We start from the raw sequence: 141,536 nt of genomic DNA, 5'->3' as shown, positions 1-141,536 counted from the left end.
GCCTTGAGAAGGGATTGTCTCACTGTGGTTCTGGCTGGCCTGGAAATCACTGTGTAAAACCAGACTAGCCTGGAACAGATCCACTTCTTCTGTCCCCAGAGTACTGAGATTAAAATCATGAAAAAAGCACCCCCAAGTAACCAAGTGATAGTGTAAAAACATTTCTCCAAAGCCTCCGAGTTTTTCTTCTTCAATATAAGTCTGTTGGCACAATTGACCATCACACCTTCCCTAGGAAGATAATTCACCAAGGCAAAGCTGCAACTTAGAGAGTCTCGCGGGCATCCCAAGGACAGTGCCTTCCCTGCAAACACATCCTGCTCATTCTGATCTAACTTCTCTGTTTTGCTCTTAGGGGCTCAACTCATAGCAGCAGGAGGTCAAATGGGAGTCATGTTAGCAAGCTCATGATTGGATAGTTAGTAACCCGAACTACTGGCCCCCAGGGCAAAAAGAGAACTCTTCCTGGTTGAGAAGCACGGGCTTTCGTAATCGCCAGGAGCTCTGACTCAGATTCTGCTGAGGCAAGCTGCAAGTGAGCATTCAGGACATGGAGCGCCGAAAGACCAACTACCTGCTTCATGAAGGACTCGATGAGGATGAAGAAAAACTGGCCGAGCGGTGGTGGCGCACACCTTTAATCCCAGCACTTGGGAGGCAGAGCCAGGAGGATCTCTGTGAGTTCAAGGGCAGCATGGTCTCCAAAGCGAGTTCCAGGAAAGGCGCAAAGCTACACAGAGAAACCCTGTCTCGGAAGGAAAAAAAAGAAAAGAAAAGAAAAGAAACACTGAATGGTGCATGTTGGGAATGGTGGGTTGGAGATGTCCATGAGGGGACGAGTGTCCCACAGAGACGACTAGACAGGTGCTGTGCACTGCTGGCGGTGCCACAACTTCACGGCACCGTCAGACCACCCTGGGCTCTAGCTCTTATCTTTCTCTGTTTCCCACTTTCAGATGCGAGGGCACCCATGGTCTTGCCGGACGGAGAGGGGAGAAATGAGGAAGCGAGTGGACAAGGCCAGCCTGGACGGGAAGCCGCAGCGGCGGCAGAAGGGGAAGGAGCCGGAGAATTAAGTGGAGAAGGCCCCTCTGCTGCTGATGCTGCAGGCCTCGCGGATGACGGGAACCAAGAGGGCGCCAGTGGCGGTGCCCGGGAGAATGAGCAGCAGCCAAAGAAGCCAGTTCGAGAGGACCTGCGGGTTGTAGAAAGTGTGCAGCCAGTGTCGGTGCTGGTGCGCCAGCGTTGCTTCCACTACAAGTTCAGCCAGTGGCAGTTGCAGGAGCTGGAGCGGTTTTTCCAGCATAATCACTACATCAGTGCAGAAGTAAGGTAAGCAAATAGCCTGGCCTTTACTCCCTGTTTCCTGGGATGGCTTTTGGCTTTCTCCCTGGCCCCCCTCCTGCCACCCCTTCAAAATTGTTGTGTTTGTGGGTGTGGGAATGTTTCTGTTGGTGTAGGTTTCTCTTGACACACGCAGTGTTCAGAATACAACTTGAGTGAGTCACTTCTCTCCTTCCACCGTGTGAGTCCCAGGATCAACCTCAGGCCATCAGGCTTGCTGGCTGTCACCTTTACCTTCTGAACTACCTCCTTAGCCTCTCTCTTACCCTGTCTAAATAAAAACCACTTCCAAAATCAAGGCCGCCAGACATCCTGCACTAGTTAGTGTGCTAGGGTAGGGGTGAGAGTCATGAAAAATGGGTGTACTGGCTAGTTTTATGTCAACATGACACAAGCTAGAGTCATCAGAGGAGGGAGCCTCAGTTGAGGAAATGCCTCCATAAGATAAGGCTGTAGACAAGCCTGTAGGGTATTTTTGTAATTATTGATTGATATGAGAGGACCCAGACCACTGTGGATGGTACCACCCCTTGGCTGGTCGGTCATTCTGGGTTCTAAAAGAAAGCAGCTGAAGGAGCCATGAGGAGCAAGCCAGTAAGCAGGCCTCTGCATCAGCTCCTGCCTCCAGGTTTCGGTCCTATTTGACTTTCTGTGCTGACTTCCTCCAATGATGATCTGGAAGTATAAGCCAAATAAACACCTTCCTCCCCAACTTGCTTTTGGTCATGGTATTTTCATCACAGCAATAGTAACCCTAAGACAATGGGAATGAAGGTATTTTCATAGAGTATTTCAATGAATCAGAGTGGAAAACTTTGGGCAATGACTTCTATATGAGTAAGGTCCTGTAAAAAGAAGTGTGAAAGGTTGAATGGTTAAAATAATAGAGGGTGACATTTGTCCTTTGACCTTCACAGGTGCTCCATAGCCTAAGTATGCACACCCCTACACCTATAGAATGCATGCACTAACACACGCTAAATAAATTAAAAAATAAATGTAACATGTCATTTCCCTGGTGATCTGCGGGCTGGACATCCTCATGATTAATTAAACATTAGAAATCTTCAGATGTTCCCCATTAATCCATCTTCTTTTATTTGAGCTTGCCCTTCAATCCTGACAAAAGCCTCACACAGGTTTTTCCTCTTTATGTTTGTTTTATGGCTTTTGTTTTATTATTTGAGAAAGTCTCCTGATGTTCGGAGAATTTCTTTTGAGGTTTTTACTGTCCATATTAGTGTTTTTTTATTCTTATTAGGGATGTGGTGTGTTTTTATGTCCACTAATGGTGGATGATAATAAAACAAAATTACCAGTAGAATTTTTTTAAACCTCAAAGTCTTCGTGGTGAATGTCACAGAAGGTAATAGATGGGACAAACATTTAAAAACACATATAAAGTATCTTTCACATACTTTATTTCACCCAAGATTCCCAGTACTGAACCTCTGCCATTTTTGCCCTCAGAAAACAGCTGGCAAGATGGATAGGTGTGACTGAAGCTAGAGTTCAGGTAAGGAGAAGACCATTTGGCAAGACACCTGTTCTAGAACAGCTTCGTATCTTAGATACTTTCGTCCTGTGGGTAAAGTTGTTGTATTGTGTTTTTTTAACCTCTTCATGTTTCAAAATGACACATTTTTTAATGATTTTTTAAACAGTTCATGTGTATAGATATGTCTGCATCTGTATACAACATGTATTCAGGTACCCTCAGAGGCCAGAAGAGGATGTCAAGTCCCCTGAAGTTTGAATTACAGGTAGTCATGAGCTAACTTATATAGGTGATGGGAACCAAACTTGGGTCCTCTACAGGAGCAGCAAGTGCTTTTAATTCTTAGAGATCTCTACAGCCCCTTTAAAAATGACTTTTAAGCTTTATGCTCTTTGTGTGTATAAAATGGAATAAGAAAACCCAACCCACTTAAAATGGCTCATTTCAAGATGAAACACAACTTCCTAAAGGAACACACTCCTTAGGCACATATGTATCACACATACCTGTATCCTGTAGATAATTATGAATATGTGTGTTTTAACATATAAGATATGTATACATTTTATGAATTAATAATTGTATTAATAACATATTGATATAGAAATGTGTGTGTAACTTCTTGTAACATTCTTAAGATAGAATGTCTCTGCGGAGATATCCCACTAGAGTTATGAAATATAAAGTATTCAAATTAATTCAAACTAATTTATTTGAATTAATTTGAAAAAAATCGGAGAGTTCTGTGACCCTAAATTTTATTTTATTTTGGTTTTTGGGGGTTTGTTTGTTTGTTTGTTTGTTTGTTTGTTTGTTTGAGACAGGGTTTCTCTGTGTAGCTTTGCACCTTTCCTGGAGCTCACTTGGTAGCCCAGACTGGCCTCGAACTCCTGAGTGCTGGAATTAAAGGTGTGCACCACTACCGCCTGGCTATTTTGTTTTGGTTTGGTTTGGTTTGGTTTGGTTTGGTTTTGGTTTTTTGAGACAGGGTTTCTCTGTGTAGTTTTGGTGCCTGTTCTGGAGTTCACTCTGTAGACCAGGCTGGGCTGGAACTCACAGAGATCTGCCTACCTCTGCCTCCTGAGTGCTGGGATCCTAAACTGTTTGAAACATTGAAAACTAAGCATATATTCTATCCTCACAGGAGTAATTTGGGTGTGTGGATAGTTGACAGGCAGAACCCACCACTGATAATGCTGATGTAAACTTGGTTAAACAGAGACTGATGGAATGGGAAAGCAGAGTCCAAATGCCTGGTCCCCCTGTTGTTTTGAAGCATCTGGTGAAGCCACACAGATAAGGATACCCAACCTCATAATTATCTGAAGCACGCTGATGCATCTGCCTGAAAATCCTGCTGACTTCCTCCAGGGTTAATTACTGTAGGGAGGGGGGAAGGGCATGCAACGTTTGGAATTCTGCAGTACTGGGGTGGAAACCAGGGCCTCCCACATTCTAGGCAAGCACCAGACCCTGTACCAGCCCCTCAGCCCCACACAGCATTAGAGTAGTGAGACAGCAGGTTCTTCTGTGCAATCTAAATTATAGAGGGCAGCTGATGTTACCCAGTATGTTTTCTGATTATTATCGTGATTACTCTACTGAACCTATTTTTTTTTCTGGCTTGTAGAATTGGTTTAAGGGGAGACGAGAACAATACAGGAGAGATCAGAAGCTATAAATGCTCAGAGGTGCTTCTTTCCCCGAAGACTGTGGAGGAGTCCTAGAGAACTACCCTTGCTCAAGAGCCAGATGCTCATAAGCTTTTGCTGCTACTAATGCTCTTATACCCCAAGCATCTGTATTTTCAATAAAGATGTGACTTCTCTGTACATTTGCTTCATTTGTTTTCAATAATTAGCAAGATTGCTGTGTAAACTATCAAGGAACTGTCATTTAAACCCAATGACAAGGTCTCTTTCCCTAAAATGACACCACTGAGTCAGCATCAGTATAGCCTGAATATTGCAGGCGTTTCCCAAGTACCATAGTAGGTTTGCACTGACTCACTCATTCTTTTCCATCCCACTCTTAACTTGACAGACCACAAATGTTAAAGAAGGGGAAGAAACAGTCTTTCCCAAAAACAGAGCTAATTCTGCCCATCGTGGGAATCTGGTTCTAACCTTGGACTCTGACAGAAACCTAACAATATTCAACGACTTCTTGGGAAGCAGGTAGCAAAAGTCTATCTTTCTGCTCCAATTCTCTCCACTGCTCTCCCACTGTATGAAGCACTCAGGGAACTTAGGAGTGACTCTGCCAGAGATCTGTGCTTCAAAAAGAACACTGGAATCCATCCCATCCACTCTGCAGCGGGGTTTCCATCTCTTTTGTGTCCTACCTCCAGTCCAGGAGGTATATTATCCATTGTCTCCAGAGCAGAAGTTGACTGACACTCCTTAAGGTGCATTTTTCAAACTGTGTAATTCTCATGATTTCAGAAACAGAGTAATACTTAAAAACCTGTTACATGGAAGCTTCCTAAAATATATACACACACATACATGAAAAGATGTTAAATGGGAGCCTGGCGGTTATTGCACATGCCTTTAATCCCAGCATTCAGGAGGCAGAGGCAAGCGGATCTCTGTGAGTTCGAGGCCAGCCTGGTCTACAGAGTGAGTTCTAGGATAGGCTCCAAAGCTACACAGAGAAACCTTATCTAGGGAAAAAAGATGTTAAATGGAGTATAGCCCCTGGAAATACCCTTTGATATGCTGATAGGTGCCATGGGTCTCTTCTGCTGGAGATAAGGGAAATGGTTCCTTTTGGTAGATGGGAATCGGTTAATAAGTTCCTAAGGAATACAGGCTTTTTATCTAATCACCAGAAACCCTCCCTTAGTCTAGGTTGAGCTCATTTCTGGATATTTGGAAGGTCTTTTGAAGTAAGGGAAATTGGAATTTCCTTTAGCACTGACAGTAAGTAACCTCTTTTGAAACATAATTATGGACTTGGCTGAACTGCCTCAGGTCTAAGGCTGCAACCTGCTAACCTTTGAGCAATCTTTCTCAGGCTAGGTGGAGGCTTTCCATACCTGCATTCAAAAAAGGATATTTGGAGGCTCAACTGCTCTTTTTTCCTTTTTATTTATTCTTCCTCATATATTACATCCTTACCTCAGGTTCCCCGTCCTCCTCTCCTCTCAGTTCCTCCCTCCCACCTGCCCTCTTCCCCAGATCCACTCCTCCTTTCCCTTCAGAAAAGGACATACCTCTCAGGGATATCAACCCAAACGTGGCATATCAAGTTATAATATTAAGCGGGGTTGGGGATTTAGCTCAGTGGTAGAGCGCTTGCCTAGCAAGTGCAAGGCCCTGGGTTCGGTCCTCAGCTCAAAAAAAAAAAAAAAAAAAAAAAAAAAAAAAAAAAAAAAGATTAAGCATGTCCCTTCGTGTTAAGGCTGGAGAAGGCAATTCAGTAGGAGGAAAGGGGTCCCAAAAAACAGGCCAAAGAATCAGAGACAGTCCCTGCTCCCACAAGAACACCAAGCTACACCACTGTAATGTATATGCAGAGGACCTATGTCAGACAGGCTCCCTGATTGTCAATTCAGTCTCTGTGAGCCCCTGTGAGCCCTGGTTAGTGGGTGTGGGAGGGTTGGGGTAGAGAGAACTAGGAGAGATGACTAGAATTGGGGTGGGGGCATTTCAATGGTGAGGTAGAAGCCTCGTGCAATAGAAATTCCCAGGAATCTATGAGGGTAATCCTAGCTAAGACTTCTAGTAATGAGGGACACAGACCCTGAACCAGACATCTCCTATAACCAGGCAATACTTCCAATGGAGGGATTCAGACCCACAAAACTTTCAACCTATAATTTGTCCTGTCTGCAGTATGTCCTAGGGTCTGTCCTTATTATGCATTATGTGGCAACATGAACATGGGAGAGCTGTCCCTGAGGTCATAAGGGCAGAAGAACTGCCCCTGCTCTCCCCTCCATAGCTGCAACACTAGGGAGAGCAGGCCATGCACCCTGCATGGGCAACACAATAGAGCCAACTCCATTGGTGAAGGTGTAGATGAGCCAGCCCCAAAGTTGTGAGCATGGGAGAGCTGCCCATATTACTCATCTGTCACGTGGCGGCATGGGTTGGGGAGAGATGCCCCCCTACCAGGCAGGTGGAAGAGCTGGCCTTGAGATCATAAGAGTGAGAGAGCTGGTCCTGTCCCTCATCAGCTACAGCACTTGGGAGAGTGGCCCCTGTGTGTCATGCCTGGGAAACACAGTAGAGCTGGCCCTGAAGGTGCAGGTGTGGAAGATCTGACCCTGATCACATGAAAGCAGGAGAAATGGCTCTGCCCCTTGTTCATCACTGCAAGGGGTGAACTCACCACAGCAATGCGTGAGAGCTCACCCTGGTGGTGAGGACAAGGGAGAGCTGGCGGGCTGACCAACCCTGAAGCTGCCCAGGCCCAGAATCAGAGTTATGAGTTGGCCCACCCCAACATCCACCCCGTCTGTGATCTGCTGGAGCACGTGAGGGAGCAACAGCAGGATATCCAAAGGGAGTCCCAGTGAAGGCCCAGCATTAAAAGTGCAGCAGGAACCAGAGGCCTCAAACCAGACCAATGACTCTTTGCTATGAACATTTGCAAGTAAATGGATAAAAGGGTTTACTGCAAAACTCACTGTCATACTACAGCTTCCATTGTGAGTTTTCCTTCTCTAATTTTTTTCTTTTTTCTCTTAAATTTTGTTTTATTTTATTGTGGGGGGAGGTTGCAAGGGCAGAGGGTGGATACAAAGGACAGAGAAATGAATGGGATGAAGATGCATGTTGTGAAATACACAAAGAATAAATAAAAAGAAAGAAAAAAGATACTGGGGTAAAGGTGGCACAAAAATTGTAGGAGTGGCCAACCAATGACTGGTCCAGCTTGAGATCCATGTCACTAGAGGAACCACTGACACTGCTTGGAGGGCCAGGACCCAGAGGCTGGATAGCCCAGAGACCTTAGGATAGAACCAAACATGACTAGCAAAAAAAAAAAAAAATCAATGAAATTATTCCTAACGGTGTTCTGCTATACTCACAAATCAGTATCTAGCCCAAATGTCATCAGAGAGGCTCCATCCAGCAACTGATGGAAACAGATGCAGAGACCCACAGCCAAACATTAGGTGGAACTGGGGGAATCCTGTGGAAAAGCACAAGTAAGGATTGTAGAAGCCAGAGGGATCAAGGACACCACCACTAAATGCCCAACTTCTCTTAAAATAGCTCTTCCCTCAGTTAGGAATTACTATCACCAAAGGATTAGACAATGGACCAGCAATTATGGCTGAAGCAGTACATGTAGTAGCTAAGGGGCTAGAGAAGTTTTACATGTACAAACCATCCTGCTCCAGGAAGATGGAGCATATGAGTCAGACACTTAAACCACAACTAAGAAAACTGTTTCAAAGACTCACTTCCACTGGAATGAACTGTTACCAATCACTTCACTAAGACTTAGATCTCCCCCTGCCAAACAGACAGGGTCCTCCCCTTATGAAATTCTTTATGGGTGCCCTTCTCAAATTGTTAAGTGCATATAGAAAACCTTAAAATATCACTTTAAAAGAACAAACACAAGCTCCTAAACCAAAGTAATATTCTTTTACCCTGAGGAGGGCTTGAGCACCAATGTAGAAGAAGGGGCCCTAAAGAGCAAGAAGAATGGAAAACAGGAAATAACCATGAAGTCTGGTCAATGTCCATATGTACATGCAGCTGACCAGTACTCTCATGTGTACTTGTGAACTGGCTGTACAACTGAGGACATGGACTCTCCAAGGTATGGCTAAGGGAAAGTTGGGTTTGGGGGGAGTTTTCTGGGTTTTTGTTGTTGTTGTTTTGTTTGTTTGTTTTTGGGTTTTTGTTTGTTTGTTTGGGGTTTTTTTTCTGTAGTTATGAGGGATAGTAGACCAGAGGCATCTGGAAGAGTACAGAGCACAGAGAGAAAGTAGTAGATTAAACATGGCCAGCAGCCTGGACCAGGCCAGAGTGGGGGTTGGGGGCAGTAAGGAAGAGAAAGAGTGCAGGTAAGGGAGACCAAGAAATAGAGACAAGAGAAAAGGGACCAAGAAAGGAAAACAAGAGAGAACCAAGAAAGTGCAGGGCTGAAATGACAGGGTTATATAGGAATGAGAAGCTGCTGGGGGAGGGAAGCCCGGGAGCTGCAGGTGCTTAGGGCAGGGACCAGGTAAGAATATCTGAGAAGAGTCACCAAACAGAGGAAGCCTGGAGGCTATCATGACTCCAGTATGCTAACAGGCACCACAATTGCTACCTTTCCCTTTCCCATAGTGATAAGGAAATGGCTCCTTTGAGGGAGGGTAACAGGCACCAGAATTTGGAGGAGTGGAGTTTCCTTTAGATCTGACACTGACCATATAGCCTCCGCAGCTTCTTTCCTTGTCCCTCCCTTCTCAGTTTATACCAAAACTGCCTATAGTAGTTTAAAGCACTCAACCAGAATGTATGTAACCATATATAAAAGAAAAAGACTGCCAGCAGTGGTGGCACACACCTTTAATCCCAGCACTCGGGAGGCAGAGCCAGGCGGATCTCTGTGAGTTTGAGGCCAGCCTGGGCTACCAAGTGAGTTCCAGGAAAAAAAAAAAAAAGTTGGAGATTTAGCTCAGTGATAGAGCACTTGCCTAGCAAGTGCAAGGCCCTGGGTTCAATCCTCAGCTCAAAAAGAAAAAAAAAAGACAAAGACACCAATGATGTATTAATGCCTCAACCTTGTGCCATTTTGGACTTTCTAGATTTCAGATATCAAGCCTCTAAATATACTGTTTCCTGGTTAAAAAAAAAAAAAAAAAAAAAACCCGAAGCCCTTGAATCCTGTTTCTTGAGCTGGAAAGCCTGCTACAAAGTTAATGTACTGTATAACACTACCAAGTTCAGAGGTCAGCTTGGGGTGGACGCTCTCCCCTTGAATCACACTTACAGCAGCTTTTGTTTGCTTTCAAAAAGCAGAAAACTACTTAGGGTCTCTTTCACAAGTTGGAAACTTAGTTCCAAGAGGTCTTACCCTGAGAGTCTTTCCTATTGCACGAGAGTAGAGCAGGAGACCTCACCTTGACTCTGCTAATCTTCACAACTACAGCCTCAACAACAAGCCTTGCTTGCAACATCAAGCTCCCTAGAGCTCTTCTTTTCTCCAAACTGTACACTTTGTTTTTCTTCCTGCCCCACTTGTTTTTCATTGCAGAGCTACAAATGCATTATTACTACTAACCATGCCACAGATTCACTATAACGCTATCTGGAACTTTCCTTTAATTAGTCCATTGCTTTCCAATTTAGCCTCAGGCAAATTATTAGGACAAGCAGATTGCAGCCATGTTCTTTGCCAAAATATCACAAGAATGTCCTCTACCCTAGTTGCTCAGATTCTTCCCCCTCTGAAGCCTCTTGATCCAAGCCTCCATGGTTTGCAATGCTCCAAGCACTACTGTCTTCCAGGCTCCCACTAGGATAGTCTAGGCTCTGTTTACAGTGTTCAACCATGTTTCAAGGCCAAAATACCAATGTCTTCCACATTCCTCAAAACAAAAACAAAAACAAAACATTGTCAAGTTCCTCACAGCAGTAGCCCACAGTCAGGTACCAATTCCTGTATTAGTTACTTGTCTGTTACTGTGATAAAATGCATGACCAAAAGCATCTTAGAGAAGGAAGAATTTATTTTGGCTTAGGTATCCAGAAAGATGAGAGTTCATCATGTTGGGAAGATATGGCAGCAAGTGGCAGGCATGGCATTAGAATCCAGAAGCTGAGAGATAACACCCTCAACTGGAAACACACATCAGAAATAAACTGGAAGTGAAGTGAAGCTATATTTTTTTTTTTTGAGCTGAGGATCAAAACCGGGCCCTGTGCTTGCTAGGCAAGCACTCTACCACTGAGCTAAATCCCCAACCCCAGCTATAAATCTTGAAGCCTAACTCCTGCAATGTACTTCCTACAGCAAGGTTACACTTTGCCATGACCTCCCTAAACAGCTCCAACTGGGGACCAAGATGTTCAAATACTTGAGCATTAAAAAGAAACAGGACATGGTGTTGGATAGGTAATGAAAGGGACGGATATGGGAGGAGGTGGGGAGGTGTGGTCAAAATGTGTTGTAAGAAATTCTCAAAGGATTTCTAAAATATGAAAAAAAATTGATAAATAAATAAAATCTTTAAAAATAGTCCTGTTGGGAACTGAACATTTAAAGAGTGGAACCAAAAAAGTAAGGACATGACAGCTCTAAGGTATGGTTGAGGGGAAAGTTTTTATTGTAGATATGAAGGAGAATACAACCAGAGACATCTGATAGAATCCAGAGCAGGGAGAGAAAGTAGTAGACTAAACATGGCCAGCAGAGAAAACTTGGCCATGAGAGGGTCAGGAGAATAAGAGAGGAAAACCAAGAGAAGAAGACAAAAGACAGAAAGCAAAAAGCCAAGAGAACACATGGCAAAAATGACAGGGCTACATGGGAATGAGAAGCTGGGAGAGGGAAGCCCACAAGCTGGAGAAGTTTAGGGTTAGAGTGGGGGGACATGAGCTGAGAAGAAACATAGGTAGTTGTGAAACTGAGGCAGCCTGGAGTCCAGCATGAGCCTTGGTGTGCTAATAAGTACCACAGATAACCATTTATTGTGAGACCTGATATTCAAGCCCTTTTGTTGATAATAAGGGGCAATATAATCTCTTCTATAACTGCTTCTTAGCTGAAACTAGAGTGTGGTTGTCAGAGCCCAGGAAATCTGGAATGCCAGTCAAAGGCTGGAAGTGGGGAGAGGATTCAGGCACATCTCTTTTGCTATATGATTCTGAAGGACCCACCTGGGCCGGGAATGTTGCAGGCAGTTTTGAGACAGTTTCCAATTTGCAAATGACTGTAAATCTGTTGGACAGATATAGACTAGGGACAAAAGATAAAGTTAAGGAGCTTAGGGGAAAATATTTATCTTGGATGTACACTTGAAACTTCCAGGCCTACTTCTTAGTAGTTAGGGGAAGGGGAGGAGTCCCAAGACCCAGGGAAGGGCAAGCCCACCCTCAAGTCGACTCCCTGGAGCTCACAAGAAATCGTGATGAGGTCACCAGCCAAGATGAAGGAGAGCCACCTGGTTGCTGTTAATAGTTACATACACATACACACAGAATTAAACAGGAGTTTAGTAAATTGAAAGGGAGAACCGTGAGTGCTGAGCAAGATAAAGCTGGCTTCTCCATCTCTGATTCCCACGTTGCAAAAACCAGAACATTTCAAGAGAAAGATCAAACTGACACAAGCAGGTCTTAGAGCAGGAAGGAAGGAAGGAAGGAAGGAAGGAAGGAAGGAAGGAAGGAAGGAAGGAAGGAAGGAAGGAAGGAAGGAAGGAGAGACAGAGAGACAGAGAGACAGAGAGACAGAGAGAGAAAGGGAAAGGAAGAGGACAATTCTTTTGTAATTCCCTGACTGCCTGGTCCAAGGAATACTGAGGCAAGTCCCACATTCAGGGGAATGGTCAGAGGTGGGTAGCCCCACCAGAGACCCAATTGTTGGCAGTGAATGGCAAAGCTGTGTGTGAATCAGAAACTAGATTTGTTACAGGCAGTAGAGAGAAATCTACTTTTGTGAGCTCCAGGGAGTCGACTTGGATCCCTCTGAATAGTATCTTGCCAGGTTTAAGTGGTGCAGATGGTTCCACAGAGCCTGGACAGTGAAGTGAAACAGCCAGCTAACCCAGGACTTGTGAGGTGTTTCTTGGATGCAGCAGAAAGATGGATACTGTTTCCTAATCCTGAGTGTTAGTCTGTGTCTCTTTGTTAGGGGGAATTGAGACCATTAACACTGAGAGTTATAAATGATCAGTGTTTATGGTGGAGCAGGTGTGTAGGGTCCCAGCATGAAGTGGGTTTCCTTGGCAGGCCCTATCAAGGTATGCCATTAAACAAACACGCCACAGGCAACAAAGTTAGTGCAAGAGGTTTGGGGGGGGGAGCAAAGAGTGAAAGGCTGTGTCGGAGTGTGGTACCCACTTCCATCTGTCAGATTGTTGGCAGAAGTTGCAAAGGTCCTATGAAATACCAGGATATGGGGTGCCTGTAAGTGGCCACTTGAATTGATATCTAAGGGGTATTGGGAGAAAGGCAGATAAACTAAGCCCTTAAGTCAGGTGTAGATGTGGAAGCAGGTGCATTTTCCATGAGTGAGGTAGAAGATCCAACGGCTGGAATCTCTAGTGTCCCAGAAATTCAGTGAGGACCAACAAAGAGGCACAGGCTGCTCAGTGGACCGTCATCCAAAAAAGCAGGGGCGGATAGACTAAGAACCCCAGTGAGATACAGTTGGCTGATACCAGGACTTCTAGAAAAGCCAGAAGGAGAGGACTGTGCATGAGAAATGGAGCCTCATTCATGGGAAATGGCCAGAAGTGAAGGGAAGGGTGGAGTTACCAATCATTGGAGTTGAATGGAGAGTCCCAGCAATCTGTTAGGTAAGAAAGTAGGGCTGTTGCCCGAAGACCAGGCTCCAGGGGCCTGGCACATCTCAGACTGCCAGGACAGCCTACCAGAGTCACAGCAACAAATGTATTTGAAAAGCAGTGGGAGAGAGGAGTCACATCATACAACAGGGCCCATGTGGGTGGTTTATTGAGGGGAGGGTAGTGAAGGGGCAGAGAACGGACAGAGACCAGTCCCTGGAAATGAGAGCAAAGGAAGAGAAAGAGAAAGAGCCTTCTTTCTATAAGGGAACGTAGCAAATGCACACAGGAGGTGCTCTTAGTGACTGCAGCTTAAAGCTGTATCCTGTCAGGACCCCAAGGGCAGACCAATACAGATGCCTGAACGCTAACAGGTATCCCATGCCCCTGGCATCTCTGCTTACTACAGCTGGAACACAGCACCTCATTCAATCACATCTGTCTTTCACTGCCTAAGACTGGCTGCCCTGAAACTTGCTCTGTAAACCAGGCTGGCCTCAAACTCAGAGATCCACCAGCCTCTTCCTTTCCAGTGCTGGGATTAAAGGTGTGCCCCCACCATACACAACTCTAAACTTTAGTTTCTTTCAACAAGTTGGAAGCTTAGCTGTATGGGATCTAGCCCTTTATTCCATTCCCTTTATTCCAGTTCTTAGTCCGTTTATCTCCTTGAACACAGGATTTAGCTCCATCCCACTTTCTGGTGCTCTTTTTCTCCTCAAAATTTACTTTTTGTAATTTACTTTTTATAAATTACCCTAGCAATTTACTACTTTTTTATTACACACTACAAGAGGAAAAAAGTTAACTATCTACATTACCCAGCTACAAACTATAACCTACAACAACTTCCTACCTATTAGATATACTGGTGTCAGCCCTCCTGAATGCCTAAGGGAAGCTCCTTGTCTGTGTATCCAGCATATTGGGTGTTAACAGCTTAGATGCAAGATTGTAAAACATCAGGAGCGGGGGTGGGGATTTAGCTCAATGGTAGAGTGCTGGCCTAGCAAGCACAAGGCCCGGGGTTCAATCCTCAGCTCCAAAAAAAAAAACATCAGGAGGGAACTTCTGCCCTCTGGGGTTCTCCCATTGTGCTGTAAGCCTGTATTTAAGACCTCCACCCTCCTTCAATAAACGGCATTTGGCATTCAAAGAAGAAAGAAGAAGAAGAAGAAGAAGAAGAAGAAGAAGAAGAAGAAGAAGAAGAAGAAGAAGAAGAAGAAGGGATCAAGATCATGATGGGGAAACCCACAGAGACAGCTGACCCGTGCTAGTTGAAGCTCACTGACTCTGGACTGACAGCTCAGGAACCTGCATGGGACTGAACTAGGCCCACTGAATGTGGGTGACAGTTGTGTGGCTTGATCTGTTTGTGGGGTCCCTGGCAGCAGGACCAGGACTTATCCCAGGTGCATGAACTGACTTTTTGGAGCCCATTCCCTGCGGTGGGATACCTTGCTCAGCCTTGATACAATGGGGAGGGCTAGGCTCTCCTTCAACTTGGTATGCCAGATTTTGTTGACTACCATGGGAGGCCTTACCCACTCTGAGGAGTGGATGGGGGTAGAGGGGGAGGGAGGTGAGGAGGCGAGAGAAGGGGAGGAAGGGGAACTGGGATTGATATGTAAAATAAAAAATTAATAAATAAATATATTTAAATACAAAAAAAGAAAAAAAAAGATATACTGGTGTCAGATAAGAGAGTTGGCCCTGAGGTCATAAGAATGGGAAAGTTACCCTTGGCCCGCACCAGCTGCAGCACTCAGGAGAGCAGGCCCTGCACTTCGACTGGGTAGCACAATAGAGCCAACCCTGTTTTCATAGGTGCAGGTGAGGCTGCCCAGAAGTTGTGAGTGTGGGAAAGCTATCCCCACTACTTACCTACCATGCAGTGGCATGGGGGGGGGGGTGAGATAGGCCCACCTTACCCCTTGTCCCTCACTACCTGCATCAGACAAGGGAGCTGGCCTTCCCCTTACCAGCTACAGCACTCAGGAAAGCAGTCCCTGCTCCTCACCTGGGCAGCACAGTAGAGCTGACCCTGCTGAATGTGAGCATAGGAGATTTGGCTCAACCCCAGCCTCACACTACCTGTGACAAGTAGGAAAGCTGGTCCTGAGGTCATACAAATCGGAGAGCTGTCCCTCCCCCTCACTAGCTGGTGCACTCAGGAGAGTGGCTCCTACACCTTGCCTGGGCAACACAGTGGAGCTGGCCCTGGTCGCGAAGGTGTGGGAGATCCAAACCTGTGAATGTGAAAGCAGGAGAACTGGCTCTGCCTCTTGCTCATCAGGGATGAACTAGCCAGAGAGCTCACCCTGGTGGTGAAAATGGGGAGAGCAACTATCCAGGCCCAGAGCCAGGGTTATGAGTTGGTTCACCCCAACATCCACCCCATCTGTGATTTTCCAGACGTGAAGGATCTGGTCCTGCAGACCCAAAGCTGTAGGGTCTCCATGACACAGGGAAACAGGATATCCAAGAGAAGTCCCAGTGAGGGCCCAGCATTGATAGTGTAACCAAAACCTGAGGCCCTAAACCAGATCAATGACTCTTTACAATGAATATTTGCAAGTAAAAATATATGGACAAAAAGGTTCACTGCATGACTCACTGTGTCACACTACAGCTCCCATGGTGAGAATTTTCTCTCTTAAATTTCATTTCATTTGGGAGGGGGGAGGTTGCAAGGGCAGAAGGCAGATACACAGGGAGATGAATGGGATCAAGATGCCTGAAGGGAAAGACACAAAGAATAAATTTAAAAGTTTAAAAAATATGTACTGGTGCAATGGTAGCAGAAATGTTATGGGAATAACCAACCACATTGTTCTTTTACATATACAGTGTTCTGTCTGAATGTACACCTGCAGACCAGAAGAGGGTGCCAGATCTCATTACAGATGGTTGTGGGCCACCATGTGGTTGCTGGGAATTGAACTCAGGACCTCTGGAAGAGCAGCTAGCGCTCTTAACTACTGATCCATCTCTCTAGGCCCCCAACCACATTTTTTAATGAATTTAAGGGCCATCACATGAGATGGAATATCACCTGACACTGCTAAAGTGGCCAAGAATCTTGGTCTAGAAAGGCTATGAGACATCCTAAGACATTCTGCTAAAATAACATAGCAATAAATGACACCTAATGACTTACTGTTATAGCCTTCCATCAGTATATCAGTCAACCTACATCACAGAAGCTTCTTCTTACAGTAGATATAAATTAACACAGAGACCCACAAATGGTCAAGGTGCAGAGGGTAAGAGACATTCAAGCACTCCATCCTAAATGGGATGTCTTTATCAAGCCTTCTCTTCAGGGCTCAGAGAGATATGTGGAAGAAGAGACAGCCTGTAAGTGCCAGAGGTGACAACAGGTCTGAAGCAATTATAAAACTACGGAGACTGTGAGAGCATGCGCAAGACTTGCTCAAGCCAGATGGGGTCCTAGCACTGAGAAGGGAAAGTAGACATGGAGTCTCACCCCTACCTACACAAGAAGGTATTTGTAACTGATATTCACTGGCAAAGGGAAAATCAGTTTTCTCTAATGAAATGTCACTGATTTTATCAACCACACTCCAGGGCAGGCACCATGCCCAGAAATAGCTGGCCAACACAAAAGGAACTCAATGGTTTGTTTTTATTTGCTTAGTTGGTTTGGTTGGGGGGGGGTGTCTCTTTGTGTATGTGTGTGTGTGTGTGTGTGTGTGTGTGTGTGTGTAGTGTGTCTGTCTGTCTGTCTGTCTGTACTTTTTGTTTTGTTTTGTTGTTTTTTTTGTCTTATTGGTCCTTTGCTTATTTGTTTTGATTTTCATTTTTTTGTTTTAATGACAACCAATTTATTGATGGATTGAGGAATACAATTTTAATGGGACAATAAGGCACAACTGTGGATTAAAACAGTTTGCTATACAGCCAAAGGGGGGTAATAATCTTAGAAACTTTAAATATGTAAATCAAGAAGCCTCTGAAGTACTTCTCAAACAGATCAATATCAGACAATTCTTCCCTTTTATACAATTTGTATATTATATCATTTGATCACAAAGTCAGACAGATATTCCATAAAGAACTCCCCAATTCATGTAGACTCCAGCCAGCCACTCCCCTGCCACTCATTTTTACCCATCCTTATGGAGTGTTTTTGTTTGGATTTATTTATTTATTTTTTCCCCAGGAGCTGAGGACCAAACCCAGGGCCTTGTGTTTGCTAGGCAAAGGTTCTACCACTTAGCTAAATCCCCAAACCCAGTTTGTTTGGATTTTAAATAGTAATTTCTTTCCTAAAGAATTGTTTACACATCTTGGATAGCCTTCCAAAGCAAAGAAGCAAGCAAGCAAGCAAGCAAGCAACATCAGAGAAAGCCAGCCCAGAGCAGATTTACAGACACAGGGTAGAAGCAGCCTGATTCAATGAGGTCTAAACCAGCTGATATTAGCCCACAAATTGAGCCAAAGACCTCAAAGACCAAAGTTGGTGTCATCAGGGCCGGGCCCTATGCTCCTAAGGGATCCGCAGTGGTCTACACAAGTAGCTAGGAAGGTCATATGATTAGGAAGCTCATGGGACAATACATTCAATGCTTGGACCAGGATTATGAACTGACTACATGGCTTCCAGCATTAAAATTTGCCAAGTATAAAATTCATTCGGGATTTTGTGCAAAACTTTAAGACACTGAGGACAATCTAGTTCTTTAGGACTGAGATAAGTTAGGCACTTCCATAATACTAGTCTTTCTGTTTGGAAATGTGAAGAATCTTCCAGTGTACAGAACACTGAGGCATAACCCATGCTTCAGAGTGAATGTGGGCAGCTCTCCAGCTCTTTAGTCTCTTCAGAAGACTACAAGAAGGCCCTCTACCATACTGTCAAAACAGCCACTGTATTGGTGACAATGTCCCAAAGAGAAGCAAACTGGCAAGCATAAGACTATTTTCTGAAGGTCAACACTGTACTCAGAAAAGAAGCTGCATAAATACATTGAAAACAAAAAGCCAGAAGTAGAGAGATCTGGGGAAACCACCTAGGAGACACGGCTCTACAAGTCTCACCATGACCACCTTTCAAGGACAACTTGTTCATAAGCCTTGTGATGAGAGCAGTGTGGGGGACCAAGAGAGCCACATGCTTCCAAGAGTTGTACTGGCTGCTGAAAGGCTCCTGGATAGGCAATGTCCCAGAGACACAGCCAGGAGAAGGTAGATACAAACCACCAGACAACTCACCAGCCTGTCACATCAGAGACAGGCTTGACAGCAGAGCCCAGAGTCAAGTAGACATAGGGAATCTCAATGAACAAGGGAGGCTGAAAGACCAAATGGACAGAAGGCTGGGTGACAGGAAGGTAGGAAGTAAAGGACACAAGGACACAGGAACATGACAGAGGCTCGATGAAGGGAAGGCAGTATGGATGTAGTCTCCATCCAGTGGGAGCTTTGCTGGCTGGTTCTTGTCATGAGTCCCTATCTCATTTACGCAGACAGGATGGATGCATGGCATTCAGCAGCAAACAGGGGAAGATGTCACTTACAAACAGAGACCTGGTGGGTGCATACTGAACAGAAAAAGACTGAGGGTACCATTCTGTAATGCCCTGTTTATACACCAAAGGCAAGTCTGTGTGGAAAAGAAAGACTTCAGGTTGTCATGCAAGAGCAGGAGTATTCTGGGAAAGGGGGATGATGGGCTAGGGGCTGGAGGACAGAAGGAAGTTCCAGTTCTTAGATACTAAAAAGCAAGAATAATTTGGTCCCTGTCCTTTAGTGAAGAAATCGGATGCTTATTTTCTGTTCTACATGCACCTTCTCCAAATTCTATAAAGGATATGGCACTATCCCCATCCTGATCAGCCTCCTGGATGGTCCTGTTACAATGCTGCCCAGCTGCTCATCTGAGATTTTTACTCCAACCATAATTCATAGTACCTGTAACAACTCATCACAGGAGATCTTGTCATCTTTATCCAACTCATAGAGTCTGAAAGCAAAGTGCAGTTTGTTGCTTTGGCTGTTGAGTGGTTCGGGTCCATTCACATCTTTGCTCTTTTTGTTATCCTCAATGGGTCGGAAATGAGCCAAAGTTCTCATGAATCCTCAGAAGTTTACCTGGTCCTCTCCCTCTGAAAAGAAGGCATTGATGATCTGGTCCCCCAGGAGGTTGATGGCAAGTTCTGGAATCCTCTGGAAATCTTCCTGGCTGAGAGTCCCATTCTCCCCTTTGTCCAGGCTGGTGAACCGGCTGTACAGGCGCGTGATCTGACTGTGGGAAAAGCCAGTCTCCTTCTTCATCTCCTCAAGCTCTTTATCCAGCAGTAATGTGGAGGCCTGTGACCCCATCACCGTGGCAGGAGCTCCTTCAGGAGCTGCAGGGCCAGAGGCTATGGCGGCAAGAGGGGAAGAGGGAGGAGGGAGGAAAGGGCCAGGGGTCAAGAAGGGAGAGGGCACTGTTTCTCTTTCTGCCTGGGGAGGGAAACTAGGGGGGATTTTCATTTTTTTCTTTTCTTTTTTTTTTTTTTTTTTTTTTTTTTTTAGCTGAGGATCAAACCCAGGGCCTTGAGCTTGCTCGGCAAGCACTCTACCACTGAGCTAAATCCCCAACCCCGGATTTTCATTTTTGTGGGGACTTTTCTTTAACTTTTTATTGATTCCTTGTGGATTTTACATCATGCATCCCAATCCCGTCCATCTTGCCATCTCCTCACCTCTGTCCTCTGCCCTGGTGATCTCCCCCCAAAACAAAACAAAATTTAAAAGTATAGCCTAAAAACAAGGTAAAAACAAAACAAAACAAAAACAGAGAAAGAAAATTTTGGTGTGGAAACTGTAGTGTTGCCAAGTGAGTCACACAGTTTACCCCTGAATCCATACATCTTTAATTGTAAGTGTTATTTACAGTGGGTTGTTGGTCTGGTTTGAGGCCTCTGCCTCCTGCTACCCTATTGATACTGGGCCCTAACTAGGACTCCCCCGGATATCCTGTTGTCGTCCTGTGTCATGGAGATCCTATAGCTTTGGATCAGGAGGTTCGTCCCCTTCACATGCTCCAGCAGTCCATAAATGAGATGGCTGTTGGAGTGAGCTAACTCATAGCCCTGGTTCCGGTCTGGGTGGTAGCTGAGTTGGTCAGCCTGCCAGCTTTCCCTCATCATCACCACTTGGGTGAGCTCTCCTGCACTGCATCGCTTAGCTCACCCAATGCTGCAGGCAGCAAGGAGCAGGGCTCTCACACCATCAGGTCTGGCTCTCACCCACTCAGACCACCAGGGCCAGCTCTACCATTTTGCCCAGGCAAGGTATATGGGCCACTCTCCCAGTTGCTGCAGTTGGTGAGGAACAAGGCTAGCTCTTCTGTTCTCATGTCCCAATGACAGCTCTCCTGCCTGCTGCAGTTGGCAAGCCATTGAGGATGGAGGGCATATTTTCCCCACCCGTGTCACTACATGGCATATACTCTCACATCCACAGGACCAGCTCACCTGCACCCCTGCCAACAGGGTCAGCTTTAGTGTACTCTGCAGAAGTGCAGGGCCTGCTCTCCTGATCTCATTCCCCCTGGAGCCATAGGTGGCATAGGGCAATGGGGGAAGAGCATCTTTCCCTCACCCATGCCACCACATGGCTGATAGGGGTGGGAGGCAGGTCAGCTCTCTCCTGCTTTCATGCTCGCTGGGCTGGCTCACCTGCACCACCACCAAAAGGGTCAGCTCTACTGTGCTGCCCAGGTGAGGTGCAGTGCTGATAGGACTTTTTAATGATAGAGAGAAGGAACACAGAGTTGGATGGGGAGGGAGATGGGCAGGTTCTGGTAGGAGTTGAGGGAGGGAGAAAACATGATTAAAATACATTGTATGAAAATGTTTTAAGTAAAAAGATAGCCATCAGCTGGGCAGTGGTGGCGCATGCCTTTAATCCCAGCACTCAGGAGGCAGAGGCAGGCATATCTCTGTGAGTTTGAGGCCAGCCTGGGCTACTGAGTGAGTTCCAGGAAAGGTGCAAAGCTACACAGAGAAACCCTGTCTCGAAAAACCAGAAAAAAAAAGATAGCCATCACATCAAGAAAAAAATAAATAAAAATTCTACAGGTACAAAATAACACATGGGATGGTGAGATGGCTCAGCAGATAAAAGACCTTCCTACCAGTCCTGACAACTTACTTTCCATACACCTTAGGCCCACTTGGAGGGAAGAGAGAACTAACACAGGATGTCCACATATGCAACATGGCATGCACAGCCACCCATGATCAAATAGATTAATAAAAATATATATTATAACAAAATTATTTATGAGACAAATATGAATAACATAATTGAATAAAAATCACTGAAGGGAGGGCCTAGCATGTGTGAGTAGGCAAAGAAGGTAATCTTGAAGATGGGTCAATTGAGATTATTAAGTCTTGTCACAGACAAGAAAACTGCTGAAAAATATCAGCACAATGACACCATGAATCATGAGGACACCTGAGTAACTGCCGGAGATTTTTGAAGGGATGGAGAAAGGAGAAGAAAGAACATTTTAAAAAATAACAGCAAAATGACTAAATCTAGCAAAAACCTTCTCCAGCAGCCATGCCTAAACACCTTAAAGCACAGAGCCAAAAACCCCAATCCCAGACTTGAGAAACTCCCTTTGGAGCTGTTGGTTGGGGTTGTCCAAAAGACTCCCAAAACATACAGCCTATGGCTGTTGCCCTTGGTTACACCCCAAATGTGGAAAGTAAGTCCCTATTGCTGAAGACATCATGCACTTCAGAAACAGGCCCAGAGACCCCTGAGCTGGAACTAACCTGAATACCCCCTCCCTAAGAACTTACTTTCATTGTACCAGAAGGTGCCATGCAAGCTTCAGCAGACAGAGGCAACCCACTGTCCTCCCCAACTACAATGCCTAGGAACCTCATCAATGGCCAGTATGACACCTTAACCCTAAGGATGAAGTGGTGGCATGCATAACTTGCCAGTAACAAATTGTACTTAAGACCCACTCAACAAGAGGATGTACTGGAAACCTAGACTAGGCTTGTGAAGTCGTTATTGGAAGAGAATAATTGCAACCACTAATTTATTAAACCAGCATAATTCCTAACAAAAATCTATAAGCATTTGTCCTTATACCCACAGATAAGTATAGTCTTCACTCCTCATCAAGGAAACTTCTCTTTATTACACATGGACACCACTACAGAAAACACAACCAGTCAAATGAAGAGTTGTGGAGCCCAGTCCCAGTGGACACGACTCCAGGAACATTGCTGAAGAGAGGGGGCAGAGCTATTCTAAGAGTCAGAGGATCAGAGAGTTTGTTGTGGGATTATGTCCTAGTAACACCAGAAACTGTACCCATGAAGTTTAACCAATATGCCCATCCAAAGGTGAGCTGAACAAGGATGACACAAAGGAGCATGGCAAACTTCACAGAAAAAAGCCCAGGAGGTCTTAACCCTACACACAGAACTACAGGCAACTGAGTAAAGCTAGGGGCAGAAGAGGCAATCCTCCCTCAGGGGAAAAGCACACCAACTGGTTGTCCAGTGCCAAATGGCCAGTCCTAAAAACATACATACAAGTAACATATGTGAACTCAACAGATTATATTTGGGAACATATATGTATATGCAAATACATATACGCATGCAATAACAATTGAGGAAAAAGGCCATAAATTTGAAAGAGAGCAAAGAGAAGTCTATGGGGCCACTTAGACGGAGGTATGAGAGGAGAGAAATGAAATGAAAATAATATCTAAAAAACAAACAAAAGAGCCGGGCGATGATGCCTCATGCCTTTAATCCTAGCACTTGGAAGGCAAAGGCGGGTGGATCTCTGAGTTTGAGGCAAATCTGATCTACAGAGTGAGTTCCAGGACAGTCAGAACTACATAGACCTCGTATCAAAAAAAAACCAAAACAGCAATAACAAAAACAAGTATGCCATGCCACTGATGCATGTATAACTTTATTTATATTTCTACGGAAATATAATATGTAAAGTTTATATATTTGAATCAGCCATTAATTTAAAAAAGAAAAAGAAAAATATTAAAATTAAATCAGTCCATTGTTCACTGCTTTACAGAAAAAAATTTAGAGATTGCAGAAAAGAAATAGATGTCTTTCCCCCCCAAAGAGTCTCAAATGCTGCAAATTGATCTCAAGCACATCTGTAGCCTAGGTTACTCTGAAGTTCTGATCTTAATGTCTCTCCTCTCCAAGTTCACAGATAACAGGCATTACAGGACTGGAAAACACCAGACCAACCACATGTAGTTTGGGGGTAGTAACCTATGACATTATTCAGGTGACACAAGGACACTGCCAATAGGCTACATCCCCTGCCCAAATATTGGTGTCTCTATGACTGGCCAGACTAGACAGAAGAATTCTCCTGTTCTCAGCACCTTGCCAACCACAGTTTCAGGATTTAGAGTAAAGATGAGCAAAGGGCAGGAAATATGTATGTGCAGCTGTAGTATATAAACAGTTTTCAGAACTGTGAGGTAAGTCTTTTTCTGGGAGAAGAATTCTTTGTCGGGGGTTAGGGTTTGTTTTTGTTTTTCTTTTGTTTTTTGTTTTTTGGGTTTTTTTTTTTTTGAAACAGTTTCTTTCTGTAACAGCCCTGGCTGTCCTGGCCTTCCCTCTTATAGACCACGCCTACCTCTGCCTTCCAAGTTCTGGGATTAAATGCTTGTGCCACACTGCCCAGCAGGATTCTTACTTCAGTACCAGGACTCTTGAATATTGCCAGCTCAGACATGGAACTGATGGAGATACACTAGGGCCCTTTCTAGTCTCAAAGTGACCAGAACATGTTGGGAATAGTTGGCTGCCTTGGAACCAGTCTGACCACATACCAGCGAAGGGGCTGCTTTACTGACAGTTCTGGAATGGAGAACAGGTGTGAAGGCCTGCTCTTGGCACTTTGACTATTCAGAGAAGACACCAGAAGTGTGTGAGGTGGGGGAGGGGGAGTGTGCAAGAGAAAGGTGAGGAACCTCAGCCCAGGTATGACAAGTCTCACAACTTTTGTCGGCACTCATGAAGGCTGAACAGTACTACTAAACTCCTCCCCAGTATCCCTGGTGAAGATGAGCCCTCTGATCTGCCTGCTGAACAGCGAGCAGACGCTGCAACCCTGCCCAGCTGCTGGAAAGGCAGAGCATGGAAGCATGACAGGATCTAACTTCATTTTCTGTGAAATTCCAAAGAAGAACCTCCCAGATAAACGTATTAGCATAATAACCATTCTCTGCCAAGTACCAGGGACCCAGTGTGGATTACTAGACCAAGAGATATGTTCCACACATTTCCACATGGCCTCAAGAATTATTGCTTTTTTTTTTCTTACTTGCTGCAAATCGGTTCCTGTAGTTGACCCCTATCCGTTCCCTAGGAAGATAATTCACCAGGGCCCGGGGACTCAATTGAGACGCAACTTGGAAGGCTCCTTCTACAGCCTGCTTGTCCAGGAGCCATGCCTTCCCCCAAATGGCCTGCTCGCTCATTGCAGCTCCAAACCGCCACCAGTTCGCACCTCAGGGGCTCAGCCCATAGCAACAGGAGTCAACCGGAAGCAAGGATAGCGCGCCCATGACTGGATAAGATAACCTGGAGTACAGGGGTCCCAGACCGGAAGACACCCCCTGCTGGTTGAAGTGGTCTGCTTTAAGAACGGTAGAGGGCTCCACCTCAGAATCTTCTTCAGCGGCCTTAAGGACAGCGAGCCGCAAGCGGCTCCGACGGTGTTCAGAACATGAAGCGTCAAAACGTCGACTACCTGCTTCATGTGGGACCTGACGAGGACGAGGAAAACTGGAGTGGTCAGTGTGTGCTAGGAACAGTGGGTTGGTGATGTCCGTGAGGGGAGAAATGGCCTTCAGAGGTGACCGGATGGGCCCTGCGCACTGCCGGCTTCGCCTTCCCTGGCGCCATAGCGACTTCGACCACGCTGGGCCCTGTCACCCAATCTTTCTGTTTCCCCTCTTCTAGGTGCGAAGGCACCCATGGTCTTGCCGGACGGAGAGGGGAGAAATGAGGAAGCGAGTGGACAAGGCCAGCCTGGACGGGAAGCCGCAGCGGCGGCAGAAGGGGAAGGAGCCGGAGAATTAAGTGGAGAAGGCCCCTCTGCTGCTGATGCTGCAGGCCTCGCGGATGACGGGAACCAAGAGGGCGCCAGTGGCGGTGCCCGGGAGAATGAGCAGCTACCTCAGGAGCTGGTTCACGAGGGCATGGGAGACAACGAGGGTGTGCCGCCGCCTGTGCCAGCGCCAGCGCCAAGGTGCAAACACACCTCAAGCAACAGGTTCACCCACTGGCAGCGGCACCAGCTGGAGAGTGTTTTCCAGCATACTCACTACATCACTCCAGATGTAAGGTGAGCAGACAGCCTGGATTGGTGTCCTATTTGCTGGGAGCATGTGGTCCAGGGTTGTTGCTGCTTTTTTCCCCTGGTACCCCTCTTACCCTCTATTTAAAAAAAAATTGGGGGGCGGGTTCGAGACAGGGTTTCTCTGTAGCTTTGAAGGCTGTCCAGGAACTCACTCTGTAGCCCAGGCTGTCCTCTAACGCAGAGATTCACCTGCCTTTGCCTCCCGAGTGATGGGATTACAGGCGTGTGCCACCACCGCCCGGCTAAAATTATTTTATTTTTATTCATTTTGTGTGTGTGTGTGTGTGTGTGTGTGTGTGTGTGTGTGTGTATGTGTGTGTGTGTGTGTGTTTACCATGTCATATGTACTGAGGTACTAGGACAATGAGGGGAATCAGTCTTCTCTTTACCATGTGGCTCCCAGAGTCAAACTTGGGCCACAAGATTAGCCAGCAAGTACCTTTTCCTGCTAAGCTATCTTTTCAGCCTCTCTCTTGCCCTCTTAAACAAAAACCACCCACAACATCCAGGCTGCCAGACCCCATTCTCTGGCACTAGGGTTCCGGGATGAGGGATGAGAGCTAATCAAACTGGGAATGAAGGTATTTTCATGTATTTAATTGTATAAAATCGGACAGTGTCTGTTGATGTAAGGTCTTTGTTAAAATTTCATACCTCTGGGGATAGCAAGATGGCTCCGTGCTTAAGAGCACTTTCTGCTCTTAAAGAGGACCCAGTTTTGTTTCCCTGTACCCACATGGCAGCTCACAACCATCTGTAACTCCAGTTCCATCTTCTGACCATCTCCTTGGGCACCAGCCAAGAATATGATACACATACATACATGCAGGCAAAATGTTCACACACATGAAATAAATGATTTTATTTTCTTAATATATTGGTGCATCATATATTTCTTAAGTTGCATAAATATAGCTATTGGTACAGTTCTCTGAATTACTGTCTTTTGGCCTCCCATTAAAATTTGTACTCCCTCCAAAATATATATTCTCCATAAAACCAAGATTCAATATTGAACACGGTGGCTTCTGTCTATAATTGTAGCACTGGATGGGCCAATGAGACTACAGGAGTGAGTTCCAGGTAGCCTGGACTACAGAGTGGTAGTGTCTCGAAACAGAAAAAAAAAAAATCTTCTGTAAACTCAGTAATTGAGATGCAGAGACAGATAAGAAGTGCAAAGAAGTCCAAAATTGTCATCAGTTACATAATGAGTTCCAAACCAGCCCAGTCTCTGTGAGTCTGTTTATGCAAGAATCTTGGACATATTCTACCTTGCCAGTGTTGTTTTTCTCCCAAATTTCCTGGTACAGGAACTCACTTTGTAGCTCAAGCTGAACTGGATCATACAAGGAGTTTCATTCCCCAGCTTCCTTCACTGGGAAAATTCAGGACTGGGCAGTCAGTCTTATGAAAAAAAAAAAAGAGCATTCACTTTGTGTCTGTTATGCTTTTAATATTTCATTTTCTGGGGTGGGTGAGAGAGCTCCTTGGGCAAAGGTACTTGCCACCAAGTCTGAGAACTTCAATTCATCAATACACACACAATAGGAGAGAACTAACTTCAGTTGTTCTCTGACCGACCTGCACAGGTGCACCCTGGCACAGGCACATCACATAAATACCTTCATTGAAGGTTTGACACCCTCCTATGTTAACTGGACATTAGAAGTCATTGGGAGCTTTCCATTAATCTATCTTCTTTTGTTTGAGTTTATCCTTCTGTCCCGACAAAGAGCCCCACATGAGTTTTTCCTGTGTGAATTTGTTTTAGTAGCTTCTGCTTCTTTTAATAGATAGTTTCCTTCACTACCACAGCCAGTTTGGGGAGTACCCCTCTTTTTTTTTTTTTTAGGTTTTTGCTGTCTATATTAGTGTTTTTTAAGTTGCTTATTAGGGATGTGCTTGGCTTTTCCTGCCTGTCAATGATGGGTTGGTAAAATAAAATTACTGGTAGAACTCGTTAAACTCAAAATCTCCAAGGCAAATGTCACAAAAAGGGGGAGGATGGGACAAACATTTAAAAAGAAAGATAAAATGTTCTATCCATATTTTACTCTAGCCATGACGTCAAATACTGAACATCTGTCATTTTCCCCTCAGGAAACAACTGGCAGCATCCATGGGTGTGAGTGAAGCCAAAGTGCAGGTGAGTGAAGGGAAGTTTGACGGAAAGCCGTGCTAGGACTGACTTCCGGTCTAGGACAGCTTTGTTCTGTCCATGGAGTTGCTGCCTTGTTGTTGACTTCACACTCTTAGAAAAAAAATTACCTTTTAGTAAATGTTGTTGTGATATTTTATATTCGTGGTTGTTTTGCATGCATTCATGTCTGTGAATCATGTGTGTTGTCTGGTGCCTGAAGAAGCCAGAAAAGGGTGTCAGATCTCCTGGAACTGGAGTTAAAGATGGTTGTGAACCACCATATGGGTGCCATGAATCAAACCCAGGTCCTCTAGAAGATCAACCAGCACTTTTAACTGCTAAACCATCTCTCCAACCATCTAAACTACCTTTATATTTATTTTTTAACCTATTTATTTATTTATTTGGTTTTTCCTGAGACAAGGTTTCTCTGTGTAGCCCTGGCTGTCCTGCTCTGGACCTCAACCTCAGAGATGCACCTGACTCTGCCTTGGGAGTGCTGGGATTAAAGGCATGTGCTGAAACTTCCCAGCCCAAACCTAGCTTTTTAAAGACTGATTTTATTTTTATTTTATTTACATGTATGTATGTGTCTGTGTATGCAACATATGTGTGGACATATCATCTGGAGCTGGAATTACCAACAGTTGTGAGCCTCACCATCTGGATGCTTGGAACCAAGCACAGGACACTTGCAAGAGCAGCAAGTGTTCTTACCTACTGAAACATCTCCCTAGCCTTGTCAATTTGACTTTAGAATTTTGTGATCTGTGTAGAAAAGGTAGAAATGGGAATAAGATAGCAACACCATACAGAAATGGCTCATTTCAAGATGGAACACAACTTCCTGAAGGACCAAAAAAGGAGTGAAGTCAGGCAGTGGTGGTGCACTCCTTTAATCCCAGCACTCGGGAGGCAGAGGCAGGTGGATCTCTGTGAGTTCAAGGCCAGCCTGGGCTACAGAGTGAGTTCCAGGACAGGCTCCAAAGCTACACAGAGAAACCCTGTCTCGAAAAATCAGAAAGAAAAAAAAAGAGTGAGTACTAAACTACCTTCACTCCCTAAATATATATATTTATACACACTTATCCTCTGGATAAATTATAAATATGTGTTTGAGTTATAAAAATGCATGCACAGTATATGCACACAGAGTTGTACTATATATAGATAAATAAGATACATAAACATGTATATATCTTGTACAACTCCTTTTAACATTAGAATCCTTTAAACAGAATGTCTTTATGGAAACATCTCACTGCAGTTATGACACACAAAGGATTCAAATTAGTGTAGCTAGGGGTTCCATGATCCTAAACTGTTTGAAATACTGAAAACTAAGCGTAGATTCTTTCCTAAAAGGGCAAGTTTGGGTGTGTGGATAGTTGACAGGCAGAACCCACCACTGATAATGCTGATATAAACTTGGTTAAAGAGAGACTGATGGAATGGGAAAGCAGAGTCCAAATGCCTGGTCCCCCTGTTGTTTTGAAGCATCTGGTGAAGCCACACAGATAAGGATACCCAACCTCATAATTATCTGAAGCACGCTGATGCATCTGCCTGAAAATCAAGCTGACTTCCTCCAGGGTAGGGAGGAGGAAGGGCATGCAACATTTGGACATTTATCCAGGGACTATTTTTGCAGTGCTGAGGATACTGTTCCATGTTCCACACCCTCAGCCCCTCATAAATTAGAGCAGTAAGGAAGAAAGGTCTTCTGGCAGATAAAGTACATGATGTGTTTTAGGTTATTATCTTAATTACTTATATGGTAAACCAATTTCTATTTCCCCATTATAGAATTGGTTTAAGAAGAAGAGAGAACAATACCGGAAATATCAAAAGCCATAAATGAAGTCCCAGAGATGCTCCTCCTGCTAGGCAGACCACATTTCCCTGATGACTGTGGAAGGGCCCTCAAGTTTCATCCTTTCCCAGAATCCAGACACAGATGCTTTTCTTCTGCCAGCAACAACTTATTATTCTCCTCAGCACTTGTATTTTCAATAAAGAAGTGAATTCTCAATATATTTGTTCATGTGTCTTTTAGAATAATAAGACACTGGTGTAAGTTATCAGGGAAAGGCCTTTAAACAGGATGAGAGGGACTCCTTCCATGAGGACGTCATCATCAGTAGCTCCTGTATATTGCAGGACCTTCCCTAGTGTGAGACTAGAATTGTACTGACTCACACATTCTTTTTGTCCCCCTACCATACTGTCCTCACTCCACCCTTGATCATGTGCAAGAGAGGGCAAGTCCCTAGGGAAAGACAGTGGTTTTCCAGACAGAGCTGGTTCTGCCTAAGCTTGGAATTTCATTTCAAACCTGGAATGTAAGAGAAACTTCCTATGAGATTATTCACAAGGTCAGAAGAAGCAGAAAGCCCAAGTATATCTAGGCTGTTCCTGCTTCTCTTCCCTGCCCTCTCTTTATGTGGCACACAGGGCACTGGCAGATATTCTGGCGGGGGTCCTGTTGCTTCAAAGGGAAACTAGACTCCATCCCATCCAGTCACAGGCAGGATATTCTCTCTTGTTTTGAACCTCCTGCCCAGAAGCCATATTGTCCTTCCTCCCTAGAACAGAATCTAACACTCCTTAAGGTCTTTCTAAATTGTATAGTTCTTGTATCTCAGAAACAGACTAATACTTGAATATTTTTTCTCATTCTTGCAGCATTTTAAATGATTCCTAGAAAAAAAAACAGACATGTACTGTGTTCATGCTTGTGTTTCTTAGGATCAGCCATGAGTCTGTCTGTGATCTTCCAGTCATACACGGTACAGAGGGACAGTGAACAGATGCTAGGTGTCCCTACTTCCAAAGCTCAAAACCTCCAAATGGTATCATTCCAGGCTTCCCTTAAACCAACAGTGCTCTACCCCCTCACTTCCTATTCTGCTAACACAGGCCACCCCCAAGTGGTATCAAGGTTCTGGTACCTAAGCTCTAAAGGGAAAAAAGCACCAGAAATTTTATCCACTGACCCAGAGGAGGAACTACCTCCACTCTATGTCCCTGAATGAAGGTGGTCCCATCCTAAGCCTCAGCCCCAGGTACACTTTCCTTTCCTTTCCCTACAGTGTCTCCCCTACATACCTGCAGTGATTCCAATTGTACCCCCTGTTCCCTGAACTCACCCAACTCAACCCAGACCTGGGCAGTTTCTGACATTCTTCTCTTCTGGAAAACCCATAGACTAGTGGTTTTTCAACCTGTGGGTCACAACCCCTTTGGAGGTCCAATGATCCTTTCACTGAGGTTGATATCCTGTATATAAGTTATTTACATCATGATTCATAGCAGTAGCAAAATACAGTTATGAAATAGGCAACAAAATGATTGTATGGTTGGGGGTCACACAACATAAGGAACTGTAAGTACTTCATTGAGTTCTTTTGCATGTGTGTTCATCTGGGAAACTGGTCTGTAGTTTACCTTTTGTTATGTCCTTATCTAGTTTTGCTATCAGGGTAATACTGGATTTATAGAATGAGTTATTACTGAACCTTCACTTTCTATTTTGTGGAACAGTTTTAAGAGTGTCAACGTTAATTCTTCCTTAAAAGTTTGGTATAAACTGGGCAGTGGTGGTGCACTCCTTTAATCCCAGCACTTGGGAAGCAGAGGCAGGTGGATCTCTGTGAGTTTGAGACCAGCCTGGTCTACAACGCGAGTTCTAGGAAAGGCGCAAAGCTACACAGAGAAACCCTGTCTCGAAAAACCAAAAAAAAAAAAAAAAAAAAAAAAGTTCTTCCCTCCAGAGATCCAGAGATCTGTGATTGATATGTAAAATGAATTAAAAAGGGGGGGGGAAGAAAATATTTTCAACTTTAAAAAAAAAAGTTCTTCCAAAATAGTGTGCCCTAGGAACAGGATGGGGGTTTCGCAGCCCCCAGCTGCTGCCATGAATGGTAGTAGTATCCACATCAACAACAGCCTGAGCAGCAACCTCGGCAGGCTCCGAGCATGCTAAGGCACACAGTAGGCAGGTAGTGACTCCAAGCATCCGGACTGAGCCAAACCTACCAGCCAAGGCCACCAACACCATGGTGCAGGCAGGCGTTGTCTCCTCATATGGAGTCATGGCCTGCTCTGCGCATGCCCTGTGGGGAACTCTGAGCTCAGCCGTGCCTTGCACACCCTCCTCTATTATCTCCATCCGGGTTTCCCAAGCCTGCCTTGTGCATGGATCCTGATTCTATCTACTGGAGCACCTTCCTTCAGAGCTGCGCATCTCCCCACTGCAGCCCCAGAGCCGCTGGACCACAGACAGCACTCCGACTCTTCAAGCTCAGGATCTTCTTTCTCCCAGGGACACCGGGTGCATGGAGATTGTACTCTGGAAACCCCTCCTGCCACACAAAGTTCACAGGAAGCAAGATGCTGCCACAGCAAGTTGACTTCATGTGCTCCATGCTGGTTCTGGTGTGCTGTGCATGAGGCCTCTTCAGAAGCTTGGTCCACAAAACAGCTTCTGCTAGCAAACATGTTCATGGCAAAATAGAAAGTTGTTGGCACTGATAAATGAAACTCCACCGGCTAAGAACTGCACAGATCCTGCAGTTCACGAGTTCCCCACAGACCTGTTCTCCAACAAAGAGCAACAGCATGGCACTGTCCTACTACACATCCTCAGTGCTCTCTACATGTTCTATGCCCTGGACATCATGTGCAACTTCTTTGTCCCATCCCTAGAGGAGATCTGTGAGAAATTTCACCTTAGTGAAGATGTGGCTGGTACTGCCTTAATGGCTGCAGGAAGCCAGAGCTGTTTGCTTCTGTCGTTGTTGTGTTCATCACCCACAGAAATGTTGGTGTCGGGGGCTATTATGGGCTCTGCTGTGTTCAACATTCTATGTATCATTGGAGTGTGTGGATTCTGTGCTGGACAGGTGGTGCAGTTGACATGTGGGCTGTGTGCCATAACTCAGTGTATCCGTTGTCCTGCTCATTGCATTCATATATGAGGAAATAGTGTGTGGAAAAGGTGATTGATGCTAGCTATGTTCTTGGTGTTGGCAAGAGTTTGTTGACAAGCAGCAGAAAGACAGTGCTGTATCAGATTAGATACACTTGGGCCGTTTAGTAGAAACCAACCGAGGAAGCAACAGGAACCAGAACACTTTGTTGGAGCTTCTGATCCACAGAGGGTTTCAAGTAAAATGCATTTGGGAGTGTGACTTTTGAAGAGAAACTGTGTTTAACTGATTTACTGTTTTAGTGGGGGGTTGTTTGTTTGTTTTGAAGTGGATTTTGGAGAACAGGGTTTAATTTTGGGCATGTGAACCCAGTTAATAACTTTCTGGAATTTGACAGATTGCTTCTTTTAATTGACTAAAAGCTATTGTCTGAAGGACAGAATAGATCATTATTAGTTTGTGCATATGCATTGTTAGTAGGGAATGTAAATATTTCTAATGTGGTCACATCAGGAGATTACTGATTTTAAACAGGCAAAGTTGGATTTTGATGCAGCTAAAACTGCTGAAGACATCCTGGACCAATCTAAAAAGGCTATTCCATTTTGGTCATTCTTTACTCTGTTATTAGGAGGTATTGCAGCCATAGGAGCATGTGTATTGCTAGACATTGTTTGCTTGCCTATAATTATCAAATTACTTGTGAACTCTCAGTAGAAAGTTGGTTCAGAGCTGCATGGAGTTAAGCTCCACACCCTCCCTTGAGATTTCCACAGGCTGGTAGTCAAAGGTGGGTAAGTCCTTTTTACCACCTTTCAAACTAAAACAGGGCATGAATGACAGAATTCATGTGCCAAAGATGGGTATGGCTGGATGGCTGAAAAAGGCAACCTAAGAAAGGCATAGTCATCTGAGTGGCCCAGGGGACCTTTAAAAAACGGGAGGGAATTGTGGAAGCCCACAATGACTCCAGCTTGTGGCTTGATTCCATCTTGACTTAAGATCAGAGAGTTCAAGCTTGTTTTTGCTCCTCAGGGCTGAATAACAGGATGTTTTGTCAAAGGCCATGGTTACCAGATGACCTGAGAATTATGTTTATATCTGTTCCTTGAACCATGGTGTCCTTAAGATAAGGAAGTCTTTTAGCCTCCTTACTTTCTGTATATAAAGGCCATGAGAAATAAATTTAGGGCTGCAGTAATCACTGACAGTCTTCCTGAATCTATCCCATGTCTCTGTCTTTTCTTTCATGTCTTTGGTTTTTCCATCTGTCTTTTCTTAATTCTCACTCCCCTATTCAGTTGCTATTCCACAGGTCAGTTAGTCCTGGCAGGGAGTCAAGGAATACTGAGTGTTACAGCTCCAATGGAAAAGTAGTCTGGTAACCAGGATCCAAGGAATACCACAATATCACAGTAAGCATAGCAGCTTACAGCCCGGCTCCAGGGAAAGGTCTCTCCAGTGCAACAGCTCTACTCTGGCAGGAGAGGGTTTCCTCAGTAAAGCTGTTACAGTTCTGTTCTGGTTTCCCAGAGTGTAATAACTCAGCTCCACTGGTGAAGGTTTCCCATGCTCAGGGATTGGTTGGTTTTCTGCTCAGGGGGTTGATTTTCCTACTCAGGAATTGGTTGGTTTTCTGCTTAGTTGGTCAAGGGCAGATTTGGCTCTGGTTTCAGGGCCAAAGTGTGTTTCTTTCACAGGCTCTTTTTTACTTTTTGGCTTTAAATTCAGGGCCAGAGCATATTTCACTGGCTCTGATTTTAGGGCCAAAGTGATTTTTTTGTTGTTTTGGTTTTGTTTGGTTTGGTTTTTCGAGACAGGGTTTCTCTGTGTAGCTTTGTGCCTTTCCTGGAACTCGCTCTGTAGCCCAGGCTGGCCTTGAACTCACAGAGATCTGCCTGCCTCTGCCTCCCGAGTGCTGGGGTTAAAGGTGTGCACCACCACCGCCCGGCCCAAGTGTGTTTCTTTGGCACTGGTTTCAGAGTTAGAGCATATTTCTTTGGCTCTGGGTTCAGGATTAAAATATTTCTTTCACTGGTTCAGTTCTTACAGCCAAGTGGGTTTCTTTTACTAACTCTGGTTTCAGGGACAGGATGGGTTTCTTTGGCTGGCCCTTTTGCCCTACAGGTACTACATGCTCTGCAGTCCTATCTAGAGACAAAGGAAGATCCATTATGGTCTAAGCATTCTTGGATAGTCAACACTGGGAAATGTTCAACACAATCAGCACAGAGCACTGGGGCATTTTGCAAAGAGTGTCTGGATAAAGAAGATGGCTCAACAGCTAAGGTACTTGCCGCCTAGCCTGCAGACCTAAGTACAATCCCTAAGATCCACATAATGGAAGGAGTGACCAGACTTGTAAAAGTTGTTGTTAGAATCCCTAGCCACTCCCCCAGCTACAAGACTGCACATGCGCTGTCCAGTAGCCAGGCAAGACGCTTAGTCACACTAAGGCTTTACATCCTACATAATCCGTACACTGTGTGGTCACATAATCTATGCACATGTATATTGGTTAAATTATTAAGGCCACTCCACGTAGTTAAAAGGGAGGTTTATTTTGTGGGGTAACTTACAAATGAAGGGGTAGGTTACAGGGTCTGGCAAGGGTATAGCGCAGTCCGGCGGTGTTCTCTGGAGAACTCTGCTCGGTCTACCTCCAGCGTCCAGAGTCCGGGAACCGAGAGACAGAGCTCTTCCCGATCCTTCGTCTTCCGCTTCCTCCTCCGCCCCGCCTTGTGGGCGTGACCATTACCGAAGCCTCAGTGGGGGTTGGAACTTCCAGGCCAATGCTGGGATGGCTACCCACTACACATGTATGGTGTAGCTATGTAAGCCCATATGCGCATGTTTGTGGGGGGTGGGGGGGACCTATAAAAGCAGGTTCCACCTATTTCTTCTCTCTCTTCCTGCATGGTCATTCCATAGACCTATGCACCCCCTTCTGTTCCCTTCCCTTTCTTGTGCCTTGTGGCTTCTCTCACATGGTAAACAGTGCTGCTTAATAAATAACAATTGTCCTCTGGCCTCTACACACTACCATACAAACACACACATAAACAAACATAGTAGAAGATGAAAATATTTTGAAATAAAGCAGGAAGTGCTCGCTTCAACAGCACATATACAAAAATTGGAATGATACAGAGAAGATAAGCATGGCCCCTGTGCAAAGATGACATGCTAATTTGTGAAGTGTCATATATATATATATATATATATATATATATATATATATATATATATATATATATGTATATGTATATAGTTTCAGAATAAACTATTTCTTACTTCCTCTGAAAAAAATAATAAAGCAGGAAGCTTTCACGTGTGATAAGTTTTAAGCCTGCTGAAGGCCTTTCCACCATTGCAACAAACCAAATCAGACCAAATCAGGAAAAGCCTAGGTTTAACAGGTAAAGTGTTCCCAGGCAATTCCCCAGCCCCCAGAGAGGAGGCAAGACAGGAAGAACCTCAAGTCTGTTTTCTGGGAACCACTTATATATGCTCTGTGGGAGTCATCCTGAGCCTCTCTGGGGGAGGAGCTGGGTTTGGCAGGCTTTGAAGGGGCGGGTTTAGGGAAAGATGTGGGGAAGGGAGCCTAGGTGGATCTTCCACCAGACTCCTTCCAAACATTCCAGACTCTTTGGGTATAGGGACACCGGTTCAAGTCTGACTACTTCCTGCGGGCATGGGGCAATGTGGGAAAGAGGAGTCAGGAATTGGTGAGCTCACATTCAACAGGAGGTGTGAGTGGAGGAGCATCTGGTTAATTGTCATTCTGGAAACCTCAGGCATCTGTTCCTTGAGGAATCAAAGAGGGCAAGTTTCTAGGAAAAAATGGATTAACATCTGCCCTACTTGTACTGTAAAGATAAATGTACAGAGCAGAAGAGCAGATAGGCCCTTTATTAGGACATCTTGGAAAACCGGAGGGTGGAGGGGCCCAGCTGCTGGACAGACCACGTATCCTGTATAGGTGCCCACTTGAGCCTGGAGAGATGGTACCAGCATGGATGTCCCAGGAGCTTGGCAGCTGAGGGGGTGGTAAGGATCACAGTATGAACAGAGAAGGGACCTCAGAAGAGAGAGTTAGAGGAGGTACCCGGCCAGTGGGGAAGTTTGGGCTGGGAGGTGGTGATTGAGGAGGAAGGGCCTTCCGTAAAGGAGCTCAAAATGGCTCAAACCTGTAGGAGAGTGTATGGTGGCCCAGAGGCAGGTAAGAGCAACTAGTAGAAGGGAGGGGCAAGATAACCTGAGTTCAATGGAGAGCTTGATGAGGTGTCGTTTGATGAGTCCACTGGCCCTCTCAACCTTTCCTGGTTGGTGTCCTCAAAGCTGGTGCAGAGGCTGACATATCTGGAAGGCCCCTGTGAATGGACCTGTGAAATACTCAAGAGAGTGTGGGGCCAAGGTGAGTGTGACCCCAAAAAGGCTGAGAACATTGCAACCAAGCAGAGGTGCAGGACAAGCACAAATGACCAGCAAAGAGTGTGAGAAGAATCGCCCTTCAAGAATACAGGAAAGTGTCAGGGTTTTAAGTGGGAAGGAAGGGATCCCGTCCACCCCTGTGACAGAAATTGGTGAGGGAACTGTAGGGCCTGAGTGAGATGTCCAAACAGAATAGGTAAGCTCCTGTGTCCAAAAGAAAGTCAGTGGACTTACCTGTTACCTGCAGCGTCACTCTAGGTTTGGAGGGGGCAGTGGATTAAGCTGTGTCAGTCTCTTCCAGGCTTAGCAGTTCTCAGTTGCCAGTGTTAGTGAGGCTGGTCCTCCACGGAATGGCATAGAGGATGAGCCTGCACATGGGTATTCCGATTTCCAGTGCCCAGGCTGTTGGCAGACAGGGCATGGACTCCTGGGTGGCTGGGGATCAGGGCAATACTGTGACCAGTGACCCCGCTTTGCACATTTGAAGCCAGTTTTTTGTGGAGTTGACTTGGGCTGAGCTCCAGCAGGATGGAGCCTCATGGCCAACTTCCCTTGGACCCCTTGTGGGGCCCTGGTAGCCTCAGAGCAGCTGCTAAGGCTTGGCCTTGGAGCTTATTCTGTTGCAGTCTGTTGAATTGACTCAGCTGTCATTCTCCAGCATTAAAAACTTCAGGAGCTATTTTCACCAATTCCTGTAGAGGAGTTTGGGGACCCTCCTCAGCCTTTTTTATTTTTTTCTAATATCTGGTACTGAGAAATGAAATGGGTGGGGAGGCAGGAGTCTGGCAAGACTGAATATAAGAAGAAACTGGGGAAGATTTGGGGGCATTAGGCCAGTGTATAGACTGAGGTATTGGGAGATGGGGGGAGCAGTAGAGGGAGCAGAAGACAGGAAGGAGGGTAAGGAGGAGGAATTTGGTCTTAGATTATTGGTCATGGAGGAGGGGGTTGGGTAGGTAGAGTTTGGGAGACGCAGGGGAGAGATCAGTGTCTCCAGCAGTGAATGGATCAGAATTGGCCCCTGTAGGGAGAGTGGGAATGCAGAACCCAAAACCCGTGGATGTAGGGTATCTCTGTCCAATTATCTGAGATAGCCCCAATTTGAATAGATTTTTTTTTTTGAGCTGAGGATTGAACCCAGGGCCTTGAGCTTGCTAGGCAAGCACTCTACCACTGAGCTAAATCCCCAACCTGAATAGATTTTGTAAAAGAACCCACAGGGTCATTTAGGGATCATGCTTTGAATGGCAAGTGCTGTTTCTCAAGTCTATGCCAAGAACCGAAGCCTAGCACTGTGGTAAGTCTTGGGTCAAAAACGGGGGTAGGGTGGGGGTTGGGAAATTCCCTCAACAGAATGTCTTCTGGAATGGGTCAGATGGAGCAGAGGCAGCCCTCTACGCCAGAAAGGATTGGGTGGAGCAAAGACAACCCTGTGCTCCAGAATGGGTCAAGGACCTGGCTCTGCCGCGACTCCAGCAAGACAACCGGAAAAACAAAGAGGCCCTGGGCCTCCTAGGCAAGAACTTGGAAAGGGCAACTTGGCCAGCCGAGAGCTGATCTTAGTCTAGCAGAGAGCAGATGTGGGGAAAGGGGGTGTTTTCCCACCAAATGGCCCTGCGCCAGTGGGGAAAACTCAATCCCCCTTCAGTGGAACCTCCAGATGATAAGTTTTAGGCCTCCTAAAGGCCTCTCCACCAAGGCAGCAAACCAAATCAGATAGAATTGGAATGCCCAGGTTTAATGGGTAAAGCGATTCCAGGCAATTCCCCGGCCCCCAGAGAGGAGATAGGGACATGAGACTGGAAGAATTACGAGTCTGTTTTCTGGGAGCCACTTATACATCCCCTGTGGGAGTTGTCTTGAGCCTCCCTTTCAGGGAGGAGCTGAGTTTGGAGGGCTTTGAAGCGGCGGGTTTAGGGAAAGAGATGGGGAAGAGAACCAAGGTGGATGTTCCACCAGACTCCTTCCAAACATTCCAGACTCTGTGTGTGTGTGTGTGTGTGTGTGTGTGTGTGTGTGTGTGTGTGTGTGTGTTTCCAGACAGGGTTTCTCTGTAACTTTGGAGCCTGTCCTGGACTAGCTCTGTAGCCCAGGCTGGCCTCGAACTCACAGAGATCCGCCGAGGCAGAGGCAGGCGGATCTCTGCCTCCTAAGTGCTGGGATTACAGGCATGCGCCACCACCGCCCGGCTCCATTTCCAGACTCTTTAGGTATAGGGATGGCACGGTGCCAGGGGCTGAGGCGGAGCTCCCACCCAAACAATGTGAGCATCCAGAATCCCAAACTGCAGCAACAAGGACACCTTGTCTCACATAGCGCACTGAGCTTTTTGTATGTTTGTGGTTGGGCAAACTCATATTGTGTAAACTACTGCTTGACTGATTTTACTTACAGCTTAGAGACTGTAAGGAATGGGTCAGAACCCTAGGGCAAGAAGTGTTGCCTTTCTTCTGAGTTGGCTGAACTTTGAGAGATTACTATAGTCTCCATCACTCTAGCACTTGATGCACGAAGACATCACACCACAAATGCGCATGAGCACCTTAAGGGCGGGGGAGGCTTTCACCACAGGCTCATAAGTTCATGCGAGATTTCACTCTCTCCTCTGCTCCTCCCCCAACAAGCTTGCCCTCCCAACAGCCACCCAATCCCCACAATCTCATGTACTTTGTAGTCTGCCCAATCTCCAGCATAATATGTGTGCACATTCCAGTCCTCCAATCCCTAGCGTTGTGTGCATATGCATCCCAGCCCATCCAATGCCCAGGGACGGATGCCTCTAGACTGTCCAATCTGCAGCGTCAAATGTATCACAGTTCATCCAATCACAAACCTCTTGCGCGACCTAGCCTGTCCAATCACCGGTGTAGTGGTACCTGCAATTTGTCCAATCCCCTACATCGAGCATTTCACAGCCGTCCAATCCCCAGCTCTGCGAACGTCACAGTCAGTACAATTCCCTTAGGTTCGTTCGCTTCTCAAAGCTTGGAGCAGAACCGTTGGCGGTGGCACAGCGAGCAGTCGTCTAGCTGCCATCTTGCCAAGCAGACCCACTGAGAGCTCGAAGACACCTTCGAAATGGATCGTTCCTGCAACTTTGAGCATGAGGACTCCAGCTACCAGAGCCTGGGAGTTGGTGCTTACTTGGAAGAAGCCAAAGGTCGGTGCTTGGGCTACAATTGGGAAATTGACGGACCTCTCGCCACAGAGAAACCTCTGGGGGAATTCGGCGGCTAAAGCCCCCAAAAAAACAAGCTCTGTGGGGGACATAGGTGGATAAGGTGGTACTGGATGCCACCAACGCTACTCCTTGGTGGTGGCACTTAGATGTGGGGTGTGGGGCTGAATGCCTTTGTGTTTTTCTGTCAGTAGTCTGTCTCTCGACCTCCTGGCATGTCTCTCTTTATCCTCCTTTTCAGAAGCCAAGCCTCCTGAGATCAATGTAGGGGCAGGAGGCGATGGTGGTGATCAAATCTGGCCCAAAACCGATTTGGGAGTAGCTGCAGGAGAGGACAGCGCTTTTGGTTTCGTGGATATTGGTGCAGGAGCACCTGGCACCAAGACTGATGAGGAAAAGGAGGGCTATGGTGTGCAGGACCAGGACCAGCCAGCCCTCGAGGCTGCTGCGGGGATGCCGCAACTGGAAGATGATGCTAATCTCCACATGATCTGCAGCGCCTTCAGCAGGCTGCAGCTTAACGAGCTGGAACGCATCTTCCAGCGCTCTCAGTTCCCAGATGTGTTTGTGCGGTAAACCTCTTGCTCTAGGGCACAGGAAGTTTCTTCCAGGGATGCCTTGGGGTTCTCCCAGTTTCCTTCTGTCCCCTCCAAAGTCAGAAGCTGTAGGGCCTACTGGGTGGGAGCAATCATCTTTGCCAAGCTTAGTGTCCCCAACTCTTGGGATCCTAGCACTTGAGAAGCAGAGGCAGGAGGGTTACCCCAGTTTAATGCATTTCATTTTACCTATAACAAAATCTTGAATGTTTGTTGTTTTCTTCCCCTTAGGAAGGAGCTCGGAATACCGGTGAATGTTGAAGCCAAAGCTGAGCCCTGTGAACCTGAAGATGAAGTGTCCAAGTAGTCTCTCTAAAACCCACAAAAATATTTTCACCCTTTTCTCCTAGTTATCTTTATATTAATTGACTACCTGCCCCATGTTTGTGAAATTAGTAAAAATGTGGGAGGAGTAGGAAATAGAATAAGCAAATTTCATCATATTTCATTATCTATCCAATATTTGTCAATTAAAATTTTAAATTGGCATTTGGGGTAATAAAAATGGGATAAACATCAAATGGGAATCTCACAAAAAGAATTGTAACTTGCTAATGGAAAAAAGAAAAGGAACCAACCTGCCACTCCTGTTTACTGTCTAAGACTAAATAAAATGTAACTGTTTTAACACTGTTGCTGCTATTGTTTAGGGAATACTGGGTGGAGTTGCTATCTGTACCATTCTAACCTGGGAAATTTGCAAAGTAGTTCACTGGGACTTAACTTTGTAATTCCCATATTCTTTTTTTCCTTTCTTTTTTTCTTTTTTTGGTTTTTTGAGACAGGGTTTCTCTGTGTAGTTTTGCACCTTTCCTGAATCTCACTCTGTAGACCAGGCTGGCCTCAAACTCACAGAGATCCACCTGCCTCTGCCTCCCAAGTGCTGGGATTAAAGGCATGTGCCACCACCACCCGGCGCCCCATATTCATTTTTAAAACAGGTTTGGAAAGACCACTCAGCAGTTAAGAGCACTAGCTGCTCTTCCAGAGGAACCAAGTTCAATTCCCAGCACCCACACAGGGATTCACAACTGTCCATGACTCTAGTACCAGAAAATCTGACACTGTTCTGGCTTCCCTGTGCACATGGCACACATGTGGTGTACAGATAGACATACAACCAAAACATCCACACAAATAATTTTTAATTAAAATACATAGACTTAGTTAATTGAATGAATTTATGTTTTAGCATTAGGGTAAAAAAAACAGTTTACCCAGAACACACCATCTAAACAATTAAATATATATTTAGCTCTGATGAGGGAGGTAGCTCAAAAGACAAAGTGTCTATTTGCCCTGATTTTAGCCTATAGTAATGTAGTATGGAAAGTCCTAACACTGGGTTTTCATCTTTCTAGAATAGTTGTGTCATCTGAAGACACTGCCACAATATATCAGGGTGGAGAATGGGTCAAACATTTACAAATTGGATATTTCTCTAAAATTAGAACAATGAACAGTCCAGGGGCTGGGACAGGTGGCTCAGAGGATAAAAGTGTTTGCCCAGAAGCTTGAAAACCCAGATTCAATTCCAGGATGGAAGGAGCGAGTAGACTCCAAAAATTGTCCTCCATAGCATGCACTCAGAACACACACAATCATTTAAAAAAAAAATCAAGACTAGAGAAAATGGCTCTGTAGTTATGAGCTGTATTGCTCTTGCAGAGAACTCTTTGGTTCCCAGTACTAAAGCTCATAAGGCCTTGAACTCTCCAGGAAATGTTATTGTTTTGACCTCTAAGGGCTTCTGCACTTAGATGACAACTAAATATCTTGAAGTTCGGGCACAAATTAAACTTGGAATATTCTCCAGAAATTTCCAGTGTGTAAGACTTTTTCAGGTTATCTTTTTAGGATTTTTCCCTTTGTTTTATTTAAGACGGGCTTGTTATAGCCCTGGCTTCCCTGGTAGTAACTATGTATCCCAGACTTGACTAGGAATGCACAGCAACCAGTACTCCTGTCTGAGGTACCCAGGTGCTTGGATTTATCACAATACCTATGTTGTAGTTCTCTCTCTCTCTCTCTCTCTCTCTCTCTCTCTCTCTCTCTCTCTCTCTCTCTCTCGTGTGTGTGGGAGGGGGTAATGCATGCATGTGCATGTGTGTACATGGAAATGGAGACCCAGAGTCAACATTGGGTCTTCCTCAGGTCACTCTCCACTTTATTTATTGAGGTAGGATCTCTCATTGAACCTGGAACTTGCCAACTCCTGCTAGTTAAATGAACCAGCCTGCTCCAGAGTGATGGAATTACAGACAACTCCCATGCTTCCCTGACTTTTAAAAATGGGAGATCTAGGGTTCCAAACTCCTATTTTCACACTTCACATAGCAAGTATTTCATTCTAAGGAGAGCTTATCAGGTTTTCTCTACAGTGTGTATAGTGTATAGTTCTGGGAAGAGGCTGAAGATCTGGGGTTGATTTTTAGTGAATTTGGGTCCAGTTTGGGAGAAGGCTCAGAAGTTACAAGTGCTTGCTGCTTTTGCAGAGGCTCAGAGTTCATTTCCCAGAATCAGGCAGCTAGCAACCACCTGTAATTCTAGCTCCAGTGGATCCCATGCCCTCTTCTGGCCTCCTCAGGCACCAGCAAGCACATGCATGTGCCCCCCACACAACACACACAAATAATTTTTTAATCTAACACACACATATACACACATATAAATATATATTCCTAAACTCCATAGGTTGAAAATCAGTGTTAAGGAACTCAGTAATTATCCTATTGCAGGGCAGAAGCTCTGGGCCCCACATGTCCAAGGTTTTGTCAGATTTTTAATTTTTAATTCAACAAGTTTGGAAGATGAATGACTCTTGGACATCTTCAAGAAAAACTTGTTTAATATCCAGCTTGGGATCAGCAAAATGGCTCACTGAGTAAAGGGCTTGCCACGAATCCTGACTACTTGAATTAATGTGTACATGCACACAAACATACACAAATAAGTGTAAAAAAATTAAACCCAGGCACAGTGGCATACACCTGTAATCCCAGCACTCAGGAGACAGGGACAGGCAGATGCCCGTCAGTTTGAGGCCAGCCTGGTCTACATAGTGCATTGCAGGACAGCCAGGGCTACACAGTGATACCTTGTCTCAAAATATTAATATCTGTCCTACTTCTATAGTCTACTTACCTCAGACTGAAGATGGGATTTTCATTTAGTATCATTTGAAGCAGGGACCACATTATACAATATTCAACAACCGCCAAATGAGGGGGGGGAGAGAGAGAGAGAGAGAGATCCTCTCTTAAAAAGGATGGAATCAGTCATGCAGCTCAGTCATTAGAGTGACCAGTGTGCATAAAACCCTAGGTTCAATCTTCAGCATAAACTGAGTATGGTTGTACACACAAGCAATACCCAGAACTGAGGAGGTGGAAACAGAAGGGCCAGAAGTTCAATGTCATCTCATGGTACAAAAGCCAGTTCTAGGCAAGCCTGGGATACATGAGACTGTAGCACAAATCTTAAAGAGTCTTATTAATAAAATCAAACCTGAGGCCAAGTATTGGGGTGAATGCTGGAAGATCAGAGAAGCAGAACAAGCCACAGCTACCTCACCTCACCAGTTCCTTAGCTGATCCTGTTTCCTCAGACTGGAAGCTTCTGAGTCCTCATCCAAATGGGTCTCAGCTGAACTGTGCTGCTCAAAAGCCTGAATGCTTAACCAGACAAAATGCTGCTAATTTCTGGTCCTCACACCTTATATATCTTTCTGCCTTCTACCATCACTCCCTGGGATTAAAGGCATGAGTCACCATGCTTGGCTGTATCCATGAACAGATGGTTTCTGCCTCTGGAATGCTAGGATTAAAGGTGTGAGTGTCACCATTTTCTAGCCTCTGTATCTAGTGGCTGTTCTGTTCTCTGACCCCAGATAAGTTTATTAGGGTGCACAATATTTCGAGGAACACAATACCACCACATGAGACCCTACCCTAAAAAAAATTATGTCTGACATGGTTACATGGAAGTGGAAATGGAAGCAGTAGGAATGGGAGTTCAAGGTCCTCTTCAAGATAAGTTAGAGGGAAATGTCTCAAAGGAGTGGGCAAAAGCAAACATGGTAGGAGAGAGACCAGGCTGTGAAATACTCCACAACTTAACTGAATGGAGGGAACCCATAACTTCACAAAAATAGTTACCAATTGTTGCTGGATCCTAACGGCTCCCTCCAGGGAGGGGGTGAGAAGTCTTGGTGTCAACAACACAGACACCAGGAGTCAGGTGAAGGCAAACAGCAGACTTGTTTATTCAGTAATGGGGAAGGCATTATATACCCTCCTCCCAGCACTCACGCTGTGTCCAAATCTGGTGATGTTGCGTGGTTGTCCCTCATTGGCTGGGCACAATCAGGAACTCTAGCAGTGCCTGTTGCTAGGCCCTCTGGCAGACTCTAAGTTGGTTCATAAGGAAGTGTGTTATGTACATGCCTTGGAAACTGGTTTGAGCCAATTTCCTCGACCCTATGAGCCTGTCCTACCACAACCAATAAGAAGCAGCTTCTCAAAGATATAATGAATTACATAGTGTACAGTTTCCCTTACTGGCATTGATTGTCCCTATTATCATCAGATTTCAGGTTTGGTTTAAGAATCAGAAGGTCACAGTAGAGCCTGTGTCAGAGGACATTAATTAACACCCAGAAAGATGCCCCGATTTCCCAGGGCTCTGTAATACCATCCTTGCTCTGGAGTCCAATTGGAGATGGGGAGCTGCTGAAGTCATGGTCAGCTGGACCACCTATGCCATTTAGGCCTTCTCTTCCCCAGCCCCCTTTGCTCTTGTTTTCCTTTTCCTGGCCTCAATTTGTCTGGAATAGGCAGCTGGCATCAGTAGTCACTTTGTAACACTCTTCATTTTTGTTCTGTTTTACTTTATTTTATTTTTTGTGATACAGAATCTCAGCACATGGGGTCATGGAAATCAGTATGTAACCCAGACTGGCCTTAAACTTGTGATCTTCCTGCCTATACCCTCCAGAGAGCTACAATTAGAAGGGAGTGCAACCATATCCCAGGTATTTTGTTTGTTAGTGAGTTGTATAATTATTATTATCATTATCAATTTCATTATTATTATTACTACATTTCAATTCATGTACAATTTTTAATACACACACCAAATATCTAAAGAGCCATGTACTGTGTTTCTTTTGAAAGAATTATTCCAGCTTCAATCTTGGTAGCAAATTTTCCTGTAGAGGAGCTCACATGTGGATATGCACTAAAACCAATAACTCTTTACTTAATTCTAACTGATTCACAATGTTATATCATACACACCACTGCTATGGACTCCAAGATGATCAGGGAAAGAAACCAAACAAAATTAAATTTAAAAGATAAAAAACACAGTTATTTTATTTTATTCATAGCAATGTTGCAATAACCACCTTCTCTGCAAATCTGAGAGCTGCTGCAAAGGGGAAAACCAGGAGCTGGAGTTTTTAAAGGCACAAATCACCATTGTCTCAACTCTGGAGATTTTCTGTTACTTGAGAAAGTGTCATGTTTGTCTTTTTGTTTTCTGAGCAAGCAAGTGGTTAAGGAAGGTTACAGAATCAGAATGAGCATCTGGTTAATACTTTAGGATAACAATTACACAGTAAGAAGTGAGCCAGGTGGCTCTAAGATCTGTCTCCTCTTCAGATTGCTGTTAAGACTCAACTGTTGACATGACTGACTTTAGGGTCATGGTCTAGACATCTCATGGTTAACAACCCTTATGCTAAGAATAAGGTCCTGCTGACTCCTAGGTTTTTCATTTTTAACACAGTTACTTAGTTTGAAACTAATGCACACTCAAAATTTCCGTCTTTTGTAGAACATTATGGAAATTATTAGAAAACTGGATTACCAGGACCAGAGATGCTACAGAGGGCAACAGTTCTGACAGATAATGACCAAGAAGTTGTTTTCTCTAGAAAATAGTTTTACTAAAAGCACAGGACTAAACTTGGCTATGGAAACATTCTAGAAGACTCTGGGACAGATAACGGGGTTACTGTCTTTAGAGGGTCCATTATGCCAGTGAGAGTCATCTATGTTGTAAGGTAGTCATTATTTTCTAGGTGTTGCTTTTTTTTTTTTAACATGGATCTCATATAGCACAGGCTGTGTAACCACGGCTGACCTGATCTGATGCTCTCGCTTCCACCTCTACAGTGCTAGAATTACAGGCGTGCACCATCACCTGTCAGCTTACTTGCTTACTTTTTAAATTGCTGTATAGTTTCCCTCTCCCCCCCTCCCATCCGCCCTCCCTCTAGTTTCTTATGTAGCCCAGGCTGCCTTCAGACTCATTATGTAGCCAAAGCTGTTTTGAACTCCTGATGTTTCCGACTCCACCTCACAAGTACTGGTGTTAGCTGTATGCCACCACCTAGGAAGTAAATTCTCGTTCTGTCTCCCTGCCCTCAAGGGATCTACATAACCCCCACTGGCCTGGAACTCACTATGTAGACCAGGCTAGCTACAAACTCACCAAGATCTGCCTGCCTCTGCCTCCTGAGTGCCGGAATTTAAAAACGTGTGCCATAACACCTGGCTTGTCGGCTTCCTTTTGTGACAGTCTCACTGTTTAGTGTACACTGGCTTGGAACTTAGTCTGTAGCCCAATCTGGGTTAGATCCCATGATTCCCTGACTCTGCCTCTAATACTGTTGGTGCAGGCAGACACTACCACTCCTAGAAAATTATTGTGTGATATTTCATTGAGTGTGTATAGTCCAATTTATGTATCTGCACTTCTATTTGTTACCTGTAGTCTTGGCCATGTCGGAGAGCTGCTGTGATTGTCTTTTTGTTTGTTTGTTTGTTTGTTTGTTTGTTTTTGTTTATCGAGACAGGGTTTCTCTGTGTAGTTTTGGTACCTATCCTGGATCTCACTCTGTAGACCAGGCTGGCCTCGAACTCAGAGATCAGCCTGGCTTTGCCTCCCAAGTGCTGGGATTAAAGGCATGTATCACTGCTGCCTGGCACTCCTGTAAATGTCTTTATCCAAGTCTCTTGGTGAATGAAAGCCACCTTCTATCATCAGTGTTGCTTTGAAGAATTTAAACACACACACACACACACACACACACACACACACACACATGCAATTAACTCTCTCTCCCCCTTTTTCTGTCTGTCAGGTATTGTAGCTATAAGTACTTGAATAGGTAAATCTGTCAGTATTTTTAAAACTTTTATTCAATTATTTTATGTGTGTGTTTGTGTGTATGCATGCAAGTATGTGTGCACATGTGCCTTCGTGCATGTGTGGCATTCAGGGGACAGCTGGTGAGAGTTGGTTCTCTCCTTCCAACACTTGGATTCCAGGGACTGAACACAGGCAATCAGACTTAGCCACAATCACCTTTACCCACTGAGCCATTTTGCCTGCCTCACTGCCTCTCTGCCTCTCTGCCTCTCTGCCTCTCTGCCTCTCTGCCTCTCTGCCTCTCTGAAGCTAATGCATCTTGAATATTTTAAAATACTTCTAGACCTATATGGCTTTGAGATTGGCCTGGAATGGGACAACAGAAAATGAAGAAATGAAGAAACAGAAAAGGTTGAGATGGTATGGGCTGTGTGCTCTGATAAAGATGCACCAGCAGTAGCCAGGAAACTAAAGCTTGTTTATTATGTACAACACCAAGAGGAGGCAGGTTAGCTAATCTTGGTAGGGGATGTCTGTAGGAGAGCAGCCTCAGGCTGTAGTCAATCAGGACCCAGTGGTTTTAGATAAAGGTCAATGTTTGTAAATACTGTAGTTAGACTGGGGTAAGGCCTAGCCATTCCCATGGGTCTGAAGCACTGGAATCCTTGACATGGTGGTGCTTATGTCAATGATACACATGCATACAGAGGTACACTTGCTCAGCACACTTTGCATTCTTGGTTATAAAACTAACTGCTCTTTATGGAATTTTAAGCCAACACCTAAGATAATCATAGCATTCTGTGATTAAATATCCTAGAATTTTTCTGGTTGCACTAAGTAGCCAACCAAGGAAGGCATGGTGGTATATGCCTTTAATCCTAGTACTGGGGAAGCAGGAGTAGGCAGATCTCTGTGAGTTTCAGGCCACCCTGGTCTACAGAGTGAGTTCCAGGACATCCAGGTGTACATGGTGAGAACTTGTCTCCAAAGAAAAAAAAAACAAGTGATGATATTGCATCTTTAAAAAATCATTTACGAGCTAATCGTGGTGGCACATACCTTTAATCCCAGTACTCAGGGGGCAGAGACAGACATATCTCTCTATGAATTTGAGGCCAGCCTGGTATACACAGCAAATTCCAGCCCAGCCAAGGCTACATATTGAGATTTAGTTTATACACATACAACTCTGTGTGTGTGTGTGTGTGTGTGTGTGTGTGTGTGTGTGTGTGTGTGAGAGAGAGAGAGAGAGAGAGAGAGAGAGAGAGAGAGAGAGTGTTGGAGCAATGGCTCAGTGATTAAGAGTACACAGTGCTCTTGTAGAGGATGTGAGTTTGGTTCTCAAAACCCAAGTCTAGCCACTCACAACCATCTGTAACTCCAGCTCCAGAGGATCCCGTGCCCTCTTCTGGCCCCCAAGGGCAACCAGATGTGTGTAGTATTCATTCACATGGACACATGTATATACACATTAATTTTTTAGTTAAAAAATTTAAAAAGCATTTACACTTAAAAATGAGATGAGCTAGGATTCCCCCTTTTAAAAAAACTGTTTCTCAAACTATTAAAATGTTCACATTTACCGTTGCAGAGAGCCCACCAGAGATGACCACTCAAACACCGTTTATAGCTGATTAAAAGTCTTTATTCTATCTGTCTGGTGTTGGGCAATATTATTTTAAGATGTATGACTTTTGTTTATGTTGCATTTGTTTGACTCTACAAAGCTGTTACTGTGCCTGTCTAAAACACCTGATGGTCTAATAAAGAACTGAACGGCCAATAGCAAGGCAGGAGAAAGGATAGGTGGGGCTGGCAGGCAGAGAGAATATATAGAAGGAGAAATTTGGGGACCAGTGGGTGGCAGTGGCTTCTGGATAGGAAACCTATCCCCAGGGTCTCTTCCTGTGGCATAGAGTCTGATTCCCCAGGTTCTCCCTGTTTCCCATAGGCCAGAATTTTTCTTAAGGAATTTCTAGACCTTTAATTTTATGGTCATTGAGTTACATTTTCCTATTATGCATTATTTGGGAGGGGGCTTTCTGTGTGTGTGTGTGTGTGTGTGTGTGTGTGTGTGTGTGTGTGTGTCTGCATGCAAGTTTTTCAATGGAAACTCTCTTGTTCTTTGCAACTAGGGGGTGTCTTGGGGTTTTTATTGCTGTGAAGAGACACCATGACCACAGCAACTCTTATAAAGAAAAGATATAAGTGCAGTGGCTCATTTACAGTTTCAGAGGTTCAGTCCATTATCATCATGACATGAAGCATGGCAGCATGCAGGCAGACTCAGTGCTGGAGTGGTACCTAAGAGTCTACATCTTGCAGGCAACAGGAAGTTGACTGAGACACTGAGCGGTATCCTGAGGATAGCGGACCTCAAAGCCTCCCACAGTAACACACTTCCAACAATACCATACCTACTCCAACAAAGCCACCCCTCCCAATAGTGCCATTCCCTATGAGATTATGGGTGCCAGTTACATTCATATTATTACAGGGGGTAGACCTGCAGAGCATGCATACAATTGTAAACTCCGTATTTTTTGTATTTATTTTATTTTATTTATTTATTTATTTATTTATTTATTTATTTATTTATTTATTGGTTTTTTTGAGACAGGATTTCTCTGTAGCTTTGGAGCCTGTCCTGGACTAGCTCTGTAGCCCAGGCTGGCCTCGAACTCACAGAGATTCACCTGCCTCTGCCTCCGGAGTGTTGGGATTACAAGTGTGAGCCACCACTGCCCAGCCATTAAACTCTGTATTTTTTATATGCATTGGTGTTTTGCTTGCATGTGTGTTTGTGTGAGAGTTGTGGACTCCCTGAAACTGGAGTTAGAGACATTTGTGAGCTATATGGGTCCTGGGAAATGAACTTGGGTTCTCCCACATCTTTGCTTTCTCCAATACAACCAAACACTTAAAGTGGGCATCAGTGAGCAAGGGTCAAGATGAATATAGGTTACTGGTCCGCAGACACACTGGCTATCACCTCCCCTGTATTTATCTTCTTTAATTCCCTGCTCTAGGCCTGAGGGCAGTGGGATTTGAAGCATGTCCCTGTATTCATAACCATAGGACAAAACACAAGACTCAGGAGGAGGTAGAGGGGGCAGGAAGTGGAAGGATCCAGGGCCAATGAAACCTTCATTTTAATGGCTCCATAATCTGGGAGACTGTTGTGGAATACTCATTTACACTATGTGAAGATGTGTCACTGTGATTGGTTTAATAAAAAGCTAAATGGCCAATAGCTAGGCAGGAGGTATAGGTGGAACTTCTAGACAGAGAGGACTTGGAGAAAAAAAAAAAAGCATAGTCACCAGCCACATGCAAAGGGAGCAGGTTGGGCAAAATTGAGATGAGGTAACGTGTGGAAGAATGTAAATGTAAAAAGTATGGGTTAATTTAAGTTATAGGAACTAGTTAGGTACAAGCCTAAGCTAAGCCAAGCTTTTATAATTAATAAGAAGTCTCTGTGTCATTTTGTGTGTGTGTGTGTGTGTGTGTGTGTGAGAGAGAGAGAGAGAGAGAGCTGGCAGCCCAAAGAAAAATCAGTCTACAGGAGACAGTCAATTTGACAGCAGTGCTTCTGCTTTCTGTACCCGTGGTGGGAACCCAGCATCCATGTAACAGTTCACAGCCATCTATACGACTCCAGTTCCAGGAGATCTGACGCCCTATTGTGGCCTCTGCAGGTACTATACATACATGTGATGCACATGCATACATACACACCAAACACCTAAGCACAGAAAATAAAAATAATGATATTTTAAACTTAAATCTTTTTACTTATTTTGTATTTGTACATACGTGTATGTCCAGGTAAAGGAATTCCAGGAGATTAGAGGACATTTCACCCACATCTGCTCAATCCTCCCACTACATGGGTCCCAGAATCAAATACAAGCACTTACCTATACTGATACATCTCACTGACCCTTAAAAAATTTACTGGGCTGGCAAGATGGCTCAATGATTAAAAGTCCTTACCACCAAAACTGATGACCTAAGTCTGACCCCTGGGACCATGTGGCAGAAGGCCAGAATAGACTCCCATGATATATACTCTAACCTCCGTATGAATGATGTGGCCTCCACGCACACCCACTAAATGAATAAATTTAATAATTTAAAAACATTTCTTTGTTTTGTATGTGCACACGTGTGTATTTGCCAGGGCAAGGAAGTCAAAAGGCAAGACTAGAGAATAAACACTTTACTTCTGCCATGTGGTTGGAGGATGGAACTCAGGTCCTCGGGATTTATCTGCTGAGCCATATCAACATCCCTTAAAAAGTTTTTGTTTTTTTGTTTTGTTTTGTTTTGTTTTGGTGTGTGTGTGTGTGTGTGTGTGTGTGTGTGTGTGTGTGTGTGTGTGTGTTTTGAGATGAGGTCTCAAGTAGGTTCCAGTAATTGAACTGAGATCTTCAGGCTGGACAGGAAGCCCTTTACATACTAAAACATCTCAGCTATTTATAGGGCTATTTTAAAAACTTAAAAAACAGTATTTGGGCCTGGTGAGATTGCACTGTGGTTAAAAGCACTGATGGCTCTCTTCCAGAAGACCCAGGTTCAATTCCCAGGCCCCACATTATCATCAGTAACTACAATCCAAGGGAATCTGATGGCCTCTCTGGCACTCCATGCACGTGGTGCACATACATACGTTCATACAGGCAAAATACCTTTACACATAATAGATAAAATTTTAAAGCATTATTTATTTACATATTGTGTGCATGTGTGAGCATGCACACATGTGAGTATGTAGAGGTTTCATCAGTTTGATTTCAGGTGGTTTCCTCTACTGCTTTCCTCCATTAAAAAAAATAAACTACATTTAATTATTGCTTGTGTGCTGAAGGTAGGGGTAGCTTGTCATGGTGCTCATGTGAAGGTCAGATGACAACCTGTGGGAGCTAGTTCTCTCCCTTCACCATGAGAACTGAGGCATCCAACTCAGGTCACTGGACTTTATTGCAAGCCTCTGAGCCATCTTGCTGGCCCTCTTCACTCTTTCAAAAATTACATTATTTATTGTGTGTGTGTGTGTGTATGTATGATGGAAGCATTAGTCTCTATCTTTTAAAAATATTTATTTCTGTGTATGTACATGTTTCTGTGTGGTGACACATAGGTGGCACACTGCTTCTGTGGAGGTCTGTTCACAGGCATGCCAGAAGGCGGCACTGATCCCTTGGAGATGCCAGGCAGAGGTGAACTGCCCAATGTGGGTCCTCTGGAAGAGTAGTAAGCACTCTTAAATGCTAAACAGTCCCTTCAGCCCTCCCCTCTTGTTTTTTGAGGCAGAGTATCAGTGTTTGTTGCTCTGTGTACTCGAGTTTAGCTGGCCCTTGAGCTTTGGGACATGCTCCTGCCTCTACCTCCCATCTCACTATAAAACTATTGGGATTCAAACACCAATATAAAGTTTTTACATGGGTTCCAGTGGTCTGAACTCAGGTCATCAGGCTTGAATTGAGGACATTCTTATCCACCGAGCTTTATTCTTCACCTTATTTTTTTCAGACAGGGTCTCTCACTGTACTGGAAGCTCACTATTTTAACTAGGCTGACTGGCCAATGAGCTCCCAGGCTTCCCGTTTCTGTTCCCACAGAGTCCAGCTTTTATACCTGGGTGCTTGGGATTTGAACTCAAGTGCTCAAGCTTTCACAGCAAGCACTCTTCCCCACTGAATCATCTCTTCAACCCCTGTTGTATTTATTTCTATGACATTTCTTCCTTTTTCTCTACAATATCCTCTTTTCTCTCCTATTTAACTGTTTCTTCTGCTCATCTCTTAAACATTTTCTTTGTGTTCTCAAGCCCCCTTTCTAGTAAACTGCTCATATACCTCAGTTATATTACATGTACTCTTTACTACAGAATCTACCCTATTCTATCAAGTGAGTTCATGTGGCTCTTGAGATGGTTCAACAGTTAAGACTCCTTGCTATTCATGCAGAGAACCATGTATGAACTCATTGTTGCCCTAATTCCAGTTTCAGTGGACCCAGTGCTCTTTTTTGGCTTTCAAAGGCACTATACACAAAATGCCCATATATACTCAGGCACACACACACACACACACACACACACACACCAAATAAATACTAGGAAACAGTGATTTCATATCTGTGAACTCCTAGGCTGTGTTTCAATTCTATCCTCCCCCCCTTTGGGCATTCCAGGCAGTTGCTCTTCCACTGAACCATATTCCCCCAGCCCCAGGATTGGGTTAATTCTTATTTTCCCTTTTACATTTTTTTTTAATTTTATTCTCTTCAAGTACTCGAAGATGGAAGTCAACTCTGTCCCTCCACTATGTGGGTCCAATTCAGTGTGTCAGGTTTGGCAGTAGGTGCCTCCACCCACTGAGACATGTCACCAGCCCGAGAGATTAGGTTAATTCTGAGATCAATCCAGTATACTCTTTTTCCCACACTTACCACATTTGTTACTACTGTTCAGTATACAGCTTTATGAAGTTGGGGCCTGTGTCTGATTTATTTATAGCTGTTAGCTCCCTATCCTAAACATAGTGCTTAAGAAAATCTGTTCAGCCAGATGGTGGTGGTGCACACCTTTAATCCCAGCATTCAGGAGGCAGGGGCAGGGTGAGTCCTCAAACTCTGCGAGTTCGAGGCCAGCCTGGTCTACAAAGCAAGTTCTAGGACAGGCTCCAAAACTACACAGAGAAACCCTGTCTTAAAAAAACAAAAGAGAGAGAGACAAAAAAAGAAAGTGTGTTCAAAGAATATCTTTAAATGGATTAATAAATATGATTAAAGTCACTTTAACTCAATTTATACATTCATCTGTTTCCTTATAGCAACACAATTCTAATTATCACTAAAATATTGACTAATCATTTTACCTGTCCTCTCTGCATCTGAGTAGCGTTAAACAAATGTATTTGCCATTCTCATCTCCCTACAGAATACAACTTAAAATTCCTCAGTGTGTACTCAAAGCTCTGATCTAAATCCCCTCTCTTAAAACTCTCTTCTCAAGAGGCAGTGGGGATGATGCACACCTTTAATCCCAGCACTCAGGAGGCAGAGCCAGGCAGATCTCTGTGAGCTCAAGGCCAGCCTGGTCTATTGTGTGAGATCCAGGACAGGCACGAAAACTACACAGAGAAACCTTATTTGGGGGAAAAAAAAAAACACTCTCAGCCGGGTGGAACCTTATTTTGGGGGAAAAAAAAAACCACTCTCAGCCAGGTGGTGGTAGCGCACGCCTGTAATCCCAGCACTCGGGAGGCAGAGCCAGGTGGATCTCTGTGAGTTTGAGGCCAGCCTGGTCTACAAAGCGAGTTCTAGGACAGCCTCCAAAGCTACAGAGAAATCTTGTCTCGAAAAACAAATCAAACAAACAAACAAACAAAAACAAAAAGAACAAAAAAACCTCTCTCCTCTTATCAATTTCTTACTGTATACCAAGCACTAAGCTAGTTCCCAAACAATTTTGAATACGGGCACACTAATTTTAACAAGGAGTGTGTGGTGGTATTGTGTTCCCCCAAATATTGTACACTCTAATAAATTTATCTGGGGTCAAAAAAAAAAAAGGGAGAGAGAGAGAAAAGAAAAAGACGGTTACATCTACAGGAGTGATTAGTTCTGTTGTAGTCTATGAGAACACCAATAGTTTCAGATCATATGTTATAGAACATTAGGCTTTTTACCATCTCCAAGTTCATAAATTCAGTTAAGTGCGACATCCAATTCAGTGGCCATCTGCACATTTCAAGCACTTGACAGCTACATGAGGCTAGTATCATATTGGACAGTATCTATCATATACCATCATTTGTGAAAATGGGAGTTACCTATAGGTGCTTCAAAGAAAGCATGAACCATTTTCCAAAGATTGCAAGGAACACTCTCAAACAGATCAAGGACCAACTCCAAATGTGCATTTTAAAACAGCACTTGCTCTGAAAACATAATGCATCAAAGTAATTTCTAAACTATTAAGTAATATAGAAATGTGATATGATAAATAAGGCCAGTTCTTGATTTCATCACAACTTTGGTTCCCTCAAGTAAATCTTAACTTTTTTCATGAACTTCTCCCATCCACACAACTTGTGACACAGGCCTCTGAAAATACTCACCCGTGAAGTATTTATTTGAAGGCTAGAAAAATCCAGATAATACCTATCTTGAAGCTTTTCATCTGGGCCCCTACTCTATCACCTGTCTTCTCTGCCATTTCCCCCTTTTTTTCATTTTTCTTTATTAAGAAATTTTCTACTCACTCCACATACTATCCACAGACCCTCCCTCCCTCCTCCTAACCCCCAGCCCTCTTTCCCAAGCCACCCCGAATCCCCACATCCCCCAAATTGAGGTCTCCCATGGGGAGTCAGCAGAACCCAGCACACTGAGCCTAGGCAGGTCCAAGCCCCTTCCCAAAGCACCAAGGCTGTGCAAGGCATCACACTACAGGCACTGGATTCCCAGAAGCCTGCTCATAGACCAGGGACAGATCCTGATACCCCTGCCTGGGTGCCCCCCAATCAGTTGGAGCCAAACAACTGTCTTGTGTATCCAGAGGGCCTAGTCCAGTCCCATGGGGGCTCCACAGCCACCAGTCCACAGTTCACGGGCTTCCACTAGTGTCTGCCACTTCCCTTTAAAAAAAAAAAAAAAGAAAGAAAAAGAAAGAAAGATTCCAAAAGATTTTAAGAAACAACAAAATATTTATTTTGAGACTGAGAATTATGGAAAATCTAAATAATGGGAACTGGAGTCTCCTCCTCGGGGTCTTCTAAGAAATCAGAAGCACCTCCCTCTGCTTCAGCTCGATGCTTTCCCAGTTTAGCAATCAATTCTTTCGCTGGATTGAAGACGCCATTGGTCTGCTGGTCACAGACATAGCAACGAGAGGTGGTGCGGAAATGCTGCAGTGCACATCTCTCACAGAAATAATGCCTACACTTGGTGACAACTGGGTTTTGGAAGGTCTGGCGACAGATGAAACACTTGAATGGTATTTCCTCATCATCGCTTCCCACTTCATAGTTTTCGTCCTCATAGACACCATAGCGACCCTCATCAAGCTCACGTTCGATCTGCCACCCGTGCTTGTAATCTGAACGATCATGGAGGAATTTGCAGCTGTCCCCGAAGCCGCAGAAGCCAGTCTCCTTGTAGTCCTTGCAGATGTCAGGCTGGTAATCCCAGCGCACAGTGGCACGTAGATGCTCGGGAGCTCGGATGGGGCCTTTCCTCACCATCCCGGAGGAGGCATTGCCCATGGACGTATCTTTGGGCTTCACGTATTTCTGATAATTATTGATTCCCCGATAGATCTTGTCATCTTCCTTGCCCCTCAGCTCCTCCTGGATCTTCTGGCTCCGTTCAAAGATTGATTGTGCATCGCGCTCCTTCTCAGTGTCCAGTTCGTAGACAGCCGTTGCCCCCATATCCTCGGGCCCCACAGGTTTTGCCGAACGGGTCGACTTATAGACCACGCCGAGACCCTCCTGTTCATTCTCGTCCTCGCTACTCAAGGCGCCGTAGTTCGCCTTCTGTTTACCGCTGCCACGTGTCTTCTGGATCATCGGATTGTGGGTCGCCTGCTTCTTCTCGGGTCGGACCACAGCGCTGCCTTCGTCGCTGCTGCTGCTGCTGTCCCCGGACCCGGCATCACAGAGCCGGCGCTTTCGGCGGCCCGCCGTCCCTTTCCGCCCAGGCTTTTTGAAAAGGAAGGTGCATACCTGGCCAGCCGAATTCCCTGGAGAAAGTTGCTCTGCCATTTGAGATCACCAAAGCTCTGAAACTACCGCGGTGTACCGGACCTCTTCGCGTCGTCACACTTCCTATTCTCTGCGATGGTGAGTCGGACCCGAGAAAAAGACGGCCGGGATACTGCCTGGTTACGATTGCCAGACGGAGAACGCCAATCTCTTTTGAGCCCCTGCGGCCGCCGTCGCTTCCTCTTGACCCATCCAGAGCACCGCCCCTTCTGCGTGCTACCGGAAGGGAAGTGAAACCGGGTCACCTCTGAGGAGCCGGTTGCGGTTTGGATTGTGAGTAGCGGTGAGAAGATGTGGTTCGAGATTCTCCCTGGCCTCGCCGTCATGGGCGTGTGCTTGGTCATTCCTGGGGTGTCCACTGCGTACATCCACAAGTTTACCAATGGGGGCAAGGTAAGGCGGCCTACTCGGCCACGGTTGGGTTCTGCGGACCAGTGTCCTTCTAGGGACGGTGGGGGTACGGTGGCCGTTTGGATGCGCAGCCGCTCTGTGAGGGTAAGGACTTGTAAGTGGGTCCTCCTCTTAGTGTTGCCAGAAAGCGGAGACTTAACGGATTCCACATTTTACTTTAACAAAACATAGCTAGTTTTTGGTTGAGGAAAAGTAGCCCCAACGGCAAAATATTAATTCGGCAGTTAGCAAGGTAGATTACAAGAGCCGGACCCTAATTCCTAGGCTGAGGAGAGAGATGTTTAGTCATGTCCCTTCTTCCCATCATCATTCATCTCCTCGTGGAAATCGTTTAATTCATTTGGTGTGTGTGTTTGTGCACGTGAGTGTAGGCGCCTGCAGAGATCAGAAGGCGGCACCGGGTCCCTTAGATCTGTAGTTACAGGAGGTTAGGAGGAACCAGAAGTGGGTGCCAGGAATCGGATTTAAGCCCTTTGCAGGAGCAACAGGCACTTAAGCAGTCTGTCCGCCCCTTGACATTTTTATTTGTACGTGTTTGTGTGTATGTATGTGGGTGCAAGCGTGTCAAGGCGCACCCGTGGAGATCAGAACTTCAACGTGCCAGAATTGCGTTTCTCTTTCCACCATATGGGTCCAGGGAATACAACTCAGGTCCTCAGGCTTAGAGTAAGGACCTTGACCCGATATACCATCTGGAGCCTTCCCTCTGTTGGTTTAATTTCTCACATCCACATTTCTGTAGCTATGTGTTCTGTATCCTTAATTAATCCTGCCTCCCTTTTAAATCTCCCACTGAATTTGCAAGCCTTAAGGAACTCATATCATGACTTTCATTTTCCCTCTTCTGGGCCTCCCCAGCGGCTTTAGAGTATTGTCAGATTATAATTTGATTTTTGTTTTGGTGTTGTAACTTTCTTTCCGGAGTAATCTACCTTTATTGTTTCTTAGGGTCCCAAAGCATATTTCTCATTCTGTATGGCATGGCTTGCCTAGCCTTGAATTTGTGGATCCTCCTGCTATTACCTCCAGAGTGTTAGCATTACAGACATGAGCCACCACACCCAGCTGCCATTTTTTACATATAAAAGTTAATTTTTTTTTGGGGGGGGCAGGTTTCGAGACAGGGTTTCTCTGTAGCTTTGGAGCCTGTCCTGGACTAGCTCTGTAGAGCATGCTGGCCTCAAACTCACAGATATCCACCTGCCTCTGCCTCCCGAGTGCTGGGATTACAGGCATGCACCAACACCACCCAGCAAAAGTTAAATTCTTATTTATTGTGTGCAAGCTTTTAGAAATCTGAGGACAACTTGCAGGCATCAGTTGTCTCCTTCTACCTTGTGGTACCAAGGATCAAATTCAAGTCTACAGGCTTGGCAGCAGGCACCTTTACCTGCTGAACCATCTCAGTGGCTCACCAGCAAAACAAAACAGAGCTGGGCTTGGTGGCTCTAGCCTGTAATCATAGCACTCAAGAAGCTGAGGCAGGGAGATTGATGGTGACTGGAATTCAACCTGGGGCTATATAGTGAGTTCCAGGAAAGCCTGGTGGACTACAGTGAGGTCCTGTCTCAAAAAAAAAAGTTAAATTAAAAAAATTAAAGAAACTAGAAGGAAAAAAGAAAAAAATCAGTGGTGTTGCCCCAAAAAAAGGAAGTGTAAGAAGTCAGTTACCAATTTAATCATAAATATTAATGGTCTGATTTTATTCAGGAGATTTGGCTTTGTGTTGTCCACTTAGCTTTTGTTTCAACAATGATTCTGTTTTTCTAGTGAGTCATTACTTTTTGTAGAAATTTATTATTATTTACATGTATGTGTGTCTACTTTTGTCTGTGTGTACCAGTCTCTCCTGGAATGGAGTTAAAGGCAGTTCAGAGTCTCCCCCTGACCCCCAAACAAAATAAAAACTGTTGATGCTGAGAAGCCAATTGAGTACCCAGGAATAGCAAGTGCTCTTAACCACTGAGCCATCTCTTCAGCCCTAATTTGTCATTTTAAAAAACCTGTACAACTATCTTTTTATTGAGTCACTCATATTTATAAACTGCATTGTCCTTTATTTGAAGGAAAAAAGAGTTGCTCGACTTCGTTACCAGTGGTATTTGATGGAAAGAGATAGACGTGTCTCTGGAGTCAATCGCTACTATGAGTCCAGGGTAAGATGACTGAAAGATGGTGGTGGGTTCTGGTAATGCCTTGCCTAAGTTCTTACAGTATTATTTAATTTGCATGTTTTTTTTTTTTTTTTTACTAGTGAAGTATGCAGTCTTTTATACATATAACGGTCTTTGTTGGTGTGTTTTATGTGTGGGTACACTTGCTCATGAATGTGCATGTGGATTACATGCTCCCATTTATTTACTTGCTTGTTTGCTGTTTTTATTTATTTTTTTTTAGGCAGGGTCTCAGTATTTAGCCTTGCCTTGCCTGGAACCTGTTATATAGACCAAGCTGGCCTTGAACTCACAGATTGGCCTACCTCTGTTTGGTGCTGTTTTGTGAGACAGTTTAGTGTTTTGTCCTCTAATTCATGGAGGGGCCTATGTATGAGGATCCAGGAGGTAAATAGTTGCTTCACTGTAATTCCAGTTTGGGTGAAGAAAATGTGTTTGTGCGTGCGTGCGTGTTTGCTGCTGTCAGAAATTGAAGTGAACCAGGTATAGTTCGCACCCTACCATCCTAGTATTTGGGAGATGGGTGCAGGAGGATCAGGAGTTTACCTTTGGGTACATAAGGAGTTTAAGATGAACTTGGATTACATGAGACCTTGTCCAGAAAAAAGAAAAAAGAAAAAGCCAGACTTTGAGGTCACCCAGGACTATGAAGTGAGACCTTGTCTCAAAGTGGGGGGAGGGGGGCTTAAAGGTCTTTATTTAGTGATTATGAAAACCAATTCAGTTTATGTTGTTGCAGTTAGAGAAATGTGGGATGTGAAATCACTTGCTTTAATAACAGAATGCCATTCTGTGACACTGGAAATAAGCAGTATGGTACAATTTTTTATGGGAACAGAATTCTCACATTCTCCTTTTCAAACTGTTTTACAGGGCTTGGAGAATATTGACTAAGGAAGCATTTTCCTGGCTGATGAAAAACAATTACTCAGCTATGGTCACCTATTCTTGCTAGAAGGCAAATGCAGCATATTATATACTATGTGCATGATATGTAATGCTTAATAAAATTTAATAAATCTAAAGTAATTTTTCCTTTTTATGAAGTAAAGTAATAAAGATATTTTGATATATGGTTGAGAGAGAAATAGAAGCACTCTGAAGAAACTAAGATATATCTAAACACATAGTTTAGAGTGTGGGTGTAGGCTTCTTGCAGGGCATGTACAACAGTCCTTGAGATCCAATGGGACACAGACTTAGCTTAGCTTGCCCTGCCAGAAACAATGGCAGCTTCCCTTAGAATAGGGAGGAAGAATCCCATGGAATTTCAAGGCACCATGCCTTGTGTACAAACAGATTCCACCTTCTCGCAGATAAATGCCAGAGCATAGAGGTCAAATAGAAATATATTTAAATATATAGGTGGTCTTCAAACATTTCAGATACCTACAGAATATGACATTTAAGATGTCTTAATAACATAAGGCTTTTCATAACAATGAGATATGTCCCTGGCAGCATCAATCTACTTCAGAGAAGATGATGGGCATTGAAGAACCTCCATATGGAGTTTGCTTTTTTTTTAAGATTTATTTATTTATTATGTATACAGAAGAGGGTGCCAGATCTCATTACAGACAGTTGTGAGCCACCATGTGGTTGCTGGGAATTGAACTCAGGACCTCTGGAAGAGCAGTCAGTGCTCTTAACCTCTGAGCCATCTCTCCAGCCTGGAGTTTGTTTTTTTTGTGTGTGGCAAAAGTTAGCCACTGGGCAAGAAACTGCTATTGCCATTTCTCATGTTTTTTGGAAGTTGCTTGTTTGCACTTCCTGTTAAACTAGATAATATTTCCTTCTCGGATCTCTGATGGAGTTGAAGACTAAATAGTTACAGTTTTCCTTGTTACCAGATTCAGAAAAGAAACTCACAAAAGAAGTGTAAAGTGAATAAGGTTGAGAGACATAAAAGTGTAAATTGTTGGGTTGGGGATTTAGCTCATTGGTAGAGCGCTTGCCTAGCAAGCACAAGGCCCTGGGTTTGGTCCTCAGCTCAAAAAAAAAAAAAAATTGTAAATTGTTTATCTAAGAAAATGTTTTGAGGTCTAAAAAAATAGTTTTGGGTTGGTAATACAAGTTAGGATACAAAGTGAATTTGGCATAAAACTTTGGACTCACCAAGATAGAATAGGTAACAAAGTATTTTCTCTGAATTTGCCAAATGCAAATGGACTGGACATTGTGAGTGTAATTCTTACCTGGTAATTGTTCTCATTGTTTATAGTTTTACTGTGTTAGAGTTAAAACCTTCTCTTTTTATTTAGACAAAAAGGGGAAATAACAATATTACGATGCAGGGAATTAGGTCTCTGTATAGTTCCATAATGGATGGTTTGAAAATGGAAAAATTAAGTGAAGGGATAATCACCTTAGCTGGGATTGACATAATGTCAATTATAATCATTATCAGTTTGGTAATTCATTATTTTCCTTAAAAAAGCTGTTTGATATCAGTGCCAAATACAAAAAAAAATGACTAGTAAGATAACAATCCTTAGAAAGATCTACTAATGAAACTAAGAAAAATATTCACATGCAGACAGAGGAGTTTATGGAGTAGAATTTACTGCACCATTCGCATTATGAGACTGAAGAGGAGCTGCCCAATTCTGTCACTTCTCTTATCATTCAGGTTCTTGCCCCAATATCAGACTCCTGGGTTTTTATTGATAAAGAATAATTAAATGCTTCACATGGTGATGTCCAGGCCCAGGCTGCTGCCAAGAGCCATGTCTGGTTCCACGGTCCTACCACAGCCAGGGTATGTGTGGCCATCCATGGGCCATGTTGCCACCAAAGGCCACAAGGATTCCCAGTATCTGGGGCTGCCACTTGTGTCCATGAAGATGTCTAAGAACTGTGCTGCCACCAGAGCCGTGCTGATCTTGGTGGCCTATGCTGCCACCCAGGGCCATGGTGTCATCCAGGCTCGAGCTGCTGCCAAGAGCAATGTCTGGATCCATGGCCCTACTATAGCCAGGGTCTGTGTTGATATTCATGGCTCCTGTTGCCATGGGGGCCATGCAGATTCCCAGGGTCTGGACCACCACCAGGAACCATGATGGTGTCCAAAGATGGAGCTACCCCTGAGGCCATGCTGATCTGGGTGGCCTGCACTGCCACCTGGGGCCATGATGACATTCAGACCTGAGCTGCTGCAGAAGACCATGTCTAGGCCATGGTCCAATGGCAGCCAGGGTCTGTGCTGAAGTCTGTGTCCTTTGTGGCAAGCAGAGGCCATGAGGAGGCCCTGGATCTGGGACACAACCTGTGGCCTTGTAGTCTAGGGACCATGCTGCAGCCAGAGACATATAGATCTGAGTGGCCTATGCTACTACTACCTGGGGCCTTGGTGACCTCTGGGCCAGGGCTCCAGCTGGGGGCCATGTCTGGGTCTGTGGCCCTGCTGAAGCCAGGGTCTATGTTGATGTCCGTGGCTCCTGTTGCCATTGAGGACCCTGCAGATTTCTGGGGTCCGGTCTGCCACCTGGAACTGTGCTGGTTTCTGAGGGCCAAGCTGCCATAGGGGCCATGCCAGTCTGTGGCCCATGCTATCACCTGGGGCCATGATGACATCCAGACCCAGGCTGTTGCTGAGGACCATGTCTGGGTCCACGGTCCTACTGCACCCAGGGTCTATGTTGATATCCAAGGTTCTTGTTAACATTGAAGGCCATGAGGATGTCTGAGATCATGGGCCACAATGCCACTGGGACTGCCAATCTGAGCAGCCTGCACTGCCAGCTGGGGCAATGGTGTCACCCAGACTCAGCTAATGCTGAGGACCATGTCTAGGTCTGTGGTCCCACTACAGCCAGATCTGTGTTGCCACTGAGAGTTATACAGAAGTGCTTCAACCCGGAGCCAAGATGTCATCTAGCCCCAAGCTGCTGCCAAGGGCCATGTCTGTTCCGTGGTCCTACTGCAGCTGGGGTCTGTGTTGATGTCTGTAGCCCATGTTGCCTCAAGGGGCCATGGAAACCATGTGTGATGGAATCAGAGGACCGTGCTGAGTAGGCCCTGCCCTTCGCAGGCTCTGGGAAAGCTGACCCTGCCCCTCATTAGACACTTCAGCAAGTGCTGACCCCAACCCTCATGATAGGTCGGGGAGAGCTGACCCTGATGGCTTGAGCGTAGGGGAGCTGGCTCTGCCCCTCACCTGATGGGGCAGCCCTGGTAGCCTGGAATGACCACCTCAACTACCATCCAAGCCCACAGCCAGGCCTGGGCTTGGCCCACCATAACATCTACCCCATCTAGGACCTGCTGGAGCTGGTGAAGGCACTGGTCCTGTGGAATAATAACCACAGGATCTCTGTGACACAGAGCAGCCGCAGGATATCCAAGAAAAGTTTTGCTGAGGATCCAGTGATGACGGTGTACCAGAAACTAGAGGCCTTGAACCAGACCAATGACTTATTGCAATAAGCATTTGCAAGTAAAGCAATGTTCCCAATGCCACTGGGATGAAGGAAGAGGTGTTGGAGAGGCAGGAAAGATGGAGGAGGTTTTTTTTGGTTGGTTGGTTGGTTTTTGTTGTTGTTTTGTTTATTTTTGTTTTGTTTTTGTTTGCTTGTTTTGATTTGATATTTTGGTTTGACTTTTTTTTTTAATTTTGTTTCGGGGGTCCACTTCAGGGGTGAGGAGAGGATATGGAGGGACTGGGAGGTGACTGGAATTGGGATGCATTTATAAAATATTTTTTTTAATATCACTACAATAGGGTTGGAGAGATGGCTCAGCAGTTGACAGTGTTTATTGCTTTTGCAGAAGCCCCAGTTTTCTGTTCCTAGCACCCACACAGCAACTCACAATAGTCTGTAACTCCAAATCCAGAGGCTCCAGCACATTCTCCTGGAATCAATGGACAGGAAGCACACATGTGGTACACATACATACATTCAGGCAAAACACCTCTACACATAAAACAATAAAATAAATAAACCTTAGAAACATACCACTATTATTAATAATCTTAATTTTTGTATGAATAATTGGGCTTAATTTTTTTTTGTTTGTTTTTCAAGACAGGGTTTCTCTGTAGCTTTGGAGCCTGTGCTGGACTACCTCTGTAGAACCAGGCTGGTCTCGAACTCACAGAGATCCATCTGCCTCTTCCTCCCGAGTGCTGGGATTACAGGTGTGTGCCACCACTGCCTGGCCTTTTTTTTTTTTTTTTAATTATCATTTTTAAAAAAGCAACTTTTGGGAGGCAGAGGCAGACAGATATCTGTGAGTTTGAGGCCAACCTGGTCTATCTATATAGTTCCAGGCCAGGCAGGGCTAACATAGTGAAAACTCATCTCAAAAAAGAAAGAGAGAGAGAGAGAAGGAAGAAAGAAAGAAAGAAAGAAAGAAAGAAAGAAAGAAAGGAAGGAAGGAAGGAAGGAAGGAAGGAAGGAAGGAAGGAAGGGAGAGAGGGAGGAAGGGAGGGAGGGAGGGAGGGAGGAAAGAAAGAAGGAAGGAAGGAAAGAAGGACGGAAGGAAGGAAGAAGAAAGAGAAAAAGAAAAAGAAAGAAAGAGAGAGAGAAAGAAAGAAATCCAACAACCTATTCAGGGCTAAGGATGCAACTCAGTTGGTAGCATTCTTGCCTACCATGCTTGAAGCCCTGCTGTGGGATGTTCTGTATGTCATATGTGTTGCTCTGATTGGTTAAAATAAATAAAGTGCTGATTGGCCAGTAGCCAGGCAGGAAGGATAGGGTAGGCGGGACAAGGAAGAGGAGAAGGCTGGGAACAGGAAGGCTGGGAGGAGACATTGCCAGCCACCACCATGACAAGGAAGATGTAAGGTACTGGTAAGCCACAAGCCACGTGGCAACGTATAGACTAATAGAAATGGGTTAATTTAAGATAGAAGAAATAGATAACAAGAAGCCTGCCATGGCCATACAGTTTGTAAACAATATAAGTTTCTGTGTGTTTACTTGGTTGGGACTGAGCATCTATGGGCCTGGCAGGTGAGAGAGATTTGTCCTGACTCTGGGCCAGGCAGGAAAACTCTAACTACAAAGCCCCAGTGTGATGATGCACATTGGTAATTCCATAACTCAGCAGCTGACAGAAGGAGGCCATCCTCTGCTCCATAGCAAGTTCAGATCCAGCCTGGAGTACATGAGACTCTGCTTGGTGGGGGCGGGGGACAGAAGGAGAGGGGGAGAGTGGTTGAGAGAGAGGATAGAAGGAGGGACAAAAGAAAACCTATTCAAAGTTGAGCACAATGATGCACTCAGGAGGCTGAGGCATGAGGATCTCGAGTTTGAGGCCAGTATGGGCTCTATAGAAAGACAATGTCTTAAAAAAAAAAAAAAAAAAAAAAAACAACTTTCTATTCTAAGCCATGATCATCTCTATTTTGTAGAGAAGAAATGGAGAAAAGCTGGAAGGTGGTGGCACACACCTTTAATCCCAGCACTTGGGAGACAGAGGCAGGTGGATCTCTGAGTTCGAGGCCAGCCTGGTCTACAAAGTGAGTTCCAGGACAGCCAGAGCTGTTACACAGAAAAACCCTGTCTTGAAAAAGAAAAAAGAGAAAAAGAAAGAAAGGAAGGAAGGAAGGAAGGAAGGAAGGAAGGAAGGAAGGAAGGAAGGAAGGAAGGAAGGAAGGAAGGAAGGAAGGAAGGAAGAAAGGAAGAAAGGAAGGAAGAGAGAAAAGCACAAAGCCAACTATCTCTGAGTCTATGCAGATGATCATTGTTCTACTCTCTTGTCCTCAATGCACAAAAGACCTTTCATAATAGCCAAGCATGTAAAGAGGTCCTAACCTCAGAATGTGCACATGAAAAGGTGAGATTGTAGTCAATGATGTCAGACAGTTCTGTGTAGTGATATACTGTGTACCCTCATAAAATTTGCCTGAAGATCAGAGAGACAAAGGAACAAACCACTGTCATGTCTTACCTCTAGGACTCCTCAGCCCAAAAAAGCCTCTAGTTCCTGTCTCCTCACCCTTATATACCTTTCTCTGCCCGGCCATCACTTCCTGGGATTAAAGGCTTGTGTGCTTCCCAAGCAAAGAGATCTCAAGTGCTGGGATTAAAGGTGTGTGCCACCACTGCCTGGTTCTGTTTCTCTCCTAGACTGAGTCAATCTCACGTAGTCCAGGGTGGCTTTGAATTTGAGAGAATCCAGACAGATCTCTGCCTCCCCAGTGCTAGGATTAAAGATGTGTGTCACCACTGCCTGGCATCTATGTTTAATCTAGTGGTTTGTTCTGTTCTCTGATCTTCACGCAAATTTTATTAGGGTACACAATATATTACCACAGTTCTGAATTTGAGCTCCAGGCAATTTGCATGACATCCTCTGTGCTTCACTTCATTCAAATGTAATATGAAACACTGATACCTACCTGATACTATTGCAAGAAGTAGACAGCTTGATGTGATGCAGTGACCTGCACAGCATGCCAATGCCCAGTGCTTCTTGGCTGAGGAATGTCACATCACCAGTCCTCCAGGCACAGCCCTACAAGCTCATCTCCCAGGAAGAAGCTAGGCTTACCTCACACCGCTTAGTTCTGTTACTCAGGTCAAATGGCAGGTGGAACGGGTGTTCTCTTTCCCTTCTCTTGCTTTCTTCTCTTTTATTGACAGGGGCACATGGGCTTGGTTTCCCATTGTTGTGCCATCGTTGCTATGGCAGCATTTGTAGCATTCTCTTTAGGAACCTTGGGGCAAAGCACTGAGAGACTGCTAAGGCTTCCCTAGCTACCTCTGCTACTGCTTCAAACAAGAACCTGCTTGTTTAGGTACTGGGCTTTCTTTGCAATGGGGGAGGCCTCAAATGGGACCTGCCATGGTTCTATTAATCACCCAGACCTCAAAGAAGCCATTGGGAGGAACACCGAAGGATGATGTGTGTCCATAGATGGGTGAAGTTAAAAAGCTTCCTTCCTTCTTTCCTTCCTCGATCCTTCCCTTTCTGGTTTGTTGATGTTGTTTTGGAGAGAGGGGTCTATGGAAGCCAGGCTGCTTTCAAAGTTGCTATGCGGCCAAAAATGGCTTTGGGAAGACTCTCTTTCTTCCAGCAGATGGTCCTGTTCTCTGCCAGCTGTAGTAAGAGGAAAACTGAGGTGGAGGTGAACTGAGCAGAAAATATCAACGCCTAAATGAGCATTAGTCTGTAATTATTACAGGAATGCTTAAAGAGTAGGCAGGTTTTTTTGATTGATGGTCATGGGAACTTGTGTAGTGTCCACCATACCCTTGGACCAATAATGTTGAAAAAGAAATGGGGCTTGCAGTGAGAGTAAGATGACTCAGTACATAAAGGTGTTCCCCAGGAATCACATGGTGGAAGGAGAAAACTGTTGATGGTTATTTTACTCTTTTGAGGGGCCCGTCATCCAGCTCCCAAATATATCACACACAGAGACTTATACTTAATTATAAATGCCTGGCCTTAGTTTGGCTTGTTTCTTGCCAGTTTTCCTTAAGTTATCCCATCTACCTTTTGCCTCTGGGCTTTTCTTTTTCTATTTCTGTATACCTTTCTTTGTTTCTTACTCCATAGTTTGCTGTGCAGCTGGATGTCCCTAGAGTCCTCCTCTTTCTCTGGCTACTTCTTCCTTACATATTTCTCCTTCTATATAGTCTCTCTGCCTGCCAGCCCCTCCTATCCTTTCTCTTGCCTTGCCATTGCCTATTCAGCTCTTTATTAGACAATCAGGTGTTTTACACAGGCACAGTAACACAACTTCACAGAGTTAAACAAATGCAACATAAACAAAGTAATACACCTTAAAATAATATTCTACAACAGATAACCAACTTCTGCAAGTTGTCCTCTGACCTCCACGTGTATGCTGGGGTACCCATACCTCTCCCAATTAAGGAAATAAATGCAAAAATATACATTAAAAAGGAGGCTTTCAGAAAGAAGGAACATGTTCTGGACTAGATGAATGTGAGAGTAGATCCCCGGAAACCTCTTTTTCAAGTTATATTTTTTTGCATTTCTTTTTCCTATCCCCTATATCAGCTGGTTCACAACTGCCTGTAACTCTAGTTCCAGGGAATCCAACCCTCTTCTAGTTTCCACAGGCTCCTGAACAGACACAGTACACTTACATACACTCAGTCAAGGCATACACACATAAAGTGAAATAAATAAACATTTTTTAAAGTTAGCGTACTATTAGCTGGGCAGCAGTGGCACACACCTTTAATCCCAGCACTCAGGAGGCAGAGGCAGGTGGATGTCTGTGAGTTCCAGGACATCCAAGGATACCAAAGAAACCCTGTCTCAAAAAAAAAAAAAATGTTAGCATACTAAAATTAGGATAGTTGGTCAAGGAAATACAAAGATGTGGCCACAGTAGAGAGAGACAGAGTTCAGCTTGCTGAGGCTTGTAGGAGTTGGAGAGAACCAGACTGAGAAGTTGTATAAGACAGCAGCCCTAAGAAGCTAGATGCTTTTCCAGGCAGCCAGTCACAGGTGCCCCACACACATCTGTCAACAAGCTCTTCCTAGTGTGTGCCCTCCCTAGGATACTAGAGGGCACTAGAGGGCCATTTAATGTGGTCTATTCCAGTTGGCCTTTCAGTGAAGCACGAGATAGAGGAGAATGGATGTGGAAAATAGCAGTGTCCATCTCATCCATAGGGTTGTGGTAGTTAAATGAAACATGGCACATGGGAGCTTTATTTGTAGAAAAGTAAAGAGCTCAGTTTGGGAAGACATCTACTACCATCCTGTCCTTCCATGTAAAGGTTTGCTGGCAAGGAGGCTGGGTGTTGTACACCTAATCAGGCAAGTGGATGGATCTTTGTGAGTCCAAGGCCATTCTGGTCTGCTTCGGGAACTCCAGGCCAGCCAAGGCTACAGAATAAGACCCCCTACCTCAAATAAATAAATAAATAAAGGGTTTGCCTGAAAGAAATTATTTACAAGCTAGAAATGATTTCTCAGAACTGAAGAGTTTTAATCAGTAGCAAGGAAAGTGAGCCCAAGACTCAAGGGGATTGATGTTAAAAGGAAAAAAACTCCCGATGGACACATCCCTAATATGTGATAGACACCTGTCCACAAGCCCGAGAAAGCCAAGGTTCAATTATTGCTGAAGGTATCAATAGATGCTGAAGGCTGGCAAGACTACCTATGATGGGACACCTCATGCAGCCTTGAGGCAGGGGGAAGGGCTGGATGTGCCTCCACATGGGAGGCCTTGCCTTCTTGTGGGGGATAGTAGGGGGTGGGATGGGAGGGAGAGACTGGGGGGTGAAAGGAGGGAAGAAGGGGATCTTTGATTGGTATGTAAAATGAAATTTTTTTATTAAAAAATATAAAAATTTTAAAAAATGCTGGAGGTATTTGAAAAACTTGAGCTGCCTTTATGAATTTTTTAAAGTCTTCAAACAGGAACAAAACTTTTCCTTTTTTTAATTTTATGTGTATGGGTGTTTTGCCTCCTGCATGTGTCTGTGTACCACATGTGCATGTAGTGCCTGCAGAGACCACAAGAGAGCAATAGATCCCTTGGAACTGGAGTTACAGACAGTTGTGAGCCACCATGAGGGTGCTGGGAATCAAACCCTGGTCCTCTGGAAGAGCAGCCAGTGCTCTTAACCATTCAGCCATCTCTCCAGCTCTGCTCACTTTTTTTTAAAGGCAGAGTGTCAGTATGTATCGCAAGATGGCCTCCAACTCACAATTCTCCTGCCTCAGCCTTTCACATACTAGGACAGGCATTTGCCATATCACCATGCCCAGCTCAAATCAATCTCTCTCTCTCTCTCTCTCTCTCTCTCTCTCTCTCTCTCTCTCTCTCTCTCTCTCTTTCTCTGACAGTCTCTTGTAGCTCAGGATGGCCTTAAGTCTCCTATGAAGCTTCTGATCCCCTTGCCTCTCATTCCCAGATGGGATTACAGGTGTGCATGTAGTTCCACACCTGGCTTATCCATATTCATTGTTTGGTGGGTGTGGGGGGCCATCCTACCCCCACTTTCCCCCAGGTACGAAATATTAGATAGAAATTTAGAGGGGAGAGAAACAGAAAACACAAGATAGCCTCAGGAGGGCCTGGATCCTAATCCATCCAGGCCCCAACTGTCTCTGTCAAAGGGCTTTTAAAGGAATGCCAAGGGGTGGAGCAAAAGACCTCCCCTAGTACAGCCAAGTGCAGACCGTGGCACTCAGGCCCGTGGTCCAATCATCCTTTTATGCAAACCTGCTGGGTAAAGCCACTACAAAACCTAAATGGGCTCCAAAAGGTGGGGGGGGGGGTCTTGCTATGCAGCCCTTGGCTAACCTAACATACACTATGTAGGCCAGGCTATCCTTGACCTTGTCTCCCAAATGTTAAGATTACAGACGTTTGCCACTATTCCCAGTTTCAAATCTCAGACCATAAGCCAGCAGAAAGCAGTGCCCACTGAATCCAGATACAAAAGAGGATACTCATTACCTTGACTTCCATTTACCATTTTTGAAAGGGTTAACAACACATATGTTCAGGAAAAGAGATGGTAAAAATAATAGTTTCTTTGAGATAATAGAATTATATACCTGGAAAACTCAAGATGGAAACACCGATATGCTGCCATGGTTCTTGATTCAATACATGTGCGCGCGTGCGTGTGTGTGTGTGTGTGTGTGTGTGTGTGTGTGTGTGTGTGTGTGTGTTGCTAGAGATGAACTCCAAGCCTTCTCAAGGCTAGATGAGTAGTTTACTATTACTGGAATACATTTCTATTATCTCAATTCACAACTTTAAAAAAAAGTTCGTGCTGGGGCTGGAGAGATGGCTCAGTGGTTAAGAGTACTTACTGCTCTTCCAGAGGACCCAAGTTTGGTTCCCAGCACCCACATCAAGTGACTTACAACTACTCATAACCTCAGGTCTAGGGCAATCTAAAGCCTTCCTTTGGCATTTCCAGGCACCCATGTCCACATACACAAACCCACACATATATATTTAAAAATAAAAAATAGAATCTTAAAAATAATCACATATCCTTTGTTGCTCAAAGCATGGACTGGGTCATGTTGAGCCAGTATTTGAAGTTAGTATTCAAGGGAGCTAGGAATTTCTCTACTACATTTTGATTTAAGTCTTCTCAGTTTGAACAATGGAAAATCCTTGGTTTTGAGGAAAGGTCCATCTCAGAAAGCAGATATAAAGTTTGGTCAGCAGTAAGTAAGGTCTGACTCCCTTTACCCCTAGTGTCTTCTCAAGAGGCAGCCAGTGTTGCCTGAGTGTTTTGATCCTCCAGCAAACAGGATGTAAGGGTTCGGCAGATGACTTGGTGTTTTAGGGCACTTGTTGCTCTTATGGAAGACCCGGGCTGGATACTCAGCATCCACATGGTGGCATGCAACTGTCAGTAACTCCAGTTCCAGGGGATCTGATGCCCTCTTCTAATCTCTACAGGCACCAGGCATGCACTTGGTGCACAGACATGCATGCAAGCAAAACATTCACACACATAAATAAATAACTCTAAAAACATTTATCTAAAAAGAGAGAATGTACATATGTGACTGTGTTTGTGCCCTATAACCCTGCACACATAGGATCAATTCATAGGTGTTTTTTTTTTATTTTGTTTTGTTTTGTTTTGTTTTTAATCCAGGCAAAAAATGAATAACAAAAAAAAGCTCCCAGCCCCAAAGGGGAAGATTGTGGAGAAAACTAGCACAGCCAAGACAAAGAAACCGGAAGTTCCAGAGCCCAAGAATGTTACAGGGTCAAAAGACACTAAGACCGTGGTGGACCCAAAGACTGGGACAGAGCAGAAAGAGAAAAAGACTGTGACTATCATTACAGATCCGCAGGACAAAAGGAGTGTGACCGAGCCAAAAGAAAAGAAGACTGTGACGATCTCAGATCCCAAAGACAAGACGAAAGACAAGAGGATGGTGACATTTGTGACGGACCTAAAAGACAAGAGGATTGTGACAGACACAAAAGAAAACAAGATTATGTCAATAGAGACGAAAGAAAAGGTGATTGTGCCCGTTGTGCCAGAAGTAAAAGAAAAGAAAATTGTGCCACCGGTAGAACCAAAAGAGAGCCCAAAGGTGGTTGTGCCAGTTGTGCCCGTTGTGCCAGTTGTTGCCCCAGTTGTGCCCGTTGCTGCACCAGTTGTGCCCATTGTGCCAGCTGCGCCAGTTGCGCCCATTGTGCCCGTTGTGCCCACTGTGCCAGAAGTAAAAGAGAAGATCCCGGTGCCAAGGGTGAAAGAGAAGAAGGAAGTGCCACCTGTGCCCGAGCTAAAGAGGCTCAAAGCTTTGCACGTCGCACCAGAGACAAAAAAAAAGAAGGCTGTGCCCGAGATCAAAGAGAAGGCACCTGCAGTAGAAGTGAAAGAGAAGAAAGTTGTGCCAGAGGTCAAAGAGAGAAAGCCTCTGGTAAAAGAAAAAATAGAGGACCAGATAAATGAGGTAGACGAACAGACAAAAGAGGTAGCTCGGACTATCGCTGAGAGCGTTGTGGCTGCTGCTGTTGAATTCGTGGAAGGTAAGCTTTTGGTTTATTGGCCTAAAGGATTGTCTCATTACTGTAACAGCACTCCACCAGGCAACTAACACGCCCATGCCTTGTTTTCAGAAGCTAGAAACCCCATCAAGAACATCAAGTGGATCTCTCACGGGGAATTCACAGTAGAAAAGGGTCGGAAGCAAATTGAGGAGTTTATTTCAGTAAGTGACTTTGATTTCTCCAGTCTGGTACCCCAGGGTGTAAGCAACAACATCAACAATAAAAACAAACAAACAAAAGCCCTCCATTGATCAAAAGTTTGACGTCATGAAAACCAAAGGGGTAAATGAGTAAACATAATTTTCTAGTGAGTTCCAAAATCAAGATTGAAAAGTTTTTCTTGCTTGTTTTATGTTTTTAATGGAAGCGTTGTACACCCTTCAGGTAATATTCTTTTCTTTTAAAAATGATCTTTTTATTTTATGTGTACTAGTGTTTGTTCTTGCATGTATGTATGTGCACCATGTGTGTGCTTGGTGCCTGTGGAGGCTGGAAGAGAGTATCAAATGCCCCGGAACTGGAGTTAGAGATGACTGTGAGTTGCCATATAGATGCTGAGAATTAGACCCAGGTTCTCTGAAAGAGTAGCCAGCATTCTTAGTAATCCAACTCTCCATCCCTACTTTAATTTTTTGAGACAAGCTCTCACTATGTAGCCCAAGCTAGCTTGGAGTTTGCTTTGTAGATTAGGCTGGCCTCAAACACACAGACATCAATCTGCCCCTGCCTCTTGAATGCTAGGATTAAAAGGGTGCTCCACTTCCCCAGCCAGTAAGTAAGCATTTTTAACCACTAAACTATCTCTCCAGCCCCAAGGTAGGACAATCTTTGAAGGAGAAAAGTACAGTCATATTGCTATGCTTCTGTATCAACTAACTGTACATTTCCCAAGAAAATTCCACTTAACTACTTTGTCCATGCTGCCCTATTCAATGGGGGCGAGCTGGCCTAAGGAGAGAGAAGCATCTCTACAATAGCTTCCTCCAAAAATATTAGTATGTTCATGTTAACAGAGGGGATGTGGGTGGGTCAACTATCTCTATGTTCATATATAGTACTGGAGACTCAACTGACCCATTACCTGCACTACGAATGCTCCTATTGCTGAGATACTTTCTCCACGCAGGATCGATAGTCTTTTTGCTGTAACTTTGGAATATAGTTCCTAGATGGCAATGCTAACGATGTGCATGCCCATCCTCTTCCCACCTGCAATTTGTGTCTGGCTCTGACTCTTTCAGGTGGCTTCTGGGCAGTAGAAGCACAGCTGCTTTGCATTATGAGTAGGGTCGATAAAGGAGAATGGCTTAAAATCCCTTCTCATATACTTTTTCTGAAGGGAGATTTGTTGAAATTGGAGGTGAGCTCACCTAGCGCAGTCCAAGCCTATAGTTCCGAGGGCAGTTTCCAAGGCCCTGGCCACTATAGCCTGGTGGTCCTGGGAGAACGTAGGAAAGGCTGATTTCTCGCCCACCCTCTGTACAGCACTAGGCACCATGCACAGTTTCCAGTATGAAGGGCATCTAGAGCACTCTGGGAATGAGCGCTGCAACTGACTAATGAACATCCTGAAGAAAAAAAAAGTCATATCTGGTTTTTAATACAGACTGTGGGAATTTGTTTTTTGTTTGTTTGGTTCGTTGGTTTTGTTTTTCAAGACAGGCTTTTCCTGTGTAATTCTGGCTGTCCTGGAACTCACTCTATGGACCCAGCTGTCCTTGAACTCACGGAGATCTGCTGCCTCTGCCTCTGCCTCCCAAGCACTGGGATTAAAGGCATGCGCCACCACGGCCCAGTTTAGACCATGGGAAATCTTACCTGACACAATGAGACATTCTCACTTTCTTCAGCCTTCAGAGCTAAGCTTGTAGGTTTGAAGCCAGGCTTGAGGAAAGTAGCCCTGGCTTCACAGAACAGGGTGGTCAGGAGAAGTGAAGTTGGGGAAAATGCAGGATAGATAGGAGGCTGCTGCCCAGGATCTGGTGAGCACCAACAAAAACTAAACTAAAGTGGAGTAGTGGTACCAGGATCCGAGAGGAGTAGAGATGAGAGCCACAGTAGGAGAGGGCACACAGGAATGAAAGTTCATGCAATATTACGAAGGACCAAAAGGACTGAGTGAACAATATGCTCATTTATATGCCTATGTGGAAGTAATTGCTAATCTTTTTGTTATTTCTTAGGATCTGTCCAACTTGTTCCTTTTTTTTTTTTCTGAGAAAGGGATTCTCACTGGTTGGTATGGAGCTCACCAACTATGCTGAACTTACTGAGCAAGGATTTGTCTGTCTCTGCCTCCCCAGCACTGGGATTACAAGTGCATAGCACCACAAATGGCATTTTTTGTTCATTTGTTTTTTTCAAGACAGGGTTTCTCTATGTAGTCCTGGCTGTCCTAGAACTCACTCTGTAGACCAGGCTGGCCTTGAACTCACAGAGATCCCCATACATGGCTTTTTAAGTGGGTGCTGGGACTTGAACCCAGGTCTTCATGCTTATGTAGCAGGCACATTCCTGACTGAAATATTTCCCAGGCCTTCCTCCCCTTTTTGAGACAGAGAGTCATATAGCTCAGACTGGCCTGGAATGGTAGTTGAGGAACTCCCAATCTACTCCCTTTCACCCCCTAGGGGCTGGGTTTACAGTCCTATACCACTATACCTGGCTCTGAATGGATACTGATGCTGTCAGTAGTATGGTTCATTTTAGATGGCCATTCCCATCGTGACTGCAAAAATAGGTTCAGACAGAGGAGATACCCCAAGGTCTTCAGTTTAATATCTGCACACTGGCACTTTGAGCCAGGTGTGGTGACACATACAAGTAATCCCAGCACTTGGGAGGAGAAGTAGAAGAACTCTTGAGTTTGAGGCCAGCCTGGACTATATAGTGAGACCCTGTCTCAAAGAGTCAAAAAGACTCAAGCTGGGAATCAAACCCTAGGCCTTACACACAGGAGACAAACACTCTGCTACTGAGCTGCACCTCCTCACCCCCAGCCTCCCTTCTGAGGGCATGTAAACAACGAAATTGCCTGACTTATTCCTCTTCTGGGTTTATTTTACGTTTATACTTTATTATTGTGTGAGTGGGAGGTGGGGTCATGCACATACCACAGTGCACATGCAGAGAGGTCAGAGGACAACCTTGTGGAGTTAGTTCATATTTCCTAACTCTGCATGGATCCTGGGGATTGAACTCAAGTCTTCAGGCTTGCATAGCAAGTGCCTTTACTGAGAAATCTCCCCCAGAACTTGGCCTTCTTTTCTAAACTACATATCACAACAAATGAATTAAGTCCAAATTTACAGATACTTGAAATTGGGTTCATTACCTTCTAGTCGTCCATGTAGGTCTCCTGGGGTAAGCTAAGCAGAACAGCTATTCCAGTCACTAATTGTTCTCCAAATTAGCCCCACACTTGCCTCCCAAGTGAGCATGTGAAGTGTGGTGTGTCCATACACACCTAAAACTTTGCCTCATTCTGCTTCCACCACAGTCCAAAGCCCATCTCAAATGTTTTGTATTCCCAAATTATTCCATCTCTCCTCTACTGTGGGAATAATTGAGAGTTGCTTCTAGTTTGAATCAAAATAAAAAATGTCAAGAATTCAGAATCTGGAACCCTGACTGTTATGTTCCACCTTTACTGAACTGAACTGATTCTGCTTTTCTTTCTCGGTAAGGTTTCTCTAAATCCTATGAAAAAGACGTTGGGGATTCAAAATCGCTGGGTGTACTATGCAGACTTTATTGAGAAGAAAGACTTAGTTCACTCCTTCCACTATATCTACCGTGTGTGCTGGAGTGCCCCCACTGCTGTAAGACCCTTAGCAAGAGTCAGTGCTTTCGCCTACTTTACCATCAAGTTCAACAAGAGCAAACCTCCGGTAAGCTTTTTTTTTTTTTTTTTTTGCATCCTGGTCCCTTCAGTGAGGATTCAACAATGATGACATCTTTAGTCATGGGCATCATCAACTCCCTGCCCCCACATTGCAAAACATTGGGTTTTTGTGGGGACAGGTTCTGATCTTTAACAACTTAGATAGCCAAAGATGGCCCTGAAATCCTGATCCTCTTGCCTCAGCCTCCCAAGTGCTGAGATCACAGGCTGTGTACCACCATGCTCGCTCTAGCAAATTCAAGCCATTTGTTTATTTACTTATTTATTTACGTGGTGCTGAGGATCAAACTCAGACCCTTGCATATGCTAGGGAGTTACTCTGCATTGAGCTATATCTCCAGCACATCCTTTTATTTCCTAGATTTTTGTGTCTTTTGTTTGTTTGTTTGGTTGGTTGGTTGGTTGGTTTTTTGGGGTTTTTTTTAATTAATATATTTATTTATTAAATTTTTTTCATTTTACATACCAACCCCAGTTCCCCCTCCCTCCCCTTCTCTCGCCTCTTCACCTCCCTCCCACTCTACCCCCATCCACTCCTCAGAGTGGGTAAGGCCTCCCATGGTAGTCAACAAAGTCTGGCATACCAAGTTGAAGGAGAGCCTAGCCCTCCCCATTGTATCAAGGCTGAGCAAGGTATCCCACCACAGGGAATGGGTTCCAAAAAGTCAGTTTATGTGCCTGGGATAAGTCCTGGTTCTATTGCCAGGGACCCCACAAACAGATCAAGCCACACAACTGTCACCCACATTCAGCAGGCCTAGTTCAGTCCCATGCAGGTTCCTGGGCTGTCAGTCCAGAGTCAGTGAGCTCCAACTAGCCCCGTTCAGCTGTCTCTGTAGGTTTCCCCATCATGATCTTGATCCCTTCTTCTTCTTCTTCTTCTTCTTCTTCTTCTTCTTCTTCTTCTTCTTCTTCTTCTTCTTCTTCCTCTTCTTCCTCTTCCTCCTCCTCCTCCTCCTCCTCCTCCTCCTCCTCCTTCTTCTTCTTCCTCTTCTTCTTTTTTGAATGCCAAATGCCATTTATGGAAGGAGGGAGGAGGTCTTAAATACAGACTTACAGCATAATGGGAGAACCCCGGAGGGCAGAAGTTCGCTTCTGTTTTTCTTGTTTGTTTGTTTTTGTTGTTGTTTTTTAGTCTCCAGCACATCTTACTTGGTCCAGCTGCAGCACTTAATGTCCTCCACAACACTTTGCATCTCCTGGGGTGCCTTGTGCCTCACTCAACATTCTTTTGAAGCATGTAATGGTGTGCCTGCCTCACATTAACAACTTCAGGTGAAATGTCCCAATACCCAGTCCCATTCTCTGTACTCATTTTATCCAGTCATATGACTTTAACTATGTCCCAGAGCTGAGTATGTAGATGCATGCCTATAGTCCCACCTGCTCAGGAGGCTGAAATGGGAGGATCATTTGAATTCACACACCATCCTGAGCAACAGCAAGATCTACATTTCAAACACAATCAAAACCTCAAGTTGGACATAGTGGCACACAGTTTTTTCTTAGCACTCCACTCGGGAGGTTGAGAATCACTTAAACCAAGAGTTTAGGGCAGGGTTGGAGAGGTAGTTCGGCAGATAAGAGTGCTTGCTGTTCTTGCTGAGTTTGGTTCCCAGGACCCAAGTCACAGGGCTCATAACTACTCCAACTCCACAGGATCCAAGACCTCTTAATGATATAGAAATGTATTATATAGAAATGATAGGATAAAAAGGTAGATTGTTGAATCTACTCTGAAAAGAAAAAAGGAAGGATATGGATATGATAAGATAAAAAGTTAGATTATTGAATATACTTTTAAAAAGCAAGGTCTTGCTATGTAGCCCTACCTGACACTTGGTAGACCAGGTTGGCCTCAAACTTGTGACAATCTTTCTACCTCTACCTCCAGAGTACTGAGATTACAGACAGGTGCCATCATGCCTGGCTTCTTTTCTTTTTTAGTCAGGGTCTTACTATTGTAACTATTGATCCTCCTGCCTCAGCAGCTATGTACCACCAGTACAGGTAACATAGCAAAACCCCTGCTTCAATGACAATTGCCCAACCTTGTTCATCTAGGTTATTTCCTTCTGGTTCCATTCCTAAGAGATGAGAGTATGGAAAGACAGCAAAACTAAACCTCGATATAAAAACACTCAACAAGCACAACCCCTCCCCCTGCCAACAAAAGTAATAGAGGGCAAAAGACCGAATCATACTCTCATTGAGGAACACAACTCAAAAAGGTCAACAAGATTCGGTGGGCTAGAGGAGTTGGCCACAGGCCAGATTGCAAGCCTCTTCCCACTGTACACTCAGAGAATTATGTGGCATATACAGCAACCAAGTTAGATTAGCTGAAGTTACCATGTCAGAATTTGAATAATAAGTGCAACAGCTTTGGCCTGAGGATTTTTCTTGGGCACTCTGACCTTTAAGAGATAATAATACATGGCAATATGTGTGGGCTGGCTTGAAGATTTTGTTTTGGTCTAGCATCCTTGAAACAAGCCTGAGAATAGGCTGTCATATGCCTCTAGATTCTTAAAAATTGGTTATTGGGTTAATGAGTAAAAATAACTCTGTTCACCAGTGATGTCAAAACTTGAGGGAAAAGTATTGGAAATGATAACTCTGTTCTGTCATAATTTACCAATGATGACTAAAAAATGAACAAGAAAAAGTGAAATACATGTCCAAAACCAAAAATGATGTGATCTATGTTTTGGAACAACATGAATGTATCCCTACTGACTAAGTTCTGTATTAATAAAAAAGCACTCTGGATGCTAGTCCATCAGGCTGGAAGACTCTCCCCCACACACACCCCAAAAAATTCTGATCCTCCTGCTTCTACATTCCAAGTGCTGGGACGACAGGCGCTCAATTTATGTGACACTGGTTTAATACATGCTAGAGAAGTATTCTACCAACCGAGCTACATCCCAAACCCTCCCCACTTTCTGAGACAAGGTCTTGCTATGTAGCCCTACCTGACACTTGGTAGACCAGGTTGGCCTCAAACTTGTGACAATCTTTCTACCTCTACCTCCAGAGTACTGAGATTACAGACAGGTGCCATCATGCCTGGCTTCTTTTCTTTTTTAGTCAGGGTCTTACTATTGTAACTATTGATCCTCCTGCCTCAGCAGCTATGTACCACCAGTACAGGTAACATAGCAAAACCCCTGCTTCAATGACAATTGCCCAACCTTGTTCATCTAGGTTATTTCCTTCTGGTTCCATTCCTAAGAGATGAGAGTATGGAAAGACAGCAAAACTAAACCTCGATATAAAAACACTCAACAAGCACAACCCCTCCCCCTGCCAACAAAAGTAATAGAGGGCAAAAGACCGAATCATACTCTCATTGAGGAACACACGCCTCAAGCAATTATCTCCAATCCCGTGGTGTAGCTTAAGCTGTGACCAAAAACGTCTTTGGCAGAATCAGATTGAAGTGGCAAAGACCCAATCACTGAACTTGCAGTTAATAAAAAAGATGGGTCCTGAAAATGCAAATATATACTCATGGGGGTTGGGGATTTAGCTCAGTGGTATATTTGGATAAGGGAAGAGTGGGGGGATTAAGCCTTGGTATGCTTGCTCCAGGCCTAACATTTGTCAATCTCTCTTAGGATATGCCTGTTGAAGTCTCTTATGTCTTTGAGAATTCAGGACTACTTCAAAGGTAATTAAAATGTGGAGGTAAAGGTTGTCACATTCTAGGAATCCAGCAGGCCCACGGCCACAGACAATTCATGTAGGGCTCACCTCATCTTTGACCACTTACCCTTCAGTATGGGATGAAAGTAGGATTCTAGCATTAGTCTAGATTGTTTTTCTGTAATTAGAAACTTAAGGATTAGTTGATGGAACAGAGTAGGGCAAAGTGAGTCATGTCTATTATTTCTCCAGAAACTTTAAATATTGAGTGTGTATGTGTGTGTGTTTCTGGGTATCAAGCCCAGGGCCTTGCACACACTAGGCAGGTGTACTCTACCACTGAGCTACAGCCCTAGCCCTCTTCAGAAAAACTTCAGAATTATACTGAATTTACTATGGATAATAATCCCTTTCAGGCATTGTAATTCATGTCTATAGCCCCAGCACTTGGGAGGCTGAAGCAGAATTGCTGTAAGTTTCAGACTTGTCTGGACTATAGAGTGAAACGGTGTTTCAGGAACCCCTTCCAATAAAGATCCACAGGAAACTCACACTGAATTCACTCACATGTAACAACCATGTTACTGCACTGCAGTTCTCTAAAAGCCTTCTGACATAGGTTTAAAGAATGGTAAGGAACAGAGGAGCTAGAATCCTGCCAGAATCTTGCTCACTGTTTTGCCTGATTATAAAAACTTTGTGTGTGCATGTGTATGTTTTTCCCTTCCTCTGCAGACCAGGAAGTATTCGATTTCGAGAACAATGGCTGAGGGACATCACTGAAACCAAACAAATTTTGTTGGAGTCGATCCCTTTTAAAGTTGTCTGATTCTTGTGTCACGTTTGAGGACTTCTTCAACAATCAATACGTTAAAAATATGAGACAGCACATCAAACCACATAATATTGATTGAATAATAAACTTATAGCACACAACCCAACTGCATTTTTGCTTTTATTCATTATCCATTCTGTGATAGGTTTTTTTGTTTGTTTTTGAAAAGATTTTTCTCAACACTCTATCATGATTTTGGAGTCTGGCAAGTACAGAGTTTAATTTCAAACATTGCTAAAGTTCACCCACTGGCCCTTAGCTGTTTGGTCCTTCTCTGTGCCTACTTCTAGACTTGATACACATTTTTATGGGTATGCTGGGTAACAAAATGGCAACAGTTCTGTAGCTCTTCCTAACCAGTCTGAAAGGTTCTCCTACTCACAGGCCTCTTCTACTATAAGGTAAGCCTCAATGCCAAACTCTGAAAGCGAATGTTTTGGCTTCTAGAAAACTTCATTATGGTTATTATTACAATGAAACAGAGATGGGTTACTACCCATATTTATTTCTGGTCTTGTTTCTACCTTCACACTGGATCATCATATATTCCTAGTTTCCCAATAAGACTCCTAAGCCTGGTCACACAATTTTAAAATACTCAAGACAAAATTACTCTACAAAGACATACAAGGAACACAGAATACTTGTAACAATACATGTAGTAGGACTGAGCAACTTTTCTATTTTTTACTATTATATTTGTACAACAATTTCAAAAAAGAAGAGAAAATCCCACGAACAACTGGTGAAGAGAAGAGAAACTAGCTTGTCTCTTTAGAGAACAAAATAAAGTATTTCAGTTACAATAGTTCTACACAGATTTTACATGGGCCTAAAGAACTAGGAAGAATATAGACAGAACTCTAGCCACTATCTTGTTCACTGGGAATGTAACAAAGAAGAAATTTCCTAGCTCAATGTTTTCTTTGATTAGAAATGTGTGTGTGTGTGTGTGTGTGCGCGTGTGCATGGCACGTGTGCGTGGCATGTGTGTGTGGCATGTGTGTGTGTGTGTGTGTGTGTGTGTGTGTGTGTGTGTGTGTTGTAAACCAGAAAGATTTGCTTTGGGAAACAATGGCTGACTTAGAGCTCAGGTGACACAAATCAGCTGAAAATAAAATACTTTTAGCCTCCTACTTTTTAAAGGATCTGCCATTGACACTGTTCTTGGCAGATTTTATGGAGAAGAATAATCAAAATAAAACCCATAATACTTAATACACCACAAAATTGTCGCATTTAAACTACATTGCCTATGAAAAATAAAAACATATTCATCCAGTTGCTAGGAGCCAGTTAACAAAAAATAATGCCCCTAAAGACAAATTTTAAAGTAGGGATTATAAACTTTACTTTGTATTACAGGAGGAAGTGTATGGATTAATAGGACTTCCAACTTTGGAACCTAGCTTCCATTAAACTTTAGAAAACTACAGACTTACTAGACGGAGAAGTATAGATACAGTGAAATACTTTCAAGTTGAAAGATCACAGATGTTACTACATGCTAATTACTGATCAGTTCAGCAGTTGTGGGTTAAAAAACACATTTCCCCAGAACATATATTCAACTTTTCAAACAGTGATAAAGTGAGGAAGGTTTCTACAAAGTTAAGGATTAAAGACACTGATAGATATAAAAAAGCTGAAGAGCTTAACAATGTTTAAAATCAAATCTGACAGCCAGGTGCACTGGCGCATACCTCTAATCCTAGCACCAGGAAGGCAGAGGCAGGCAGAACTCTCTGAGTTCCAGGCCATCCAGGGCTACATAGTGAGACTCTGTCTCAAAAAAGAAATCTGACTACATAAAGGACACAATTGAAAACATTTAGTATTTTCCTTTCATCATCATGAAACAGCTAATTAAAATACTGACTTATTATATTTTTCCTCATTAGCACTGCTGACACTCATTCTTCTACATATTATCCTATCATTAAATATCAGCTTAGATAGAAATAGTACTCTTACATTGGCACGACAATAGACTTCCCAAGACTGTATTTGAAAACATTTTTTGCACTGTTGGGGATGCAGCTCAGGGCCGCATGCATGCTAAGCACATGTTCTAACTCTGAGCTATACCCTGGCCACGGAAAGAACTGTTTTAAGTAATTTATTAAGAACTTACAACACATCTAATGTTCACATTTTCTATTCCACATATATGAGAGTTAGCCTTTTGGTTTGCTTGTTTTAAGAGTGGAGGTAGACTTAGCCCGAAATACATTTCTAGGGCCGACTATAGAAACAAGTCAGTTTTCAAATTCCAACACTGCCTTTTACAGTAACACCGTCATTTTGTTAACAGAAATATCCTCCTACATAGTTTCTGTCTAGCCCATATGTAACACATTCAAGACAGAGATATGAAATTCCCAAGTTCTGCTGGGGTAGGGACAGACACTGGATGGAGCTGAAATATTCACACCAAATCACAGAATGAGGTTGAAATTTCTTATTCTGTTGACACTCTCTCTCTATGCCGCCTTCCTAACATTGCAGGGTTTCCTTCAGAATTTGGACTTTCAAACCAGAAAGTTAGGGTCAATCTTAAAAAGCCCCAAATAACTTACTAATTGTATCAACAAGCATCTGTTATTGAAGGACTGAAGGATTCAGAAGGCACAGAAGCACTGAAAAGCCACTTCAGAGAACAACAGCCTTTTTGGCTGGGCATGGTGGCAAACATCTGGAGTCTCAACACTTGGAGTTCAGAGTATCCTTGGCTACAAAGCCTGAGGCCAACCTGGACTACTGGAAACCATACATCAAAAAATAACCCCAAACACAAACAAAACAATAAGCTTCTTTTATGTCTAGAACCCACAATTTCCTCATTGTTCAAACTGCCCGTTGTAGAGTCAGGAAGTCATCACTTGTCATCCTTCCCTTTGGTCTTTCTGTACACCATCTCTCGAAAGCTGGCCAGAATCTTGTTCTCCCTCTTCCGTCTTTCTTCCTGGTTAAAGGATGCAAGGGCTCTCTTCTCATCCGCACTGTAGATCTGGTTCTCTTTCCGCAGCCGCACAGCCTCCATTCGGCGATGCCTGAAGACAATTTTATCTTCGACTTAATTTCTGACTAATAATTCCTACGGTATATCCTCATCAATCCTTTCTTAGTATAGAATCTACTTAAAAGGTGACAACAGAACCTGGAGACAGGTCATCAAATGACTCTACATTTGATCTACTGATGCTCCCTTTTCCTTTAACCTATTATCATTCATTTCAGATACTAGAGACATAATTCTGTTTTCCTTATTTCTAATAAACTGAAATGGGAAAGCTATTAAATGTTTTAGGTGATGTGTATTTTGGGGGTGGGGACTGTTTGTTTTTGAAAGAGTTGCATTAAATAGCTCTGGCTAACATGGCTGACCTCAAACTCCCACAGATCCACCTGCCTCTGCCTCCCAAGCAGTATAATTTAAGGCATGTGCCACCATGCCCAGCCAGTAATAGTGGTTTTTGTCTTTGTGGAGTCCATAGCAGGGCAGATGAAAGATTTATTTTAATTAATCAAGTGGTACATCAATGTTCAACTTTATGGATACAAAGAAGAGAATCAAGTCTAAATCTATAACTGAAGAGGAATTCTGTGGATAGTTTAATTCCCTTAGAATCCAGAAGTGTCACAAAGAAAAGGGGGATTCAGTCTAAAAGTTAGAGGAGTAATATATAGAGACAGAGGAAAACTATGATGTTGGATTTAAAAGGTCTGTTATTCAGAGAGAAAAATGAATGACCTCTTTTGTGCTTATGTACCCAACCCTACATAATTAGTTAAAGAGACTTATCTCTAGAAAAACCAAGAAAGACTGGGTAAGAAGAGGAGAGAATCATTTCAGGTTAGTGTGACAGTATCTAGGGATAAGATGGGGGAGTCGAGGAAATGGCAATATACTTAGGTTGCTTAGAGTATAGTGAGTGCCCTGTGCAGTTACATGGAGCAGAAAGCAATACAGAATGATGCTATAATGAATGCCCACTTGCCTGTCTCTAGTCTGTGGGGAAGATTTTCTCTTGGGTACCCAAGTGTAGTGCTGCTTGGTTATACTGCACATGAGAGTCCAACTTTCCAAGATGTTACACTGTTAATGGATATACTACCAGCAGTGTTTAGGAGCCTACAGCACCATAACCTCTCAATATCTGGCACTGTCAGAACTTTGAACCTTTTCCTATTAAATGGATACAAAACAGTATTTCACTAAGGTCTTGATTTCCATTTCCAATAAAAATGAACATCATTTAGTTTAAGTATAGGACATATGTATTCTTTTGATAAATGGCCCTTCCTTGTCATTTCCTTTATAGGTGTTCATTTCAATATTCTCATTACCAATACTTTATCAATTGTGTGTATCCCCAGAACCTTATCTGAGCCTGGAATTTTCACATTTGAAAGGACACAAGTTCTTACTTGCAGCCTAGGCAAACTTCCGGGTAGCACATTTTGTTTTGTCTAGAAAATGCGTCTTTATCTAAAAGGCACCCTCTCTGAAAGTGTGTAATCTAGTGGCACTGCTCTTTATACCTGGCGAGGCACTGTTCTGCATTCTTCTTTTAACATACGGATGTCATTTTCCTATCCCATTTCCTCAGTACTTATTTCTGCACAGATCTGACATGCTATCTCTTTCATTCACAAACAGTCCACACATGTATAACTGTCCTGGGCCTCTGCATTTTATCTACTACATAATTAGGTTAGTCCCTGTGCTTCCTAAATCCTACAGGTGCCTTCACTCTCATCTCCTCTTCAGAACTAACACAGCTCCTCTTAGCCTTTAGTCTAACAAATACGCTTTAGAGCAGCTTTGCCAAGTTGGACATTTTATTGAATCTATAGATAAATTTGAGAGAACTGACTTTACAATATTGCTAGCCTATCTTTGAACATGGTCTGTCTCCTTTGATATGTCTCCTTTAATGTTTCATTTATTTATTGATTGGTTGATTGATTTTTACAAGACAGGGTTTCTCTGTGTAGCTCTGGCTGTCCCAGAATTCTCTGTAGACTAGACTGGCCTCAAACTCAGAGATCCGCCTGCCTTTGCCTCCAAGGTGCTAGGATTAAAGATGTACCACCACACCCAGCTAAGTTTTAAAATTTTTTATTTTATGTGTATCAGTGTTTTGCCTGAATGTGTATCTGTACATCACATATGTGTAGTAACTGCAGAGGCCAGAAGAGAACTTCAGATCCCTGGGACTGGAGTTACAGCTGGTTGCGAGCTGCCACGTGGGTGCTGGGAATTGAACCTGGGTCCTCTGAACGAGCAGCCAGTGCTATTAACCACTGAGCAATGTGTCCATCCCTCTAATGGTTCTTAACATTTTATAGTTTTTCCCTGTGGGTGTCTGGGGATTCTTTTGTTAAGATTTATTTCTAAGTCATTCATATTCTGATACTATATATTAAACTATAAATGTTTATATTTCCTTATATATTATACATTATTAATATATATTAATGGTATGTTAAATTATATTTTCTAGTTGACTGTAGAACAACTGGTTCTGTAATAACTTTATATACAACCATTTGTTAACCCTCTGAGGTGTCTTTGGGACCTTTTATATAAACAATCATCTCAACCACAAAAATGGCTCCTTACTGATCCCTACATCTCTAATGATTCATCTTTATTCTGCCATCCTCCAAAGTAATGCTGCTTTTCAGAAATCTAAGATTCTGAGGGATGCTTCAGAGGTTCAACAAATATTTGTCTCTGGTATCAATTCAAAATAGTTAACTATTTTAATAAGTAGTTTGTAATCTTAAAGAATCCACAGTTCAGTATGAGTTCAGTGCTCCTGCCCTTCTTCTCCCTGATTAGTCAAGGATTTTCTGATTCTTCCACAGTCCTATTTGCTCGTGCTGAATCTGACATCTTTCATGACCCATAACTGATATTCTTTTCCAGAAATTCTGGTAACTGGAGGAAGCTTACCTTGTGACAATACTTTCCTCACTGCTGGAATCCTCTATTCCTTTATGATAGATGGCTGAATTTAACTCATTTCTTTTATTTTACAGGGGGAAAATTATACTAAAATATGAATAAGAAATAAAACTGGAAATTATTGCTTCTTTAAATTTGGAGATATTGTAGAGTTTGAGGCTAAGTTTTATATATAGTTAAACCTTTTTTTAAGTATGTTTCTTCTAATGAAACCAGTACCAAGTGTGGCCGCATGTGTGTATATGTACACTCTATTTCTACTAGGAAATAGTCACTTAATGAAAACAAATCATCAAATACAATCCTAGTAGGAAGAAAGAAGGAAGAGAGCTAAACATGGAAATTGACTCAGTGTCAAGAAGTACCTGCTCCCGCTCATGACATAACCCGAACATTCAAATGAGGCGATCTCTTCACTCGTCAAGCCAATTTCACCTCTTCGTGGGATGCGCTTTCCAGCCTTTACATATTCGGCCATAGCTGCACCTTCACCAGGTAACAGAGCATGGCCATAGCTACAAAGTAATTCAGAATTCACAATTGTTAGTGCCACAGAAAAGGAGAGCACAAATCATTTTCCCTCAGACAGTAGTAAGAACAACAGTGTTGAGCAGTATTGGGCCTGTGTGAATTACTTATGTTTTATTAGAGAGCACTGTACTATGAGCTGGATTACTAACCTAGAAATGTATAAATAACTTGGAAAAACAAAAGAACTAACGTTCCCAAGTATAGACTCACACTTTATAATTGTGGGTTAATTCATCAGGTATTACTATTACTGCTTCTGTCCTCAGCTCATTCTCTACAAAAAACCCAAATATATAATAGACCTCAAAAATAACTTGTAACAAACAATAATACCATACAGTAAAAATTACCTTTTGTCTTTTATTAGAAGCTTTTAAAAGGAGTTCAGTGATGGTTTCTTGCATTCCTATTAAACTTGAAGCTTACAAAATGTATACAATTATAAAGATAACTACACTACACTATTAAGGTAAACATAAATAATAGATTGCAGGGGCTGCCAAGGAGGCTCAGAGGGTAAAGACATTTACTGTCAATTCTGTTGACCTGAGTTTAATCCCTGGTACTCATATGGTAGAAGGAGAGAACCAACTTCTAAAAGTTATCCTCTAATGCCTTCCCCTTTCTCCCTCCCCGATACAAAGTTGATAAACTAATACAAACTTTAAAAATTACACTGCATAAAAGAAACAGAAAGGATCAAAGAGGGCTAGAAATCACAGAAATCACAGCTCCTTGCAGAGAGGCATTGGGACTCACCATATGCTCCTTCTTTTGGAAAGGGGTTTTGAAGGATAGTTGAAGATCTTGGGTGGTTTTTTTTTTTTGGGGGGGGGGGTGTTTGTTTGTTTGTTTTTCTGTAGAAACAGGGTCTCATGTAGCCCAGACTGGCCTTGAGATCACAATGTAGCCTAGAATGTCCTTGAATTCCTGATCTCCCTGCCTCATCCTCCCAAATGCCGCGACCACAGGCATAAGCACCATACCAAGCTGAAAAAGGACTTTAAATACTGCAAATACACTATTACTGGCTGAAAGCACAGCAGTGGCAGCCTGCTAACCTAGCATGAGCATACTCAGCACTGCAGAAAACAAAGCAAATAACCTACAACAAACAAAACCACCCAAGCTTTTCTCTTTCGGCTCTCTTCCCTCCACACGGTCTCTCTGTCTCTCTGTTTCTGTCCCTTTCTCTCTCTGTCTCTCTCCCTCCCTCCCTCTCTCCCTCCTTCCCTCTCTCCCTCCCTCCCTCTCTCCCTCCATAAAGCTCTAGAAAGGTAACCATGGCTTGTGACTTTCCTCCAGCATGCTCCTCCATTAGCATGGCCTCCACAGATGTCAGACAGCCATGAGCAGCACCGATTTAACCAACATTTGGTGCCATTCAGACTCAGATACACCAACCGAGGACCTGCTGACTGCTGCCGCTTGCCACCTCCTCCCTGTCCAGCGAGACCGCGAGACCCTCGCCTCTGCTGGACCCCTATACAGCTACCGCCATGATTCTTCACACTTTTTTCTATGTCACCAGCATCTTGTCAGACAGAAGGTTCCCAGCCACAGCCAAGAAGGATACATGTCTCCAGAACAAACAGATGGCAGACAGTATCCCAAAATGCCTGTCTACCTCGGAAGACTCCCCTGCTCCATTCCCCCAAGAGCCAACCGACGTCCAAAAATCAGCTGGAAGCAGTTTTTGAGAGGAACGACGCCCCTATTCCCATCTACCTGCATTTTTTTTAATAAGAAGTGAAAATGTGGGATGTAAGGACTCTGTCATTAATTACCTCATCAGTCTGGGATGCGCCCTCCGTGCGGTCTGTCTCTCTCCCTTTCTGTCTCTGTCTCTCTCTGTCTCTGTCTCTCTAAAAACCACCCAAACCCCACAACTGTACACTGCTACTTACTTCAAAGGCTTATCATCTTGGGAGGCAAGTGTTTTGGGAGCCTCTGGGCCAATGAGATCTGATGGTTCTTCTGCCTCTGCATAAAAGATATTAAGAAACACACTCACATCTTGACTAATCAGCTAATGTTTCATGTTTTGAGTTAGTCAGCTGCAAGAACCTACTTGATCGATCCTTCCAAGGATTCTCTAGAAATTCTTCTTGGGACTCTTTAGAGCTCGAATCACTAGACTCTTTTCTGTTCTTCTTGGACTTCTTTTTCTTATATTTCTTCCTACATGGATTATGATTTAATACAAATTAAGTATTCTTGTATTAAAAGGCATTCTCAGTTTTCTTTTCTTTTTAAAGAAAATTTTGTAAAGATTTATTTATCATGTATACAGTGTTCTGCCTGCATGTGTCCCTGCAGGCCAGAAGAGGGCACCAGATCTCATCACAGATGGTTGTCAGCCACCATGTGGGTGCTGGGAATTGAACTCAGGACCTCTGGAAGAGCAGTCAGTGCTCTTAACCTCTGAGCCGTCTCTCTAGCCCCTTAAAGAATTGCCTACATGTATGTCTATGTAAGAGTGTCAGATCTCCTGGAACTGGAGTTACAGATAGTTACAAGCTGTCATATGGGTGCTAGGAATTGAACCCAGGTTCTCTATAAGTACAATCCCTCCAGCCCCAGGCATCCTCAGTTCTCAAGGGAATGAAAAGGTTAATGAAAATTATCTGAATTCCCAGCTTATTCAAACTTTTCAATTCAATCTTTTCAGTTAATGAAGTAATATTTTACTATTAACAAGAAATGACTGAAAGATCAATGAAATAGGGCTGGAGAGATGGCTCAGAGGTTAAGAGCACTGGCTGTTCTTCCAGAGGTCCTGAGTTCAGTTCCCAGCAACCACATGGTGGCTCACTGCCATCTGTAGTGAGATCTGGCACCCTCTTCTGGCCTAAAGGGATACATGCAAGCAGAACACTGTATCCATATAAATAAATCTTAAAAAATTACAATATTTTAAAAAAATCAATGAAATATAGTTATCCTATAGAAAGATAATAGAAATGAAATAGCTTAAAACCTAACTCTCAGCCAGGAGGTGATAGCCTATGTTTATAATTGTTATGGAACAATCTTTTAGTATACTGTAAAGAAGTGTCACTCAGGGATCTTTTTGAGTTCGAGGCCAGCCTGGTCTACAGAGCAAGATCCAGGAAAGGCTCAAAGCTACACAGAGAAACCCTGCCTCAAAAAATAAAATAAAACAAAACAAACAAACAAAAAGTGTCACTCAGACTGGTCAAATAAAAAGCTAAATAGCCAACAGCAAGGCAGGATTTTGGGGGCAGAGAGAATGCTATGAAGAAGGCAGAGTCATCAGCCAGATACAGAGGAAGCAAAACATGCAGGATGTGAGGTAAAAGCCATAAGCCACATGGCACCACATAGATGAATAGAAATGGGTTCATTTAAGTTATAAGAGGTATTTAGAAACAAGCCTAAAGTCTGTGTTGTAATTTGGGAGCTAGCTGGTGGGACAGAGCAAGAGAAGCTACAAATGGCATCCAACATCCAGGCACATATTTCCACACAAGACCTGAGAAAGCTTAAAAAATAAAAAGGTTCCAAACACACAAAAAACATGGCTTCCTAGTCCTGCAGACTCTCATCATGCAGGCTGCAGTACAGAGACACATCTCCTAGCTGCAGGCTACAGGCTTGAGCGCCAGCTCACCATGAGCCAGGCTCTGTAGCAGTTTAAAATTTTGCTGATGCAGACAGAAAAAGTTACAGATATGCAGTAAAACAGGTTCAGATGGAAAAATAAACCTCTCAACAGGTTACACTGTGTTTAACAATGTGTGTAGGCTCGAACTGTTTGGGGGGCACCCAGGCAGGGGGATTGGGACCTGTCCCTGGTATATGAGCAGGCTTCTGGAATCCGGTGCCTGTGGTGTGATGCCTTGCACAGCCTTGGTGCAGTGGGAAGGGGCTTGGACCTGCCTAGGCTCAGTGTGCTGGGCTCTGCTGACTCCCCATGAGAGACCTTAATTTGGGAGATGTAGGGATGTGGGGTGGCTTGGGAAAGAGGGCTGGGGGTTGGGAGGAGGGAGGGAGGGTCTGTGGATAGCATGTGGAGTGAGTAGAAAATTTCTTAATAAAGAAAAATGAAAAAAAAAGAATAGAAACATATATACTGTATAACAAAAAAAAAATCCCACAAAGCAAGAAAAAAGCAAAAAACCCACAAAACAAAAACAATTTCTCACCAGTGTAAGCATTAATAAAAATTTTCAGTATAATGGGTTAAAATATAGCAAAAAATGTTTAAATAGCAGCATTCAAAGTAAACTACCACTGTTCAATCTCAGTGGCATACTGAATCTTGACAAAGACCAGCAGTGTTTGCTAATATGACAAAAAGAGGCAAGACATTAGTTGCCTACTGATAGTGTACACAGCGCTACCTAGAAAGTATTCCTGGCCAAAGTTCCAATTTGAACCTTGCCAAACTTGAGAGACACCCCCAACTCTCCAGAAAATAGAGAAGACAGAAAAACATGCTAAATCACTCCAAAAAACCACTATAATTTAGGGACAGTATTAGCATTCTGATATGAATAAACTGTAGGAAAAAACTGCAGAGAATTGACAGTTAACTTCTTTTTTTTTCTTTTTTTCATTTTTTTTTTTTTTGTTTTTTTTTGAGACAGGGTTTCTCTGTGTAGCCCTGCTGTCCTGGAAACTCACTCTGTAGACGAGGCTGGCTTTGAACTCACAGAGATCAGCCTACCTCTGCCTCCTGAGTGCTGGGATTAAAGGCGTGAGCCACCACTGTTAAATTTGCAAGCACAATAAAAGTTACTATATTTTTTTAAGGAATACCTTTTAGAGAAAGGTACTAAATTATTGAATTATTTATAGAGGGAATGATAACTTTCACTAGTACCAAAATAATTAGACGGTGATAGAGACTACCCATAATTGGCCAGACTGGGTATATATACATACACACACACACACACACACACACACACACACACACACACACACATATGGGGGACCATTATACTATTTTACATAATTTTATATACATTTTAAGCTTTTTCATTAAAAAAAAAGTAAAGAAAAACTGACGTTCTCCGTTTCTTCTTCTTTTCCTTTTTCTTAGCTTTCTTTGCTCTTCTTTTTGTATCTTCATCTGAAAATTAAAGCACATTATTATTGAAAAAAACTGAAGTTCAAAATCCCAATATTTTAACAGATAAATAATGTATTATTGCATATATTCATTTTTATTACAGAGAAATTTATTCATTCTAACATGTACTGAAACTTGCCAGGAATTATACTAGGGGCAAGAGTCAAAGAAATTAAAATCATGCACCAGCAAGATGGTTCAGTGAGTGAAATGCTTACTTCAAACCTGATGACATGAACTGGAGCCCTAGAATCACATGGTTAGAAGGAGAGAACTGATTCATATAAATTGTCCTCTGATCTCTACACACTGGCTGTAGTATGTATGAGTGCACACACACAAACACATACAATAAACCAATGAATGTAAAAAAGAACTTTTGTCACACTAAGAATTAGTAATATCAGGAATCACTATTAATTTATTCATTGAGTTAATGGCATTGGTTAAGTAGGAAAACATCCTATTTCAAAGAGGTACATATAGAAATATTTAGTCAAGGAATGATAACTTACTCTGAATAGCTCAGCAACTTAAATGTCAAAATGCTAACAAAAGCTAATAATAATAATGACTACATTGTTCCCTTTACTTTCCTGGGAATTGTTAAAGTTTCATAGTGAGAAAAACAAAACCAAAAAGAGACAACTCTGTATGCCTGTGGCAAAGGAGAAGAATGTTTTCCAGAATCTCAGTAGAAATAATGTGGGCCAAGAGAGAAAAGCATGGGGTGCGTGAGGATACAGAGGAGTCTTAAAACCTGCCAGACACACACTGGCAAGACGACTCAGTTGGTAAGGGTGCTTATTGCTGGGCTTGAAGACCTGAGTTCAATTCCCTAGGACCCACATATACTGACTGTGGTATGCACGTCCACATACATACACACACACAAATGCACAAAATAAACGAATAAAAGTGTAATTAAAACATAACTGATTTAGGAAGATAACTAAGGAATGGTTGACCTGGAGGTGGTAAGTAGTTGTTTTGAAATCAGTTTATTACGAAAGTAGCGCATGTCCACTGAGTAAGCCAAGGTGGATGCAGGGAGTGACAGGCTCTGAAGGCAGAGGGCCTGCTGTACCAAATGACACGTACGGAACTGCAGAAAAGAAAAGCTGAGGGGCTGGAGAGTTGGCTTGGCAGTTAAGAGCACAGGCTGCTCTTCCAGAGGACTGAATTTGATTCCCAGCAACCACATGGAGGCCACAACTATCTGTAACTCCAGTGCCAGGGGGTCTGATGCCCTCTTCTGGCCTCCACAAGCAGAGGGAATACACATGGGCAGAGACATGCTTGCAGACAAAACACGCACACACGTAACATTTTCACAATTAAAGTGCATTCTAGGGTTTGCAGAATGATACTACTTTCTCACCACTGGAGTCTGTCTCAGATTCACAGTCACTGTCACTGTCTTCAGAATACTTCTTATGTTTTCTTTTAGATGACTTCTTCTTTCTCTTTTTCTTGGATCTTTCTTTTGAATGACTAGATTTCCTTTTCTTCTTCTTTTCATCTGTTAAGTACAAATAAAAAAAATAACGTCTACAGAAGTATTCACGAACATCTTACTATATTTGAAATACTGAAAAGAACTTTGGTATCCTGAGTAAAAGCAAGGTCTAATGTTCAATTATTTAGAAACATACTTTTTAAATTTATGACTTAATAAATTCGTTATTTTACAAAATTACCTTCTGAACTAGATGCTGAAGTAGTGCTTTTCTTTGGCTCTTCATCCTCTACTGGTGTATGTTCATCAGAGCTGAATTACAGAAAACAGTTGTAAGAAATATCTACATAGAACATTAAAATATGCACTTAAAATTTTTCAGTTAACAGCACTCATTGCCTAGGAACCTTCAAAGACAGCATTTCAAATTATTATTAATATTGTTGTTGTTACTATTACTATCTTATGTATATAGGCATTTTGCCTACACATATGACTGTGCCTGGTGCCCACAGAGGCCAGAGAAGGCATCGGATCCTCTGGAATTGCTATGTGGGTGCTGTGGACCAAACTCAGGTTCCCCAGATGAATAGCCAGTGCCTTTAACCACAGAACCCTCTCTCTAGCCCCCAAAGACAAGAATATATTCAGGAGTCTACTATCATCATCATAATAAAATGACTTATATTTACATAATATTTTAGAGTTTACACAGTACTGTTAATAAAGCAATGTGTAAGATTTATATTTTCAGAAGAAACTCACAAAAGTTGAGAACTAGAAAACATGAGGAAAGATCAAGAAAAGGCAAACATAAAGAATGATGGAAGAGTTCATAATTTTATTATTATTTTTTTGGCTATGGGGATCAAACCTAAGCCTCAAAAATGTTAGGCAATTTTGCTTTATCACTGAGAGATATCCTAGCTCCAGAATTTTATTCTAAGTAGGTGAAGGATACACACTAAAACAACTCCCATCTCCCCAGAACCTAATAGACTACAGAAATCTGCAAAATAAATTCTGAAAGTAAGTTTTTGTTTGGGGGTTTAAATACATTTTTTTACATTTAGTTTATTTAGTGCATGCGTGTGTGTGTATGTGTGTGTGTGTGTGTGTGTGTGTGTGTGTGTGTGTGTGTGTGTGTGTACATACAATACTGTGGAGGTCAAAGAACAATTTTCAGGATTTGGTTATCTCCTTCCACCCACTGCGGGTCCCATGGATCAGCCTGAAGGTGTCAGAGTTTGTACCAAGCACCTTTACCTGCTGAAACATCTCACTGGCCTGGATAATTTTCTTTTGAGACAAGGTCTCTAGCCCATGCCTTTACCTCTTAAATAAATCATGTACCACCATGCCTGGTTTATTTGGTGCTAGAGAACAAACTTAGAGTCTTATGAACTCTAGACAAGCACTCTACCAGCTGTTATCTGCTCAGCAAATAGAGTGTGTGGTGCTCTTGCATAGGACCTGAGTTTGATTCCCAGTACCCATGCTGGGTGGCTCACAATCACCTATAACTCTAGCTCCAAGGAAATCTGATGTCCCTGGCCTCTGGGGACATGGGACATAGCTGTGCATACACATGGAAACCCACACAATATACATAACTAAAAATAATAAAAATAGACATGGTGATACACACTTTTAATCCCAAAACTTAGAAGGCAGACACAGGTGGATTTCTGTGAGTTTAAATCCAGCCTGGTCTACACAGTTAGTAGGCTAGCCAGGGCCACATAGTTTGACCTTGTCAAAACTAGTAAATAAATCTAAAAAAAAAAAAATTAATACTTTGGGAAAGGTTCTAAAAACTTAAAATACTTCGATGGTACCCAAGGAAAGTTCTCATATTCTTTTTTTTTTTTTTTATTTTGGAGCTGAGGATTGAACCCTGGGCCTTATGCTTGCTAGGCAAGTGCTCTACCACTGAGCTAAATCCCCAACCCCCAAGTTCTCATATTCTATCATCCTTTCCTTTAAAGTTTTAAAGATCATACTGTGGGGGAACCCACCTCCACTTTTTCCCCAGGGTACTCTTGAGGAAAGAGGGATATGAGATATTAGGTAGAAAGCTAGAGAGGAGAGAAACAGAAACACAGGATAGCCTTGGGAGGACCTGGATCAATATCCACTAACCCCCTTCTGTCTCTTCTAAGAGGACTTTTATAGGAATGCCAAGGGGTGGAGCAAAACAACCTCCCCCTTGCATAGCCAAGTGCAGACCTTTCCAATCACCTGGTAACTACACACATGGTCAAGCAATCCTCTAATGCAGCCCTGCTGGGTAAAGCAAGCCCATATCTCACTAGGAAACCTCTGTGGGCCTCCATATCACACATGAAATAACTTTCGTATTATTTATCAAAATATTTTTATGGTTTCTTTTCATTCTCATTCAATGAGTGGTGGGGAATATTATTTTAAGGGGTGTTACTCTTGTTGATGTTGCATTTGTTTAACTCTGTGAAGCTGTGTTACTGTGCCTGTCTAAAACACCTGATGGTCTAATACAGCTCTGAATGGCCAATAGCAAGGCAGGAGAAAGGACAGGCAGGGCTTACATGCAGAGAAAATTAGAGAAGGAGAAATCTGGAAAGAGGGATTGAAAAAGAAGCAGCCAGAGAAGGAAGAGGACTCCAGGGGCCAGCCACCCAGCTACACTCACAACAAGCCACAGTAAGAGTAAGATACAGCCGGGTGGTGGTGGCGGTGCACCGCCTTTAATCCCAGCACTCAGGAGGCAGAGCCAGGCAGATCTCTGTGAGTTCAAGGCCAGCCTGGTCTACAGAGTGAGTTCCAGGAAAGGCACCAAAACTACAGACAAACCCTGTCTCAAAAAACAAAAAAAAAAAAAGAAAAAAGAAAGTAAGATACAGAAGTAAGAGAATGGGAAAAACCCAGAGGCAAAAGGTAGATGGGATAAGTTAAGGAAAGCTGGGGAGTGGGGATTTAGCTCAATGGTAGAGCACTTGCCCAGCAAGCACAAGGCCTGGGGTTCAATCCTCAGCTCCAAAACACACACACACACACACACACACACACACACACACACACACACACACACACACACCCCAGAAGCATGCCAGGCAGTGGTGGCACATGCCTTTAATCCCAGCACACAGGAGGCAGAGGCAGGTGGATCTCTGTGAGTTCAAGGCCAGCCTGGTCTACAGAGGTAGTCCAGGACACGCTCCAAAGGTACAGAGAAATCCTGTCAAGAACCCCCCCCCCCAAAAAACAAGGAAAGCTGGCTAGAAACTAAGCTAATGCCAAGCATTCATAATTAAGAATAAGCTTCCATGTGTGATTCATTTGGGAGCTGGGTGGTAGGTCCCCCAAAAGAGCAAAAACAAACAAGTGAGTTCAAGTATCTATAGGAACAAGTTTCAGATAATACTGCTTTATCACCCTGACACAAATTATAAGTTTCTTGTCAAGCACACTGTCTCAAAAAAAATCCAAGAGTGGAGTTGGGCAGGGTAACTCATGCTCTTAATCCCCACAGGTGCATCTGAATTCAAGGACAGCCTGGTCTACAGAGAGAGTTCTAAGACAGCCAGGGCTACACAAGAAAACCTCTCACAAAAACAAAACCATAAACAAACAAACAACAGAAAAATATGGGGCCAGCAAGTTAAAGGTGCTTGCTGTCAAGACTGATGACCTGAGTTTGAACCTTTGAATCCATTATGTGGAAGGAGAGAGCAACTCCCACAAATATTAACATTTAAAATGAAAATAAACCAGGCAGAGGTGGTGCACGCCTTTAATCCCTGCACTTGGGAGGCAGAACCAGGAGGATCTCTGTGAGTTTGAGGCCAGCCTGGGCTACCAAGTGAGTTCCAGGAAAGACTCAAAGCTACACAGAGAAACCCTGTCCCGAAAAAACAAGAAAATAAAAATAAATAAATAAATAAATAAATAAATGAAATGAAAATAAATATGGAATAAAAAAGTAGTAGTCCTTCAGCGTATTAGATAAAGGTGACCTTAATGTAGACTTGAAACTCTGAAACTGTAAGAGAGAAAAATCTTTAAGATATAAACATGCGGGATGAAGAGGTGGCTCAGTGGTTTAGCACATTGGCTACTCTTCACAGAGAACCCAGGCTCAATTTCCAGCACCTACATGGCAGTTCACAACCATCTGTAACTCCAGTTTCAGGGGATCTAATGCCCTCTTCTGACCTCTGCAAGCTCAGAGCATGAATACAGTACACTTACACACAATGTAGGCAAAACACTTATAAAATAAAATAAATATTTTTTTCAAAAAAGATAGGCATAAGCAAGAACTTTCTAAAGAGGATGCCAGATGTTTTCTAAATAAATCCCCAGATCAACAAATGGGACCTTGTGAGATTAAAACCCTTTGTACAGCAAAGAGAAACAACTGAGTGAAAAGAGCACCTAAAGAATGGGAGAAAATCTTCCATCTGGCAGATGAGGATACCAAGAATATACACAGAACCAAAAAACTAAAGAAACCAATACAATAAATGGGCTAAGCTGAGCAGTGGTGGATCCCACCACTGGAAGGCAGAGGCAGGCAGATCTCTGTGAGTTGGAGGCCAAACTGGTCTACAGAGTGAGTTCCAGGATAGCTAGGGTTACCCAGAGAAACCCTGTCTCAAATAAACAAACAACAAATAAATAAATAAATACATGGGCTAATGAAATGAACAGACATTTCTCAAAAGATGAAATACAAATATTCAATAAACACACACACACAAAAAAATGTTCAACTTCAGTATCCATCAGGAAAATGCAAATGAAAAATACACTGAGAGTCCATCCTACACCAGACAGTATGACAGCCATTAAGAAAGCAACTAAGTACAAATGCTGTTGAGGATGTAGAGACCAGGAAGCCCTTATATACAGCCAGATGGAATGTAAACTAATTCAGCTTCTGTGGAAATTATATGGAGGTTTCTCAAAACACAAAAACTAGATCCGCCACAGAATATAGCCATACCACTCCTGGGCATCTGCCTGAAGGATTACAAGTCATCACATCACAGAGACACTCAAAAAGCAATATAAACCACAGACTATTCACAGTAGCTCAGTTACGGGGTCAAACTAGGTATCAACAACAGAGGAATAGACTTATAGTGTATGTGCACAGTAGAAACATTTTCAGCCAAAAAGAAGACTGGGGTTACATCATGTATAGGAAAATGGATGCAATAGGAAATAATCCTATTGAGCAAATTAAGCCAGTCTCAGGAATACAAATTTCATGTTTTATCCGATTTGTGGTTCTCAGATTTCATATAGTCACATAAAATCATATGTGTATGTATAAAATGAAAGAAGAAATGAAACTGCTTAGGGGAACAAAGGGACACATGGGATAGGCATTGTGGGCAATAAACAATGTTATGTCTTATGAACTTTTTTTAATTTAAGGGCCAGAGAGGTGGCTCAGTTAATCAAATTTCTGTTACACAAACACAAGGACCTGAGTTCAGATCCCCAGCAGCCATAGAAAATGATGGGTGGGCTGGCACTCACCTGTAATTCCAGCATTTGGAGACACAGAGACAAGAGGATCCCTAGGGCTTACTGGTCAACCAATCAAGTTCACTGGATCAGCACCAGGTTCATTGAAAAACTGTCTCAAAAAATAAGGTGCTGGACTAGCAAGATGCCTTATCAGGAAGGAGCACTTCGTGCCAATCCTAACAACTTGAATTATATATTATATATTATATTTCCTGGAATGCACATGATGGAAGAAGAAGAAAACCAACCCATCCAAGTTGTTCTCTGACCTCCACATGTGATAAGTGAGGGAGGACATGTACAAGACCTGTGTGTGTGTGTGTGTGTGTGTGTGTGTGTGTGTGTGTGTGTGTGTGTCTGTTGTCTGTGTCTGCATGCACAGAGAGAGAAACAGACAGACAGACAGAGAAAAATGTAAATTTTAAAAGTAAGGTAGACAAGAGATCACAGAAAATTTGACTTCAAATTCTGGCCCCCAGCACACAATCACACTAATTTTTTAGGATTTTGAGTGTCTACTTTTCCCATCTCACTAGCCCCTTTCCTCAGGAGAGCCTTCTTTCTTAGTAAATTACCTCTATTTTATCACTTATACTAATACCTAACAGTCTAATAGTGGGTTAGTTGAAAAAAAATGAAAACTAATATAAACATAATATGAAATATAATGAATCTTTCTGAGTAGGAAATTAGTGCTTCAAGAGTTATAATTTAAAGACAGCAATCAAGCTGGGCATGGTGATCTATGCAAGTAATTCCAGCATTCAGGGGGCTAAGGCAGGAGGATTGCTGTGAGTTTGAGTCCTGCTTTAGTTGTTACAGAGTGGCTTCCAAATAGCCTGGATTACAGAATGAGACCATATCTCAAATACAATACAAAACAAAACAAACCCACACACACAAGGAACGGGCTAAAATCTACTAGCAGTGTCAGTAATCATTACCTATGTTCCATGTTTGGTTTTTTTGGTTTTTCGAGACAGGGTTTCTCTGTAGCTTTGGAGCCTGTCCTGGACTAGCTCTGTAGACCAGGCTGGCCTTGAACTCACAGAGATCCACCTGCCTCTGCCTCCCAAGTGCTGGGATTACAGGCATGTGCTACCACAGCCTGGCCCCATGTTTTTTTAATATAAAGGGTAAAATAGCATAAACCTTAAGAAATCAAAAAAATCTGATAAGTACTTGAAGCTCTTCACTTAAAAATTTTGACAGTAGGCTGGCTAGATGAATCAGTAGGTAAAGGTGCTGCTAAGCCTGATGACCTGAGTTCAATCCCTGGGACCCACATGGTGGAAGGAGAGAACCGACTCTTGCAAGTTGTCCTCTGACGTCCACCTGTGCACATACATACATGTACAAATAAATAAAATGTGAGAAAATATAATTAAAAAATTTTTGACTGCAGACTAGGATTTAAACAAATGCTATTAACATTGTAAAATGATATGTTTAACCCACTTACTCTGGTTCAGGATTCTTTGGAGAAAGTCCCCAAACTTCAGGAGCTCCCAACTCTCCAATTCTCTCTCTTTCACTTAATCTCCTGAAAGAGATAAATATTTAAATTATATCTCAATGGATGAACTGTTTCCTAAACATATAATAAAACTCAACAGGAATCAAGTCTTCCAGCATTATTTTCCCCATATATCTTTGAGATCTTACCATGTTGCCTAGGCTGGCCTTGAACTCCTGGGCTCAAGTGATCCAGCCTTCGAAGAAGCTGGGGCTACAGGAACACCTGGATTTATCTACATGTTTGAAAAATTAATAAAAGCTTGGTTTAAATATAAGCTCATTAGGTAACAGAAAGGTTTGGGGGGGTTGGGTTTTTGGGTTTTGGAGACAGGGTTTCTCTGTGTAGCTTTGGAGCCTGTTCTGGATCTCACTCTGTAGACCAGTCTGGCCTTGAATGCCTGCCTCTGCCTCCCAAGTGCTGGGACTAAAGGCTGCCCCACCACTGCCGGGCTAAGGAAGCATTATGTTTAAAAATAAATTCATTTGTTTATGTATATTTATAAAGGTGGGGAAATCTTTTGATTTGGTCAAACTTTCAGTTTTCAGGAACCTAGGAATTAGTGAAGAATATAAAGATGAAATGAAAATAAAGGGGATTCTGAAAAGGAAGAAAAATTTTCTTTGACAAAAACTGTCCTTATTAAGGTTTATTACCAGTTTTTCTTTTAGATCCTTTTTGGAGAAGGAGTACATTCTCTACTTTGGGGACGACACTTTTTTTTTTCATTTTACATATGTGACTAATTCTGCTTTAATATTTACTACTACTCATAAACTTACAATACAAACTCTGGGCTGGAGAAATGGCCTAGTGGTAAAGAGTACACACTGTAAGACAGTTGGCTCTCAGCTGCCTTAATTCCAGCTCCAGGAGATCTGATGCTTCTGGCCTCCCAAGGCATCTATGCTCACAAGTGCATATCCATACACAGACATGCATGCATACACATAATTAAAAATATAATAAAAATAACACCAGGTATGGTGGTTGATCTCTTCAGTCCCAGCACTTGGGAGGCAAAGACAGGCAGATCTCTCTGTTTGTGGACAGCTTGGTCTACATAGTAAGTTCTAGTACAGCTATAGAGACCTTGTCTCAACTGCCCCCCCTAAAAAAATAAAAATAATTATTTGAAGGGGGAAGCCTTAATTCCTTATTCCTTAAAGTGTAGTGGCTTAAAACTCACAGGGTTTTTTGTTTTTTGTTTTGTCAAGACAGGGTTTCTCTGTGTACTTTTGCACCTTTCCTGGAACTCACTTGGTAGCCCAGGCTGGCCTCGAACTCACAGAGATCTGCCTGGCTCTGTCTCCCGAGTGCTGGGATCAAAGGCGTGCACCACCACCGCACCTGGCCTCACTGCCTGGCCTCACAGTTTTTTGTTTGTTTGTTTGTTTAAGCATAACAATTATAAAAGAAATATAATGGGCTTGACTTTCTTTTCTTTTAACTATACAGAGCCAGACTTAGAGGGTTTTTTATTTGATTAAAAAGATAATTTAAAAAGGTATACATCTGGGGTTGGGGATTTAGCTCAGTGGTAGAGTGCTTGCCTAGCAATAGCAAGGCCCTAGGTTCGATCCTCAGCTCCAAAAAAAAGGGGGATACATCTGTTTATAACTGCTGGGGGGGGAATGCCTGCCCAATCACAAAGAACACAAAAAGTCTCATACCCCTTGCTCCTGTAAGGCTTTAAAATTTCTCATTTTTAAACATTCAGTACAAAGCCTAGCACTGTGCCTAAGACATAATGTTTAATAGACACAATAAACTTCATATTGCCTGAAAGTACAAATGCAAATTTCATCACAGCAATTATAACATTCCAGTAAATCCTCTCCACCTCTTTTTGAGACTGGATCTCAGGAAGCAGGGTCTAGCTAGCCTTCAACTCCTGATGGTTCTGACCCTTTCTCAAATGTTGGGATTAGAGATATGACCTCACAAAACTCATGGCTCACTATTTGCTTTTTGACTGTCACACTCTCTGAGTACTATACCATGCTGAACAATTTAAATTGGATAGGTAAGTCTCTAACAATTCAGACCTGTCTTACTGTTTCTGTTTCCACACACTTACGGAAGTTATTACAACCTTAAAAGCCTTGTTACTAATTTCCCTCAACCCTTTCTGGAGTACTGATCCAACCAGGGCCTCAGGTTTGCTAGGCAAGCACCCTTCCACTGAGTTACAACTCCAGCTTCTCCTTTTTTAATGGTGAAGAAGTGAAGCTCAGAGAGGTCAACTAACTTGCCCCAAACTACCCTGCTTCATGACAAAGCCTTCAAACTCAGGTTGAGTGATTGTGAAGCCTGCCCTTTTTATAATTATACTTTATTTCCTCCCCTGCTGGAAGCAAAAAAAAAAAATCATGAAAACAATTCAACAGTTGGAAAGTTAACTTGCCCCTCAATGCCTGTAATGCTTAAAGTTTTATACTTTTTAATCACATGGTACAAAGCCTAGTACAATGCCTAAGACATAACATTTAACAAACATAATTAACTTCATAAATATTAGATAGTATGACTAATGCAGTAATACAAGCCTCTCTCTCAAAGTCTCACTTTCCCTCAGGCTGACCTTAAAGCTATTCGGTAGTTCAGGCTGGCCTCCAACTAATTGTGACAATTCTGCCTCGGCTTTCTGAACGCTAGAATCAAAGGAGTGAGCCATCATGCCCAGCTTTTTTTAATTTAACTATTTTTTTGAGACACGGTCTCGTGTATACCAGGATGGCCTTAAACTTGCTATGTAAATGAGGACGAGACTGATCTGACTTCCCTCCAGAGCCTCACTGCTGTTGCAACTACAGTTCTGTCGGTCTTTTAAACTAAGAACTCCATTAGAGGAGATCTGAGCTCATTCCTGCATTTGTTTTTCATGGTCAAGATGGCTGGGACCACTTTACAAAAGTCTTCCTTAATGTAGCCCCATCTACAGCTTGGCAGAGCATTTTTTTACATTCATCTAACCATCTTGCATAGAGGAAGGTTTCCTCCTATCCAATACAGATCCTTAATTACAATCCTTCCGCAAAACTTTTCCACTGACATATCCTGTTATCTCAAACTTGTCTGTTCCTTCATGCAACAAGCAACCGTTGCATGCCTCCCAAGAGGCAGGCACTACTAATTCTGTGATCGATTAAATAGGACCTCACTTCCACAAGTTCGGCTTAGTGTAGAATAAAGACAAGCTCACGGATAATGATGCAACCAAGGGAATACAATAGAGCTGAGCCTCTTAGCGATATCTGCCTGTAAAGACAGAAGGGGGAAAGTGGGTGGTGGGAAAACAGGGTATTTTATGAAGGAGTCTGGGGATGAATGAAAATATAAGTTAGAGAAGGATAAATAAAAAGGTCGTGGGGTGGATTGAAGAAAAGGATGAAAAAGGTGCGAGGCGGGTGGGAAGCGAAATACAAACAGAAACAATGAATGACAAGCCGGATTCAAAGGCAGGCAGACTCGTCCAAGAGGGTGCAGCGATCTCACTCACTTCTGCCGCAGACTCTCCTCTCTCTCCTTGTCCAGCAGGCTTGGCCATGGCTTGTCGCCCCCGTAGGGACGCGAGTAGCCGCCATAATAGGCAGACGAGGATGCAGAAGCAAAAGGGGCACTCCGCTGCGTAGAGGGCCGCTCTCGAGAACGCGATCGAGAGCGGGAGCGGTAAGATTGATTTCGAGAGCTTTGGCTGAAGCCACTGAGAGAATGGCTGAGCCCATTCCGGTCACCGAGACGAGAACAAGAGCGCGAGCGAGAGCGGCGACCCCGCGGGGAGCGGGAAGATTTGCTGGGTTTAGGGCTCCTCGACGAACTGCGACGTTTTCCCCCGGAGGCCTCCCGTTCAGGGCTACGCGAGCCTGACACAGGAGCCATGGTGGTGGAAGCTGAACCCGCCAAGGGGCGGAACAAGGGGGCGCTCTCGCGGCCCCCAAGGGTCTAGGATGCCTAGGGTCCGGGAGCCAGCAGCGTTTATCAAACCAGAATGAAAAGAAAAAAAAAAAAAAAAAAAAAAAAAAAAAACCCTTGGAAACAGTTCCGGGTACGACGGTAAACCCCTTCCCCTGGACCCAGGCTCCCTGCAGCCAACAGGAAGGGATGTGTGTATTAGTATATAGAAGCCGGTCAGGAAACTGGAGCACGGACACATACAGTTCCTAGTGAGGTTTCTGAAATCTCAACTACACAGAACATTAACCCTTTGCTAAGTCTGAAACTCTAAAACCGGAAGGAAAGTTATGATGAATGCAGTACATATTTCATTGAATAGCTGTATGAACACTGCCAATTCTCAATGTGTTTCCTGTGCAATTATATTTGCCTGTATAGTGTGATCTTAAGAATCCGTGTGTGTACTATAACACAAATCCTACACACACACACACACACACACACACACACACACACACACACACACACCGCTCCTTTTTTTTCTTTGAAATCCTTAACAAATTAAAGAGGGTTTATGGCGATTAGGGTTTTACACACACACACACACACACCCCGTTCCTTTTTTTTTTCTTAGAAATCCCAAACAAACTAAAGAGGGTTTTTTCGCTGTTAGGGTTAAGTTTTGATCTAAGATACTTGTTGTCCAGTTTGCTTAGAAGGTATGTATTCTGATAAATTCAGTCTGTTAGCACTCCGATTAAATTATCACCCCAGAGGAAAATCTTAGTATTTAGCTTCCAGCCACCCATCTCTACCAGGGTCCCACAAAACGATTTGTCAGCCCGTTAAACTAGTCCATCATACACTAGCCCAGCAATGTATGGTAAATGATCCGTAATTATGTTTATTAAGTACTATTTTTAAGTGAAAGAGCATCCAAATGCTAATTTTGATTAGGTTTTTAAAATCTCTTTTGAAATTGAGTCGGGCGGTGGTGGCACATGCTTTTAATCCCAGCATTCGGGAGGCAGAGGCAGGCAGATATCTCTGTGAGTTCGAGGCCAGCCTGGGCTACCAAACAAAGCTATACAGACAAACCCTGTCTCAAAAAAATAAAATAAAATTCATACCCTCTTTTTCTTTAATTGTTGTTACGTGTGTGTGTGTGTGTGTGTGTGTATTCCTAAATATGTAAATATAACTGCTTAACTGTTGCTGAGTATTCAACAGAGAAGACTACTTGTACATGCATTTCAGCCAATAGAAAGTCTTTATTAGCCAACCAAATACACTGGGTGTTCGGGATCTCAGTTTAGCCCCAAGACTTTCTCAGGGTGAGCTTTTAAGAACAAACACACCTAGTTAACAAGAACAGTTAGCCAGAAGTGGAACTACAGAAGCCAAAAGGCAAGGTTAGTACATTTAGAGACTTTCCCAGGACTATGCACTTGGATGGATTGGGTCTTTTGTTTTGACAAGTGGTACTATCTTCATGCTGAGTTTTACAGCCTGAATGGTACTTCCGTCATGGAGTTAGTTGTGCTAAGGTCTGGGGCGGGGGGCATACTAAGGTCTGGAGCCCTGTTTCAATGACCTACTTAGTGCATATATTATTACCTGTATGTATATTTCTGGGCAGGCCACTCGGTATTAGATAATCAACTCGGGGAAGACTATTTCTTGTGGCTCTCTGCATTACTCAGTTGTGGGAGCCCATTTTCAGGTTCCTCGTGGCTTTACCCAGCAGGTCTGCATAGAGAGGATGATTAGGGCCACGGGCCTGAGTGCAGGTGTCTGAGATGGTCTGCACCTGGCTGTTGGGAGGGGTATGTGTGTCTTTTGCTTTACCCCTTGGCGTTTTTTATAAATACCCTGGGGCAGAGACAGTCAGGACTTGTTGGAATAGGTTCCAGGTTCCAGGCCTGCTCGAGGCGATCCTGTATTTTCTGTTTATCTTCACAGTCTAAATCCTTCTAATAGTTCCTGCTACTCACACTCAAGAAAACTCTGGGGAACTGTGGGGTTGGTGGGTAAATGCCCCGCACTCAGTTGCCTGCAGATCTTTGTCTATGGTTGGAGCTTCTTGTGATTTCCCTCTTTCATGTTACCTTTATCTAGCTGTTGGTGTTGTCCTTGTTCAGGTCTTGCTTAAGCAGCCATGTTGCTGAGACTTCATAGTCTCCCTGACGTTTTTTTTAATTAATTAATTTTATTTTTTTTATGATTTACTTGCCGGGCAGTGGTGGTGCACGCCTTTGATCCCAGCACTCAGGAGGCAGAGGCAGGCGGATCTTTGTGAGTTCGAGGCCAGCCTGATCTACAGAGTGAGTTCCAGGAAAGGCGCAAAGCTACACAGAGAAACCCTGTCTTGAAAAAATATATAAATAAGGTTTTTAAAGTACTTTAGAAAGGTGTAGGGGCTAATGAGATGACTCAGACTCAGCAGGTAAAGGCCCTGCCACTAAGCCTAGTGATCTGAATTCCATCCTATCTGAACACCATCAAAAGAATGACTCATGGTGGACAGTGCCTTGGGGAACTGTAAGAGAGGCTCCAGGGGAAAAGGCAAATGGCCTTTTACCTCAGGTGCATTTTGTTCCCTGGGCTGTTCTTCGACATGACTTCACGCCTCCTGTGACAAACATTTATGTTCAATTTATAATATGTTCACTTTTATTGGATATCAGATTATAGCTGTAGAACCCAATCTGGTGAAAGGATATGCTGAGTGCTGTCCTCAGTGTGCCCTGAATCTGGACATGGCCTTCTGCCTTGCATTTATGCATTCCCAAATATAATCTACAGTACATGCCAGGCATTGTGTTTAAACTGGTCTTTCCTGAGAAAGTTTTGGGAAAGGGCTGCTCTGTTAATATTTAGTATGTGCTTATTCTTGTTTATTTACATGTTTTTCTGATCATGGTTTTCTGAACTCAAGAACCTTCCTTGGATCATTTCTTTCTTTGTTACATTTATGTATAAAAGTGCCCTGAAAGGAGGGAGAAAGTATAGGCGGGGCTGGCAGGCAGAGAGAATAAATAGGAGGAGAAATCAAAGCTTGAAGAATAGTGAAGAGCTAGGAGTGAGAATACGTGAAAGAGAGGACACCAGGGGCATGCAGCCAGCCACATAATAAAAAGGGAAGAAAGAAGCAGGGTGGTGGTGGCACACGCCTGTAGTCCCAGCACTTGGGAGGCAGAGGCAGGTGGATCTCTGTGAGTTCGAGGCCAGCCTGGACTACCAAGTGAGTTCCAGGAAAGGTGCAAAGCTACACAGGGAAACCCTGTCTCGAAAAACCAAAAAAAAAAAAAAAAAAGAAAAAGAAAGAAAAGAAAAGAAAAAGAAAAAAGAAAAAACAACCCACAAACAAACAAAACCAACAACAACAAAAAAAAGGAGTTGGCAAAATTGCTGGATGAGAGAGGTGTCAAAACATGAGATTACATGTCATTTGGGGGTTAGGTAGGCACACACTGTCTCTGTATGCAATTTTGTCTGTTAGTTTTGACGTTTCCTGGCTCTCTGACTCTTGTTAGCTGGAATGGCAAAAGCTTGATTTCAGGATGAAGGGCTCTGTTCTCCCCTCATGTGCCCCCAACTTTCGGAACTGCATAGTATATATACTCAGCTTCTAAATTCATTCTTTCAACATAATAGCATTTTTGCTTTAAAATACTTTATTGGGATCTTTTTTACAAAACCAGTTACTTATAAGACAAACTAAATGTCTCTTGGGGAGGAGTACTGTGAAATTTTAGTATCCTACCCGGACTGGTTTGAACTAATGCTTAAATGATCTTCTGGTTCAGTAGCCTGAAGAGTTGCTAAGACAGGTATCTGCTACCACACCCAGCTAATGTTGTCTACCTGGCACATAAATATGCTGGTCTCAGGCCTTTTTTTTCATGAATATAGTACTACAAAAATGTCTAAAGTTCTCAGGATCTGGCCAACTTCAGATAAAGGTCATTCTTTGTAGCAGCACAATCCTCAGGCTTTCAGTTCTCAGGTTAGTGCAAAATCTAGATGATGGAAGTGTGGTCTCCAGACCCCATTCTTTCTTCAATTGTAACACACCATAGTTATTTTCAATCATGGCACTGAGAACTGCCTGCAAGGATCAGGAACTTGCTGCACGAAGGTGGGTCAGTGCTTTGTCCTCGGCAGGTACCAGCAAAAGAGATCCTCCTTCCACCTCAGTCAGGTGTACCAACAAAGTACTCTACTTCCTTCCTTTCTTCACTCCCTCTTTCCTTCCTTCCACAGAAAACATCATGTTGGGTAGTTCAGTCTGGCCTAAAATTCCTGACCATTCTGATTCAGTTTCCCAAATGCAGGGACTACAGAAACATGCCCCTGCACCTGACTGATAGTTTATTTTATTGCACATATTTATGGCATCTTTCACTGTTCACTACCAAGACATAGCACTTCATTCTGTGGATGTATGGCATTTTGCTTGTCCATTCGCCTGTTAATGGGTATTTGAATTGTAGGAGGGGTAATTTACAGTCAATTTTGTCCTTTTTAAAATTGAGAGAGTAAACTGAACAAATCAAGTTGGGTACTTTCAATACCAGGAGAGAATCCTTTAATTAGAAAAAGAAAAAAAGAATGTGTGTGTGTGAACAAATCTCATATATTTTTGGTTACAACTCCTTGAAATTAGTACCATGTGTGTTTCTCGAGTCTCTGTAAATCCTAATTTTATTTATTTATATTCATTTATCTATTTATTTATTTATTTATTGGTTTTTGGAGAGAAGGTTTCCCTGTGTAGCCCTGGCTGTCCTGGAACTCCCTCTGTAAACCAGACTTGCCTCTGAGGATTGCGCCACCACAACCCGGCTAATTTTGTAAATCCTAATCTGTAAATCCTTTTTTTAAAAGAGACTCTAGCACCTCTGAAAGCGTACTTTAGTTTAAAGAAAAACAAAAACAAAAAAAATTTCCTTATCTATTTATTTATTTACCTATTGATTATTTGGTTGATACGGGGCTCCACTATCTAGCCCTAATTTGCCTGGAACTTGCTATTTAGAACAGACTGAATTTGTGATCCTTCACCCTCAGGTTCCCCAGTGTTGGGATTACAGGCACCAGCTACCACACGCACTTCAAATAATAAAAATAATAAAATTAAAAAACCTACTAAAATTTAGAGATTAAATGATCATATGTATTTAAAATAAGAGACCCTGAGACAGCTCTATAATTCCCACGTTCTAATCCCAGGAGGGCAGCTGCTTTGCATGTCGGGAGTTGTAGTCCATAAAAGAGTCCTTTCTAGACAAGATGGCGGAGTTGCTAATGACGCGCAAAGGGGCGGGCCCCGAGGGAATCTGGGCCGCTAGGGGATTGGGCAGCGCGGGGATTAGGCAGGCGGGAAGTAAAGACCAGGTGTTAAAACCTTAACCCCGAGTGAAGCTGGGTGCCCTAAACTCTCGCGAGATCTCATAGAGCCCAATGGAACGCTGGGCTCTGCTTATCACTAGGGGCATTTGTTAGGGGCGGAGCTCCTGAGGCTTCTGCCCGCGAGTCGTAGGTGCCCGGCGTAAAGGCATTGCAGCTGAGCCACGGCTCTAAGGAGCGTAACCGTGGCCATGAAGGAAGAGAAAGATCACAGGCCTAAGGAGAAGCGAGTGACCCTGTTAACACCTCAAGGTGCCACAGGCAGTAGCCTTGGAGCTACTGCCGAAGGCGCCAAAGGAGAAGATAAGCAAGATCGCAACAGGGAGAAGAAAGAAGCTTTGAGCAAGGTGCCTATGGGCTGGTGGCCCGAGAGAGGGCGGGACGAGTACACGGATTGGGGAGGGTGGCTGGGAATGGGGCTGTTCTTTCTCTCCCGGGTTTCTCTTCTGTTTCTAACTGAATGAAAATTGCTTCGCTCTGTCTCACGCACCGGTGGAGATGGGATTAGCGGGTTCTGGTCAAGCCCCCGAAGTGGGGGGTGAGGGAAAAGGAGGACTCCTAGATGAGAAGGGTTTAAGTTAGAGCTACGACTGTGAGGTGGTCATGGGAGAGGGGAGCGGCAGGAAAGATAGGGGAACTTTAATTGCGACACCAGGGGTGAGGCGTGAGAGTAATTGTGGTGTGTTAATAGAGGCGAGTTGGGGAAGTACGTTAAAGGAATTGATGACAGATGGAGGGCGATGAGGGTAACGTTTTACATATGTTAAGCCGAATGGGGAGGGGTTTCTTTCAGCGCCTGTAAGGTGTGTGAGAGATACGATTGATACGATTTCGATTTCGTGACATCCACGAAAGACCGGGATTTGTCTACCTGTTTACTAATAGATCCGTTTTTTTAAATGGGTTTTAAACCGCAGAGTTGCCATTTAAGAGCAGAACCTGACATTGTCAGGTTGCGCCAGTCAGTTGTCATTTCCGAGAGTATAAACCCGCGTTGGGCTGCAGAAGACTATTTTCAGTGTTTTTATAAGTGCTTTTGTATTTTAAAGCTGATCATCAAGAGCCATGATTTGGGTATACCAGAAAGTTGTTGTGTACTGATTTTATTTTCCTCATTCATTTCCTAAGGTGGTAATTCGAAGATTACCTCCCACTTTGACCAAGGAGCAGCTTCAGGAGCATCTTCAACCTATGCCTGATCATGATTATTTTGAGTTTTTTTCTAATGATACTAGGTAAAAAAAAAAAAAAACAAAACAAAAACGGGGGTGGAAAATAGTCTTCCATTCTTTTTATTCTACTCCTTTTCGTTTTTGAGCTGGTTTCTTTAATATATACATGTTTGCAATTCAGCCAGTCACCTGCAACCATATTCACATCATTGCTTTCCCCCTCTACAGTCTGTATCCTCATATGTATGCCAGAGCATATATCAACTTTAAAAACCAAGAAGACATTCTTTTATTCAGGGACCGATTTGATGGCTATGTATTTCTTGACAATAAAGGTGAGTCTTTATAAGATTTAGGGGAGTTTGCCATTTTTACATTTAAGAGAATTGTGCAGCCACTTGTGATGCATGCCTATTATCAGCACTCTGGTGACAGAGGCAGGAGGATGACTACAAGTTTGAGGCCATTCTGGGCTACATAGAATGACTAGAAAGAGGGTTAGGGAGAGGAAGTGAGAAAGGGAGGTAAGGAGGGAGGGGATAGCAGTATACAAAATGATGCTTTCTCCATGCCTATGTAGGTTTTTTTTTTTTTTTTTTTTTTGGTTTTTTTCGAGACAGGGTTTCTCTGTAGCTTTGGAGCCTGTCCTGGAACTCGCTTTGTAGACCAGGCTGGCCTCAAACTCACAGAGATCCGCCTGCCTCTGCTTTCCAAGTGCTGGGATTACAGGCGTGAGCCACCACCGCCTGGTGTTACTTTTTATAAGCTCCTTTAAGATGAAATGTGCAACATTTAAAGGATTTTTATAATCCTCAGATATTTTTATTAACTAATTTATTTAGTTTGATCCAGAAAATAAAATTACCACTGACTTCTCCTTATGTGATACTTTAAACTTGTTTTTAAATGTTGGCTTTCTGCTTCAAAGATATTAATGAATATTCTTTAAGTCAATAGTCCTCAGTTAGAATACTGTTTATCTTTCTCACAAAGTTGTATATAGCTAAAACATCAGATTTGATCTTCCAAGCTAAGGCCCTGGGTGTGATCCTCAGCACCAGCAAAACACACAAACTCTTGGTATCCAGGATACCCAGTTTATAACAAAGACAAATTTCTGACTTAACTCTAATCTCACTTTTTATTTGCTAACTGCTACTTGTAATATTTAGCCAGAACGTATCCAAGTTGGCATTTGCCAACTTTCATTTGGTTTTATAATCATAGATAAATGAAAATAGGGTTTCTTGTCTAGTTTTATTATCTCAATTACTTCAAGTTTTTGAATATTAAATCCTCGATATGGTATATGCCAATAAAAGCTGAAGGCTTGATAACTGTGTTTGTCCAACTTGTGTGTACAAAGGGTAAAATAAGGGCCTCTCACTCTAACATCACTCTCTATTATACTCTCCCATGCTTGACTTTGATCAGTTTTCCCAAACTAGCTATTTTCCCTGGCCAGCATATTGATTCTAGTAGATAGCAATGATTTCTCACTTAGCACAGGGCTCCAAGTTGTAATATTTTCATTTCTTTATCCTTGACATCTGTTACAAGTTTTGAGTCTTATCAACTTATGAATTTCTTAAATTTTATTACACGTATTTTTTTTATTTTGTGTGTCTGCAGGCTATGGCACACATGTTCTCTCATTCCACCATGAGGGTCCTGGGAATTGAACTCAGGTCATCAGCCTTGGTGGCAAGTGTGCTTACCCATTGAGCCTTCTCACCAGCCCATTGTGTGCTTTTTTTTTTTTTTTTTTAGTAACACTGTGTATATTTAAAAAATATTTTATGTGTATGAGCTTTGCCTATGTGTATGTCTGTACACCATATTTCTGTCTGGTGCCCACAGAGGCCAGACCAGGGCATCTGATCCCTTGGAACTGGAGAGTTACAGATGGTTGTGAGCTGCCATGTCGATGCTGGGAATTAAACCCAGATCTAAGAACAAGAAGTGCTCTTAATCACAGAGCTGTCTCTCCACCCTATAAAGTGTATTCTTCACTGAGACTTATCTATACATTCTGTGTCCTCATCAGCCAATGTATGGACAACCACTGTCTCTTTACAGGGGTTTCTATGTTTCTATTTCTGTATACTTCAGCCTGATTGCCATGAAATTCAGTGGTTTTGTTTGTTTGTTTGTTTGTTTTGTGTGTGTGTGTGTTTGTAGGATTAAACCTAGGGTCTCTCACATTACTAGGCCTTGTCTCTATCAGTGAGCTACATCTCGAACTTGAAATTACCTCTTTTGAAATGATTTAAGTTGATAATTATGAAACAAAAATTCCAGACGCATCCTGCTAGTTATAGCCCTCCATTGCCTTGCCTTGGTTCTGCTTTTATTTTTGTTTGTTTGTTTCCCCAGTCTATCTCCCACTGAGCTTCACTCTTGGTTTTTATCTCTTCTACTCCTCAATACATAGTAGTTATTCACCTAGTCTGATTCTGCATTCATTAGGATTTTTTTTTTAATTCATTATGTATAGTGTTCTGCCTGCAGGCCAGAAGAGGGCGCCAGATCTCATTACAGATGGTTGTGAGCCACCATGTGGGTGCTGGGAATTGAACTCAGGTCCTCTGGAAGAGCAGTCAGTGCTCTTAACGCCTGAGCCATCTCTCCAGCCCTCATTAGGATTTTCATAGCCATCTTTCCTTCATAATTCGTTCTTGTTTGAGACAGGGTTCCATGTAGCCTAGGGTAGCTTTGAATTCCTCATCCTCCTGCCTTCATCTCCTAAATACTAGGATTACAAGTATGTGCCACCCAACCCAACTCCTGTTCTTATTTTATTCTAGTTTGTGTCTCTATGCCACTGAAGAGAAGATAGTATTTTTTAATTTCATTAATTAAATTGATTTATTTGTTTGAGAAGATAGTATTTTGTACCTTGTATGACATTGTTCAGTGGGAATGATCTGGCATATCTTTTTTTAACAGTCAGGTTTTTTTTCAATTGAAATATAATTCACACATCATAAAATTCACCATCTTTATGTGCACATTTAGTAGGGTTTAGTATATTCGCCAAGTTCTACAACCATCACTTCTGATTTTGGAATGTTTTCATCATCTCCAAAGAAACCCATCTCCATTAGCAGTCTTCTGCTCTCCCCTCAGCCCTGGCAGCCAACTAATCTACTTTGTATCTATGGATTGCCCTACTCTGGGCATTGCACATCAACAGAATCATTTCATTTGTGTAATGTGTAGTCTTTTTGTTTGTTCGTATTACTTTGTTTTCCCTTTTTGAAACAGTCTGGGTAGACCAGGCTGGCCTGAACTTGTGGCAATCTTCCTATCTCTGTTTTCCGAGTGCTGGGATTATAGGTATGTACCACCATACCTGACTTTAAACATGTTTTTTCTTTTGTTTTAGTGAGGTAAAATTGACAAATTTATACAAGTCTGTTGTACAGTGTGATAACTTGATGTGTGTATATACTGTGAAACAATTGCCATAATGGAGTTAATAACATCTGTCAAACTCATATTGGTACCTCACTGAAAAGAATAGCTTCATGAAGATGTATTTCACACACCATAAAATATACCCATTTAAAGCGGGCAGTTCAGTAGGATTTTTCATATATTCACAGAGTTGTATAACCATCACCACAATCTAATTTTAGACTGTGGTCATCATCCCAATGAGACACCCCATACTTATTAGCTGTCACCCCCACAACTAGCTCCAAAACCATTAGTATCTCCCCATCCCCAGACAGGGTCTCACTCTGTATCCCATGCTGGCCTTAAACTCATGGCAGTCTTGTTCTTGAGTACTGGGATTACAGGGATGTGCTACCATATTGAGCTGCTGTCTCTAGATTTACCTCATCTACCTGGGCATTATATCCCTTTAATCCCAGAGTTTGGGAGGAGGTGGAGGCAGGAGGATCAGGGGTTTAAGACAGTGTCAGCTGCAAAGAAAGTTTGAGGCTGGCTGTGGTTATGTGAGGTATTCTACTTCCAAAATGTGGTGTTTTTTTTTAACATTTGCTTATTTAAGAGCTTTCTAATATTTGTTAGTTTAGTTAGGATTTTGGGACCAGAGCTTGCTAAGCAGCTGGCCTTGAACTCAATGACCCTCCCGTTTTAACCTTCCTGATGCTAAGGTTATAGACACCAAGCCACTATGCCATGCTCTAAAATATTTTGTAATGAAAATTAATTTGTAGATTTTCTTTTCATATATCAAAATACCACATTTTACAAGCTGAATTTCAGTGAACATTTACTTCTATGCCATATCTTTTATTTGTTGTTGTTGATTGAGATAGGATCTTTGTGTCTCCCAGGCTGGCCTGAAACTCTTGGGCTCATGTAATCTTCCTGCCTCAGTCTCCCCAATGTTGGAGACTGTAGGTACATACCACTACACCCAGCTTGCTGTCGTGTCTTTACTTATGTTATCAGTGTGTGACTCTATAGTAATTGTTATAATGGTTTTGGCATTTGGGAGACTATTCAAATGACTGCCATTTAAGTAGGTCTAGAAAACAGTAGGCTGATTTGCTTGTACCCACTTTTGACATCTTTATTAAAGCAAGGATGTCATTTTCCCCCTAAACAGGTCAGGAATATCATGCTGTCGTAGAATTTGCACCTTTTCAAAAAGCTGCAAAAAAGAAGATTAAGAAAAGAGATACAAAAGTTGGCACTATTGATGATGGTACAGTATAGCTCTGGTTATTCACTTTTTTTTAGTCCTTTTGCATGATGCTTTTGTGAGTTAGAATCCATTATGTTAAATAGAAAACATATGAATAAAGTTAATGAGAAATCTTATGCCTATGGAAGCTTTGCTGACTTGTTAGAGTGGGTATGGATTTTTCACAGTGTTTCTGTTCTCTTTGGCTAGTGGCATTTCATTCCTCAACCACTGAGCAATCTAGTCTTGACCACTGAGCAGTAAATCATTCTGAGTCTGTTGGTTAGGAGATGATAAGAAAGATCAGCTTTTGGGGTTGAGGATTTAGCTCTGTGGTAGAGCACTTACCTAGCAAGCACAAGGCCCTGGGGTTCGGTCCTCAGCTCTGAAAGAAAAAAAAAAAAGAAAGAAAGATCAGCTTTTAAATGATATTAACTGCTCCTGCTCCTACCATTGCCGTGATTTAACTTTTAGTTTCCGTTATGTTTCTAAAACAAAGTTTGACCTGTGGTTGAAAATATTGTAAAAAAAGTTTTTGAGATTTATTTATTTTTATTTTATGTATATGGGTATTTTATCTGCATGTATGTCTGTATACCACTTGTGAGTCTGGTGAAAGGAGAGGACAGAAGAGGTCATTGGGTCCCCTGGAACTAGAATTATAGGTGATTATGAGCCATTATGTGGGTGCTTAGAATTAAACCCAGGTCCTCTGAAAGAGCAGTCAATGCACTTAACTACTGAGCCATCTTTCCAGCTGTCCAAAACTTTAAAAAATATTAATGTATATAATGGGAATGGGAGGGAATGCATAAGTATAGTTTAGATGAGAGCTTTTAGGAGTTGGTTTTTCCCTTCTACCATTTGGGTCCTGGGGATTGAACTCGGGGATTGTCTTTACCCCTGAACCATCTTGACAGACACCCCCAAGTAACTTCATATAAAGCAACTAAAATTGCCAGTCTAATCTAAGCTTTGAATATGCAGTTAACAATACATATAGTTATTAAGCTAAACAGAAATATAGGAATGGAAAACTGGTGTAATTTCCATGTAAGGTAAAGCCAACTCCAGATTTTGAGATTTTGATAACATTATGTTGGATAACTGTTGTATAACTCTTGTTGTATTGGATAAGGATTTAGCCCCAGTATTTTTTTAAAAAGATTTATTTATTATGTATACTGTGTTCTGCCTGCATGTATCCCTGCAGGCCAGAAGAGGGCACCAGATCTCATTACGGATGGTTGTGAGCCACCATGTGGGTGCTGGGAATTGAGCTCGGGTCCTCTGGAAGAGCAGTCAGTGCTCTTCACCACTGAGCCATCTCTCCAGCCCCTAAATTTTATTTTTTATATGTTTGGGTGTTTTGCCTGCATGTATATCTGTGTTCCACATTCATAGGTGGTGCTCTCAGAGGCTAGAAGAAGATGTCACTCCCTAGAATTGGAGTGACAGAAGGTTGGGAGCCACCATTGGGTTTTGGAATGGAACCTGGATCCTCTGAAAGAGAAGCCAGTGTTCTTAACCACTTAGCCATCTATCCAACCACCGGATACAGTATTTTTTTAATATCAGATTGATTTTTTAGAATCCCCTTTGTTGAATTTTTGTCATTTGTTATTATAACAAGTACTTTATAAAACAGCAGAGACTTGAATACACAGATTTTATTGATATTGCAGATTTTAAATTTTAATGCCTCAGGTATATTTATTTCCCTTTCTTAGGACAGAGGTATGTAGGAGAGAATTCCAGGAAGCACCACACTCTCTGAAGCCATGGCCTCTCCTTTATCTTTTTGGAACACCACACTTTCCTATGTTGAGTTTTCATAAAGTAGGGTGTGCTGTGCACAAATTGCTTCCATGCTGTTAGTTAATGAATACTCTATCATTCCCATTTCTCCTATAAGTGTGGCTCTGGGTTCATAGGAGCCTTTGTTTGTTTTTTTCTCCTGAGATTCTGGGGCTCAAACCTAATGCCTCACCCATGCCTAGCAAGTGCTCTAAAACTGAGCTGCCATCCCAGCATCCCAGGCCTCTCATCAGTGTGTTCAAATGTACGGTCTCTCATTTCTCCTGACTGCTCTGTTTGTTACACCAGACTCACACGGTGGGTATCAGTAATTTGAGTCCCAAGATAGCCCTAGTCATCTAGCTTGTGTGAGTGTTCTGTTTGTGTTTTTTAAGTCTTCCGTTTAGTAGAAAAGTATCTTCTTTGATAAATACTTGTCCTACGCAATATTTCTTGTTTGTTGGTTAAAGTCTCTGTTTTCTGGTTCCTTAAATAATCATTTAGATCCAGAATACAGGAAATTTTTGGAGAGTTATGCCACAGACAATGAAAAAATGACATCTACTCCAGAGACATTGCTGGAGGAAATAGAAGCCAAGAATCGAGAATTAATAGGTAAGGTGGAAAAGGATTTTGGCCAGTAGCTTTTTCATCAGCTTCCCTAAGTCTGTCTCCTCCTGCCTGACTTGGCAGCTCTATGATCTTGAAGTTACTCCCTTCTCTGAGACTGAGTCTCCTGGAATGCACAATTAATAGCTACCTCACAGGATTGGGAGACAAGGTTCTAGTGGTTCTCTCAGTGTCACACAGCTGGGATATAAGCATGCAGAGTTGAAAGCTTGTTACGGAATGCCTAGCTGATGATAAACCTTGGAAGAAAACTTGGTGTCTCCTAGCAGTAAATTTATATTCCTAAAAATTGATCTGGTAATCTAAAAAACTGAAGTTCATTATTATAAAATTGAAAATCTGAAAAATTTTAGCTTAGATGTTAGTCCTAAGCAGCCAACTCTAACTACTGACATAGTGTTTGACCCAAGATTTCCACTCCTAGGAATTTACCCCATAAATTTATCCATATATTTATCCATAATCCTAGCTATTCAGGAGGCAGAGGTAGAAGGATAGAAAGTTAAGGCCTGCCTGGGCTACAGTTTGTTCATGGCCAGTTAGGTAATTTAGTGAGCAAGGTGCTGTCTCAAAAAATAAAATAAAATAAATGGAAAACAGAGGTGGAAAAAAAAACAGTAATGGTGGCATACCGTTGTAATCCCAGCATTTGGGGGTGGAGGTAGAAGAAGAGGGATCAGAGGTTAAAATCATCCTTGGAGAGCTGGGCAGTAGTGTCGCATAGCTTTAATCCCAGTACTTGGGAGGCAGAGACAGGCAGATCTCCAGGTTTGAGGCCAACCTGGTCTATAGAGTGAGTCCTAGGACATCCAGGACTATTAGACAGAGAAACCCTGTCAAAAAAAAAAAACAAGGACCATCCTTGGTTACTTAGTGAGTTCCAGACCAATCTAAGCCATATTAGACCCTATCTCTAAACAAACAAAAAGAAAGTTTAAAAAAAAGTAAGTGTTCAAAAAGATACCATCAAGGCTAATATTGTGCGGCATGTTGCTTTTGTTTATTGTTTTGAGACAGGCTCTCTCCGTAGCCCTGGCTGTCCTGGAAGTCCAGACCATGCTAGCCTCACAGAGATCACAGAGACCCTCCTGCCTCTGTCTCCCTAGTGTGTCACCATGTCCAGCCCCATTTCCCTTTGTGAATGTTTATGTGGGGAGGGGTGCGCACAGTGGTGCAGGTGCCTGAAGATGCAGGAGGCTTCAGATTGCCTAAGGCTGCAATTCTGATGTGGCTCCTGAGAGGTGAACTCATGTCTTCTGCAGTAGCAGGAACCACTGAGATGTCCTGCAGCCCCTTAAATAGAATTCTGAAGCTTGATTTCTAATAGTGAATATGCAGAATAAGTGCATTTCTGGTAGCTTCCTTAGATTAAATTCCAAGAAATAGAAATAGGGTATCAGGATGATTAGATGTTTGTAGCACAAACTGCCTCCCACCCTCAATTTCTTTCCAGTTGAACGAACTTAATGCTCTTATATAATAAGAGTGTACTTACTTGTGTCTTACCAGGTAGAAATTACTCAAAAACTTTCAGTATTTATTTTTTTAAGATTTATTTTTTATGTATACAGATGCTTTGTCTGCATGTAGGCCTGCAGACCAGAAGAGGGCATCAGATTGTGAGCTGCCATATGGGTGCTGGGAACTGAACTCAGGACCTCTAGAAGAGTCCTCTTACCTGCTGAGCCATCTCTCTAGCCAGACCATTCAGTATTTCATTGTCTTTTTTAAAGATTTATTTATTAATTATGTATACAGTCTGATGTGTCCCTGCAGGCCAGAAGAGGGCACCAGATCTCATTACAGATGGTTGTGAGCCACCATGTGGTTGCTGGGAATTGAACCCAGGACCTCTGGAAGAGCAGTCAGTGCTCTTCACCACTGAGCCATCTCTCCAGCCCCCTTTCAGTATTTCAGTGAGAGTTTATTCACTTTTTTTTTCTTTTTCTTTTCTTTTTTTTTTTTTTTTTGAGAGGGTCTCATATATCCCAGGCTGGCCACAAACTATATAGCCATATAGCCAAAGATAGTCTCAACTCCTGATCCTCTTGCCTCCACAGGTGTGTGCCACCATACCCAGTTTTATTCACTTTTGAAAAATGTATTTTAAGACTGCATTTTGAAATAGAATACTATACAACTTGTTTGGATTAATACAGTGCTGGATTTTGTAAGGGGTGTAATTTCTCCATCTTGAGTGGGTAGCAGGGGGATGACTGAAAGCCAGATGCTTTCTGGGCTTGATAAGCATTATTAATAATCTGCTTATGTTTTATAGCTAAAAGAACAACCCCACTTTTGAGCTTCCTGAAGAACAAGCAGGTGAGTGTTCATTTTTGTAGTTTTCCTGGTTCTTTATTAGTTTACAGTGTATAAACATTTGAAAGCCTTAGGATCCTACAGAAGTAGCTGTTTTCTCACAGTTAGCCCTTGAGGATCTAGCTTCTTTGGCTATCTTCATGGTGGTGGTGGGCCTAGGGGCTTACCCTGCAGGCCTGGAGAGAGCTTTGCTGTCCCAGAGACATTTGTGATACCCTGAAAGCCTCGGAAATGTACAAAGGAAACCGTGGGGACAGGTCCCAGTCTTGATTCTCCAGAGGATAGGTATTAAGGATGTTGTAGAAAGTAGGAAAGAAGCCGGATGGCAGTGGCACACGCCTTTAGTCCCAGCACTCAGGAGGTAGAGCCAGGAGGATCTCTGAGTTCGAGGCCAGCCTAGGCTACAGAGCGAGCTCCAGGACAGGCACCAAAACTACACAGAAATCCTGTCTCGAAAAACCAAACTAAAAAAAAAAAAAGAGAGAGAGAGAGAGAAGAAGTAGGAAAGAAGTCAGATGGGTTAGGAGGTACCCATAATGCCTTTGAGGCTAGTGGGGGTTTTAGTACCTATGTAATTGGAAGGATTGTGTTGGTATTTCTAGAGAATGAGAGAAGAGAAGAGGGAAGAAAGGAGGAGACGAGAAATAGAAAGGAAAAGACAAAGAGAAGAAGAGAGGAGAAAATGGAAAGAAGAGGAGAAACGAAAAAGAAAAGATATAGAAAAGCTAAAGAAGATAGAGAGAGTTCCAGAAAGGGAAAAAATAAAGGACGAACCAAAGATTAAGGTATGAAAACAACGGGAATGGACTGCATGCCACTGAAAACTGCATGTGTCTGTTTATGCATGAGCCTTGTATTGTTGCAAGTTTTGTTTTGTTTTTGCACTTTTGGGGGTGGGTTCTCAAAATAAAGAGATTTCCTATTATATTAATAGTATTAAGTTTTAAGCTTAAAATGACTTAGAAGGATTCAGTAGTTTACCCAATTCTACTGTCCTTCATTGCAGATCTGTTTTGTTCAAGTCACTAATAATGTTTGCTATGTGGGTTGCTAGTCTCTCAGTTCCTGGTAAAGAGGACTTAGGCTTGGCTTGCATGAATTTGGGGTTTTATTCAGCTTTTCTTTCATAAATGATACATGAAGTTGCCTCATCTGTTTGTTTTCCACTGTCTTCAGGTACACAGGTTTCTGTTACAAGCTGTGAATCAGAAAAATGTAAGGATCAAGTACATGATACAGAGCACCTAGTATCATGTCATACACACAGGTCTTAGCTAATAAGAACTTTTGGTGGTGGTGGTAGTGTTCCGTGTTAAAACCCCTTCAGATTGACTTGGGTCTTTGTGAAAGCTGAGCTATTTGACATCTATTTTTAAAAGGAAACCCCAAACCAGGCATGGTGATTCATCAAGGCAGAAGGGTTTAGTGTGAAGTCAGACTAGCCTGCAGTTCCAGCACCTACTTCAATAAAATAAGATAGAATAAAAGAGAGGGTGCCCTAGTGACCCTGATGCTCTGCTATGTACCCAGAAGCCTTAGCAATGCAGGTTCAGAGGAAAGTCAGTTTATATAGTGCTTTCTCATCTTTTTTTTTTTTTTTTTTTTTTTGAGCTGAGGATCAAACCCAGGGCCTTGAGCTTGCTAGGCGAGTACTCTACCACTGAGCTAAATCCCCAACCCCTATATGCCTCTCCTAACTGGCAGGGAAGAGTATTGACTAATACCCTGCCTTAAGTGCTTTCCCCTCTCATATGATTCCCGAGTTACTGTCTTGCATCTAGGAATCTGTGATCAGCAGGTGCTTATTGCTACATTGCATATAGGAAGAGGAAACCCTGTAGAAAGATCTCAGCCTTGCTGCTTCCTTCCCAAGGGCATGGCTTGGGCAGCCCCTGCTCCAGTGAACATACCAGAGACGTACCCACAGCTAGACCTTCAGAAAGTCTGAGAGCATCTCACAGATATGACAGCATGGTTGCCACCTTCTACTTTGTGGAAATATAGCAGTTTGGAGGGCTGGGGTTTCCTGAGTCTCCTTTGGACTCATAATTGCTGATACTGGGGAAGGTCCACCTTAGTTCCTTCCAGCTGAGTCTGTCTACCATGCCACAAGTGATTTGACTTGCTCGTCCTCATGATGAGCAAGACAGACAGAACGTAGAGCGAGCCATGCTGGAGAGCTTCTCTAATGTTCTTATTAGAGGAACGAACATCTTGGTATCTAATACAGGTAGATGTTCATTAGAGAAATAAGAACACTTCAAATGAAACCTGCACATCTGCCCTCATTTTACTTTGGGACCTTCTTTGTGTCCATTTTGGATTCCCATTTGTAGTGGCTATGTGTGCTGAAGTAGCTCATGCTTAAGTCCTGTGGTTCCTTTGCCTTTTGCTTGGTGACTTGCATGATGCCTTCTCCCTGAGATGAACCTCTTATGATGCACTCACTGTGATATTTTGTTTTGCCTAAGAATCTCTGCCTATCCAACACCTAGCAGAGATATCTATGATACCTTTTTATAGCAATGATGTCAGTGAGAGTGGCATATGTGGTACTGAGTAGAGATGAAATGTCAGCATTCTATTGTATAAGGCTTTAGGATTGTAAAAATCCAATGCCAAGTAATTATTGCTATTTATCTTTGGTGATAATGTGATTATACCATCATAAATATGTTATTCTCAGGCTTAAGGCAGAATCATTCCCACAATGGATCTCTCCTTTGGTGATCAAGATATTTGGCATTACAAGTTTATGCACATAAGAAAAACAAAAACAAAAAAAAATCGACTCACTTAAAAGTTTGACCTATAGCCAGGTGCACGCTTTTAACTAGCACTAGGGAGACAGATAAAGACAGATTGTAATTTCCTGGCTATCCTGGGCTACATAGTGAGAACCTGTCACAAAACCCTTCAAAAGAGTCCATTTAAAACCAAAGGAACTGGGCAAGTCTCAATGAAACACTCACTATTAGGATAAGAATTTATACTGTATCAAGCTGATAATGGAAAGATAAATAGTTAATTTTAAAAAAAACCAAAGGAGTCTTGATCCCATTGCCACAGGATGATGAAACCATTTCCTGTTGAAGGAATGATGCTTTCACACTACTAGCATCCTTTTAGTAAATCACTATTGTATACTAGTTTGTCTGGAAGTTTGAGAATAATGGCAAAGATAAGGGGCCTTCTGTTGTCTAAAGTTAAAATATTTGTATATTGTGGGATTTTTGATAGACTCAGAAGGCAGTGCCCCATTTACCAAAATAAAAATTTTCTCTTTAAAAGCTGCTCAAGAAACCAGAAAAAGGAGATGAGAAAGAACTTGATAAAAGAGACAAAGCCAAGAAGATGGACAAAGAGAATGTGAATGAAGAAAGAGCTAGTGGGCAAAGTTGTACTCTTCCCAAGCGTGCTGATGTCGTCGAACTGAGGGATGAAAAGCCCAAGAGGTCAGTCAGCGATTGAGAGCTCTTAGGCATGTTCCATCACTAGCAACTGATGGAGACGCCATATACTTTACTTGCATGGAGTTAAATTATTTGCTGGTTGGACTGGTGTACTCACCTGTAATAACACCCAGGAAGCTGAGGTAGGAGGATTGCTAGTTTCAAGGCCAGCCTAGATCACATGGTAAGACATTGTCAAAAAAAAAAGGAATTGCTTTATATGGGTGGAGGGAAGAGGGGGACAGGTTTCAAATATTCTAATGTCTTTATCTAGGTGAATGACCTTTGGTTTTTCTCTTTTAAAGATGTATTCATATTATTTTCAGTTATGTATATGTTGTCTATATGCACATGTGTGCGAGTGCCCTTGGAGGCCATAGGTGTCAGATCCCCTTGTGGCTGGAGTTAACAGGTGGTTGTGAGCTTCTGGTGTGGGTGCTGGCAACCAAACCTGGGTTTCCTGCAAAAGCAATAGGTTCTTAACTGGTGAGCCAGCTCTCTAGGCCTGATTTCCAGTTTTGCTTGTTTTTCTAAAACTACTACTTTTTCCTTGCAGTGCACCTTCATTAGGGTGGTCAAGTTAGGATCACAGAGTTCCTGCATTTGCAACTGTAGGATGCTTTAAGGTTCAGTCTCAGGGGCCTTTCTTGGTTCTGTTGTGGTTTTCAGACGGGTCTCAGGTGTGTGAGGCCAGCCTATGGTGCTGGGACCTGAGCCCCGGGCATTTCATGCATCATTAGGTAAAGCACTCTGTCAACCGAGCAGTATTTCCAGGTCTCTTGTTTGTTTTTCATGCAGGCCTGAGGAGGAGAGTTTTAGAGAGTACAGAGACAGGGAGCGGGATTATGAAAGAGATCAGGAGCGCATGATCCGAGAAAGAGAGAGGCTGAAGCGGCAGGAGGAAGAACGGCGGAGGCAGCAGCAGAAGGAGCGCTATGAGAAAGAGAAGGCTTTCAAACGAAAGGAAGAGGAGCTGAAGCGAGAGAAAGAAGCACTTCGAGATAAAGGAAAGAAGAGTGAGAATACAGAATCAATATGCACCTCAGAAAAAACTGAAAGGAAAGAGGAAGTGGTTAAGAGAGACCGCATAAGGAACAAGGTGCTGCTTTTCAGTTTTTTTATGAGGATTGCTTCCCCCATTCTTACAAGTATAAATGCAAAGGAATGCACTCTGCCCACCCCAACTAGGTACTGAACTCAGGGCCTTGCAAGCTTTCTGCCAGTGAGCTTCATCCCCAGTCCCTATTGTGGAACTTTCATTTTCTTTTGTTACTTTTTGGTTTGTTTTTGAGACAGGGTTTCTCTGTGTAGTTTTGGTGTCTGTCCTGGATCTCACTTTGTAGACTAGGCTGGCATCAAACTCACATAGATCCGCCTGCCTCTACCTCCTGATTGCTGGGATTTAAGGCGTGTGCCACCACCGCCCAGCCTTTTGTTACAATTTATTCATTTATTTTGTGTGTGCATGCACATGAGTATGTGCAAGTGCACATATGTCTCAGTGCATGAGTAACAGAGGACAATCTTTGGGAGTCATGTCTCTCCTTCCACCATGTAGGTTCTGGGGATTGAACTCAGGTTGTCAAGCTTGACAGCAAGTGCCCTTAACCGATGAACACTAATTTGTTTTTTCAAGACAGGGTTTCTCTGTGTAGTTTTAGAGCCTGTCCTGGATCTCACTCTGTAGACCAGGCTGGCCTCAAACTCACAGAGATCTGCCTGGCTCTGCCTCCCAAGTGATGGGATTAAAGCATGTGCCGCCACCACTGCCCGGCCAAACAGTAATTTCTTAATATCCTATTTATTCATATTCAGAGTTTCCCAGTTGCATCATTAATGTCTTCTTAAATAGGAGCTATGAACAAAGTTCATAGAAGGTGTGTGTCTGAAATAGTTAAATTGTGTGTGGTTGAATTCTCTTTTGATCTATCCAATCTCCCTTTTGTTTTCCTGACATTGAATTGTTTGTTGCAGAAACCAGTTTGTCTTATGGATCTCCTGAGATTGAAGATCGTCAAATTATAGTATTGTGACCTCATTGACCATATACATCCTATGTGTGTGTATTTTACAGTCAGTAATTAAGTGCTGGTACTGTGATAGACAACTTAGCACTAAAAATTTACAATTAACTAAACAATTTTAAAGTGAAAATGATAGTCAAATCTAGGCTGACAATCAGCAAACTTTTCTAGAAAGGACCAGCTGGTAAAGATATTAAGCTGTATCAGCCATATAGTTTCTGACATAGCAGCTAAACTTTGTTAAGAAAACAAGCATTATGATATATAGAAATGATCTTGGAGTTGGGAGTGTTTCTTAATGGTTAAGAGTGCTTGCCTAGGCCGGGCAGTGGTGGCGCACACCTTTAATCCCAGCACTTGGGAGGCAGAGGCAGGCAGATCTCTGAGTTTGAGGCCAGCCTGGTCTACAGAGCAAGATCCAGGAAAGGCACAAAGCTACACAGAGAAACCCTGTCTCGAAAAACCAAAAAAAAAAAAAAAAAAGTGCTTGCCTAGACTGCAGGAGGCCCTAGGTTCAATCCCTAGCACTGCAAAAAGGAAAAAAAAAAAACATGAATGAATCCAGTAAGGCTGTGTCCCAAGCAAATCTTATTTACCTAGAAACAACAACAGCAAAAACCAAACAAACAAATTTGGGGATGGAGAGATGGCTTAGCAGTTAAGGATGGACATTACTTTTCCAAGTCCTGGAGTTCAGTTCCTAGCATCCATGTCAGGCACTCACAGACACCTATAACTCCAGCCTCTGTAGGCAACTGTACATATATACACACATGCACACTCACACCCCACAGTTAAAAGTAATAAAAATAAATCTTTAAAAGGGCTGGGCATGGTGATCTACACCTTTAATCCTAGAACTCAGGAGGCAGGAGCAGGTTGACAGGCAGGTAGATCTTTACAAATTTGAGGCTATCCTGGTCTAAACAGCGAGTTTCAGGCCAGCTAAGGCTACATAGTGAGACCCTCTCTTAAAAACAAAAACAAAATAAACACGCTGGGCGGTGGTGGAGCACACCTTTAATCCCAGCACTCAGGAGGCAGAGCCAGGCGGATCTCTGTGAGTTCAAGGCCATCCTGGGCTACCAAGTGAGTTCCAGGAAAACACAGAAACCCTGTCTCAAAAAAACAAAAAATAAATAGATAAGTAAGTAGGTAGGTAGGTAGGTAGGTAGATAGATAGATAGATAAACAAAACACCTGGTATGCCCTGATCTAGAGACTTTGAATATACTCACACTCAGTCTTGGGCAAGAATATTCTTAAGTGATGCTGTGTTCCCTTCCCCTTATGTCACATTAGGAAGAATATGCTGCTTGGATATCCTATTTTGTTGTTAGTTGACTTTAAGGACACAGAGTTTTGCTGTGTAACATAGGCTGGTCTTGACCTCATGGCAATCTTGCTTAAGCCTCCAGAGTGCTAAAATTACAGATGTGCACCTGTGCTGAATGTTGGTTTCCATTGTTTTAGGACAATTCTCAAATGGTAGGTCATGACCCTTTGGCAAACCTCTATCTCCAAAAATACTTACAATTCATAACAGTAACAAAATGACAGTTATGAGATAGCAATGAAACTAATTGTATGGTTGAGGAACTATAGTAAAGGGTCATAGCATTAGGAAGGTTGGGAACCATTACTTTAGGATGGTGTATGGTTGAGTGGCTCTTGTGAAGCCTGTGCCTACTTGAGCATGTGTACTACTTCCCCTTCTCGTACATGTCTGTCTTTCCTTCCTCTTCATCCTCCCCCCCCTTTTTTTTTATCACTAATGTCTTATTTTTAGATGATGATGTGGTGGTGGTGGTAGCTTTGCCTACATGTGTATCTGTGCACCCTATGTGCAGTACCTGAGGAGGCCAGAAGAGGCCATCGGATACCATAGACCTGGAGTTACATATATTTGTGATCCACCACATGTGTACTGGAACAGATCCCAAATCCTCTGAAAGAGCAGCCTGTGCGCTTAACTTCTGAGCCATCTTCTTACATCTCCTCTCTTTTCTATTTTTGTTTTTTTTGTTTGTTTTGTTTTGTTTTGTTTTGGTTTGTTTTGGTTTGGTTTTTTGAGACAGGGTTTCTCTGTAGCTTTGGAGCCTGTCCTGGAACTCACTCTGTAGCCCAGGCTGGCCTCAAACTCACAGAGATCCACCTGCCTCTGCCTCCCAAGTGCTAGGATTAAAGGCGTGCACCACCACCGCCTGGCACTCTCTTTTCTATTTTTGATTCATTTGTTTGAGACAGTTTCATGTAACTCATGCTGACCTTAACTACTATATAGCCTAGGCTGGCCTTGAACTGCTGATCCTCCTTCCTCTCCATCTCAGTCAGAGGTACATACCTTTGTGACTTGCTAATCTCTCCCCGTTTCTTTTTTTCAAGACAGGGTTTCTCTGTGTTTTGGTGCCTGTCCTGGATCTCGCTCTATAGACCAAGCTGGCCTCAAACTCACAGAGATCCTCCTGCCTCTGCCTTCCGAGTGCTGGGATTAAAGGCGTGCGCCACCACCACCTGTCAAGAAAAACATTTAAATACAGATTTAAGCATGTATGTTAACAAACGGGGAGATAGCCGGGTAGTGGTGGCACTCGGGAGGCAGAGGCAGGCGGATCTATGTGAGTTTGAGGCCACCCTGGGCTACAGAGCAAGTTCCAGGACAGGTTCCAAAGCTACACAGAGAAACCCTGTCTTGAAATAAACCAAAAAAATATAAAATAAAATAAAGCCGGCGGTGGTGGTGCATGCCTTTAATCCCAGCACTGGGGAGGCAGAGCCAGGCGGATATCTGTGAGTTCAAGGCCAGCCTGGTCTACAGAGCGAGGTCCAGGACAGGCACCAAAACTACAGAGAGTCCCTGTCTTAAAAAACCAAAAAATAAAATAAAATAAAATGAAATAAATTATTTTATTGATTGATTGATTGATTGATTTTTGGTTTATCGAGACAGGTTTTTTCCGTGTAGCCTTGGAGCCTGTCCTGGAACTTGCTTTGTAAACCAGACTGACCTCGAACTCACAGAGATTCTCCTATCTTTGCCTCCCGAGTGGAGTGTTGGGATTAAAGGCGTGCCCCACCACTGGCTGGTTTAAATCTTTTCTTAATAGACCCTCTCAAAAAAAAAATCACAATTGAACAATAGCAACTGCCCTTATTCTTGAAAATATAAGCTGAAATATTGAAATATTCTTAACTGATTCTGCAAAAAAAGAATGTGTACACATACATTAAAGACAGAAAAGGCAAATTGACAGAATGTTACTACTTGGTGAATCCTATGTGGTATTCACTGCACTAATTTCATAAAATATTTTAGTTGATTTAGAGCTTTTCAAGATAAAGGGTTGACAAAGGGCCAGCAAGATGGTTTAGTGGGTAAAGTGCTTGCTGCCAAGCTAGACAATCCAAATTCAATCCCTGGGACCCACGTGGTAGAAAGAAAGAATCAACTCCTACAGGTTATTCCTCTGACCTTCATATTGTGTGTATACCCAAATAAACATAATTTTTTTATAAGTTGAAAAAGCCAGGTATGATGATGCATGCCTGTAATCCTAGCCCTCAAGAGGCTGAAGCAGGAGGATTGTGAGTTTGAGAACACCTTGGGCTACATAGTGAGACCTTGTTTTAGAATAAGGGTGAAAAGAAACATGAAATATTAATGCCATTAGTTTGTTATGCAAGAAAAGGAGATAAAGACATTATTTACCAGTGTTGAGAGTAAAGATTGGTGTCCTAGCAGTATCTAGAGTTATCATTGTTTCTTGTTTAGTCCTTAAGAACACATAGACTTAGGAATCTTCATTTGTATACTTTCTTCCTTGGTTTTTTGTTTGTTTATAACATGGTCTCCTGTAGTCTAGGCTGGTCTCAAATTTATTATGTAGCTGAGGATAACTTTGAACTTCTGATCTTCCTGACACCATCTCTTGAGTGCTGGGAATCAAACCAAGAGCCTTGTACATACTAAGCAAGTAGTCTACTAACTGAGCCACATCCTGCACCCCATCTTGTTTTTTGAGACAGGGTTTTGTCTCAAAATAAGACAGCCAGGCTAGAACTCAAGGCGATCCTCTTGCCCTGTCCTCTCAACTGCTGGCATTATAGATGTGAGACAGTACCTGCTTTATACATCTTCATTGCATTCTAACTTGCTGTTAGCAGCTCTTTATCATTGGTGTTCAATTCATTGTGGCTTTGCACACTAGAAGCCCCATTATCTATATCTTGAAATATTATGCAGGGTTCTCAAGTATTTGAACACTTCATCTTGTGAAAGCAATGAAATATTTTGCTACAGTTACTTAATTAGGAATAGTGCTTTAGGGCTGGGGACATAGCTTATGTTAGTGCACTTGCCTGGCATGTACATGGCCCTAGGTTCAATCCACAGCACCACATACAGAAGAAGAGTAACTCTTTAGGGTTAGCTTTCATAAATCAGGAAGAAAGGGGTAAGGAAGGCCTATAATTTTTTCTTGAATTTTCTTTGAGGGGATAGGGAGCTCCTTGACCTTGAATAAGAGGTTTGTGTATGCAAAGCTTGTGTTCTGGGTCACACACCCCAATTCTTTTTTGTTATTATTATTATTATTATTATTATTATTATTATTATTATTCTGTATTACTATTTTTGTGGGTTTGGTTTTCTTATTGTTTTGTTTAAGACATGTAGCCCAGGCTGGCCCCAAACTCAGTATGTAACTAAGGATGACCTCCAACTTCTGATATTCCTGCCTCTACCTCCCAAGTGTTGCAATTATACACTTGTATCACTATGCCTGCTTTATGACCTGATTGAATCCAGGGCTTCACACATGCTAGACAAGCACTGTATAATGTGAGCCATATCCCTAGCCTACCACTTGCTAAATTCTTAAAATGGCTTACAAGATTTCTAGGATCAAACAGTCATAAAGCAAACATAGGACTTGAATTAAGAGTCCAAGGCCATGATTTTGTTGGCTTACTGAGGAATCTGATTCTAAAGTGCCACCTGCTAGGGTGGTGGGTTGTACCTAAATTTGAGCACATGTTTTTAGCCAAAGTACAGTAAGTTGTAGTCCCAACTACTGGGGAGGCTGAGGCAAGGAGATCACGGGAGCCCTAGGAGTTCAAGACCAGCCTCGACAACACAATGAGCTTTCACTTTTTAAAAAGTTTGGCAATTTACATAGGGTCTAACCTCATAATTTTCAGGGACATTTCCATGCTTTTTATTTTCAAATTTAATTTGAGTGAGTGTGTGTGTGTGTGTGTGTGTGTGTGTGTGTGTACACGTACGTGTGTACGTACGTGTGTACACATACACACCAATGTGTGCAAGTCAATGTAGGAGTTGGCTCTTTCCTTTTTCTTTGTGATCCCTGGGATCAAAGTCACCCACTGGGCTATCTCACTAGCTAAAGTTTTCATTCTAAATTAATGTCCATATCTATATCTATTACATATATTGCTGTGCTGGGGATCAAACTCAAGACCTTGTTAGGTAAGCACTCTGCCACTGAGCTAAATCCCTAGCCCATCCTAAACATTTTTTTAGGTACTGTTGGATTTTACAGTGAATTTATTACATGGGACATGATGGCTGTGTCTGTAATCCCAGCACTCAGAAGTTTGAGTTAGGCAGATTTCAAATTGAAGGTCAGTCTGGGCTACCTTAGGCCCTGCTCTCCCTCTCCCACCAAAAGGGCAATTTACTGGTGGAGAGTGACAAGCAGGTAATTGTTGAGGTTTCTCCAGAGTTGTTTTCTCCTAGGGCCAGGGATCTAACCCTGGCTTTGCACGGATTAGGCAAGAATCTGTTACTGAGTTACAGCTTAGCCCTTTGTCTTATTAGAAGCGATACCGTGACCACTGCAACTCTTATAACACATGGAATTGGGTGGCTTACAGTTCAGAGGTTCAGTCTATTATCACCATGGTGGGACATGGTAGTGTGCAGACAGACATGGTGCTGGAGAAGAAGTTGATCTTTGATCTGCAGTCAATAAGAAGAGAACTGAGTGTCTTACTGGGCACGGTTTAAGCATATATGACACCTCAAACCCTGCCCTCATAGTGACACACTTCCTCCAATAAGGCCATACCCACTCCAGCAAAGCTATACCTCCTAATAATGCCACTCCCTATGAGCTTATGTGGGTCAATTACATTCAAACAACTACACCATTGATTGTTGTATTTTTGACATTTAAAAAAATTAGGAGTTAATTAGGTAATCCTGAGATGGCTCTAAAAGTTAGGCAAATACATTATATGCATGTATGAAATTCTCAAAGAATTACCAAAAATATTTTAAAACTAGGCAGTAGATTTCTCAAAATATTACACCAGACGTGTAAGGTAATTCTTAAGTGACTGCAAGTTGGGTATGGTGTCGAATGCCTTTAATCCCAGTACTTGGGAGGCAGAAACTGGTGGCTCTCTGTGTTCAAGGCTAGCCAGGTCTGAGAGTGAGTTCTAGGACCGCCAAGACTACACAGAGAAACCCTGTCTTTTTTTTTTTTTTTATAAACCCTGTCTTACATAAAGAAGTGACAGCAACTATAGCTGGTGTTGATGGCCTGCAGTCTTACCTACTCAGAAGGCTGAGGCAAGAAGATACTAAGTTCAAGGCTTGCCCGGGCAACTTAGTGATAGTCTGTCCCAGAATAAATAGAAAAAGGGCTGGAAATACAGCTCAGTGGAGCACTTACCTACCATTCACAAGGGTCTAGTTTCAAGCCCTCCTTTAAAAATGGTTGCTTTTCAGATACAGGAAATGGGAAGTTATTATGTAGCACACATTCAGGTCTTTGACTTGGTTTGGGAGTATACAGATGTATAATTTAGGGCTCTGAAACCAGCCATGTTAAAGAGGAGTAACAGTGTTGTAACGTGAATATTTTCTTTTTGCTTCAGGATCGTCCAGCAATGCAGCTTTACCAACCAGGAGCTCGAAGCCGAAATCGACTCTGTCCTTCTGATGACAACATCAAGCCTGGAGATTCACCTGTGGACAAAAAGCAGGAAAGTGGTATTAGCCATAGAAAAGAAGGAGGAGAGGAGTGAGCAGTCCCAATGGCCATAGGTGTCCTGACTGTCCAGGCAGCCAAAGAGCACGTATTATGCTATCCAGAAGTGCCTTCAGGGCAGAGGAACAGAGAACAAGAAAAGGAGTCGCTGTGCTGGTGGGATGCACTGCAGAGGAGTGTAGTGTGTCTAAGCAGGAAAAGATTGCAGGCTCAGAATTGGAAGTACAATTTCATTGTTTTTTGCAGTTTTCACAAGTTAATTTTAATGTCTCAGAAAAAGATGGTCGCAAGAGCATTGCAAGTAAAAAATGTCAAGTAAGGACTTAACTTTGTATGGCACAAGCAGAAAAGGAGCAGGGGCTAAAATCAACAGGTGTTCTTAATCCTGGCTTGGAGCAGCTTGGTTTGAGTGGAGCGGAAGCACACTAAGTTTTGTTGGGCTCCAACTGTTTGGCATTGTTGGTGATAACTGTTGACTCTGTAGTGTAGAAGCAACAAGCATGTAATTGTAGCACAAGTAGAGTGGAGGATAGAGCAAATGGTGGCTGATGGAAAAGATTTAAATAGTCACGTTAATTCTATATCCTGTGTCTGAAGTTTTTGTAATTATAGCTTATTTTGTTTACTTCTGTGAACTTAGCATCAAAAAATATTTGTAAATGTCTCGTTTTGCCTTTAGCATATTCTCCCTATTAATAGGTAAAGTGTAGTCCTTGGTTAGTTGCTGACAATCTAGTCTTTGTTTTATCTTAGGTATGATGACTTGAGTACATACCCTCTCCAGGAAGGAAACTACACCAATATCTGTTAAATGGCAGCTTTCGGTCTTAGCTTGTTTTGTATCGCTGTCAATAAATTTCAACTTCACTCAAGTATGAAGCTACATTTATTTATTCAGATACTGACTTACTTGTGGTACTGGGGACAGAACCAAGGGTCTCAAGCCTACCGTATGTGCAATCTGCCACTCAGCTATAACCTCCAGCCTCAAGCGAAGTGAAAACTTTATTAAGTAGCTGTTGCTTTAGAGAAATTAAACATTTGATACTGAATTAACTTCTGGTGAATTTTGAAAGGGAATAAATGATATTAATTTCTGCCTTCAGTGGGCAAGGAGAGGCTTCAACCAAAAAGAGGGATCAGATCATGGTTCACCATTCTTTTACCATAAGAAACAAAATGAGCCAGGTGGTGGCGGCGCATGCCTTTAGTCCCAGCACTCCTGTGAGTTCAACGCTAGCCTGGTCCACAGAGGGAGATCCAGGACAGCCAGGACTGTTTCACTGAGAAACCCTGTCTTGAAAAACAAAAACAAAAACAAAAAAAAGAGAGACAACAACCAAAAAAGAAATAAAATGAAGGTAGACACAGTGTTTCACACCTGCAATCCCAGCACTCAGAAGGTCAAGGCACAAGGGTTGACATAAGTTTGAGGTCATCCTGGGCTACATAGTAGAGTCTAGGCCAGCCTGAGCTATAAAATGAGAGTGTCTCAAACAACAAATGAATTGTGTATCTTGATCCCATTCATACCCTGTCCCTTTGTATCCACCCTCCATCCCTGCAACACCTGACCCCCAAATAAAACAAAATTTAAGAGAAGGGAAAAGAAAAAAAGGGGGGGGGAATTAAAAATCTCATCATGGAAGCTACAGTGTGGTGTAGCCCTTTGTCCATATGTCTTTATGTGCAAGTGTTCACTGTAGAGAGTCTGTGGTTCGATTCAAGGCCTCTGGTTTCTGCTACACTAGCAATACTAGGCCTCGCTGGGATGCTACTTGGATATCCTGTGGTTGCCATGTGTTATGGAGATCCAGCAGCTTTGGGTCTGCAGGTCAGGTTTCTTTACATGCTCCAGCATGTAGACTGAAGTTTCTCTGTCCCGCCCAGTCCTGCCCGGGCAGCAGCTGTTTTTATAAAATAATCTTTCAGAGGCTTAATATTAATTACAAACTGTTTGGTCTATGGCTCAGGCTTGTGGCTAGCTAGCTATTACATCTTAAATTAACACATTTCTATTAATCTATGTATTGCCATGTGTCTCATGGCTTTACTTGTGTTTTATTACATCTTACTCCCCTGGCAACTCACAGCATCTCCCCTACTTTGTCTTTTTTCTCCCTGTATCTCTCTTGGATTTCCTGCCTGGCTATATCCTGTGTTGCCATAAGCCAAACAGCTTTTTTTATTTACCAATAGTAACAGCACATATTCACAGCATACAGAAAGACCATCCCACAGCACCAGCGGATTGTAGGTGGGGTAGATGTTGGGGCCGGTCAAGTCATAACCCTGATTGTGGGCCTGGGCTGCTGTAGGGTTGGTCAGCCTGCCAGTTCTCCTGTCTTCATTTGCAGGATGAGCTCTCTAGCATTGCCCCAGCTGATTTACCTCTTGCAGCAATGAGTGAGGGGTGGGGCCAGTTCTGCTTTCACATTGTCAGGGTCTGCTCTTCTACACCTACTCCATGAGGGCCAGTTCTGTCATGTTACCTCTGTGAGGGACAGGGGCCACTCTTCCCAGTGCTGCAGCTGGTGAGGGGTAGGGACCTCATGACCAGCTCCTCCACCTGTCTCAGGCATTGATGGCAGGGGTGGGGGCATCTCTCCTCCACCCATGCTGCCACATGTCAGATGAGTAATAGAGACAAGCTCTCCTTTGCTCACAACCTTGGAGCTGGGTCACCCCCACCTCCAAATACAGCTTTGCTGTGCTGTCTAGGCAAGAAGCAGGGCCCACTTTCCTGAGTGCTGCAGCTGGTGGGGGGAGGGCCAGTTCTCTCATCTATTGCAGGCTGTAAGGCTCAGGAGGGAGGGGGACATCACTCCCCCTCCCACATCACTGCAGGACAGATGAGTAGCGGGGCACAACATTCTTGAAGCTTGATTTCCTTCTTGACAGCTCCACCTAATGTGGCATCGGTTGCCCATTACTAATAGGCTAGTTTATGGCTTTGTATTTCTTCACATTTATTACAAATATTTCTATTCTTTGACAATTTTATACATGTATGCAATGTACCTTTTGTTATTTTGTCTTTTTTTTTCCAGAGCTAAGGACCGAACACAGGGCCTTCCGCTAGGCAAGCGCTCTACCACTGAGCTAAATCTCCAACCCCGCAATGTATCTTTTAAAAAACCCATTTTATTTATGTGTCTGTTTGTCTGCATATATTTATGTACACCACATGAGTGTCTGGTACCAGCAAAAGATTAGATCTCCTGAAACTGGAATTACATGTAGGTGCTGGGAACTGAACCAGGTTCTCTGCAGGAGCAGCAAGTACTGTTAACCACTAAACCATCTCTCCAGCCCCCTAGGCAGTGTCAGTGTATCTTGACCATATCCACCTTTCTCAGCTTCTAGAAGTCAGTTCCAGGAAGCATGTAGAAGTGCCCCTAAAAATGATTGAAAGAATCATCCAAAATTGAGAAAGTACTTCCAAATAAGGAGAACTTTCAGGAGAGTGGCTCGGGTGTGTTCCATGCCTCAGAGAGGTTAAGGAACATAAGTATGAAGTTGTCATTGGATTTGGCAATGCTTGCGTATTAGTAACCTGGGCAGAGGGAAACCATGCCATAGTGTAGAGTGAATGGCAAGTGGGAAGTGGAGATGGGGATAAATAGGTCAGAAGAGATTAGAACTTGAGGAACTCATCTCATTTTAGATGGTCACTGAAGCCATAGGCATGGATTCTGTCATTTAGCCAAAGAGAATAAAGCAGGGACAGAAATAGAGCTAGATTTCATCCCAGCCCAAAAGAATTCTAACATTCCTATACCAATAAAAATAGATCTCCAAAGATAGACAACAAGTAGCCATAGAGTAGGAGAAGAACCAAATATGCTGGTGCTACTTAATCCAAAAGAATGTTTCAAGAAGTAAATTAATGGCCCTGAGCAGACTGCCGCAGACCTATAATCACAGCACTTGGAAGAAAGAGACAGGGGGACTCAGAGTTCAAGGCTATTCTTGGCTACATAGTAAGTTTTTTTGGCTAGCCTGGGATATATGAGATCTTATCTCAAAACACACACACACAACCAGTAGTGTGCACAGGGCGGTGGATAAAGCTTGGTGGTAGAGTAAGCAAGGCCTCACACTCTAGTCAGCACTGGAAAGGGGGAGTGGCCAGCAGAGTTGAATGGAAGAGAAAACTCAGTTGTGATACTTGAAGAGAACCACAGCATGTGGCGACTTCTAGATCATTAGTGGCCTGGCATTATGGAAGTCATTGGGTTGAGAATAGATTCAGTTAGCATTTATAGCTCTTTATAGAAGTCTGGCCATGAAACAAAACAGATAGGCAAATGGTGTTGATAAATGATCATTTCAAATATAAGAAACAGTATTTTTAGTATTTAGACATCTAAGAGAAGGAGAATAACCAACAGTGTGGGTTTCTTGTAAAGGCAGCCAAAATAGAATCGAAGGTAGAGGTCAACGGAGCTGGACTTAGGAAAAAGGCTACTCCTTAGCTATCAGTAATGAGTTGGCACCGCCTGCCTCTTCTCTGGCCTGTTAGCAGCTGAGTAAACTCAGGGCAGTTTTCCTGTCAGCACCTCTTTGGTTCTGAGTCAAGCCCACTTCCCTGCCCCTTCAAATTTCTTCCACTCCTTTATTCATTTAGCAAGCATTTACTATTCACTGTGTGCCAGTCACTAGGGATGAGGATGATGAAGAAACCCAAGTCCTTGGCCATGCATAACTCATGATACATTAGTGACTAGAGACAAGTGGAGTTAAACAGAACTGGGAGTATAGTGTAAGCAGGCGGTGAGAGGATGAGATGATTAAGGAGTCTCCAGCCTGTAAGCTGCCAAGTGTAGCTGAGGAGAATCCCTAAACTGGATCTACTGGTGGAAACCACAGGCGGGCCCTTCCTCCGGCCAAGCAGCCAAGGAATTGTTAGCATTAGCTTTCACAAAGCTGCATTTGTTTCACTTCCTTTTAACTTAAGATTTAGCCTGGTGATGGTGCCCCACATCCAGAGTTCCAGCATGGAGGAAGTTGAGGCAGGCAGATCTCTGTGAATTCAAGACCACCCTGTCTACAGAGCTATTTCCAAGATAGCCAAGGCTACACAGAAAAACCCCTGTCTCTGGGTGGGGGTGGAGGAGAAAGAAAACTTTGTTAAGACTTGTTTTGTTTTTGTAAGTTTTTATTTTGGATCTCTGTGTGGCTGTGGAGGTCAGAGAAAGGTGTTCAGTTCCCTGGAGCTGGAATTAGAGGTGATAATGAGCCACTCACTGTGGGTGTTGAGAATGGAACTTGGGTTTAAGCCAGGCATAGCATCTGCATTTGACCCCAGCACTTGGGAGGCAGAAGCAAGTGGATCTCTGTGAGTTCCAGGACAGCCAGGGGTTTGTAGAGAAGCCCCGCCCCCTCCCAAATAATAGTACCAACTCTTAGCCGCAGAGCTATTTCTCCACTCCAAATTTTAATTTCTATTATATTTACTTTGTGGAGCTGTGTGCACATGACATAGCATGTATCGAGGTCAGATGACAACTTCTGGGGACTGGTTCTCAGTTGTCAGGTTTAGCCACTGAGCCATTTTACTGCCCTCCCTTTTTGTCAAACCTCACAGTTTGTTCCCTTGCTGTCCCTCTCCACCACTTTTCTTTCTTGTTTGTTTATTGAGACAAGGTCTCTCAGTAACATCCCTGGCCATCCTGGAACTCGCTCTGTAGACCAGGCTGGCCTTGAACTCAAAGAGCTCCACCTGCCACTGCCTCCCAAGCTGGGAGTAAAGGCGTGTGCTGCCATGTCCCACCTTTGCTGCCATAAATCATAATTTCATATTATTTATAATAATAAACATATAGGAGCCAGGCATGGTGGCTTATTGTCTATAATGCTGGTACTCAGGAAGCTAAGGCAGGAGAATTGCTATAAGTGTAAGGCCAATCTGGGCTATATAGTGAGTATTAAGCCAGTCTGAACTACATTGTAAGACCTAGTCTCAAAAAACAAATCAACAACAAAGAGAAAATTCATAGGAGCTAGGCATGTCTCATTAGTAGAGTGCTTTGCCTAGCATGTATAAGACCCTGGGTTTCAACCCTAGCAACACACACACACACAGAGAGTTGTGGGTTTTTTGTTTTTTGTTTTTTGTTTTGTTGTTTTGTTTTGTTTTGTTTTTTTGAGCTGAGGATCGAACCCAGGCCTTGCTCTGGCTAGGCAAGCGCTCTACCACTGAGCTAAATCCTCAACCCCAGAGTTATTTATAAGCTTACTAGCTTAGAGTGTGTGTGTGTGTGTGTGTGTGTGTGTGACTCCAGCTGGGCAGTGGTGGCACACACCTTTAATCTCAGCACTTGGGAAGCAGAGGCAGATGGATCTCTGAGTTCAAGGCCAGCCTGGACTACAGAGTTCTAGGAAAGCGAGGGCTACAAAGAGAAACCCTGTCTCAAAACACCAACCACCACCACCCCCCAAAAATAGTTCATTCAATTTTGGTCTACTTTTTTCTTCAGGCACAGATTTAATATTTTGTGGCTATTTTTAATTTGTATGGTGCCCTGTGGTGCTAAGCAAGTACTCTAGTATTGGGCTACACTCTCAGCTCCTGATTTCTTTGGAATTAAAGACAGAATGGAGATTCCAACAGTGGGCAAGTGGGCATCTGAGCCTTGTTTGTTTGTTTGTTCGTTTGTTTGTTTTG

General features: G+C 43.1%; 8 protein-coding genes, 1 non-coding gene and 1 pseudogene across 10 annotated transcripts; 7 read left to right on the top strand and 3 right to left on the bottom strand.

Annotated features, from left to right (window-relative positions):
• The first annotated feature begins 550 nt into the window (after positions 1-550).
• On the top strand, positions 551-4,523 carry LOC118573727 (rhox homeobox family member 2-like). Its single transcript, XM_036174058.1, has 4 exons — positions 551-624; positions 964-1,332; positions 2,815-2,860; positions 4,473-4,523. Exons 1-4 carry the CDS (start codon positions 551-553, stop codon positions 4,521-4,523), a joined length of 540 nt encoding a protein of 179 aa, XP_036029951.1.
• Positions 4,524-19,076: 14,553 nt separating this feature from the next.
• LOC118573589 lies at positions 19,077-19,652 on the bottom strand (annotated as a pseudogene).
• Positions 19,653-25,067: 5,415 nt separating this feature from the next.
• On the top strand, positions 25,068-29,703 carry LOC118574022 (rhox homeobox family member 1-like). Its single transcript, XM_036174618.1, has 4 exons — positions 25,068-25,134; positions 25,304-25,688; positions 27,807-27,852; positions 29,653-29,703. Exons 1-4 carry the CDS (start codon positions 25,068-25,070, stop codon positions 29,701-29,703), a joined length of 549 nt encoding a protein of 182 aa, XP_036030511.1.
• Positions 29,704-35,883: 6,180 nt separating this feature from the next.
• On the top strand, positions 35,884-35,990 carry LOC118574962. Its single transcript, XR_004943825.1, has one exon. It is a non-coding gene; the product is annotated as a U6 spliceosomal RNA (small nuclear RNA).
• A 4,299-nt stretch (positions 35,991-40,289) lies between these two features.
• On the top strand, positions 40,290-41,292 carry LOC118574019 (rhox homeobox family member 2-like). Its single transcript, XM_036174614.1, has 3 exons — positions 40,290-40,371; positions 40,634-40,961; positions 41,217-41,292. The coding sequence occupies exons 1-3, from the start codon at positions 40,290-40,292 to the stop codon at positions 41,290-41,292; spliced, it is 486 nt and encodes a 161-aa protein (XP_036030507.1).
• A 15,551-nt stretch (positions 41,293-56,843) lies between these two features.
• Rnf113a (ring finger protein 113A) lies at positions 56,844-58,098 on the bottom strand. The gene has a single exon (XM_036174688.1). The coding sequence runs from the start codon at positions 57,920-57,922 to the stop codon at positions 56,894-56,896; it is 1,029 nt and encodes a 342-aa protein (XP_036030581.1). The 5' UTR covers positions 57,923-58,098; the 3' UTR covers positions 56,844-56,893.
• Ndufa1 (NADH:ubiquinone oxidoreductase subunit A1) lies at positions 58,075-61,547 on the top strand. Its single transcript, XM_036174690.1, has 3 exons — positions 58,075-58,315; positions 60,400-60,489; positions 61,381-61,547. Exons 1-3 carry the CDS (start codon positions 58,214-58,216, stop codon positions 61,399-61,401), a joined length of 213 nt encoding a protein of 70 aa, XP_036030583.1. The 5' UTR covers positions 58,075-58,213; the 3' UTR covers positions 61,402-61,547.
• An 11,542-nt stretch (positions 61,548-73,089) lies between these two features.
• Akap14 (A-kinase anchoring protein 14) lies at positions 73,090-82,474 on the top strand. Its single transcript, XM_036174891.1, has 5 exons — positions 73,090-73,969; positions 74,060-74,151; positions 77,677-77,880; positions 81,518-81,570; positions 82,281-82,474. The coding sequence occupies exons 1-5, from the start codon at positions 73,090-73,092 to the stop codon at positions 82,372-82,374; spliced, it is 1,323 nt and encodes a 440-aa protein (XP_036030784.1). The 3' UTR covers positions 82,375-82,474.
• A 1,657-nt stretch (positions 82,475-84,131) lies between these two features.
• Positions 84,132-106,484, bottom strand: LOC118574510 (NFKB activating protein). Its single transcript, XM_036175455.1, has 9 exons — positions 105,987-106,484; positions 102,431-102,511; positions 95,690-95,760; positions 95,371-95,511; positions 93,926-93,989; positions 90,960-91,069; positions 90,796-90,871; positions 88,723-88,872; positions 84,132-85,433 (listed from the first exon to the last, which is right to left on the bottom strand). The coding sequence occupies exons 1-9, from the start codon at positions 106,364-106,366 to the stop codon at positions 85,259-85,261; spliced, it is 1,248 nt and encodes a 415-aa protein (XP_036031348.1). The 5' UTR covers positions 106,367-106,484; the 3' UTR covers positions 84,132-85,258.
• Positions 106,485-111,789: 5,305 nt separating this feature from the next.
• Upf3b (UPF3B regulator of nonsense mediated mRNA decay) lies at positions 111,790-135,738 on the top strand. 2 transcript variants are annotated; one of them, XM_036175085.1, is made up of 11 exons: positions 111,790-112,140; positions 112,922-113,028; positions 113,194-113,300; positions 117,551-117,649; positions 119,930-120,040; positions 122,334-122,377; positions 122,977-123,159; positions 123,551-123,589; positions 125,666-125,829; positions 126,625-126,925; positions 134,754-135,738. In XM_036175085.1, the coding sequence occupies exons 1-11, from the start codon at positions 111,985-111,987 to the stop codon at positions 134,901-134,903; spliced, it is 1,461 nt and encodes a 486-aa protein (XP_036030978.1). In that variant the 5' UTR covers positions 111,790-111,984; the 3' UTR covers positions 134,904-135,738. The 2 variants fall into 2 exon arrangements, with proteins under 2 accessions (XP_036030978.1, XP_036030979.1); XM_036175086.1 differs by lacking the exon at positions 123,551-123,589.
• Positions 135,739-141,536: the final 5,798 nt, after the last annotated feature.

Source organism: Onychomys torridus, chromosome X (assembly GCF_903995425.1).
Source record: "Onychomys torridus chromosome X, mOncTor1.1, whole genome shotgun sequence".
NCBI lineage: Eukaryota > Metazoa > Chordata > Mammalia > Rodentia > Cricetidae > Onychomys > Onychomys torridus.
The sequence above is the reverse complement of the archived record's forward strand: the minus strand, read 5'-3'. Positions and strand labels throughout refer to the sequence as shown.

Excerpts from the sequence above, each read along its gene's own strand:
- Upf3b (XM_036175085.1), top strand. The coding sequence starts at position 111,985 with ATGAAGGAAGAGAAAGATCACAGGCCTAAGGAGAAGCGAGTGACCCTG. Across the intron at positions 112,141-112,921 it reads AGAAAGAAGCTTTGAGCAAG|GTGGTAATTCGAAGATTACC; the intron begins GTGCCTATGGGC and ends TCATTTCCTAAG. Across the intron at positions 123,590-125,665 it reads AAGCTGTGAATCAGAAAAAT|CTGCTCAAGAAACCAGAAAA; the intron begins GTAAGGATCAAG and ends TCTCTTTAAAAG.
- Rnf113a (XM_036174688.1), bottom strand. The coding sequence starts at position 57,922 with ATGGCAGAGCAACTTTCTCCAGGGAATTCGGCTGGCCAGGTATGCACC.
- LOC118574019 (XM_036174614.1), top strand. The coding sequence starts at position 40,290 with ATGGATCGTTCCTGCAACTTTGAGCATGAGGACTCCAGCTACCAGAGC. Across the intron at positions 40,372-40,633 it reads TTACTTGGAAGAAGCCAAAG|CCAAGCCTCCTGAGATCAAT; the intron begins GTCGGTGCTTGG and ends CCTTTTCAGAAG. Across the intron at positions 40,962-41,216 it reads TTCCCAGATGTGTTTGTGCG|GAAGGAGCTCGGAATACCGG; the intron begins GTAAACCTCTTG and ends TCTTCCCCTTAG.
- LOC118574022 (XM_036174618.1), top strand. The coding sequence starts at position 25,068 with ATGAAGCGTCAAAACGTCGACTACCTGCTTCATGTGGGACCTGACGAG. Across the intron at positions 25,135-25,303 it reads GGACGAGGAAAACTGGAGTG|GTGCGAAGGCACCCATGGTC; the intron begins GTCAGTGTGTGC and ends CCCCTCTTCTAG. Across the intron at positions 25,689-27,806 it reads TACATCACTCCAGATGTAAG|GAAACAACTGGCAGCATCCA; the intron begins GTGAGCAGACAG and ends TTTTCCCCTCAG.
- LOC118574510 (XM_036175455.1), bottom strand. The coding sequence starts at position 106,366 with ATGGCTCCTGTGTCAGGCTCGCGTAGCCCTGAACGGGAGGCCTCCGGG. Across the intron at positions 93,990-95,370 it reads ATCTGAGACAGACTCCAGTG|ATGAAGATACAAAAAGAAGA; the intron begins GTGAGAAAGTAG and ends TTTAATTTTCAG. Across the intron at positions 91,070-93,925 it reads AAGAAGAAGAAACGGAGAAC|GAAGAAATATAAGAAAAAGA; the intron begins GTCAGTTTTTCT and ends TAATCCATGTAG.
- LOC118573727 (XM_036174058.1), top strand. The coding sequence starts at position 551 with ATGGAGCGCCGAAAGACCAACTACCTGCTTCATGAAGGACTCGATGAG. Across the intron at positions 625-963 it reads GAAAAACTGGCCGAGCGGTG|GGCACCCATGGTCTTGCCGG; the intron begins GTGGCGCACACC and ends TTCAGATGCGAG. Across the intron at positions 2,861-4,472 it reads TGACTGAAGCTAGAGTTCAG|AATTGGTTTAAGGGGAGACG; the intron begins GTAAGGAGAAGA and ends TCTGGCTTGTAG.
- Akap14 (XM_036174891.1), top strand. The coding sequence starts at position 73,090 with ATGAATAACAAAAAAAAGCTCCCAGCCCCAAAGGGGAAGATTGTGGAG. Across the intron at positions 73,970-74,059 it reads TGCTGTTGAATTCGTGGAAG|AAGCTAGAAACCCCATCAAG; the intron begins GTAAGCTTTTGG and ends CCTTGTTTTCAG. Across the intron at positions 77,881-81,517 it reads TCAACAAGAGCAAACCTCCG|GATATGCCTGTTGAAGTCTC; the intron begins GTAAGCTTTTTT and ends AATCTCTCTTAG.
- Ndufa1 (XM_036174690.1), top strand. The coding sequence starts at position 58,214 with ATGTGGTTCGAGATTCTCCCTGGCCTCGCCGTCATGGGCGTGTGCTTG. Across the intron at positions 58,316-60,399 it reads AGTTTACCAATGGGGGCAAG|GAAAAAAGAGTTGCTCGACT; the intron begins GTAAGGCGGCCT and ends CTTTATTTGAAG. Across the intron at positions 60,490-61,380 it reads ATCGCTACTATGAGTCCAGG|GGCTTGGAGAATATTGACTA; the intron begins GTAAGATGACTG and ends ACTGTTTTACAG.